Here is a 144,179-nt window from a genome sequence, read left to right as displayed (position 1 = left end):
GTGACCGCTCAATGTCATTCAATACGATCACGACGACACCCCTCGATCGAGGTTAGCACTCGTGGTGTCACTCGCCTTCATACATGGCAGTGGACGTTTGAAAATTCGTGACGCTAGCTCAATTGTCGTCAATTGATTTAAATGTTATTCCCGGCTGACTATTAATTCAATTACTGCCACGGGGGTGAGGAGAAAGAACACATCCTGGTGATACCAGCATTATGCGTATTTAGATGTTCGATTAATCCGAATAGTTTGCAGTGTTCCAGCGATTCTATTCGAACTCTATGCTGATGTACCGACGAGGACAATTTTCGCAGATAAACATGCAAGTACGTAATGAATGTTCAGTTTCTCAATATAGTTCGTCGCACTCACACATTATACATCCGCCGTAGGAACAATTTCGTGTATTTACATTTTTGATGTCCCACAATATTGGTTGGCTAAATATTATGACGATACGTTGTATACAACTTCCACAGATATTGTTTATCATGTAGTCAAGACTACGTAATGAAGCCAAAATCGTGGATAAAATTGAAATGTAGCTTGTTTATTAACACATTTCTTTTCACTAACTAAAATGAAATATGAATCGGGACTGGGGGTGATGATCCTATCCTTCTTTCCAGTATTAAAATGGTCGATATCGTGTTCTGAATAACGCGTGTCATATAATGTCCAAATATCGACACGACCCAGACTATCAATTCGGCACTTAAATGTCTATTCTTTGCTCTCGAATTGTTCGATGTGATTGTCTTTCACACGCAGGATTCAATTTAACTATGTATGCACTGTTTTAGTATTTTAGGTCCCCGTTAATTAATATCTGGTAGTTAATAAGCGAACCATTTTTATGCTGGCACGTTGTTTGTATCAGTTACCCCCGCAACCCTCCAAGGATAAGATTCTCTTAATGTTCCGCGCACACGCGTTTGACAATTTCATAAAATGCAGAATTACGTAAACTACAGCTTTCCGTTGCGTACAACTTTCGTGGGTTCCAAAACCATAATAGTTCCGCAAGAGTATTTTTCCCAGCTAACACAAAGTTCGAATTATGTTGTCGGAATCATTTTCACTTTACCCGACAATAAACGTCTCTGATCACTTCGTCACACGTAATGTATTTTAACGTGCTTGAAGAGTCTTTAAATAATCTCCTTAACGAATTTCGCAGTCGCGTACCACTTTTTCATCGACTAGCCCGATCGCGATAACTGAAGGTAGAGAGATCAATATGTGTTACATGTTCTTTTATATGTATTAAAAAACAAGCGCGCCCCTGTCTTTCTGTCCCGCTTGGTCTTTGCTACTTTGCTTTTTATTGCTTTTCATTATATTGCTTCTTAGTAATACTGTGCAGTTATTAAAGTTTCGTGTTACTTTCCCCTTTTTAATTCTTCCACGATTTTAATTAATATGATGCTAATTGACACGCCTGCCCGCAAAGTACCGTTATAGCATCTATCAGCCATTGTATTCTGTGCCGACTCTATGAACAGAATGAGTGTGTTTAAACACAGTTTACACAACGACATTGAGTTGCACGCAACTGCACGGCGTGCGTTTGTGCAAATCGTTTGTGAAACCAAACACTTTCAGCTTGTTCCAACTTTGGTGACACTACTTCCGCGAAATATGAAGTGGGTAATGGACGAATTTTTTCCTTATTGTTTGTCTGTGTGAAGCATATGTGTTTGTGGTATTTAAATGATGCTGACTACAAAGACAAGCAGCACCGTATTGCTGTGCTTGAGACCATCATACGCGATTGGAACATGGATCGGTTCTAAGTGTCTGAGCTGGAGAGCAAAATTCGTTCAGCAAGCAGTACACACATAAATGAATTAAGAAAAATACAGGCATGCAAAACATTTGGCTGTGGAACAGCTCAATTCTACAAAACTAAAACCCTGTGGTACAAGTTCGCGGATTTTTTTAAGGAAAATTGTTAACAGGATGAAAAGCTACACAAACCATAGAAGTTGAATTCTTTGTTTTATCTAAAGGTCACAGTAGTGCTTCCCATTCATAAAATGATATGACTGAACTCTGAAATGTTGCCGTGGTAAAGATTAATCTTCAAGAAATTAGTTTGCAATCCCTTCTGTCCTTAATATGGCCTGTTTCGAATAATTATTGCTGCATTGCATTTATAGTTCTCCTTGTTCCCTAATGATAAACTCCATTACCGGGGCCGGCCGAAGTGGCCGTGCGGTTCTAGGCCCTGCAGTCTGGAACCGCGAGGCCGCTACGGTCGCAGGTTCGATTCCTGCCTCGGGCATGGATGTGTGTGATGTCCTTAGGTTAGTTAGGTTTAAGTAGTTCTAAGTTCTAGGGGACTAATGACCTCAGAAGTTGAGTCCCATAGTGCTCAGAGCCATTTTCCCATTACCGGAATGCCCCTGGTCTGTTAGCTGTGGTTGTGCATATTACTGGTAGCTGTGGTTGTGCATATTACTGGGGAGCTTCTAGGCGTAGTCGTATTGGTTTTTCTAATAACAGAAATTTGGAAACCAGAATTCCATATACATTTTCCAAAACACAGCGAGCTATTATTTTCTTGAAATTCGGTGGGCCATGTGTTGAAAAACGCTTAATTAAATATGGTGTTAACGTAAATGCGTCATCACCTGCTAAAACTGAACCTTCTAGCAGGACGAGAGTTCTGTGATTTGTAATTTCAGTTGTGGCGACAATGGTTTACACATTACAATATTTTTCTTCGTTACTGCAGTATTAACTACTTAAACATGAACCGTTCTAGTGGCATTCTGAGATAATTAAAATGACTTCTTGGGTCTCCCATTACATTTTCTTTCAGCAAGATCGCTGAGCAACCGAGCTGTCGTCCTTTCTTAATTCAGCCAGGAACCCAAACACGTTTCTTATTTCTTTTCTCAGGCAGAGATTTCACGCAAACAGGCATTAACTCCGCAACTCGTGCAGCTGCCAAAACTTTCAGTGTAAATACGATCGCAGCACCTGCAAAACAACGAAACTGAAGTGAACAGATGTTGGCGAATGTACAGTCATGCATTGTGTTTCACAGTTCATGTTAAACACTTCTAGAGATTGTGGAGAGGACGTAGTACATCGAGTTTTACACAGGAATCCATGTCCGGGAACGTCATATAACGACGTTACAGAGCGTGGAAGTTACAGGCGCCGTAACGTATGTATTTACAGGATGATTGCGTGATGATACTACAAACTTTCAACGATGGTGGAGAAGGTTGGTTGGTTGGTTGGTTTTGGGGGAAGAGACCAAATAGCGAGGTCATCGGTCTCATCGGAGTAGGGAAGGACAGGGAAGGAAGTCGGCCGTGCCCTTTCAGAAGAACCATCCCGGCATTTGCCTGGAGAGATTTAGGGAAATCACAGAATACCTAAATCAGGATGGCCGGACGCGAGATTGAACCGTCGCCCTCCCGAATGTGAGTCCAGTGTGTTAACCACTGCGCCACCTCGCTCGGTGGTGGAGAAGGATAAATGTATCAATTTGAGGTACAGGTCCCTCCCTGTATCCGAAACAAGCGAGTCGAAAGTTATAAGGGGAAACCGTTCTGGAACGTCTGACAGTGGAATGTATGTACCAGTACCGTTGTTGTTAGCCCACCCGGTTAGCCGTGCGGTCAAAAGCACGGCTTTCCGGATTGGGAAGGAGCGCCTGGTCCCCGGCACGAATCCGCCCGGCGGACTTGTGTCGAGGTCTGGTGAGCCGGCCAGTCTGTGGGTGGTTCTTAGGCGGTTTTCCATCTGCCTCGGCGAATGCGGGCTGATTCCCCTTATTCCGCCTCAGCTACACTATGTCAGCAATTGCTGTGCAAACAAGTTCTCCACGTACGCGTACACCACCATTACTCTACCACGCAAACATAGGGGTTACACTCGTTTAGTGTGAGACTTTCCCTGGGAGGGTCCACTGGTGACCGAACAGCACAATAACCCTGAAAGAGTGGTTCGGTGTGGGGCGGCGGAGGGGTGAAGTGGACTGTGGTAGTCGCCGTGGGGTTGTGGACCACTGCAGCTGCGGTGGGGACGGAGCCTCTCCGTCGTTTCTAGGTCCCTGGTTAACATAGAATACAATAATACAATACAGTTGTTGTCAAGACTTTAGGGTTTGTAACTTTCAGAGGTGGTAGCGCAGATCAAGACAAGAAAAAACGTACAGTAAACATGGGCTGTAAGAGGCATGCCTGACGAGCTATGACCACTTGTTTATCTTCGCTAATGTGAAACAGATCTCCTCAACTGAGCAAGTGCTCCTAGCTCTTTTAGGTACGCATTTTAGACCCATGTTTACTAGTCATTTTCTTTTATTTTAATCCATACTACCACACCTGAAAGTTACATACCCTACATTCTTGGTAACAACAGTACCGGTATATGTATTCCACTTGTAACATTACGAGTCAAGATAGCTGTAACGGAAATTGAATAGCGTAAAGTTCATTAAAAACGCACGCCGCGCGATTTGTGACGATTTAGTCGGTCATAATAGTAGTAACATGCTTTTGAATACAATTAAAATATAACGGCGATACCTGTTTAGTGTTATTGGAAATAATATGTAGTAAATTAATGAGTAAGGTAGCCGATCCTATAAGAAGAGGTGAAATTGGGCATATTAAGATGGTTTGCTTTGTGTCGACTAAGCCGATGATACGGCGTCTTTTTTTCCGTTTACTCTTAGAAAAAAAAAAGAAAAACAAGTAACGAAGTGCTAATTGTGCGTTGTGAAAAATATAGGAGCGAATTTTAAATAGCTACAGTGTATAATCAGACTAACAAATGGACATTCAGTTACGCGAAATAGCGGACAGCGAAATGTGGTCATTAAATTGAGTACACCTACAGGGCGGTCAATTCCAGAATAAGTCTATTCGCATCTCACGAGGGATGCGGTATTGAGACCGTTTTTTTTTAAATTATATCACGGAGAGCAGGCTTTAATTTATAAAAAGGAGAAAAGCTGTATCATTATCATTGACTGTTGGTGTTAAGCAACCAAAACTGTTCATCAAAGGGTTTCGGTGAATGAGTGGTGAATGCGAAATGAAACTGTGAATGAAGTTATGTTAAATAAAGCAGAAGAGACAAGACAGTTTGGTCGTATCTGTTATTATTCCATAAACCATAGCATTTCTTCTCGTTGAACGAAGCCTTTATAGACGATCGTGATGACAATTTGCTTTGAAGGGATCTCGTTACGAGTTAAGTTTTGAGGACCTGGTCAACAGGGGATAGTTCGTAGATCTTAACTACTGCAGCTATTCTGGAATCAGGTGTTACCGTGACCGTTGTGTGTTGTCAATGGCTTAAGGTCATCATATCTCATGCTCTAAGATCGACGCGCCTTTCCTCTTGGTATAACGGTGTCTCACGGTAACAACGACAACGCCGACGGCGAAGGAAGATACGGTAGACACTGTCAGAGGTATCAGAATTATTTTCGCTTTTGACTCGTTCGTTCCCCAACCCCCTTTACCTCAGAGTGATACATTTATCCGTCTCCATCATCCCAGGAAATTTGTAACATCATCACGAAATATCCCCGTATAAACGTACATTAGAGGCGCTGGCGCCTATAACTTCGGCGCTCTGTAGTGTCGTTGGATGACGTTTCCGGACATGGGTTCCTACGTAAAACCTGATCTACTAAGTCGCCTCCACAACCGCTAGAAATGTGTAAATGATTTGTGAAACACCTCGAATATGAAACCGTTTCAGACAACGACTGGCGCGGCCCTGTGTCGTGGTATAGCGAGGAAACCGTTCCTGAAGACCGCCGATTGACAGTGGATGAGATTTCTGCGATGTTTCCCGGACTCTCTTATATGAGACACTCACAGAAACGCTGTAATATTAGAAACTATGCCCACGACAGAATAGCACCAAGAAAAAAAGGGCGGGTTAGTAGCACCCGCAAGCTTTTAGAGCGACATGAATTGGAAGGTGAGGATTTTCTGAGCTTTATAGCGATTGGAGATGACACGTGGGTGGCTCATTAGATGGCTGGGACAGAAACACATCGCCACAGTGGCGTCACGCCGATTCCCCATCTGCCACAAAAATTAACGACAATTTGGGCAAAAAAATCAGGGAGCAAAAAGGAAATACTTTGGTCGAATATCCGCCTCAGTGGGAAACCATATATTGTGTTGAGTGGTATTTAAGTAAATAAATTAGTGAAATCAAAGTGAACTAGAAATTAGAATATAAATGAAAAACTTAGTTTAGTTTAGAGAGTTACATACTGGCAAACAGTGGGCAAAACAGCAGAACAGAAGAGACAATGACCGTGAAGTCATCAAGTTCCACATAAGCGGGCGCTGTCGATTCAGCCGTCAGGGCATCGCCCGACCGGCTCACGTGTTTCTCAGTTGTCGCATGTGAGCAAAGGCCCTCGCCTACATTCCAAGAGCCAATGACCGACGTTAAGAAGATTCTTCGAGAAGCTTTTCAACGTGACAGAAGAGGCAATGACCGGCTCACGTGTTTCTCAGTCGTCACATGTGATCAAAGGCCCTCGCCTACATTCCAAGAGCCAATGACCGACGTTAAGAAGATTCTTCGAGAAGCTTTTCAACGTGACAGAAGAGGCAATGACTGTGAAGTCGTTTACCTCCAGTAAACTGAAGTGAATAAATACGCGAGACGCAGTGGGCCCGAAAGACAAAGACGAGGACGGAGACGGAGACGAGAGACGAAGAAGACGAAGAAGTGAAGAAGCGTAGCAGTTGTTTTCAGTCAGTTTCGGTGCTGAAGACCGTCATGCAAGAAGAGACTGCATCATACACAGACGCACCAAGTCCGCCGCTGTAATGGAATAGCAAGCAGCAGACTCGGCGCCAGAAGACAGAAGTTAAAAGGTATTTGAAGTCTGATCTTTATGTACCGGGGTGACTCGTGAGGACGGGAAGGAGACGGCCTCACATCAGCAGTCACCTGTGAGCTGGGATGAAGACCTGACAGCCGAAGACTGGCAAGCGGGAGTCCGTGGTTCGAGTCCACGACACTGGCCTTCCCCCACCGCGCCGCTCCGCTGGCCGATGCACAACACACGCGACCGCTTAGAGAAGAGAAACACTGGGACGCCACACCCAAGGTATCACCATCCGATGCACGACTTCGCTCGCAATAATTAAACCGGCCACCTCGCGCTGCGCGTCTCCAGTCAGCTGGGCGAGACGGCGACACGAGATACACACAGCTACGCGTAATCAGACGCCGCCGCCGCCGCTGCCGCAGCAGAAGGCTACGCAAACGACACAGCTGCCGTTCTCCGAACCAGAACATCTAGTAAGATACAGTTGTACGAAACTTTCAATAAAAGTTATCTTATGTAAAAATGCTGTTTCATTCTACCTCATACCCGAGCCAAGGAAGAACCCACCCTGCCCACATGTTGTTAAGAGAGAAAAGTTAATTTATTTAATATTTGCACCCTGACAGAATGCTTTAGAATGCTCATCCTGACAATTGACAGCACGCAAAGAGAAAACCCAGTTACATTTAGTATCAGAACTGTTACAATTGTGAGGCCCTAATAAAACTCAAAAGGAGCATTGCGAGCAAAAGGAGGGGAAGGCTGACGAGACTTGTGAGTTTGTTGCACGACAACGCTTGTCCTCACACAGCCTTAGCCACTTATGCACTCACGGGCTCATTTGGTTGGGATGTTTTGAACCACCCCCTGCATTCCCCAGACTTGGCGGGTTCAGCTTATCATCTTTTCACCTCGCTGAAGGCACACGCGCGTAGAATTAAATTTTCAACCGAAGAGCAGATGCAGAAAGAGATTCTGAAATGGGGAAAGCAGCTGGCGGGAGATCTCTGAGAAGAGGGCATAAAGAAGCTTGTGCCAAGGATCACCAAACGGATTGAAGGCGATGGCGATTATATGTAGAAACAGTCAAATGTATCAATGATATCCTGTAATTTTTTTGAAACGCCTTTTTCTAAGAAAAGATCTAGGTAGTACGAGGGACATTTCATAAATAATGCAAAGGTTGATTTATTGATGCAACAAAAATGAAAATTACGTCAGATGCAGTTGGGAACTTGAGGAGGACGCACGTGTTTTTTGTTTTTTCGCTGTGTACTCTAACATAAAATTGGCGAGAGGTAGAAATGGACCCTGCAGGGATCTCGGGTACCGTGACTTTTGAAGGCCGGAGGTCGTATGTCAAGATCGAAACTATGCGCAAATTCCAACAGAAATCCACAGTGCGTTAAGTAAACTTTGTGGTGGGCTCACAGTGGACCGCAGCACAGTTTCATTTTGGTTTAATAGTTTTCATGGTGCTCATATCAGCATAGACGATAATCTACGAGGGTTGTCCGGAAAGTAATACACCGCATTTTTTTCTCAGCCGTAAACAATGCTACGAATGCGAAACGTTACATGTGTATTATTTGAAATCTCCTGAGTGAGCGCGTCAAGTTTCTGTCATTTTCGACAGGTAGCGTAGCTGCAGGATAGTTTCAAAATGGCGTCTGTAGGTGATGTGCGTTACAAGCAACGTGCCGTCATTTAATTTATCATTGCAGAGAAACAAACTGTGGGGAATATTCACAGACGCTTGTGCAAAGTCTATGGAGCGTCTAATGTCGACAGAAGTAGTGTTAGTCGTTGGGCACGGAGGGTGAGGTCATCAGAAGTCGGTTCGGCGGAGCTCCACGATATGCAGCGGTCGGGGAGACCATCCACGACTGTCTCACGTGACACACTGACCCAGCCCCCTCGGACTTCCACTTGTCTGGGCCATTAAAGGATGCCATTCGTGGAAGACGTTTTGAGGATGATGAGGAGGTGATTCACACAGCGAAACACTGGCTCCGCCGCCAGGACAAGGATTGGTACCGATAGGGCATACACGCCATTGTTTCGCATTAGAGGAAGCCCATAGAACGGGATGGAGATTACGTGGAAAAATAAGATGTGTAGTGTGGCGACCCTTTTTTCTATCCCGACTTCCGTATCTTGCATGAAAGTAGGAATGTTAATTTATCTATACATTGACTGATATTGAGGGGTTTTGTTTTATCCCGGCTAATTCTCACCCCAGTGAGTCACTGCACGTATTGTCTTCCCAGTTCTGAAGGAAAAAGCCACAAGTAAATTAATACTAGTGTTTTCAATAGATTCTCGTTCACTTGTTTCAGTTACTAGTCTGCAGTTTATTCTTGGTGAAAATCACGTAACCTAATTATTTATGAACCTAAATCGAAGTAAAGTTCAAGACGAATAGTCAGTTTCAAAATAACACATTATTTTATTTAACAATAATTATTAATAAAATCAGTTCATTCACACGATCGCATTCAAGGGGTTCTTTGAATAAGTATCTAATCTGGAATCCCGCCAATATCAGAGATACTAAACAATGTTCTGTCACTTTCGATAAAAAGATTGTTCCAGTTTAATATCCATAAACTGCCACGAACTGTGATTACTAGTCGCGTGAAGTAAAGCTTTTCCACTATCATAATACAAAGCCCGAATCTGCCCAAAAATCGTTAATTCCGTAAAATAGTTAAATCTTCACTCGAAGTGACGTTAAAGTCAGAGAGATTATTGATCACCTCCCCGTTCCTCTAATATGACAAAAGTTCTAATTCTGATCTGAAATTAATGCTTCCCAAAAAACAATCTCGTCGAGATTTATTCTTGCGCCCTGGTTTAATAAAGCTCCTATTGTTGCTTCCTAAAGCTGTACGTCTTAATTGACTTCGAACAGACTAGAGGATAGAGACTAGAGTATCATAATTGCACTGTATGTATATTTACGCTTTAGTAAACGCTGTCTTTGGTGTTCAAGACCTACGTTCTGTGACTATAATATTGATTTTCTCATATATAAGAATAATTAATAATTTAACCTATTCTTTCGTTTTCCCCCTCCCATGCTTCCAAAATTTATGATTAAAATTCTTTTCTTTTTCTATTATTTTTCTACTATAGATTTCCCTCTATTTGTCTCTTATTTCTATTTCGTAAATTACTACTTGTGGAGGGGCTTGGGACATTTTTCTGAATTTATATTTCGAGGGCTTGGGAGCTAATTTGGTTTATTAACACCGAGAGGCGTTGTAGGTGCTACAGTAGGTAAAACACCATTCTTTCACGTGTGTTATTCTCATTACGTTCAATAAAGAATCGTTGAAGAAAAAAATGCGTTGCATTACTTTCTGGGCAACCCTCGTAAGAACTAGAAAGCCAAAAAGTCAACAGATAAACGAAGTGTGAAACTTGTGGCAGACGTTGTTGAAGAAGATCGCAGTACGACTTGCGAGGAACTCTGAAGCCACAGTAATTCACGCATCAGCATTCCGCATTCTGACAAATGATTTGAAGGAGAAAAAAATTTCCTCGAGATGGGTCCCACACTATTAAACTGCTGAAGAGATGCAGAAACGGCTGGACATTGCAACCTGGCTCAAACAACGATTCGACCGTGAAGGTCAAGGAGTCTTGTGTCGAATCGTCGCTATTGATGAAACGTGGATTAGAGACTTTGAACCGGAGTTGAAATCACAGTCCAATGAGTGGAGAGCTTCAGATTCTCCACATCCAAAAAAATATCGACGTGCTCAATCAAAGCTCAGGCAAATGATGACTTTTGCTAATGATCACCAAGGTATCATCGGGACAAATAGAGTCCCATGTGGAACAAGTGTCACAGCACTGGATCACCGTGGCTTCAAGGAAACTTGCGCAGAAAAATCCACAAACACGACCTCAGCTGCTAGAAGCTGGGCCATTCATTCTCCACGAAAATGCTCGCTCGCATATCGACATTGTTGATGCCCAAAAACTGCACATGTACGAGTGGGAAGTGTTGCTGCATCTTCCTACAGCCCGGACATGAGTCCACCGTCTTGTTCCTGAAGCTGAAAAACCAATTCGTGGGCGTTATCTTTCTCTGGAAGAGCTTTCCATCACCGTTACTCGAGCCATTGGGCAGATGAACGGAAGTGGTGTCCTGGATGGAGTAATAGAGTTTCCGAGACGTTGTGATTCAATTGTGCCGGCCTCTGTGACCGAGCGGTTCTAGGCGCTCGAGTCCGGAACCGCGCTGCTACTACGATCGCAGGTTCGAATCCTGCCTCGGGCATTTGTGTGTGTGGTGTCTTTAGGTTAGTTAGGTTTAAGTAGTTCTACGTCTAGGGGACTGATGACCTCAGATGTTAAGTCCCATAGTGCTTAGAGCCATTTGAACTAACCATTTTTGGTTCAAATGGCTCTGTGCACTACGGGACTTAATTTCTGAGGTCATCAGTCCCCTAGAACTTAGAACTACTTAAACCTAACTAACCTTGAGAGGCACCCACATGCCTTGCTCATACTGTGGCATCAAGCAGTCAGGCCTGCAAGATCAGTGGTCTGCCAAGCGAGTGGATTCATTCTTATTTATCGAGTAACATGAACTCTCGTACTCACAACTAAGTTACAAATTATCCTCCTATATGAATAATACACAACGGAAACGCACATCTGACTATCAGTAATTTACAGAACTCTGACTGTTCACTACGCACTGGCAATACCACATTTTCTTTTTTTATTATTTAACGGCTTTTATCAACACGTGGCCATCGCACTGAATATGAGTGGCGCACACATTATAAATTCTGGATATCATGACAACATACAATTCGAAGGAAAAGGCCACCAATCTTTTTCTCTTCACTATCTTATTTATTCCGATAAATTCTATAACCTAAACACACAAATTCTATAACCTACAACAATAACACATGAGAAATTCCGCCCAGTGGGCATGACTTTACATTGGTGTTTCTCTATCCTATGGTCTAGTAATTATTTAACGCTACAGTGCACTTTCTGAATAGGATGGTGGATCTTCTATTATATCTCACACTTCGACTCTCACAATCAACATCACGAAACTTTCCTCCAGACCGAGCAGTACAAAAGGAACACGCATAACCCACTACCTCTGCAACTACCTAGCTACTCTTCCATGCAAACCACACATACCCAAATTACATGACATACACCACACTACAACAAGGAATACAATACAATAAATAGTCACAACACTATCACTTTCAGCTTTCCCACTTCAATTAGTATTTAGCCCAGTTTCACACAACACTGCCCCACTTCGTAATTCTACTTTCCTACTATGAACTCTGGAGATATAAGCACGTCTTCCTGTGCAATGCAAGCCAAGTGGCGTTGCTGGATAGACGGCTGACTCACCTTGCTTCTCTCTCAGAGTATTATAGTTTGAATCAAGCATCACACGGAAACATATCTCGCAAAGTAATATTAAGAACATATTCATCACACACACGAGTCCTCAACTGATACCATGGACGAGTACTTCTCTTTATCCTTTGTCTCATACACAGATTGAGACTCACACAGTACTCACCACGTGGAAGTACTCGCCTCTAATTTCAAGTCCTGCACACACTATTTCTTAAATATTTCAAATTATAGTACACACGCTAGTAATTCAGCTTAACTTCAGCACACGGAAGTATTTCAACTTATTGCTACACGTGGTTTCATTGTGACCATTGGTCACTTCCGAAGATTACTACGATCCCATTAATATTACTTGCCTGACATTTAATTCTCCCCACAAAAGTTCCTGAAATAGAGAAATTATTATTTCAAACTACTCTTAAATATTCCACATGCATACCATGTCTCCACTCTTTTGTCTTTACGGAGCACAACTAAGGCAGGTCTTAACAGCACAAGATCCTGCGGCAGAGTGCTGAAAGATGGCCGTTCTTCGGGTCCTCTCGCACCTCTGTTGAAGTGGGGGAGCACGTTGCTACCGTATTGGTCAGCCACATTTCAGGCGCTCAAAGCTCAGGTAAATTTCATCTCTTTGGTCCCACCAAAGGTGGCCAAAGGATCGTCTCAAAGATGATCATATATTCACATTCACTATCTGCGGTTAGCAGACGACCATACATTCATTCATTTCACAGATCTCACCAAACTGGATGTAGGGATTTATTTTGAGGGAGTGCACATGTAATCAATTAAATAAATAAATTGTCATTCTTTCCCACACTGGTATCCGGCTTCGCTGTATTAATTGAAACTGAGTTATTATTAGAAAAAAATATGTTGTTCAGACAAGAATAATGAAGTATGTTGTACCTATTTTCAATGTCGGGCGGTACTGTACCCTTTCAACCTAAGGACATCACACACATCCATACCTGAGGCAGGATTCGAACCTGCGACCGTAGCGGTCGCGCGGTTCCAGACTGTAGCGCCTAGAACCGCTCGGCCACCCCGGCTGGCTAACCATTTTTGATTCAATTGTAGAGAAGCAAGGAGACTATATTGAAGGACTGTTCAGAGATACTGAAAAAAATTAGTAAACGTGTAAGTAAAAAAAATTGAATGAATTATTTATGAAATGTCCCACATATTATCTGGTTTGGATAATAAACGCCCGAATTTCCACGTCTGATACACTACTGGCCATTAAAATCGCTACATCACGAAGATGACGTGCTACAGACTTGAAATTTAACCGACAGGAAGAAGATGCTGTGATATGCAAATGATTAGCTTTTCAGAGCATTCACACAAGGTTATCGCTGGCGGCGACACCTACAACGTGCTGACATCAGGAAAGTTTCCAACCGATTTCTCATACACAAACAGCAGTTGGCCGGCGTTGCCTGGTGAAACGTTGTTGTGATGCCTCGTGTACGGAGGAGAAACGCGTACCATCACGTTTCCGACTTTTATGAAGGTCGCATTCTAGCCTATCGCTATTGCGGTTTATCGTATCGCGACTTTGCTGCTCGCGTTGGTCGAGATCCAATGACTGTTAGCAGAATATGGAATCGCTGGGTTCAGGAGGGTAATACGGAACGACGTGCCGGATCCCAACGGCCTCGTATCACTAGCAGTCGGGGTGACAGGCATCTCATCTGCATTGGCTGTAACGGATCGTGCAGCCACGTCTCGATCCCTGAGCCAACAGATGGGGAAGTTAGCAAGACAACAACCATCTGCACGAACAGTTCGACGACGTTTGCAGCTGCATGGACTATCAGCTCAGAGACGGTGGCTGCGGTTACCCTTGACGCTGCACCACAGACAGGAGCGCCTGCGATGGTGCACTCGCCTACGAACCTGGGTGCACGAATGGCAAAACGTCATTTTTTCGGATGAATCCAGGTTCTGTTTACAGCATCATGATGGTCGCATCCGTGTTTGGCGACATTGCAGGAACGGACATTGGAAGCGTGTATTCGTCATCGCCATACTGTCGTATCACCGGGTGTGATGGTATGGGATGCCATTGGTTACACGTCTCGGTCACCTCTTGTTCGCATTGACGGCACTTTGAACAGTGGATGTTACATTTCAGATGTGTTACGACCCGTGGCTCTACCCTCCATTGGATCCCTGTGAAACCCTACATTTCAGCAGGATAATGCACGACCGCATGTTGCAGGTCCTGTACGGGCCTTTCTGGATACAGAAAATGTTCGACTGCTGCCCTGGCCAACACATTCTCTAGATCTCTCACCGACTGAAGACCTCTGGTCAATGGTGGCCGAGCAACTGGCTCATCACAATACGCCAGTCACTACTCTTGATGAACTGTGGTATCGTGATGAAGCTGCAGGAGCAGCTGTACCTGTACACGCCATCCAAGCTCTGTTTGACTCAATGCCCAGGCGTATCAAGGCCGTTATTACGGCCATAGGTCGTTCTTCTGTGTACTGATTTCTCAGGATCTATGCACCCAAATTGCGTGAAAATGTAAGCACATGTCAGTTCTAGTATAATATATTTATCCAATGAGTATCCGTGTATCATCTACATTTCTTCTTGGTGTAGTAATTTTAATGGCCAGTAGTGTATTTTTCAAACAGTGTCAAACCGTGACGCCTGTTTTGATGGGACAAGAGAAAATAACAGAAAATATTCTTTATTTCCATCCCTCCATGGACAATTAATTTGGGAAAACAAATTTCTGAATGGATTAATAACCAGAAAAGTAACGGAAGAAGAATTATTTTTACCTTTTGGTTCTTTATTGCTTCGAACACATCTCCAAGCGTCCATCCTTAATACAGTTCTAGATAAGTTTGACTTTAGTTTCACAGTAATATTCAAATACTTACACCTCTTGTGATGGCGGCTAGTTGCGTACGGCGGAGTTCGTTACAAAAGCGTGTAATTCAACGAGCTTATGAACGCAACACTGTTCTCTCTGGAGTGGTGTTCGTCTCCGTGGAAGACGACTGAACGTCCAGAGAGGAAAAATACATCTCAACCTCACTGTACAGCGTGGAGGACAGTGTCTTTGAATTATATCGTAAACTTCCTACACCGGAGGCGCAAAACGGAAACTGAAAAAGTGGGAAGCTGGGTGAAGTGGGCACCACAGAAAAAGTTTTTTTTCTCTGCTCTCATTTCGTATAACCATATGACATATATAAACTGCATACCTTCCGTAACTCTAAAACCATTGTACTATTATTTAAACCCACCTCTTTTAGCAGGAAATTGAGCTTAAGCGAAACTCTTCAAATTGGCCACTTTGTTCGGTGGGCAGGGAAAAATATCCAGGGGCAGAGGAAAAATAAATCAGATGAAGATTTTGGAATGCTATGAATAGGAAGTGATTGTGAAATGAAGAACATAGATATTTGTAGAATGAAATACAGGGTGTTGATAAAAAGAGACAAGCTGCAGCGACGGATTCCTGACTGGAAATGAAGCAAAAAAAAAAAAACCTATGAACATATGTCTGGAAACACATCGCTGCCACAGTAGATGGGGCTGACGAATGGAAGTCTCTCTGACCACATACCGTGTGTTCCTTGTGCGACTAACGCAGTGTACTGTAAACAAAAGAATGATCCAGTATTCATGTCGGGAATAAGCCTAGGTGGTGTCTGTGTACGGACAAACATGTGGAAACGGTCCTTAGGCAGCACAGATATACCAAAACAAGTACTCTCACAGATACCAAGCACATCAAGTAACATTGGAAGCCCTTTCTGAGCGTTTGTGTGATCATGCGTACTTTTGCCCACTCGGCTAGCCGCGCAGTCTAGCACACTGCTTCCCGAGTGGGAAGGTGTGCCGGTCCCTGGCACGAATCCGACTGGCATATTAGTGTCGAGATCTGGTGTGCTGGCCAGCCTGTGGATGGTTTTTAAGGCGGTTTTCCATCTGCCTTGCCAAATGCGGGCTGGTTCCCCTTATTCTGCCTCAGTTACACTATGTCGGCAATTGCTGCACAAACGATGTCTCCACGTACACCATAATTACTCTACCACGCAAACGTTTGGGGTTACACTCATCTAGTATGAGACGTTACTTGGGGAAGGGGAGGGGGGGGGGGATGAGGTCCACTGGGGGCCAAACCACACAATAACACTGAGTTCGGTATGGGGCAGCGGTAGGGTGGGTGGACTGCTGTGGCCTGTCGTGGGGCTGTGAACCACTGAGGGTTATGGTGGGACAAAGCCTCTCCATCATTTCTAGGTCCCCAGTTCAATACACACAACACACAATACACAATGGGTACTTTCAGACAGACGAACATGCGTGGAGTGGCGGACTGTGCACATGCCAGACTTGGAGGACAGAGTTCTGCAGGATCTTGAGATGAACCGTGGTATGAGGTCCAGGCAAGTCCCCTACCAATAAGGTGCACTCTGTTCCTATCAGCTGCAACGTCTGCAGGGATTCTGAGCAGCGGATTTCCCTCTATGGGAAGGATTTTGTCGATGGTTTTTGCACCAGACCATTACAGTTACGAGATTTCTGTCATCTGTCCTCTTTATACCGACGAAACAACCTTTACCAGAACTAGCATGATCAATCTGCATAATCATCATCTGTGGGCTACAGACAATCCTTGGGGAGAATGGTTGAGGCATGTCATCAGCATCAGTTCAACATAGGTGTGTTTGCAGGGATTCTTGGCAACTACACTCCTGGTCATTACAATTGCTACACTAAGAAGAAATGCAGATGGGAAACGGGTATTCATTGGACAAATATATTATGCTAGAACTGACATGTGATTACATTTTCACGCAATTTGGGTGCATCGATCCTGAGAAATCAGTAACCACAACAACCACCTTTGGCCGTAATAACGGCCTTGATACGCCTGGGCATTTAGTCAAACAGAGCTTGGATGGCGTGTACAGGTACAGCTGCCCATGCAGCTTCAACACGATACCACAATTCATCAAGAGTAGTGACTGGCGTATTGTGATGAGCCAGTTGCTCGGCCACCATTGACCAGACGTTTTCAGTTGGTGAGAGATCTGGAAAATGTGCTGGCCAGGGCAGCAGTTGAACATTTTCTGTATACAAAATGGCCCATACGGGACCTGCAACATGCGGTCGTGCATTATCCTGCTCAAATGAAGGGTTTCACAGGGATCGAATGAAGGGTAGAGTCACGGGTCGTAACACATCTGAAATGTAACGTCGACTGCTCAAATTGCCGTCAATGTGAACAAGAGGTGACCGAGACGTGTAACCAATGGCACCCCGTACCATCACGCCGGGTGATACGCCAGTATGGCGATGCCGAATACATGCTTCCGATGTGCGTTCACCGCGATGTCGCCGAAGACGGATGCGACCATCATGATGCTGTAAACAGAACCTGGATTCATCCGGAAAAATGACGTTTTGGCATTCATGCACCCAGGTTCGTCGTCAGGTACACCTTGTGTGAATGCTCTGAAAAGCTAATCATTCGCATATCACAGCATCTTCTTCCTGTCGGTTAAATTTCGCGTCTGTAGCACGTCATCTTCGTGGTGTAGCAATTTTAATGTCCAGTAGTGTATGTATTAAACGTTTTGGTAGTAAAATTGTACATTACTTTCTGGTCTTCCCTCGTATTTACAGCACGTGCCCTATTAGAGCCTTGAGCATTTCTGAAATGTGGGAAAAAAGGTGAACTGTTGGGACAAAAACATTTTCTGGTGTACCTTCAGTGTATTTTAGATAAAGTAAAAACTTAAAAATAGTGCTTCTCAGAGCGCAATACGCATATTGAAGTGATTGCAGCTGCCATATATTTCAGTGTTACTTGTAATTTACCGGGAGCTGGCACAGAATCTTGCATATGTATATTAGACTTTCGTACAAAGCCACAGGTATTTCAAAATTGGTTTTACCCATTCGAAAATGATTTCCGGACGGAACGTCGTCCTCGACAGATAGCTCCCTTGTTGAATGTTCGCCAACAATTCTTACGAGATGCCAATTTCCATACCTAACAACTGAACTCGTAGGTCTGTTTTCACTTAATCAACGTCACTATAAGTCCTTCGGCTGAAAGCTGCGAAACTCCCATATGAATAATTTCATTTGTTGAAATCTACAAAGTCGGGTAAGTAGCATTTCCAACTTTTGCGTGTGGAAACTCTAATTAACATGTAAGGGTGGTGGTGGGGGTCAGAACGATGCACACGTAAAAAATTCATACCTGTGGAAACTTGACTTCATGCCATTAGCTCTGAATGAGCTTTAGGTTTCGCATTTCCTATTTTATCGCTAAAAAAGCCTTAGAAAAGATGAACATGTGGCAAGCCGGACGCAGTAGCCAAGCGGTTCTAGGCGCTTCAGTCTGGAACCGCGCGACCACTACGGTCGCAGGTTCGAATCCTGCCTCGGGCATGGATGTGTGTGATGTCCTTAGGTTAGTTAGGTTTAAGCAGTTCTACGTTCTAGGGGAATGATGACCTCAGATGTTAAGTCCCATTAACAGCCATTTGAACCATTTGAACATGTGGCAACCCTGAACATTGGACGCAAGAGTTGATTGCGTAAGACCTGGCCACGAGACTGGGTTTCAGTCTCCTTAAGTCGGAGGTGCAAAGTTTTCTGCACCCTCGTTGAATATAAACACACACAGACCTACGTTTTTGTTTATGGTACTGCATGTTAGTACAAATTTTTGTCTCTGTTGTACTGACACTTATTTGAGGTATTCCTTTGGAGGGTGGGGGGGGGGGGGGTTGCAGCAATTGGAGTTCGCCAGCAGACGCCTTTACTTCACAACAATTACGTCATGCAGCTTCCAGCACCACTCAAGTGGTCCCTCACAAATAGGCGACGTCGAGAAAGAATGTATACTCAAAATAAAATGTACAGGTCACATCTCATAAAGAAGCTGTCAGTTTGTTTCACTGTAATTTGAGATCTTTGCACTGACAAAGTATTTTACATTTTGATACAGTAATCGCCCATAGCTGTTTAAAACGATAGCAAGCTGTTCCAAGTACACTGGTTTAATTAAGGGTTGTTATGTTTATTCTAAATGAGCTTCGATTCAACCATTGAGAAGCCTCTGAAGCAGCAATACTTTTGCACGCAGTCATTGCTTATCAGCATGTTTGTGCAGTTTTGGGACACAGTACAGCAGTGATTCATATGGCACGGCTTCGACAAGTATGTAGCACCAGATGTCTATGCACAGGTCACGCAATTCCCGAAATTACGGGCTGGTGGCTTATGGACACAAAGATGGTACCCAATAACGTTCCAAACGTGTTCCAACATGGTGAATTTGATGGCCGAGACAGAAACTACTGCAGCATATTTATCTACATCTACATCTACATTTATACTCCGCAGGCCACCCAACGGTGTGTGGCGGAGGGCACTTTACGTGCCACTGTCATTACCTCCCTTTTCTGTTCCACTCACGCATGGTTCGCGAGAAGAACGACTGCCGGAAAGCCTCCGTGCGCGCTCGAATCTCTCTAACTTTACATTCGTGATCTCCTCGGGAGGTATAAGTAGGGGGAAGCAATATATTCGATACCTCATCCAGAAACGCACCCTCTCGAAACCTGGAAAGCAAGCTACACCGCGATGCAGAGCGCCTGTCTTGAAGAGTCTGCCACTTGAGTTTGCTAAACATCTCCGTAACGCTATCATGCTTACCAAATAACCCTGTGACGAAACGGTAAGCCACCTCCGTTGTTGACGGACTACATTTTCTAAGGACTCTCCCAATGAATCTCAACCTGGCACCCGCCTTACCAACAATTAATTTTATATGATCATTCCACTTCAAATCGTTCCTTATGCATACTCCCAGATATTTTACAGAAGTAACTGCTACCAGTGTTTGTTCCGCTATCATATAACCATACAATAAAGGATCCTTATTCCTATGTATTCGCAATACATTACATTTGTCTATGTTAAGGGTCAGTTGACAATCCCTGCACCAAGTGCCTATCCGCTGCAGATCTTCCTGCATTTCGCTGCAATTTTCTAATGCTGCAACTTCTCTGTATACTACAGCATCATCCGCGAAAAGCCGCATGGAACTTCCGACACTATCTACTAGGTCATTTATATATATATTGTGAAAAGCAATGGTCCCATAACACTCCCCTGTGGTACGCCAGAGGTTACTTTAACGTCTGTAGACGTCTGTCCATTGAGAACAACATGCTGTGATCTGTTTGCTAAAAACTCTTCAATCCAGCCACACAGCTGGTCTGATATTCCGTAGGCACTTACTTTGTTTATCAGGCGACAGTGCGGAACTGTATCGAACGCCTTCCGGAAGTCAAGGAAAATAGCATCTACCTGGGAGCCTGTATCTAATATTTTCTGGGTCTCATGAACAAATAAAGCGAGTTGGGTCTCACACGATCGCTGTTTCCGGAATCCGTGTTGATTCCTACAGAGTAGATTCTGGGTTTCCAAAAACGACATGATACTCGAGCAAAAAATATGTTCTAAAATTCTACAACACGTCGACGTCAGAGATATAGTTCTATAGTTTTGCGCATCTACTCGACGACCCTTCTTGAAGACTGGGACTACCTGTGCTCTTTTCCAATCATTTGGAACTTTCCGTTCCTCTAGAGACTTGCGGTACACGGCTGTTAGAAGGGGGGCAAGTTCTTTCGCGTACTCTGTGTAGAAACGAATTGGTATCCCGTCAGGTCCAGTGGACTTTCCTCCGTTGAGTGATTCCAGTTGCTTTTCTATTCCTTGGACACTTATTTCGATATCAGCCATTTTTTCGTTCGTGCGAGGATTTAGAGAAGGAACTGCAGTGCGGTCTTCCTCTGTGAAACAGCTTTGGAAAAAGGTGTTTAGTATTTCAGCTTTACGCGTGTCATCCTCTGTTTCAATGCCATCATCATCTCAGAGTGTCTGGATATGTTGTTTCGATCCACTTACTGATTTAACGTAAGTCCAGAACTTCCTAGGATTTTCTGTCAAGTCGGTACATAGAATTTTACTTTCGAATTCACTGAACGCTTCACGCATAGCCCTCCTTACGCTAACTTTGACGTCGTTTAGCTTCTGTTTGTCTGAGAGGTTTTGGCTGCATTTAAACTTGCAGTGAAGCGCTCTTTGCTTTCGCAGTAGTTTCCCAACTTTGTTGTTGAACCACGGTGGGTTTTTCCCGTCCCTCACAGTTTTACTCGCACGTTCCTGTCTAAAACGCATTTTACGATTGCCTTGAACTTTTTCCATAAACACTCAACATTGTCAGTGTCGGAACAGAAATTTTCGTTTTGATCTGTTAGGTAGTCTGAAATCTGCCTCCTATTACTCTTGCTAAACAGATAAACCTTCTTCCCTTTTTTATATTTCGATTTACTTCCATATTCAGGGATGCTACAACGGCCTTATGATCGGTGATTCCCTGTTCTGCGCTTACAGAGTCGAAACGTTCGGGTCTGTTTGCTATCAGTAGGTCCAAGATGTTATCTCCACGAGTCGGTTCTCTGTTTAATTGCTCGAGGTAATTTTCGGATAGTGCACTCAGTATAATGTCACTCGATGCTCTGTCCCTACCACCCGTCCTAAACATCTGAGTGTCCCAGTCTATATCTGGTAAATTGAAATCTCCGCCTAAGACTATAACATGCTGAGGAAATTTATGGACACAGCACTGCCTGTTACCCTGCAGGAAGATGTTGACGCTGTCAAGAATTTGTGGATGAAGTGGGTGGTCCGCAATAATGTTCACGTGATTTACAGCAGTCGACTGCCACAGGTCCAACGGAAACCCATGTGAAACGCCCCCAGTAGCAAAATACTGCGCCTACTGCCCTGCGTCTGTCGCATGATGCCCGTTTCGAGCACCTGTTCATCTGGATACCTATCAGTGTACTAGAAAAAGAAACAGAATTCGTCCAACCCGGCGACACATCTCCATTGCTACATGGTCTAATCTCGAAGCTCCCATACCCGCTGTAATCTCAATTTACGACACCAACATACGGAGCATGTTCAGTAGTGTATTCCAAATGGCGTCCTCGGAAATGTTTTGCCTGCTCAAGCACTGTACGCTATCATCATGTTCACCACAGACTGCCACCTATCCTTCTTCATAGAGAAAGTGAGATTCTGATCTCCACTTTCTACAATGTGATGTGGACATAAGACACTGTCACCTAGTCACGATTTTACTGTCGTTTAACCACTTCCCACTGTCAGTATGTGGGTGTTATGCTGACGAGTTGCGCAACAGATTGATCTGACAAGTACCCTTTGACTCCTGCAAGAAGCAATTTCCACCCCACGCGACTCGACAGGCGCTCCTAACGTACCAAAAAGAAATGCCTGAAAAACTTTCAGCAATAAATATCTTCTGGAGTCGTCCACTGTAAGGAAAAGACACAAAAATATTCTATTTTCTCGTGTAACTGGTGGGATACTTGGGTACTGGAGTATTGCTAGTTAGTCTAAGAGAAACATTAAACGAATAGAAAATATTATTTATTGCAAAATCTGAGAAAATCAAGTGAAACTTTTATTTATAAACTGATACACAAATTTCCGGGTTATTTTCGGAATAGGAAGTTACCTCTTATGGATAGGAATCCTGTTAATGAAATTTATATACATAGTGTGGGAAAGGGCTTTTATCCCTTTTCTTTAAGACTGTTATTTAATTGGCAGAATGGCTGAGCCACACCTACTCAACTTGAATAATTATCCGATTGAATTTTTCTAAGTACAGTCGAGGCTGTCGCATTAGAAATGTTATGGAGTGATGGGAATGAAGTATGTTATATCTAATGGAGGAAAGATGGGGCTCGCCTACATTGTAGCATACAATACCGTGATCTGCGACGACTGCTGCCTGCGTCATTTGTCGCTGAAAAATAACAAAACTATCTCTTTCTATCTGGGTTGACTTTCGCCAATTGAACTCTCACTACGCCTTGATGAAGTCAATTGGTGTGGTACACCGGTCAGATAACCAGTCCACCATGATGCTACTCAATGTTCACTCTCAGGCACTAACTAATACTCTGTCTGTGTTCACACCGCACATTAAGTGTCGTGGCCAACACAGTGAACAAACGCTTAATCGTGAGCGACTCAATATAGAGTATCACTCCGTTTCACTAGCGACAGAGGTGCTCTCTCGGTGCAGTACTGAGTAGAGACTTTGTTCCTCACTCTCTGCGTTCACCCACGAGCGCACTCGCTCCTGCTACGTGTTCCCACTTCAAGAGTGTCACCGGAACGACCCCCCTCTAGGCAAAAAGCGAAAGGGTATATCATCCACTGTCTTTCCCTCATTCCTCCGGCTCATTGCTTCAGAAATAGTCCGCCAATCAGTGTTACTCTAACAAACGGGAGAATGGCGCTCTGTTTAAGCCAACCAATCCGGAAATATATAGCATCTGCGTTAGGCATTTACCGTCCACCTGTGAGAACTCTGAAACTGCGCACTAGGTCCGTCAAAAATGCGTATGCTGTGGCTCTCCCAAACAATACAGTGGGTTTTGCTTTTAAGGTGAATACGCAGGCCATTATCCCCTTTCTCTGGCAAAAAACTGTTTTGGTCCCTGGGTGGTCAGCCATCCAGCGCTGCTGCGTGCTAACTCACCCTCCTACGGACTTTCCAGTGGGCTGGTTGCCTCCACCGAACAAAAACTCCTGTGGCCATCGTGTCTTGAATGTTTGTGTATGCCAGCCTCGGCTTTTTTATCTCGTTGCACACTTGCGATTTATTTATTAGATTTGCATATTTATTAAATGGAAATATGTAAAATTGACTCTACCTTATCGAGTTTGGGCTCGGATGTAACATCTTGATACGCAGAATATGATGGTGAGGTCGGAATATGTAAGAAATGGTCAGGAGACCATGCCACCTTACACCACATATGTTCATGACAGCAGCACAGCGACAGTTGACCAGCTTTGCTGTTCCCGATATATTCATTCCTAGGCACTGGTTCGTGATAATCTGCCATTTGTCAAAGCTGCTCACCTATGAGGGTTTCCCACAGTTCCTCTCTGCATCATCGACAGACTGACTCCCCGTATGTGTCTGCTCCACTCACATACTTTCCTTACACCGTCAGGAGACTACAGTGTTCCAGCAGACACACTGTAGTCTGACAGGCACTGGTGATAATGTTTCTGCTCAAAAGTGTATATTCCTTCAGCAGTTAACTCAAAACAGAATGCCGCAATAATTTGAGCAGTGCAAAATAATTGTTAGCTGTCAATGTGGGGGAGCAAGGTGAATGTTTGAGGACAACGATGTTTTCCGCTTAGTAGTACTGCTACACCCATAATAATGTGTTTGTCAATGAGATATCTGTGCCTTACTCTACAACTGAGACTGAATTTTAGATTCGTCCAATTTTCACCGGACTTTACAATCATTTTTCACCTACCAGATACAGTCAGAAGAGCGGAACACTTTTACAGCTGTTTCACCAACATCACCTTAAACCTAAATCTTGCCAATTGGCATGTTATGCAATGTCAAACAAAACTGACTTCAAGGTACCCGAAGCAGAGATCAATATAAATACAGTGTATGACGTTCCATGTGTGAAGTTCCTGGGTATCCAGCTGGATAATAAAGTGGGGTGACGCTAGCATGTGGATAAGTTTACCAAAAAGCTCAGATCTGCCTGCTTTGCATTCAGAATCTCCCTCACTGTGCTAACTTGCAGATTCGAATTGTACAAACTTTGCATTCTTTCCTCAAAACTTCCCTGTGACATAATCTTATGTCACAATAACACAAGCACTGTGAAAAACGTTTTTATTCTACATTAGGATAAGCAAACTTCTTGGAGAAGCCTCTTTAGCGACCTAGAGATTAATACACTTACCTGGTAATTCGTGTACAGTGGAACCTCCCATAATTCGTTCCAGAATCTTACTGGTAGTGCGAAACTATCGTTACTGTAAGCGAACAATTTACCCCATATACACTCCTGGAAATGGAAAAAAGAACACATTGACACCGGTGTGTCAGACCCACCATACTTGCTCCGGACACTGCGAGAGGGCTGTACAAGCAATGATCACACGCACGGCACAGCAGACACACCAGGAACCGCGGTGTTGGCCGTCGAATGGCGCTAGCTGCGCAGCATTTGTGCACCGCCGCCGTCAGTGTCAGCCAGTTTGCCGTGGCATACGGAGCTCCATCGCAGTCTTTAACACTGGTAGCATGCCGCGACAGCATGGACGTGAACCGTATGTGCAGTTGACGGACTTTGAGCGAGGGCGTATAGTGGGCATGCGGGAGGCCGGGTGGACGTACCGCCGAATTGCTCAACACGTGGGGCGTGAGGTCTCCACAGTACACCGATGTTGTCGCCAGTGGTCGGCGGAAGGTGCACGTGCCTGTCGACCTGGGACCGGACCGCAGCGACGCACGGATGCACGCCAAGACTGTAGGATCCTACGCAGTGCTGTAAGGGACCGCACCGCCACTTCCCAGCAAATTAGGGACACTGTTGCTCCTGGGGTATCGGCGAGGACCATTCGCAACCGTCTCCATGAAGCTGGGCTACGGTTCCGCACACCGTTAGGCCATCTTCCGCTCACGCCCCAACATCGTGCAGCCCGCCTCCAGTGGTGTCGCGACAGGCGTGAATGGAGGGACGAATGGAGACGTGTCGTCTTCAGCGATGAGAGTCGCTTCTGCCTTGGTGCCAATGATGGTCGTATGCGTGTTTGGCGCCGTGCAGGTGAGCGCCACAATCAGGACTGCATACGACCGAGGCACACAGGGCCAACACCCGGCATCATGGTGTGGGGAGCGATCTTCTACACTGGCCGTACGCCACTGGTGATCGTCGAGGGGACACTGAATAGTGCACGGTACATCCAAACCGTCATCGAACCCATCGTTCTACCATTCCTAGACCGGCAAGGGAACTTGCTGTTCCAGCAGGACAACGCACGTCCGCATGTATCCCGTGCCACCCAACGTGCTCTAGAAGGTGTAAGTCAACTACCCTGGCCAGCAAGATCTCCGGATCTGTCCCCCATTGAGCATGTTTGGGACTGGATGAAGCGTCGTCTCACGCGGTCTGCACGTCCAGCACGAACGCTGGTCTAACTGAGGCGCCAAGTGGAAATGGCATGGCAAGCCATTCCACAGGACTACATCCAACATCTCTACGATCGTCTCCATGGGAGAATAGCAGCCTGCATTGCTGCGAAAGGTGGATATACACTGTACTAGTGCCGACATTGTGCATGCTCTGTTGCCTGTGTCTATGTGCCTGTGGTTCTGTCAGTGCGATCATGTGATGTATCTGACCCCAGGAATGTGTCAATAAAGTTTCCCCTTCCTGGGACAATGAATTCACGGTGTTCTTATTTCAATTTCCAGGAGTGTAAATTAATGAAAAATACAATAGTGGATAACATGTAGAAAAGTAATAAAAGTTTTATCTTATTCACGCCATTTATTTAAAGAAAATTATACATACAGTATTATGTACTTTTTTACTCACGATACATAACAAATTCTTTTTTACTAGGAAGCTATCTATAGTAATTCGTTTCTGCCAACACTTCAACACTCGGCGAAAATGCGACACAGAATTATCGTCAAATAAATTTGTAGCACGTGTAGCTACTGCTTTATTGCGGTGATGATTTTCAATCTAAGGTGCAACAAAGTCCCATGCTTTGAGCATTTCTCTTATTGCGCCAGATTGCTGCTCTGCTGTTTCCTCCGCCTCCTCCTCTGAAGAACTCCTCTCTACAACTTCCTGCTGTGACATACACTGCAGCTCCATTAGCTCTTTCGTGGTCATTTCTGGGCTGTAATTTTCCATAAGCTCCTTGATATCACTGTTATCCACTTCTAGTCCCATGTTATTGGCCGAAGACACAATCTCGTTGACTACAGGCTCCACAGGTACTGGCGCAAATGCCTCAGAGTCACATTTGACAACGCACTTCGGCCAGAGGTTTTTCCAAGCAGAAGTCAAGAGTTTTCTTGGTAACCCCTTTCCACGCCTTTTCCATCATCTTGACACAGGCAACGATGCTGAAATGATATTTCCAAAATTCTCAGAGTGTGAGATTGCTAGCTTCAGCCATCTCAAAGCAAATGCTCGAAGAGTGCTTTATTGCAGAGCTTCTTAAAGTTAGAAATAATCTTCCAGTCCATAGGCTTGAGTAACAGAGTGGTGTTGGGAGGCAGAAACTGGGTCTTGATGAATTGAAATCCTTCAAGGAGGTGGTCTTGTAGGCCTTCAGAATGGGCAGGAGGGTTGTCCATAATAAGCAAGACATGGAATGGCAGTTTCATCTCAAGCCAATATTTTTTTACCAAACGACCGAACACTTCATTGATCCAATCACAAAAAAAAAATCATGTGTCACCCAAGCCTTGTTGTTCGACCTCCACATCACATTTAACCTGTTCTTCTGGGCTTTACACTTTGAAGGCTCGTGGAGTTTCTGAAAGGTAAACAAGCAGCAGATTAATTTTCAAATCGCCGCTTGCATTGGCACAGAATAGCAGTGTGAGACGGTCTTTCCTTGGCTTGTGACTGGACAGTGCATTCTCCTCTGCTGTTATAAAGATACACTTCAGTATCTCTTTCCAGAATAGACCCGTCTCGCCACAATTAAAAAAACTGTTGTAGCAGATAACCCTCTCAGAATTTACGAGCATCTTGAAGTTGCTGATGGAGTTTCTGTGCTGCCTCTGTGTCATAGCTGGCTGCTTCGTTGTGCCTCGCAACACTGTGGATGCCAGTTCTTCTCTTAAAGCTTCTCGAAACACCCACGGCTTTCCTTAAACACTTCTTCAGCCGCTGATGATCTTAAAGAGGTCGGTGAAAATCATTCTCGTTGTCCCACAAATGAGGTTCCCGTTAATAGTGTCGCCTTGCAATTGATTTCCATTTATCCGTATAAGGAGCAACCTTTCGATATTGTCCAAAATATGAAACAGTTGTTTAGATACTCTTGTCACTCCCTTTGAAGCACCTGTCTCCTTAATCTTGTCCTTGTTCTTGAGGACAATGCAAACAGCTGATGTACAGCAATTGTGTGTGCCTGCTACATCAGCAACACTCACTCCACGTTCGCGTTTTTCAATGATTTTACGTTTCATTTCTAAGATAATTTTCTTTCTTTTATGGTCGTCTTCTTGCGGCTTTTTCTTCGGGGACATTTATACGAAGGTTATTAAAACTTGCTCACAAAAAAACCGTGTGAACACAAGTTTAAAAAAAAACGTTGACCACAAGCTACGCTAAGATGGTAGCAGAAAGAGCGCTAAACTCAGACTGCAGTTCGTTTTAAAGACTTTGTTCATATGCTGCTGCCGACAATGAAAGGTGTTCATATTATTGAACGTTCCCCCAGCCGCACGCGAACGGCTGGTGACGTCACACTAAACTGTCGTCACTGAATACGTGAAACATCTCTCGCTAAGCGAGTAATTTTTTCTGCAATTTGTTTTACTTGTTATGGGAGGTACTCATCAAGTAAGGTTGCACTGTACTCGCTACTGGTATTTGTGGTTAATAACGAGTCAATAAACTCAGCAATTCACAACCACAATACTACCAGAATAAATAACTTCCACATAGGCTATACATCACTCACTAGCATTCAGAACCAGGTTTTATATTCTGGTGCAAAAGTCTGGTTTGCCAGTGTACATAACGCACGAAATTCAGGATCACCAAATACTTTAACACAAAGAAAGAGACTACTCCTTAGCCATATCTCTCATCAGTGTGTTCCAAGAGCAATTGCCGGCCGCGGTGGTCTAGCGGTTCTAGGCGCTCAGTCCAGAACCGCGCGACTGCTAAGGTCGTAGGTTCGAATCCTGCCTCGGGCATGGATGTGTGTGTTGTCCTTAGGTTAGTTAGGTTTAAGTAGTTCTAAGTTCTAGGGGACTGATGAACACAGATGTTAAGTCCCATAGTGCTCAGAGCCATTTGAGCCAAGAGCAATCATCAATATTCAGGGTTATGATACAAAGCTCATTCGACACAAAAAAAAACTTCTAGAAAACATCGGCTCCTTGTTCATCTTTGTTATTGCGAAACATCTCTTCTACTGAAGAGGTACTAGTATCTCTTTCAGTATGATTTACAAAGCCCGTGTTTACTGCACACTTTTTGCTTCAAGTGATTGTTCTGTCATATCCCTGAATACTTACCATTTCTTGTATGGGTCACTGTTTATCTGAATAGTTGGACTGAGGAATATAAATTCTGCCGAATTCTTATTTATTTTATTTTATTTACTCGTCAAGTTCCGTAGGACCAAATTGAGGAGCAAATCTCCAAGGTCATGGAATGTGTCAATACATGAAATTACAACATAAACGTAATAACAGATAAAAATAAATGTTCATGAACCTTAAAAAAAGTCAGTCCATAAGTTCAAGTAATCGCTATCAGCAAACACAACGAAAATCAGCTTAATTTTTCAAGGAACTACTCGACAGAATAGAAGGAGTGACCCATGAGGAAACTCTTCAGTTTCGATCTGAAAGCGCGTGGGTTACTGCTAAGATTTTTGAATTTGAGTGGCAGCTTATTGAAAATGGATGCAGCAGTATACTGCACATCTTTTTGCGCAAGAGTTAAGGACGTCCGATCTAAATACAGGTTTGATTTCTGCCGAGTATTAACCGAGTGAAAGCTGCTTATTCTTGGGAATAAACTAATACTGGTAACAAGAAACGACAATAAGGAATATACGTATTGAGAGGCCAATGTCAAAATACCCAGACTCGTGAACAGAGGTCGACAAGAGGTTAACACCATTTACTGCCTGAACCGCACATTTATGAGCCAAAAATATCCTTTTAGAATGAGAAGAGTTACCCCAAAATATAATACCATACGACAACAGCAAATGAAAATAAGCAAAGTAGACTAATTTTCGTGTAGAACGAACACTCACTTCTGATACCATTCGAATAGTAAAAATGGCAGTATTAAGTCTTTGAACAAGGTCCTGAACGAGGGCTTTCCACGACAGCTTACTATCTATCTGAACACCTAGAAATTTGAACTGTTCAGTTTCACTAATCATATGCCCATTTTGTGAAAATAAAACGTCAGGTTTTGTTGAATTGTTAGAAACAGTAAAAACTGCGTCTTACTCTGATTTAGCGTTAGTTTATTTTCTACAAGCCATGAACTGAGGTCATGTACTGCACTATTTGAAATCGAGCCAATGTTGCACACAACATCCTTTACTATCAAGGTAGTGTCATCAGCAAACAGAAATATTTTAGAGTTACCCGTAATACTAGAGAGCATGTCATTTATATAAATAAGGAACAGAAGTGGGCCCAACACTGATCCCTGGGGCACGCCCCACTTGACAGGATCCCACTCGTATCCCACGTCACAGCCATTATCAACATTGTGAATAATGACCTTTTGCTGCCTGTTGCTAAAGTAAGAGGTGAAACAATTGTGAGCCACAATTAGATTAGATATTAGACAGATCCTGATCTCACCAGTATGTAGAGCTCACAGAGGTCCGGCTCAAGGGACGGGGGTGGGGTAGGGTGGTCAAACAGGGATATCTGCCCCGGACGGCAATTTCAGAGGTGGGGGGCGCCAAGTTCATATTTTTGGAGGAAAAAAAAAACCTCCTTTCAAAAAGTGACTAGCATCCAGCACACGTTGGTGTATCGATTATTTGTATGGTTTTGACACGCTTCCCTGTTGGTTTTTCAACATTTTAGACACATTCAAAGTTGACTTCTGAACGAATCGTAGGTCGATCTTTGAATGCGTGCATAGTGTACATGATGTCTCTGGAAGGGGAAATCCCATCGTATCAAGAAATTTTCCCGCACGCAAAAGGTGGCGGGGCTATACTAACTGAGCCGAATAAGCCCGAACGGGTGAATGCCAACCACTGTTTAACTATGTGGTTGATCAGATATGCGAATGATAAGCGTTGTTATAATTATTTGCGAAATCCATAGATTCAGTCTGCCACAGTGTAAATAAACGACTAACAGGAATAACAAGCAAGAAAGAATACATATTGTCTACTCGGTGTATCGAAGAAAATAAAATTTGGGCGGGAAATTTTTGCCAGATCGCTACACTACTTAGGCCCAGATCTCGGTTAGCACCCACGCAAGTTCCGTTTTCGGAATAGCGCGGAAAACGCGTTGTATGAGCACGTAACAACGCCTAACCGAAGAATAAACACGGGATTCCGGCAGGGTTAGTGAAGTTAAGCGGAGAATGGCATCAACAGTTACAGAATTAGTGATGAAACATTGTTAGTATGAGGCAGAAGAAGAAAGTGGGATACCAATCAAATTATATAGAAGAATATGACGATTCCAAATTTACACAAAAATTTTGTACTAATAATTTTTGATCTCATGCTTGAGAAGCTGGAGTGCATGAATGAAATATGAAACTACTTCCTAACAAACTTTTTGCTTGTAGTGGGCCTAAAAAGCATTTGACATTGATACTTGGTGAATTATATTCTGTCGTGATATTTATGTAAATGTGGTACACAAAAAACAGTCTCGTTTGTTTCACGTGTGTTGCAATTGCTGCAATATTTAGAAAGACTTATTTTGTTTTATATACCAGACAGTGGCAAAATAGACTTAATCAAATCGAGAAACCATATTAGTCTTGGGTGCTATTCATATTAACAGCTTTTCTCAGTATTTTGATTTTTCATGTAACAAAACGTTTGACGAACTTTGATGAAATAATAGATTCTTTCGCAGAAAGGAAATCACACCGAGTAAAGTTGTAGCAAGATCAGAGACCAAATACTGGGACCTAAGGATTGACGAAATGTGATACTGGCTTGCTTGTCTCTTGTTTACTGGTTTTATGATACCTACATCTAATTTTATGTCACACAAGAGAAAGTTATTAGCTAATAGGTAATAAAGTGTGCAAGTTTTCTTAAGAACTCTTGTTCTCCTGGTCACAATCTCACCCAGTATTAATTGTGAGCTTTTGTAAGGGGGGTAGGTCGTCAAACCAGTTGACTGGGAGCAGGAGAGGCACCACAGAACCTTAATTTCCACTCGTATGTGGGTGGTTTGAAAAGTTCTCAGAATGGAATAAAAAAAAAAGCACTTACATCACAAACTTTTTGTTTTATTTTTCAATCTAGGCATCTTTTAGATTAATGCACTTGGTCCAAAGATTTTCCAAAGCCTTGATCCCATCTCAAAAATGAGTTTCCTCCAGGCCTGCAAAATAGTTGTCAACTCTGGCTATCAATTCTTTGTTTGAAGTGAATCCTCGTCCACCAAGAAAAATTTTCAGTTTTGGGAAGAGATGGCAGTCTGATGGAGCCATATCAGGTGAATATGGCGGGTGTGGCAACAATTCATACCTTAGTTCGTGTAATTTTGTATGGCGACGGCATATGTTTTGATCCAGCGTCAAGTGTCGCGGCGCCCATCTTGCAGATAATTTTTTTCCTCTCTAATTCTTCAGTTAAATTGTGGTATACCATTTCAGATGACATCTGGCAATTTCACCCACTTTCGATCGGTGATCTTCCGTGACCATTTTGTGCACTTTTGCAGTGATTTCTGGAGTTATGACACATGGCCAACCACTGCAAAGATCATCATCTAAGCTCTCTCGACAAAATTTAGATTCGTTTGTCCACTTGAATATGAAGGAGCAGAGTCCCCCAGTGTATTCTGGAAATCGGCATTAATGTCTTTTGCTTTCATACCTTTCTTTACGAAGTACTTAATCACTGCACGAATATAGATTCTTTCTATCTTCACAAATCACTACGCGGGAATAACAACAGAGCCACGTCACCGCCATAGCTCTCTTCCAACAGCACTGACGTGTCACGTGTTTCGAGGCAACTATGAATATCATGTGATCACTGACCTCTGGTAGTGATTCCGAGACTTTTTCAAACCACCCTCATAAGTTTAATGGTTTCCATACAACTTTGAATTCCACAGAGCGAAATACAGTGACGTGCAAAAGAAGAATGCTATTGTGAAGAGGCATGGCACTGCACTTTGGCACACTTAAAACAAAAACTGTCTTACATTACCTCGAACATATGTTTTATTTATCAACTACTTCTGAAACATCCGAGCTACAAAATTAACGTTGATTTTTTTTTTTTTAATTTTGGACGTCCTATCTCAAACGCTAGAGTTGGAGAGGAGCCCACTATCGTGCATTTGCCCCGGTTGGGAAATATCGTAAATCCTGGTCTTGTCTGTGTGACGTTAATTTTGTTTGAATTATTAGATAATAGCAGCTGAGCAGTATAGAAGGGGGAGCAATTTCTTTTTTGGAAGGTGCCATTTCCCTTACAAACATACATGAAGTAAACTGGAAGTAATTTCAGTTTGAGTAGATTAGCACCATACTTTATTCATTATAAAAATAAACTTTATGTACACAAACCCAAACCCAATGACTGGTCAGCAGCTGTAGCACACGTACACTGGTTGTGTTGACGCTGTTGGAAGTAGGTCCTACGAGTGTATACCTTATTACTATGTTACAGTAAATGGAACTTTACAATATTCTAAAGTGCTTTATAGTCAGTACATGACTGATGGGACATAGTATCTCCAAGGTAGTGATGAAGTGTACCATGAATATCAAGAATCTGGTTAAAAAAAAAAAAAAAAAAAAAAAAAATCAAGATTGCTGTGCCCGGAAAGAGACCCTGCAAGAACGTAACCGACAACGACGTAACAGAATCGTTACATGTGACAAAAGTGCAACCCTTCTGCAAAATGCTGCAGATATCAATACCGGGCCATCAACAAGTGTCAGCTTGCGAACCATTCAATGAAACATCATCAATATGGGCTTATGGAGCTGAAGGCCCACACGTGTACCCTTGACTGCACGACACAAATCTTTATACCTCACCCGGGCCTGCTGGCACTGGCATTGGAATGTTGATGACTGGAAACATGTTGCCTGGTTGGACAAATCTAGTTTAAAATTGTATCGAGTGGATGGACATGTACGGGTATGGAGACAACCTCTTGAATCCATGGATCCTGCATATCAGCAGGGAACTGTTCAAGCTGATGGAGGCTCTAACAGTGTGGAGTGTGCAGCTGGAGTGATATAGGACCTGATACATCTCAGAGGTGACACGTAAGCATCCTGTCTGATCACCTGCATCCATTCGTGTCCATTGTGCAGCCTGACGGACTTTGGCAATTTCAGCAGGACAATGAGACATAGCACAGGTCCAGAATTGGTACAGTGTGGCACCAGTAACACTCTTCAGAGTTTTAACACTTCCACTGGCTACCAAACTCCCCAGACACGAACATTATCGAGCATATCTGGGATGCCTTGCAATGCGTGTCCTGAGATCTCCACTCTCTCGTACTCTCTTGTGTTTATGGACAGCCCTGCAGAAACCGTGTCAATTCCCTTCAGAAACACTTCAGACATTAGTCAAGTCCATACCACATCGTGTTGAGGCACTTCTGCACGATTGCGGAGGCCCTACACAATATTAGGCAGATGAACCAGTTTCTTTGGCTCTTTAGTGTAATTGTGGTCTGATTGTCGCCCTGTTAATACGTACTATGAAAATGACTGATGCTGCTTCCTAGTGAAACATAAGCATGGAACACAGTTAAAAACAGTGGGATGCAGGTTATTAAAAAATTTTTCACAAGTTTACAGAGAAATCGGTTTTTAAGTTTTCTGAGGAAATCTAGTACCAATGCAATCAATTTTAAGACTTTTCAGAAATGCATGGCTCAGTCGGCAGCATAACTGAATGCTTAACGTTTATTCTGTGCCTTATTGGTTGGAATCATCTCTGGCATTTTCTTTTACTTTTTTTTCATTCTATTTGAATACCTGCACAATTTATATATAAAAAGGATTAACTATATGATGCTATTTATCTATCATTTTTCTGAATAATGCATCTCCTTGTTTCTAATTATGTATCACTCCACGAATTCCTGTTTTCATTGTAGATATAATTTTGAAGTTACCAAAATTTTATAAAAGATTATTAATAAAGATCATTTAAATGAAAAAAAAAACAAATTTTTGTGACAAAAATTAAATGCCAATACTTTTTATTTCAACTGCTTCCATTGTTTTATTGCACAAATGTGGTCTCATATGAGCCTAAGTGGTAAGTGTTGAAGAAATATGGAAAATAGTTCTCACAGCACCGAGCACACCATAGAAATGCTGCATTTTTACAGTTGCTACCATACTGCTGCAATCTGAAACCAATAAAACTGATCTGGATCCAAGTTAGGGGATTCGTCACCCCATAACACTGTTTGTCCCCCACTGTATCTAAAAACCAGTCGACGTGTTTGACACTCGAGATAGTTGGCTTCCACCTCACGTGAAACACAATCCAGTGAGATTCCTGTAACAACAAAGCCTTGCTCTTAACTTTTCCAGCAACCACGGTACCGGTATATTTGGTTCCTCACATGTCAGAAGGGTTAGAGGATAATGAAGAGGAGTGAAGGAAAATAGCTAGCGAGGTTTAAGAAATGGGGAGAGTTATGGGAAAGTCCCCAGAACCCCAGGTCGTGTGAGACTTACCGGACGGGATGAGAAAGGAAGACCGATTCTTGGGGACTGCACTGGATGAGATTTGAAAACCTGAGAGCTTAAAGGTGGTAGATAGAGTAATTGGGAAGACATAGATTACTGGAAAAACATCATGTAAGAGTCAATAAGAGCAGAGAACTAAATTCATTATACATAGTAGACAGGTTGTGGATGGATGGCAGTGGGGGCAAAAATAATGAGATAAAAAAATATATATATAGAAAAATAAAAATTGAGTGAAGGAAAGAAACAGCTGATGAAAAGAAATACTGAGACCACAGAAATTAACATAAATTTAGACCAGGTGAGTGGTGAGAATCAAGAGCATGGTCTAATCACCTGCTGAGTCCTGAGAAACTGGTGTCCCTTGGAGGGGGGGGATGTGCAGATCCAGATGGTTAATGCGATGAAACAGGCACCGAGATCACAACTGTCATGTTGTGGAGCTTTGCTTTGCAACAGGACACCATGTGTTGCCAGTATACACTCTCTGCCAATGCCCATCACCCTAACTGACAGCCAATACAGAAGGGCAAAATGGGAGACAGAATGGTCATTGGTTCAGGGCATGTGTTTAGGAGGTAATAGCCATGTCAGAGTACCTGTTTAACACATTCAGGACCAGGATAGTATAGGGTGACAAGAGCTGTGCTCCTAAGTAGTAGTTTGGAGTGATCAGCAGCTCCAAGGTTGGATGTGATGGCCCGGGAAATTGCTTTTGAACTAGGCTGATGGTGTAGTTACGTCCAGTGAAGGATGAGGTGAAGATGGTGCTGTATTATCGTAAAGGTTACAAATCTGAACAAATACATCTACCGAGAATTAGTATTAGACAGTATGATGCTCGATATTTTATTTTTGTAATTAAGCTTATTTCGCCTTTAGTGCCTTCATCAGTACAGATATTGACATTGTTAGACAAACATATGTTAGCTCTGAGTAAACTATTACTGCTGTCCGTAGTTGTTAGATGCAATATTTTTCCAGTAACATTATGAAGTTATTTGACAATTTGATGATGCATGTAAATTATAATACATTTTTCATAATTTTGACAGTCATAGAATTTATAGTTTGATAAGTAGCTAATTTTATGACTGCCAGAATAATAAAAAGGTATTATAACACACATGCAGCATCAAATCATCAATTAACTTTAAAATGTCACTGAATGAATATACATCCAACACGTACAGACGAAAGTAATACCAGGATCACTCCAAAGGAAATGCACACTATTTCTTTTGAAATCCATCTTTTATTCTACATGTTTGAAAGTTTTACAGTGTGTAGATACATCCTTTAGGAACAATAATTTCATTTCTCCACATAATTTCCAGTGCTCTCAACTGCCTCACACCATCTTGGAACCAGCACTTGTATACCCGCACGGTAAAATTCTGGACCAACCTGTTGGAGCCACTGTTTGGCAGCGTGCATAAGGGAGTCATCACCTTCAAACCTTGTTCGACGAGGAGAGTCTTTCAGTTTCCCAAAGAGATAATAGTCACATGGAGCCAGGTCAGGACTCCAAGGTGGGTGTTTCAGTGTTGTACAACCGAGTTTTGTGATCACTTCCACAGTTTTTTGACTGACATGTACCTGTACATTGTCATGCAACAGCAAAACATCCTGCTTTTGCCGATGTGATCGAACACGACTCAGTCGAGCTTGAAGTTTCTTCAGTGTCGTCACATATGCATCAGAATTTATGGTGGTTCCACTTGGCATGATGTCCACAAGCAAGAGTCCTTCAGAATCTAAAAACACCGTAGCCATAACTTTTCCAGCAGAAGGTGTGGTTTTGAATTTTTTTTTTTTTCCCTTGGGTGAATTTGCCTGATGCCACTCCACTGACTGCCTCTTCGCCTCTGGTGAAAAATTATGTTTCATCACGTGTCACAATTCTTCCAAGAAATTCATCTCCACCATTTTCGTACTGTTCCAAAAGTTCGCTGCATACAGTTTTTCTTGTTTCTTTATGAGCCACTGTCAACATCATGGGAACCCACCTGGCACAAACCTTTTTTTAAAGCCAACACTTTCAGTATTCTGCAAACACTTCCTTTTCCTATCCCAACGTAGAGTGACAATTGGTTCACTGTGATGCGTCTGTCAGCAGTCACCAATTCATTAACTCCCTGCACATTGTCTGGAGTATGTGCAGTACGAGGCCTGCTGCTGCGAGGACAATTCTCAATATAGCCGTGTCCGCTTTCATCACATAACCTGCTTGCCCACAGACTAACTGTACTGCGATCGACAGCAGCATCTCCATACGCCTTTTTCAACCTCTTGTAAATGTTTCCCACCGTCTTGTTTTCACAGCACAGGAATTCTATGACAGCACGTTGCTTCTGACAAATGTCAAGTGTAGCAGCCATCTTGAAGACATTCTGTGACGGTGCCACTCACAGGAACAGGTTTAACTAAGTTTGAAAACGAGTGGGAAGGATGTATCTACACACTGTATAACTTTCACACATGCAGAATGAAAACTGTATTTTTACAAAAATAGTGTGCATTTCTTTTGGAGTGACCCTCATAGTTAAAATTCACACATGTCTGCCTACATCAGGATGTGTACTGATGAAGGTAATAAATCCAAAATAAGTTTATATACAAAAATTGTATGTCGGCAGCATTTTGTCTCTGCAGAATATCCTACTGTGACATAATATATGCTGCAGGTTCCATAATAAAGAAAAATATATTTGTCTCGATTGCCAAGGCTGTACGGGAGGGGAATGCTTGACATGGACAGGATGGCAACTCTCAAAATGCAAGTACTGTTGTTTGTTTTTAACATGCAATGTGAACAGAAGTGTATAGCTGACCCTCTTTGAGGATTAGGTCACCATCAAGGAAAAAGGCATGGAGTATGGAATAGGACCACTTCTGTTGTCTCAGGGGCATTATTGTTCTGCATCTCTACTACCTGCTGTCCATTTTGACAATTAACCAAATTCTTTTCCGCCACTATGGATATGCTGACTAGACATTTTTATTCATTCTTAGAAATGAAGTTTTATCAACAAATAAAGCTCTTGTTCCAATCATCTTATCTATTCCACAGTTATTTGTGTCAAGTGGTTTTAATTCAGTCACCGACTCGCCTTTAAGATGGCTTTACAATTAGCAGCCTAAATCTCAGAAGAAATAATTATGTACCGAGTGCACACCTGAAAGAAACAGAGTGCGTTCCACAAGCAATGCGACCAATTTTTTTTCTGACGCAACGGTACACAACAGCGAGTTGTAACTGGCTGGGATAAGTGGAGGGGGCTGTTAGCTTCAAAACACACTGTCTCATTTGATTGCGAGCTGCCAGAGAGTCAGGACGTGCGTTTCCGTCAACCCCATTTTGAGCTGATGTAACACGGCACAATGGAGCATTCTGTAGAGCAATGGTACGCTATCAAATTCTGTGTTAAACTTGGGAAGTCCGCCACCGAAACGTTTCCATTAGTTCAGCATGCCCTTTAGGACTGATTGCTTGTCCAAATCACAAGTTTTCCGATGGCACAAGTCTTTCATGGAGGGCCGACAGAAGGTCACCGACGAACCTAGCAGTGAACGGCTATCAACCACATGAGCCGACAAAAATGTGACGCATGTGCGCGATTCTTTGAACTCTGACAGACGGCTGAGCCTCCATTTGATAGCACAAACTCTAAACACATCAAAAACAATTGTTTTCTGCATTGTGACCGAAGATTTGAACAAGAGAAACGCGTGTGTCAAACTTGTCCCAAAAGTGTTGACTGACGAACACAAGCACATGCGAGTGCCTCGGTGCCGAGAAATATTGGAAATTTGTGAAAATGATCCTCATTTTTTAAACCCAGTTATCACGGGTGGTGAGTCGTGGATTTTTGAGTATTACCCTGAGAAAAAAAAAGGCAGACTTCCGAGTGCACTGTCCACCATGAATTCATACCTACCAGGTCTACAGTGAACTCAGCTTTCTACTTTGAAATGTTCAAAAGACTTCAAAGGAGAGTCTCGCGCTGCCCAAGCAACATCAAGGACACGTGGAAAGTTCACACCGAGTCACAGCGCCTTCATTGTCAACGACTTCCTGGCCAGGACCAAAACTCCATTGGTTCCCCAGCCTCCCTACAGTCCTGACCTGGTTCCCACCGCCTTTTTTTTAGTTTCCTCAGTTAAAAAAAAGTCATGAAAGGAAAACGTTGGGACACGATTAAAAGCATCCAGGCGCACGTTACATCAGCTCTAAAGGACATTCCAGACAACGCATTCCAGGATGCCTTCCAGGCATGGAAACAACGCATTCCAGGATGCCTTCCAGGCATGGAAACAACGCATTCCAGGATGCCTTCCAGGCATGGAAACACCGCCTCCAGAAGTGTATCGAAGCAAGAGGTCGCTGTTTTGAAAATTTTTGATTATTTGTACAAATATATTCAATAAATGCTATTTTATGAATATGGTCACATTACTTACTGAACGCACCTTGTATTTGCCAGTAGGATTGGATTTTCAATCAACTTCTGGCAATGAAACAGAAGTCACTAGATAAGAGTTTACGGAAACATATTCTGATTGCAGCAGCAAACTTCAGGCTTTTGTTTTTCCCTCCAAAATCACACAGACAACTGGGAAGTTGTTGGATGCAATTTTTGTTGAGCCAAATGAAATAAATTTAAGACAAAATGTTGGGAACTGTTTTGCAGAAAAACACTTATGAATATTTTGAGTACACACTACCATTATTGGTCACAAAACACTCCTGCATATAGAATTGTAAACGTCATCGTGTGCCTGACACAGTAAGTCTGTAAGACTTGATGGTATGAAACAGGCATTCGTTGGTGCAGCTGAAGGAAGACTCAGTGTGGCTGAGTAATGTTCTTTAAATATTGAAGGAAGTCACAGTTAAATAAATGACACAGGTTTAGTTTGTATTTAATGGATTACATCCCTACAATGACAGCACTCAATAGTCATGTCAGGACTGAAAGTGAAAATGAGACAACATACACCTGAGTGGGGAAGTTGTGTAAGCACACTAAGTTCACAGCAGGAATTGTCACAGACTGGTTTGCAAACATACACGTCGTAGGTATGTGAATCCTACAACAAACTAAAACATTTTCATAGAAATAATAGATTGCCACGTCCCTCAAAAGGTTCTACATGGTGGCCATGACATTTTTCCCCCCCTCCTTGCACGCCAAACATAGTTATGCTTTAGACTGCCTCCTTGCAACTGTAAAATCAGAATACTCATCACTAAAAGAAAATATTTCAATGAAAAACAAAACGTAATCATTGAGATCCCACATTTATATTTTCTGAAGGAAAAGTACAACACACACAGGAATTTAAATCAAAATATGTACAAATAAGGTATTCACGGCAAAGATCTTACAGATATTCAAACAGTTAAACACTTACTCAAATTAAGAGCAATACAAAAAAATGTTGACACTTTATCTGAATAAATATAACAATTACATCTGTTTTGTCTGCAATTCTCAAAATAAACCACAATGCACAATTTTCGGTTACACATTTTCCTTGCCACATAACTGGTAGGCAAACACACGAGGTGCAGTGTGCACTGCCAAAATTGGTTGTATGCATGATTTTTGTTCAACAGATTCTACAAGTGATAACTTGTTTCACGCCAATGACAACTAACATCACACAAGATGAATATTTACAGGATGCTACTTCTCAACAAGACAAACAACATGAAAAATTTATCATAAATGCACAGGCGAGTGAGCCTGTGACACTGGAAAAAAAGACATCTCTCCCACAGTTACGTGAGATGTGCTCAAGATTGCACAAACAAAAAACTTGCAGACATTCCACACACTTCTAATGTGACAATGTTTAAATATCATTGTATAACTACATGACCCAATTTTAAACAACTGGATGCTGACAAAAATGTCTTTTATAAATAATATAAATAATTGTGACGAATGTTTATACAGAATAAAAATAGGGGTGAGAACAACAGCAGGTGAGGACTCCAAAGAAAAACAAACACACGGTTTGTGCAACATATAGATATCACACACGCACTCACTCGCACCTTACAATTAAGTCTGTACAGTTTAGGTCCCTTTATTCTCTCCCCACACCGGGGCCACTAAATGCGACAATGAAGTGTTTTAATCTTCCGGAATTAAATCACACCTTCCACAAATCAGTGGAGGTAAGGAACTCTACAGTCTTCAAACGTTACAGTTCTGTGTGGCTTTCCCCGTCCTTTTCTGAAAGACAAAAAAAGAAAAGATAAGATTTTTTACAATGAAACAGCAAGAGCCATCAGAAAAATATGGTGGCCCAACAACATTACTAAAGACAGTCAAATATTTTCACAATTACTGCATTGTTATATTTGTATTACTTATGTCACTTTACTGTTTTACAGGGATGGCTGTTTGTATTTACATTTCATAAAAAACTAAAAACAGGCAAAACTCAAGAAACTAAGAAATTTAATATCAGATTTTCCCCACAACTACTAAGCTTCATGCAGAGAAAAGAGTGTATGTAAGTGAAGTGTGTTGAGAAACATCTTTGCACGTTAACAAGTAAGGAATTTATCCTCCCTGTCACACAACATTTAAATATTTTGCATACTACAATAAAACGAAGTAGACCTTACGATAAGTGCACACTACTGTTACTAGAGAAATGTCAATAGATTATAATTAACGCAATGAAGCACAGACATACATGAAATAAGCAGAGATCGGTCAAGGTTAATTGCACAAGCAGAAGTATTTCCTGCTGAACAGTTGGCACTTTTGCTATAAGGGAAGGAGCACTGAATGCAGAAGAGATCTTGGTGCAAGAGAGATTGACACAACTGGCACAGAAAAGTAAGCATTGCAGGAAAACTGGTAGAGAGCTCCACTGGTGTGTCACCAGATGACATCCTGTGAGTAGCTAATAGTATGTGTGGTCACTAAGCACAACAATATGATGTTATTGTCTGGCAAATGTAATTGTTAAGGAAACGCAAATTACCTCTTGGTACAATAAAACTAACAAGTGTTGTAAAATAATTATTCTGCACACTACGAAGGGCTGAGCAATTTTGGACCTCTTCAATTTTTGTCATACTTTTAGGATTTGAAGGTCACGGCCCAGACATCAGTTTTCTAAAGCTATATGATGCATTTCTCAAAAACAATTGGGAGAAGGGGGAGGTAGAAAGGGTTCAATTTAGAAGATTTTATGGTCCAAGCACTCTTAACATGTTAAGTGCACACTCAGTCTTACGGGGCTGACAGTCGACACGCTGTTTGGGCAATATCAATCCCCTGGGCCTGATAGTGTATTTTTCACTTTGATGATCAGTGGACAGAAACAGCAGTAACAAATGTTATAATTTTAATGGAGTTTTTTAAAACATACAGTACATGAATGTAATCAGATTTGTAAGCACTACAAAATATATTTTAATTAAATTTCTAGCTGCATTGCACCCACATGTTTGTGTGTTTGTCATTCAAAACAATAACTATGCACTTTATGTACGTTTCCTTCCTTTTTGTGCAGCCAGTATTTGCTTCTTCACATATTGATAATGAATGGAGTTCCTTCATGTGAATGCCGTGTGAGCACAACTGCCAACTGTTTCCAAAATATCGTGAGTGACTCTTTCCATCCTGTCATACCTTGGAATATGTATAACACATTCAAAAAGATTGTATGCTAACTTTCGATACTGTTTTACTCTCTTTCTCAATTGACTGCTGAAAAGTGCTCACCTGAGTAATTAGATGAACAACAGTTTTTCCCTAATTATAATCAGTAACACTTATTTGTTTTCGATTAACGCACTCTTCTGGTTGACTTTGGGCCACCTGGAATGAAGGGGAAAAAATTGTAGGACTTCCGAGCCTGCAGTGTGGTTCTCTGCTTGCTGGACCGCCACGGCCACTTTCGTGCAACCAGTATTTGAAAAGGAAGTGTTACTTGCATCAGAAAATTGTGACATAGTATTTGATAATTGCCATTTCAATTTGATGATAAATCTGGAAGAATTCATTGCATGACACTGGTTGAGATGAGTGAAGAACATTTACCCATATTAGGCAAAGAAGTAGCCCCCTTTATAAATGAGTAAGCTACATTATTGTATATGGGGAAGCATCATTCATTGAATTTTTTGATCTATATAATTTGAACAAGCCCGATCTCAGGTGGATGTACTCTGGCAAGCAGAACTGCTATCACCAAATTGTAAGGTGCAAACATTATGAACTACATGCCTCAAAGAGAACACTGAGGACCTACCGAGTCATTTTTGTTTTGTTTTATTTCTGCAAATTTTTTGATAGTGAGATTTTTTGTTTGTGAATGAAAACTAGCAGTACCAAACACAGATTATCTGTCTTTTACTGGCATCACTTTGGGTACAAATAACATGGACCACATAGTAAGTTATAGTGCAATAATTGACCAAGTATACCTTCCTGCAGTAAATTAAGTTTCCTGAAAAATAAAAAGCATTCTGTGGATTAAAATGCTAATTTGTGCGTTCTGTAGTAGAATGAAACGTACACAGGCAGTCCTCCCAGTATGCCACAGTTTTGATTGGCAGGAGAGAAATTAGTGGGTGCTACATTTGCATGGGATAATGCTTTCATAAATTTTAGTTTTTACATAATTTACAATGAACCAGACTAGTACATGACAACCGCAATAATCTCTCACCAAACAGTAACAAACTTTGAGAATGCTGAGCAGAAAGTTTTCAATACCCGCAGCGATATAATTAAGTGGTTTGAAGTAAAATCTGCCTCCCTAATGAAATTTCACACAAAAAGCAGTGCATACTATGACAATAGCAACATTTGTAAAATATCTAGAAATATGTGGACTGGACACCTTTAGGTGGGGGCAATGATGACACTAGTTGTGGGAAAGGCAGATGCCACACTGGCTGAATCATATGCACAGGTAATTCGTCAATGAATGAGGATAACTTCCAAAATTCTATTGATTCAACTGAGTATTGCTAATTCACCTCAAGCTCTTAATAGAGAAAACAATGTCCACTTTGTGCCCCCCCCCCCCCCCTATTATTTAATTTAGTGTACAGCAAAGTGATATTGTCAGCTGACTTGAATCCAATATTGCCGTTTATCTGCAAATGGCTGGAGCACGCTCAACGTTTGATCAGTGTATATGCATTCTGAAGTGGTTTATCAAATTTTATGATGCCCATTAAGTGCAGTATCACTGGAGGCTGGTGTCTGAAATAGTATCCCCACCCCACATAACAACCAAACAAATTATTGATTGAAGCAGATGGAAAGATTTGCGATATTCATGAAGGAAAACCTTGAAGTCAACCAACAGCAATGTGTCCTGCTTCGTTAGCTCTTGTGGTGGTAAAGTTTGTTATTTTTCGAAAAAGTGTATGCTATTCAATTTGCACTTGAAGTAAGGATTACTAAGTGGAAAGTCTACATCCTACAATTACTGCATATGACTAATGCTGATGATACTGATAATGAACAATTTGTGACTAAGATTAGGCAGCCTGATGAGGCATAGCTTAAACCTGTACCTACTATCGGGCTTCAGAGGCCCACCTGTGATGTTTAATATTCTTCTTTGTTATTAACTATTTTAATGAAATTTTATGACGTTTGCTAATAAAAATTTACCTATTGCTTTGTGTTCAAGTGTTGGTGCATGTTTCCTCCCATAGGGGCCTTGCAGGCCCCTGCAGTTAGACGCAATTTTTCCATAACTAAATGAATGTCCGCACAGCGTCTGTTATGTCATTTGCCATTGTTGACTCATGCTGTTATTCTTTCAGTGTTCAGCAGTCCTCCTTGTGATAAGTATGTTTATTTTGGTGCATTATTTCATAACAGTTGCCTGTTCTACAAACCGAAAATCTTCTGGAGAAAAGGAGGATCGCATGAGCAGATATGCGAATTGTTGGAGCAGTCTTCTGATTCTGAAACCCATCTAGAGAATGTAAACCTTCCAGTGATGATGATAATGACGTAGATGTCTCTGAAAACTTAGAACTACATGAAGATGATGATTGTGAAAAAACCACTTATGAAGATGGAAAGAAGAATTTAGTCAAAATTCCGTTGAGTTTGACCGGTTTTCTTGTAATGGGAATGAAATATTGGCTACACCTCCTCAAGCTGGAATTTCTCGTAGGTGGAGCAAAAAGGATGTACTGAAAGACAACCAGGGACCTACAAATTATTCGATTAGTAACTGTGATAATGAAGAATCTTTTATCATGTTGTTCTTTTGTGCACCCCTCATTACAAAATGTGTATGTGGACCAACAAGGAAGGTCAAATCGTTTACAATGACTGGGTGGATATAGATATGCATGAAATGAAAGTGTTTCTTGGTGTTATTGGAGTTTACATATCAAGAAATGAAGACATCAATCAGCTTTGGAGTGTTGAGAATGGCCAAACACTGTTCAGCGACATTGTGTCTCACAACCAATTCCATGCTATTCTGAGGGTGTTGTGCTTTGACAGTGCAGCTGCCCAACATGAACAAAGGCAGAGTGATACAATTTGAACACATCAGACAAGTTTTCGAGATGTTGAAATTACCCTTAGCAATGCCTACATTCCAGAATTGTGCATGACCATGGATGAACACATTTCAAGGTCGCTGTCCATTTCAACAGTACATCCCAGCAACATGTGGTGGATTCAGAATAAAGTTGTAGGCAATTTGTGACAGTGCAACAAGCTACTATTGAAAATGAAAGTCTATTTGAGGAAGGAGGAAGTAATCAGAGTCGATGGACTTTGAGGTTGAACTTTAAAAGTCTGAACACAATATCACCTGTGATAATTTTACATCTTTTGATTTAGCTCATTATTTGTTGTCGAAAGATCTGGCACTAGTCAGTACTATCCGAAAAAACAAAAGTGAACTGTCTATCGATTTCATAACGCACAATGCACATGAAGTATACTCTACATTATTTTTGGTAATAGCCTCTTCTCTTCCTAAGAAAACTACAATTGTTACTGGCTTCAGCTCTCTTCCTGATCAACCGTAAGTGCCCATCACAATTAAAGAAGACTGAAGTTATAAAGACATACAATGCCACAAAGGGTGGGTCGGCACCATGAATCAGAAGATGCGATGCTATAGTGTGGAGAGAGAAACAAGGTGCTGGCCATTCGTGGTTTTCTTCAATATGATCTATGTAAGTACAATGAATATGGATGATCCTGGCTCCCAATAAAAAAAAAAAGGGACATTGGACTTCAATTGGGAAAGCAAGAAGGAGGGGTAAAGGAGTCAATGAATTTATTCGTAGCACCAGTTCCAGGAAGAGCAGTGAAACCACCAGCTAATAAGAGTAGAAGATGTGCGTATTGTGTACGGAAGAAAGACAGGAAATGTCAAATTACATGTTATAAGTGCACCAAACCTGAATGCTCTGCACATTCTGCTTTTGTCTGTGGATCCCAAACAAATTTGCAATATGAATAAAAGTCACTAGAAAAAGTATAAAAATTGTTCTTTAAAATGTAAACTTTAAATAAAAAAAATTATTTTAAAAGTATTTATATTTCAAAACTTGTTCACATCATAAGTAGTCAAATTAGTGCTAATTTATGTGAATTTAAATAAGATGGGCCTGAGAGGTCCGATTGTAGGGAACGCTACACAGATTTTCTGGTAAGCAGAGGATTAAAGTTAACAGAACAGTGAATCAGCGTAAATGCATCTACTGGGCCCCGGAAAACCTGCATGTTCATGCGGATGAGTTGGTAAATGTACCAGAGTTCACCTGTGGTGTGGAATATCATCCAAGCGCTTAGTAAGATCCTTTTTCTTTGATGATGTGTGACTGGAGAAGAGTGTATGGATATATTACACAAATTAATTTAATCTGGAGTACACATGCTTCGTGGAGCTGATGTCTTCTACCAATAGGACAGGGTACTACCACATCACCACCTAGCCCTATGAGCTTACGTAGATGACCATCTGCAGGGACACTGGAAATGATATCAAGTGAAAATTCATAGAGGTTATTACTAACACAATCCCATCAGAGCTTCAGGTCGGAGGACCTTCGACAGGAGATCACAGAAATATTTGCAGTGAAACACGGGCCGATGTAGCCACGGTGACAACTCAGCGTTCTACTGTCTGGCTGCCAGCAGTGCACTTGTTAACATCTAACTTAACCGTGTACTAAATGTAACACTGTAGTGCATGCATCAACAGTATTCAAATGTAAAACAAATGCATAATAAATAGCTTTCATTCCTTAAAGTGTCTTTTTGTGATCTCTATATATAACAGGACAACACAATATACAATGAACATTATAAAATGATATCAAGTGAAGATTCATAGAGGTTATTACTAACACAATCCCATCAGAGCTTCAGCTCCATCACACCATATTCATTTTCTCGACTGTATATACCACATTTGTAAGGAGATGCTTCTCACTTCTTACATCCGATGGCCTCTAGATTTTTTTCAGCAGCTGAGCAACTGCAGATGGTGCAGTCAAGTCAGTCTGATTCTCCAGGCACCATCTGACACAGAGTGTCATTTAAGGGAAAGGCATCAGTGGAAGCCAATGAGATCCCACGTGGGTTCTCTACGTGTCAGCCTGGCATGTGGACAGTGGAAAAGGATTCAGTTGAGTGGCGTTTCTACGAACTCGCCTGTCTCAATTCTCCGTTCTCGCTCTACTGCCCATTATCTGACATCTTTTGGTGCTATATTAGACAAGAAATTAATATTATGGAAAGAACAGATTGCTACTCACCACAGAAGTTGCGTTTAATCTCAGACAGTCACAAAGAAAAAACTACTATACATTCAGACACAGAAAATGCACACACGATTCACACAAGTACAACTCGCATTCATATGGCCACTGTCTCCAGCCATTGTAGTCAGATTCAGTGGCTGGAGGCAGTGGCCACGTGTGTGCAAATTACGCTTGTGTGAATGTGTGTGTGCGCATTTTCTATGTTCGAAGATGCTTTGGCCAAAAGCTGATACTTTTAGTATTTTCTTTGTGCCTGTATGTGACTCGACACCACCTGTGCGTGGTGAGTGACAATCTATCCTCCTCAAGAGATTATTGTTATTGCACCCTGGACTTTCCACTGTTAACTGAGCCATTACATTATGAAACTAGTTTTTATTTTAGTAGTGGGAGAAGCAACATTGCTCAAAGTTCTAAACACTCAATGTTGGCCACTATTGTTAAATTATTTGCCTTTCCATTGCTCTTCCATAATTTAGCAAGTGGACACTTCTCTTCCGATTATATCATCATCACAAATATATTTCCCCTCCTCCTCCAGCTCCCATTCTATTTGGAATTCACCTGTATAGTTGCTGATAATGAATATCATTTCTCGCTGCTGAAGAAGACTGTACCTAAAACACTTATACAAATCATCCTACAGTACACCGGAAAGTATCCGTACGGCGCATCATTTCTGTGCCCAAGTGCTCCTGCCTTCAGTTTGTGCATCATCATAGTTTATGCACATACACATCATTTTATAAGCCACAATTTTTTGTTTACTCTTAATTATGTAGTGTGAAAGGATGATCAGTCTTGCAGAAAATAATCGAGTCATTTGCTTCAGAGTAAGAGCTACTCCTTTGCTTTCTTCTTTATTAATTCCTGCACACATTACACCCTCACCCCCTTTACTAACTTTTACACGAGTAATGATTTTTCCCCAAACAGCTGCTTTTGTATCTATACGGTTTATTTTCTGGGATTTGTTCATAAATAAAAATACCATCTTCACTGCCACCACCATCACCTTCTCAATCTTCTCCATGAGTTTCCCTACCAACGGCAAGGGGTGCATACGAAGCGAGCCCGTCCATCTTTTCAAGTCTTCCTACCCGCTCTCTGGCTTAGCCTTCCCTTCCTTTCCTAATCAGTCTGTGTCGCTTGGCCTTCCCCTCACTCTGCTAGCCTCTATCTTCATCTTTGTGTACCTTCCTCGGCATCATCGTCTCCTCCGTTTCCTTTAAATGCCCTAACCAATTTCATTTTAGTCTTCTTCCTCACTCTTCTCTTGTGCGGGTTCCTCACTTGTCATCTTCCTAACACTTTCATATTTCATCTTTTGGAGTCTTGTTATTGCTATAAGACTTCTCAAAAACTTCATCTCACTTGCTCGTACCTTACTTTTACTCCTTACTTTTTTTTGACCTAACTTTCTACAGCATACAATGAAATTTGTATATAATATGTTCTTAATTATGAAAGAGTCTCTTATTCCATTCTTAAGAAACTTCCCATTAAGCTATCGGATCACCTTGCTCATTCTCTCATATCTTGGTCATTTCTTGAAATCTCCTGTATTACACTCTCCAGCTTTCAGCTTCTCACCACCTGATATTATGTTTACAGTAGGTCTAGCCTTTTTTCTTAGTTTGACTACCACTTCACACTTCTTTGCATTGGATTTTAGACCACTTTCACACATACAACCTATTTCCAAAAAATGAAATGGGAATTTGGTCTCCAAAACAAAACATTCACTGCTGCACTTACTCATTTCTGCCTCAACTGCAATTAATTTTCCAGCCTGGCCGAGAGCAACATTTTTCTTTAAATTGCGCAGATCCCTCAATTCCTTTCCTTCCAGCATGCCATTAGAACAATGAACACAAAATTTGTGTACTGCTCTCATTTAACAGGCTCTCAGTCTCACCACAACTCACCACTTTATTTTCACCTTATTTCTTAACTGGCATGAAACTATAAAATAGTAGTTCTCATTCAAAGTCCAGCCACGTGGCTGTATTCATGCTGATACAACTCAAGCACAATTTGTGCACTAATGTAGCATCAGATGACTGGGCTACAACTATTACAATACGTGGATCTTCCCTCTATCACCAGAGAGGGGATGGGTTTTGTAATGGATTCCAAACACTTATGCCACCTCTGGAAGTTGCAGATGTCTCAACTGTATGAGCAAATGTTCTACGCTCACAATCACATGGGTAAGTGGTGTATTTTCTTACTGACTATCCAGTTTAGAGCACTACAATGTTCCTACACCAATACAGCTGTCTGCTATCTTTGCCTTTTACTTTGCTATTTGTTTCTATTGGATTCCTCTTTCATCCCATTCCACTACAAATGGCAGTAGTGAGTTCTTTCATCATCTTAATACTTCAAGCATGAATAGCCCCCCCCCCCCCCCCCAAAAAAAAAAAAAACTCCTTTCCCACAGTTCCGTGGCTCATGAAAACAACACACATTTAGGCTCTGATTTAGTGAAATTAACATTTGGTAATACAAACTGTAAAAGAGTGTCTTTATCAAGCATGTTACAAAGGATTACATGTAAACCAGTATGTTAGCAGGAAGCAACAGGAAACACAATATTACAATGATTTTTTTTAAAGAAAGAAAGAAAGGTTCCTTCTTTGCAAGTATGGAAGAAAAGCTCAAGAAAAAATTGTGGAAAACCCAGACTATAGTCTGATTAAAATTACTTGCTAGATGACACTTCAAGCATTGGAGCTGATTTCCTCCAATCAGTGTGCTAAAGTCACACACCAACCACTCACCATTGCCAGAAAGCCACAATAATTAGTCAGCTCACTTCCATTTCCCTGCCCGGCATTCTTTCTTGCCACTTCCAAAATTGCTCTGCATTACCAATTAACAGCATTTGTTAAGTGTTTTGTTGTGTTTGTGTTACCTACTACTGAGCGATAGCTGGCAGCAGATGGGGGCAACACTGCAGCGACAAGTGATAGCTATCAACTATCAAGTAATTTTTAATGGACTATAGCCAAGAATACCCAACAAGTAAAAATGAAAATAGCCCAGGTCTGTTGCATTCTATTGTTAATACCCCAACCCACTTAAGAGGTTAATTAACCAAAATGGCTGTGAAATTACAAACTTTTAAGGTTTTGTCAGTGACAGTTCAATAGTGGCGCCAAAATATTATGACATATGCCAACAGACAACCATTCCTAAAAATCATTTACAAATCAAATACTTCTAATTTCCTTCTTTTCTTACATATCCTGATCTTGTACCATATGTAGGGTAGACGCACTTCCGATATTAACGGACCCATCCACTACTGAGTAAGGAAAGTGACTATACTGTTCATCAGCGTACCATTACAGACTGACAAATACGAGCCTGTCAGATTTACTAAAACTGATGAAGAGATCACAAGTAATAACATCAAAAACCTTCAACAAAAAATTTAAAGAAGTATTACAGAATTACCACAGACAGAAGAATGTAAAAGGAATGAAACTGGAAGACAATTTTATGCGAAGGGAAGAGGAAATGGTGGAATATAAGAGGGGATGCATTAAAGTATTTCCTTGACACCACATTCACTCAAAATTACTGAGAATTTTGAGCGAGTATGCCATGACAGAAATATTCCACCTGCTGCCAAGATATGAGAGACAGCTGAAGTACCCTCAGTCATCAAGGAGAATGTAATAAAATCGATGGTAAAGAAAGCAGGTGCGGACAGGTCTGAATATTACCAAACCGTATGTTTAATACGTCACAGTTGGAAAAGAGTAATGCAAATAATTTACAGAATAACAGAAAGGCTTGCCGAAGCCAAACTGACTGACAAAATTAGTTTAGATTTCAGGAAATCTAGGAACGTGCATTACAAGATATCTTAAGAAAGGCAAATCCACACCTCTAAATCATCTGTAAATTTAAAGAAAGCATTCACATTTGGTTCTTAACTTAAAAGAGCAATTCAAAACTCATTTAGCACAGCTGTAACTATTTTAATGCATGGTGATACATCACTAAGAATTACAGATAATGGAGAAGAAAATAAAATATTTTTTCTCACACTTTACAGGTATACTATACGACTACCCTCAGTCACATGGACAACACATCTGACCACCATACATTCTAAAGCATAGATGGAGTCAATGATGAGAGTGCACTAGAAACCACATTTTTGAGTTCTGGAACCATTTTTTGCACAGACAAAAATCTTGCTGGAAGACTTAATCCATGAAATCTGTATTGAGCTGTGGCATCAGCCATTACTTGAGCATGTCCAAGTAAATGTAGAAGCACTTAGCTCACTGAAGAGACAATAGATTCTACACTTTTTGCAACAAGACACTGCAGCCAAGTCAATTACAGGCCTTTGTGTACTCCATCTTCAAATATAGTGCTAGTTAATCTCTTCACTTATGTGGAAGACTGCATCATCACAAAAATGAGGCACGTAGTAAACGTTTCTTCCTCCGACTTCCAGCAGTGCCATAGCAAATTCGCATGTATGAAGTAGTGTTCTTGTTTCAATTACTGTAAAATTTCAGTTACATTCAGTTCCATCAGGAGAACTTGCCAAATTATTGTTTGTGGTTCCCTGCTAGCTTCACATGTGGATATCCATGAACTATGACAATTGATGAATTCTAACATCCAGGATGCCTTCTACATGGAATCTACCATTTTCATTTATGACCTGGTACTTTTCAATTACGCATCACCAACTACCGAATCACTGAATTTGTGCAATGATCAATATTTTGAACTTTCACATTCTCTGTATTTATCATCGACGTATCACTATGCATTAAATAGTTACGGACATTTGTAATCACCGAGCGAGGTGGCGCAGTGGTTAGACACTGGACTCTCATTCGGGAGGACGATGGTTCAATCCCGCGTCCCGCCATCCTGATTTAGGTTTTCCGTGATTTCCCTAAATCGCTCCAGGCAAATGCCGGGATGGTTCCTTTCAAAGGGCACGGCCGACTTCCTTCCCCGTCCTTCCCTAATCCGATGAGACCGATGACCTCGCTGTCTGGTCTCCTTCCCCAAACCAACCAACATTCGTAATCATTATTTTGAACTGCCCAGTACTCTGACTTGCAAGCACAACAAAACTTTCCAATCCAGAATGATGTAACATAACTGGAAGAAAGAGAGCTACAATCAATTTTTCCTTCACTATGGCAACACCTCACACACCTGAAGAGGATGAATTACTGCTACACTGTTCTTCTGGTATTAATGAAGTGTAACATTAACTACTAATAAGCAATCTGTTCAGATGCCCAACATTTTCATTTTCTAAGCTTTGGCAATTCATAGTTTGAACTGATTCAATAATACAGGAGAAAAATTGTAGATATAGATCCATAAATAACTCAAATTGAATTATTTTTATGCCAAACATTTCCCCTATATATATCCTCATTTTTTAAAAAACCTTTTGTACAATAGTTTTCATGCCACATTTTCTTAATGTCGTTCTTTTAGAATGTGTGTGTAAAATTTAAATTAAACTTTTACATTACAAAAAAAGAGATCCAAAGTGAAGTTCTACAATCCCAGCAGTAGTATTTACAGATGAAAATAACAATATACCATTACAATGTTAGTGACTGACATAGGTCATGCTAGTAAATCCCTCAAGAAATGAGACATAAGGAAATGGCAGACATACATTTTGTGTTTGTGTGTGTGCGCGTGTGCGTGTAATCTCACGCAGCGATGATTGCAAACAAGGCATGGATAGCACACACAACAACAGCCGAGGCAAACCAGGAAGGCTGCTCCTGAGAGAGGTCTGTAAAGATTTTCATTATTCAGCCATGAAGATCCACAACCATAAGCCGCTTCACTTATTCTCAATTGAATAGAAGGATACTGAAGGTTGAAAAATAAAGTGCTACCATAAACAAGATAAATATTCCATAAATGCAGGTCTGAAATTCCTCAACAAATTTCTTAACTTGAAATGTGGGAGATTTTATGAAACACTATATTATAAACTTTTGGGGAACCTAAACATAGAAAGATAACTTGATATACGTTGACTATATTTTTTAAATGTAAAGTTATTTATCACTGCTGGCTCCCCATACATGACAGTAATTATTAACTTGAAATAGATTTGCCTTTCAAATACGTATATGTATACAAATGTTGACTTATTTTAAGCACAACAAAAAGAAGTAAACTTGGGGGAAAATGGGAAGTAGAAGAACAGGAAACTCATTGTTTCAGCAATAATTTTATGAGTCAAGTACCAGTGAAGTGGCTTCATTCCTGCAAGGCCACACCATTAGCACTGGGTATCCTTCGTGTCTTTTCTTGACAAGAGAAAATTATTCTATGAGCAGCAAAAATTTGAAAGAATTTTAGTTTATTTGCATTTCTGAACAGATTAATGGACCCAATTGCCCTAATAACAAATGCTATGTAGTTCTAGTGCATCAACTGAATTTACTGTATCTCCACCAAATTCATTCCAGATTTTTTGTGTAGCATTTTCACCGCACTTACTAGTAAGGTTTATTATATTTCAAACACCACCATATGTCACAGCAGTGTGAAGAAAGAGTGTGAGAGTGTGTGAGTGTGTGTGTGTGTGTGTGTGTGTGTGTGTGTGTGTGTGTGTGTGTGTGTGTAGTAACAAAGCTTTTGCCATTTAAATTTTGTTTCCTTTTGGAGTAAAATGGTGAAAGCATTAGCAAACATATTAAGATCAGCTCATTTTAAGAAAGGAGTTGCCACAATGGAAAGCTATATATATATATATAATGGAAGGAAACATTTCACGTGGGAAAAATTATATATAAAAACAAAGATGAGGTGACCTACCGAACAAAAGCGCTGGCAGGTCGATAGACACACAAACAAACACGAACATACACACAAAATTCAAGCTTTCGCAACAAACTGTTGCCTCATCAGGAAAGAGGGAAGGAGAGGGGAAGACGAAAGGAAGTGGGTTTTAAGGGAGAGGGTAAGGAGTCATTCCAATCCCGGGAGCGGAAAGACTTACCTTAGGGGGAAAAAAAGGACAGGTATACACTCGCACACACGCACATATCCATCCACACATACAGACACAAGCAGACATATTTAAAGACCTTTTATATGTCTGCTTGTGTCTGTATGTGTGGATGGATATGTGCGTGTGTGCGAGTGTATACCTGTCCTTTTTTCCCCCTAAGGTAAGTCTTTCCGCTCCCGGGATTGGAATGACTCCTTACCCTCTCCCTTAAAACCCACTTCCTTTCGTCTTCCCCTCTCCTTCCCTCTTTCCTGATGAGGCAACAGTTTGTTGCGAAAGCTTGAATTTTGTGTGTATGTTTGTGTTTGTTTGTGTGTCTATCGACCTGCCAGCGCTTTTGTTCGGTAAGTCACCTCATCTTTGTTTATATATATATATATATATGTGTGTGTGTGTGTGTGTGTGTGTGTGTGTGTGTGTGTGGAGGAGAGAAGGAGGTGACAAGTGTGTATTACGTAACAAATCTGTGCTCGTCTGTAATGTGGCAAATGATGACCACTCTTTTCCCCTGCCACGCTCCCTAGACAAACTAACCTTTTACGACATCCGCTTTCTTGTCGCTGGACAGAGGGTCTGCTGAAGCTGGCAAATCGGGCTCGGGCACCACCGGTCCGCCCTCCTCAGCACCACCCGTCATGTCCTCCGGGAGCGGAACGGCCTCGGGGTCCATGTCGGGACTCCTATCTTCTCCATCATCAGAGGTGGAGTCTGGGAGTGGTTGATCCGATTCAGTTTTTTTGTCTGTGGTAGTTTCATTTTTGTCTTTGCTTCCTGAAGATGACGTGTCTTCTGCTGAAAAATAAAAGTTAGGCGGAAACTTATCTCGAGTACAGCTGTCTGCCTTTCTGAACAGTTTTGTTCAGAAAACCAGCTCCACCTTCAAATATGCCCTACATTAAAAATCCATTGCCTCAGACTATTTGCAAGCTGAAAAATGTAATCTGTGAAATATCTTCATCTCTTACAGTGCTTGGTAGTCTTGTGGGCATTATTAGCAATGTTACTACATAGCAACAACATTGACAGACATTAACAGTTGACCCAAGTTTTCTTGTAGCATGTGTCAATAATAGGACTGACTTACACTGATTACATTAGATCAGAAGCAGTATTCATTCCATAGACCCAAAAAAACGAGAGGACTCTCGTGTGTGCAGACCATGTCAGAAAGTATAAGGTAAAAAAACATGTAACATCTGAATATAATGCTTACTACCTCTAACATTTTTCAGGAGATTGTCAAAATAGGTGAATATATTTACAGTACACTGGCAGTGGTGATATTTACATTTCCATTGTTAAGATATTCATCTACAGAGTAGGAGTTGCCTATCAAAATGTCTTTCAAACTCTGTTTAAACCCTGCTGTATCTGAAACCAAGTTTTTAATGGTTGCTGGCAATTTACTGGAAATTGTATGTTCCTGAATATTGGACTAAACAAATATTATGAGGGTCACTGCATTAGTCATGACAATTATTTTTTGTCTTGAGAATGCCATCGAATTAAAAGATTCTGAAATATGCAAATGGAAGGTTATTTCATATGCAAACATTAGGTGTAGTGTGACAGATGAACACACTGCCATAAAAGATATAGCACGAGAAAAAAAGATGAAACGAATCATGTTGTTTAAAATTTGTTTTACTGTCATTTGCAATAGTGCACAATAGTAAAGGGCAGGAACTGACATGTTAGAGCTCCTCAAAGTAGTTTCCCAACAAATCCATCACTCTCTGCCAACAACGTTGAAAATGCAAAATACAAGTTGCCTCACCATGAGTGAATTGTCTGATCTTGTTTCACTGTTTTGGGAATGTCTTCATCTGTTCAAAAGTGTGTTCCATGCAATAGCTCCTTCAGTTTTCGTATGAGGTCCTAATCGCAAGGTGATAAGTCTGGCGAATATGGTGGGTGCTCCAGTACTTCCCACCCCCATCGCACGAGCAGATTCCACACACATTCTGCCGCACGTGCTCTCACATTGCCCTGAGGAATAAATGAATCGTGTAGATATTCAGGATGTTTCTCCCGAACGGCCCGTCATAGGTGCCACTGCAGGAAAGTGCAACCGTAGAGCTGTGCATTAACAGTTGGACCATGTGAGACAAAATGGCACAATTACTCCTCTAATTTCATAGGCTCTGATGGCCATTAACTTCATAGGGCATGGATTTTAATGAAATTGCTACCTTTGTGGTGAACCTACAAGACACCATTCCGTGGACTGGTGTTTTAGTTCTGGCTCATAGGCCCTGGCCCAAAATTCACGTATGGCAACGATTCTCAGAAGCATATTGCCTCCCTTCACTGCAGATGAAAGTTTCACAGTGTGTCTACTTTTCCACAACATTTAGTGCATGACGCACACACTTTGCAATAACTTTACATGTGTATTACTCGAATCTAAGCCGCACTTTTTTTTCCAGTTTTTGTAATCCAAAAAACCACCTGTGGCTTAGAATCAAGTGCAAAGTAAGCGGAAGTTCTGAAAAATGTTGGTAGGTGCCGCCACAACTAACTTCTGCTGTCGAATATATGTAGCGCTACACAGGCATTCTTTGCAGCCACAAAGATAAATACTGGCACCAAAACCTCTGCGTCAGTAAATAAATTTAAAAAAAAGGCGGAAGACGAGCTTTTTTTCCTCCACCCCGAGTTTCATACATTATCCATCGAAGTAAATACAAATTCCGTATTGTTCATCTTCGAATGTTGCAGCGTTTCAATGTACTATGAAAATCCGACTGGCAAGACTGTTAGGGATGTTTGTCAATATCGCCAACTCTACGTTCTACATTTTTCCTACCTGTGAGAAGAGATGGTTGTCAATAGGAACTTTTATGAATTGTGAAACACATGCAGTATTCTCTTAGCCATAAGAATAATACGAATACAAACATTTTGCCACGTATTCTTTCGTGTTTGCTGCTATCTCATTTAAATTCAGTCTGCCTAATAAACTACGAAACTAGAGTGAGACAACAGCAAACGCGTAAGAATATACATATCATGCCATGTTTATATTTGTATTATTCTTACGCATAATAGTGATACAGTCAGAAATTAAGCACGGCAATTGACTAGATTATTAAATCTAGGATGACTAATTTCTGTGCAAAATGTAATGAACTAAAGAGGCGTCTGCAAAGATTTTCAAATGGAGAAAAATTTTCGCTAAACTCTCGTTCAGAATATCTTCTATCATAAGCAGTCTGTTATTTGGTTCTTGTTTATCATTATCAAAGAAAGCAGCAGTGTAAGTAACAACAAATAGCAGTCTCTTGCCATTGTTTCGCAAATGAGACTGAAGCCGCGGTAGCACGCACAAAAGCGAGCCATGCCGCGAGTGGCGACAGGCCGTAAACACTCATTATCAGAATGCGACAAACAATGCATGACACAGTACAGCAATGCATCTTCAGCTTAGAGTGACGTAAACACCTATAACAAAGAGAATGGCACTTATCAGATCAAAGAAAAATAAGCAATCGATTCAAACCAGACGAAGCACTTGAAAACTGAAGGGTACCCGTATAAATACGGACTGAGCGCCCGACACATAATGGCTACCTGGTAAAGCTTAACTGCTAAGCCTACGTCTCAAACCAAACTACTGCAGCTGTATCGCCACTCATTCGACCTAAATTGTGTCTCATATTACAATGGACCAACTTTGTTTCGATTTGGAGGTGCGGCCTAAAACTTTTCTCTCCCCTTGAATTTTGAGTCTCAAATTTCAGGTGCGGCTTAGATTCGGGAAAATTTTTTTTCCTTGATTTCGAATCTCATTTTTCAGGTGCGGCTTACATTCGAGTGCGGCTTAGATTCGAGTAAATACGGTAGCTCATGTATAATACTACAGATTATTGTCTTCTCAATACCAATGTGGCACTGTAATCCCTTTAGTGCCCATCTTCTGTGATTCTCCTAGCAGTGGGAAAAATCTAGATATGATCACAGTCTGCCCCCACACACTGACAGGCTGCCCAGATCAGCACGTGTCTGCCATTACAGCTCTGCAGCACCTGAATGCATCTTCTCGCTGAGCAGCTGTTCAGTATGGTAGAGCAGCATTTCATACCTCTTCCACCAAGCTCCTCATGCCACTGTCACACATTCCTTCCACTGTCAACTGCAATCTGAGAGCACTGTTCAAGTTGGGTAACATCAACCCTGAACTGCCGCTCAATTCACAATGCGGTCTCCCTTCGTGCTTCATTTTCCTGGAGAGGACTGCCATCTAGAATATGTCACATTACTGTGGACTCCTGGGGAGACTCCTGATGCCATGGAATGCATGCAGTTTGTAATGTACTATTGTCTACTCTTGCAACTGATGCTAAAACACATTTGTAACGACAAAATTTTTCTTTCTTTTTCTTGTGCTATACCTTTATGGTGGTATTTGTTTTCACCCATCCTCTACACACAATATTTGCATATGAACTAACTCTCCATCTGCATATTTCAGAATTTTTTAATTTGCTAGCATTTTCAAGATAAAAAACATTGCCATGACATGACCTTCGTATGAAACCGTGTTTCCATGCAGAGTGTCGTGTGGACTGTGACCCACGTGAATTAAGCCCCTTGGCTCAGGTCCTATTATGTTAGAGGTGAGCATGAGGACTCTCACCTTGTATCAAACCAATTTGATTTTCAGTCACAAGTTTGCCTTTGCCATGTGAAGGATAGCTCGGGTGATAAAATTACAAGAGAGTACACAGGAAACTCATTTTGGTCGTTGCAAGAAAGAGACTTTCCATAGACATAAGAAAGGCAGTGGCAAACATTATCATCAATACAGTTGATTTCAAAATTTAAAAACTTTAATCCTTATTGCAAGGAGTTGGAGAAGGTATCCGACAGCAAGCAATCTGGCTCCTTCACTGATGACATTCACATACCAAAAGTCTTGCAGTTGCTCCAATGAATCCTTTCGTTTGCCAGCTCATTCAGCAATGGCAAGTACAATCTAGTTTGGTAAGCGGAAAAAAAAAAAATCACATGGAAATACTAATGGGTTGAGTAGCTTTTAAGGCCTCTTTGTAGGTATCAAGCACGAATTTACCGACTATTTTTTGTAACATGAAATAAAACCAGACTGTTCAAAGAATTTCTTGAGGCTAAATTGTGTAACTCCATTTGAAGTTTTGTTTTTACAGATACTACCTGTCTCCTAAGAGTGTCCAATTTAGAAATCAGTATGGAAATGCATTCCAGAAGGTAATCCAATTGATCTTTAGACACACTATGCTTTTGAAACCAGCTGGATGTCTATTACTGAGCTTAAATATCAGCTGAAACATTTGGTCCTGATACTCTACGTAGAAGCCATCACGGTCTTTTCTTCAGATGTTCTTTCCTGTGTGCAAAACTGCCAGCAAAAACACAAGTGACATCAGCTCTAATTTATATGAGGCACACATTCATCGTCTGTCTTTAGTGATAACTGTGCCAGGTCTTCGTACATACGTCAGTCCATGTGAGCTTTCCACAACTGGTCGAGTCACACGTGAATGCCGGTGCGAAAGTGTGGTAAGCTTCTGTATCCACGCCCCATGAGAACACAGCTCGAGAAAAGGTGGGACCGAGGCTTATCATCCTGTGGACAACAAGGTCATTACAGACCAACTCAGACTGGGGGAGGTAAGGCTGGAAAGTGGCCATGCTCTTTACAAAGGAACCATCCTAGCATTTGCCTTAAGCAATTTCAAGAAACCATGGAAAACCTAAATCAGACTGTCTGCAGGGGAATTTCAACCACCAACCTATCAAATGCAGGTCCAACATATGACCACTCTACCAGTAAAATGAATTTACACTATGGTATGCATCACATTGGATTGCATCTCTATGAAAAAAAAAAAGAGGCTGAGTGAAGTGTGACTGCACGGCATTCGATTACGCATGGAAGTAGGCACCTACTGCCACCTGGTGCTACTCACAGCATAGCGTCAGAGAAGGTTAAATCTCGTCAGCTGACAGTGGTGCACGTAACAGCTCGAAACAACGCTCCCATTTTATGCAATGCATACAGGGTGAAACCAGTTTCTCCCAGCATATAAAATGTTCTAAGAACTTGCAGGAATTCAGCCGGGTTCCATCTTGAACAGACACCATTTTTATACAGGTGCTCAACCCTTCAGTTTTGAGGCACAATTAATTATGTTAATTATGTACTGCTGCATTTTGACCAGAGAGAGAGAGAGAGAGAGAGAGAGAGAGAGAGATCCCAAGCAGAAAGTAATCAAAAACGTCACATGCTAATTTAATCTAGATTGCTTCCTCGATAACCCTGTCCCAATATCTGACTAAGTTCACACCAGAACTTCTATGTTGATATATTCCACAAGGTGACCAGTACCAAGGAAATGTTCTGCTAAAGTAGATTTGCTCAGTTCTCATACACGAGTGCGATGATTATGCTCAATAAAGTGGTCCTTCGCAGTCTGACCAATGAATCATGCAACAACTGCACAAGATTCAACAGACTTCCACCTAATGCAAACTGAGATCATCCTTTACAGATCACGATTTCAGATGGTGGTACAGAAACACACTTCGCGCCGTGTTTCTGCAGAATACAGTCGTCAGAAATGTTACCTGTGTAAGGTGAAAAGGCGACACTTCGGTGCCATCCTCTTATTTTCAACACTCAGTCGGCACCTTAACACACATCTGATCCGTCTTTCACTATAACCGTTCTCACACTAGGTGACCGAGGTGGTCTAACTCGACTCTCAAACTTTCATGGTCTACGAAGCAAGATACAAAGTACCCCTTCAAAGTGAGCTGGATGGAGTCACTATCAGCCTGAAGATACAAATCGGAGTAAGTTGGCTTCCCACAAACTACATGTCCTAAAATACCATCAACCTTCCTCCCACCCAATACTTCAAAGTAAGGAAGGCAGCCACTATTTTCCATCTCCTTGGTGAAGTAGGTATTTGGGTGGATGAATCTGGCTCTAAAACTGTGTATAAATACTCATTTCCAGTCAAACAACAAAAGTACCATACACATATTTAAAATAGCATATACGTTTCTACACCACTGACTCAACAACACATTCCTCAAAACTTTTTATAAACAGATTGGCAATAACAGGTCATGAAGGGACTCCCATCACAACTCCACCCGTGTGTTCACTGATCTGACCACTGAATAAAAAGTGGAAGTTGACATGTTCAAACAGGTTAGTAAAATCAACACCAAAACTAATCTCAATTAATGAATCAGACACAGGCATGCGAGTGAAGGGAGGAACCACACCAAAACTGTGCAATTGTTGAAACGTAATCCCTTTAACCGAAGTGTAAGAAATCTGCCTAGTTCTTAATGTGACACACACACACACACACACACACACACACACACACACACACACACACACTAAATGGAGATTTAAGTGCTTTGTACAAAATAGCTCCAAGCAATTTTACTGGCAAAAGGCCTCAGCAGATCCTCTTGAGGAAGTTCAGAAGGCCACATAATCTGGAAACGCGCGCACATGCACGCACGCTCACAGGACCTATCTCCAGCAGCTCGGAGTGGAATGCAACTGTAACATTCACTGTTTACGCTTTTATGTAACGGTCTTTTCGCTGTACCTGTTTGTAACTCAATGTGTCATCTTTACAGGTAATAGCAATCTATCCTTTTCCTCATAGTGTTGATACACCAACCTGATGTTAGCCCAAGTGATTGTTATGTAAATATAAGTGTGCAAGAATTATGAATCCTGGCCACTTTTCAATGAAGATCATTAGAAATACTTACAAATTCATATTGTGTGTTCTAAATTATCTTCTGAGAGATATAGTCAAAAGGCACAATTGAAGACATTAGTTAGAATGACTTAAATTGATATTACATAGCATAAAGGGAGCTGAAACAATGGAATGTCCAGATATCTTTTAAACTAGTTACACATGGCTTACAATTACATTTTTCTGCATCCTCCACATAGAAACAAAGCACACTAGCTTAGCGACAAGTAACACACAGTTCTACTTACCTTTCTCTTTGGTGTCTTCTTTCTTCTTAGGCTTCCATATCTTTGCTTTATTGATCAAGTATTTGACCTGAAAATAAAATGGAACATAGCTAGATCACAAAAAGACAAAGACCATTCAGTGTTTCATTATACTAGCCAGCATCTGGATTTTCAATGCACAAAATTATCTGTACCAACCTCCCGGTCCAGGAGAGAGATTTTGTCCGTTATGGATTTGACTGTAAGCTTAGGCGTATCAGACAACTTAAGCTGAGCTTGGTCCTCCTCCATCTTTTGCTTCCACTCCTGAAATCACATACCAAGAGCACATTATATTTCAAATGGTAAACAAGACCTGCATTACTGACACTGCATGAGATGTACCTAGAAAGAAAGAAAATTAGGGTTTAACATCCGATTGACATCGAGGTGATCAGACAGCAAGCACAAGCCCTGATAGCTTCGAGGATGGGGAAGGAAATTGGCCTTGCCCTTTCAATGGAACATCCAGACATTTGCTTGGAGCAAACTGCTTGGTTGGTTGGTTTGTTGAACGGAGGCATGGATGACTGAAAGGGCCAAACTACTAGGTCATCAGCCCTCTCTCCTCAGACAGGTCTACATGAGGAAATCAGAGATGGCCTACCACGCCAAACCCAGGGGAAGAAAATCCGAAAGTCTACCAAAGGACACCAGACTAGATAAGGGATAAAGTAGCAGGGGCAAAGGGAGGGAGGGAGGGGGGGGGGGAAGACATAGGAAGAAAGGGAGGGAGGGGGGGGGGGTGGGAAGACATAGGAAGAAAGGAAGGTGCGGTGCCCTATCTAGGGAGCAGCTGGAAGCATCCCCCTCCCCGCCCCCCACCACTTACCAGAGGTACCGCACGCAGAAACTGGCTAGGAAAGGCTAGCAGCATGGACAGGGCAAGATGAGCACAGAGAGACAAAACATGAACAATTCTAACAGACCATATGAGAGGGAGGAGGAAGAGTAAAAGAGTAGGTAGGGTGAAGTCCGAGGTGGACCACTAAGCCCAATCTGGGCAGAGGAGGCAAGTGTTCTGCCAACACCAAGTGGACGTCTGTTTCCAGAATACAGATCTCAAGAGCCATCTTACTGGTAGCCAGTTTGCCTACGCTATCAGCGATTTCATTCACCGGGATCGCAAAGTAGATCAGGGTCCGGCAATTTAGGGGAATGACAGAAGATCTAAACCAGGATGGTTGGACACTAATTTGAACACAGTGAGCCCACTGTGCTGACCACTCTGCCACCTCACTCGCTATGTACCTAGAGCTAACACCGAAGGTATTCACAAAATGTAACATACAAAGCATAAGGAAGTAAGTAAACTGCATACAGAGTCACGTTTCTCTGTGGGTGAGCACTGTCATACAAAACCACTACACCAGTACTTGAGAGAACTCTCTTTGATCAAATTTTCTCAGTTTTCTTAATGTCTCACAGTAGGCTCCAGTGTTTACTGTGACTGCAAATTCGATAAAATCCACAAACACTATTTATTACAAAGGCGTATACAACATGGAGACAACAGTAATGATCACATTACGTGTCAGTGCTAAGTAACACAGCTCAATGAAACTTCGACCGTACAGACAGCTGCTGAAGTAGTACAGAGGTTAACTGACAGAAACACGCATTAAGATGAACAAGAATGACACTTATTTGTAAAAAATAATCACACTGAAGATACTGCAATTTATGATGATCTCTAGGAGATTATCAAAGGTAGGAAATGGTTCTTAATAGGATGACTTGTCATCACAGATGGTAATACATACAGTGCAGAATGCTCACATATTGGCAGAAGGTTGCCGAGCATTCTTGTGGTAGGGTGTTACCACCAATGCAATTGACAACTGCTGGGTGGTTTTGGTGAATGTAGATGTGTTGAAATACGTATCCCCAATGCCTCCCACAGAGGCTTGATGGCATTACAAGTTGTCGGGGAAATGGGCAGACCAGTCCATTTGCCTAATACTCTCTCATTCCGAGAGCTGCTCCACTGGCACTGTTTTATGTGGTTGTGCAGTATCACCCATAAAAATGAAGTCGCAGCCAAACGCACCCTTGAAAAGATGCACATGACTGAATACAGTGTACACAGACCAGTCAACATTACTGTGACACCGTACTCTTTCCCCGTGTGTGTCTTTTCAGGGTTGCATTTGGCCCTGACTGTTTTTATGGATGACAATGCGCGACTGAATCTAACAGTGCAGGTGTAGAACACTACGAACGAGAGGATATTCGCTGAATAGACTGGCCTGCTCTGCCCCATGTTTAGCCAAGTTTTTCATTTGTAGTGCCCATTTTGTAACACAGTGTAGGGAGTCTGAATGCTCCATTATGTAAAAACTAAGGTCACCTGAGCAGCTGCAATAAATAGTACCTATTCTGTTTAACATACTTTTAATCCTGTGATTTCCATTTTACAGAGGTTTCAAAAATAAATTAAAAAAGAACTCATTTTGAATATCATCTTTAATACCTTTCCATTCTTTCTGCAATGTGTAAGATTTTACACCTGCAACTCATTTTATGCTGTGTGATTAGTTTATTGGCAGTCTTCCCAAACAAAAGAGAACACCCAAAGTCTATTTTCTTCCACAGCACAAATGCTGTAGTTCCATTGTAATGTTGCAACAATAAGTTACTAGAAGTAGCAAGTAATAATTTTCCATGTAAAATTCCACTTCAAAGGAACATACACAGAGAGGGGGCGGGGGGGGGGGGGGGGGGGGGACACAACATATCACTCAAGCCTTCTGGTACATAGATGCACCGCATGGCTTACCTTTGTTTCCTTTATGACCTTCTCCAGTGTTTCGAGTTCCACAGGTGTAAATATTTCTGAACCGTTCTTTGCACCGTCTAGAAACTTTGAGCTCATTTCTATTATTTCACCAAGAGAACTGAGTGCAGCCGGTCGCTCTTGATGTTCCCAGACACGGCGGAACAAGGGCCGTGTCAACTGCTTTAGCTCCGACAATTTGTCCTCGTAAGCCTGCGCATCTGCATCCGAGCCATCTTCGTACAACCAGTCCGACACCTGAGTGGAAAAAAATGAGTTCAAAATTCACCACCTATGGATGTATGAAGTTGCCACTGCCATAACGAGTACTTAAGAAAGTGCTTCTGTCTTTATATTTATTGTTTTGGCTGTGGTAATACTGCAACTTTAATACTGTTCCAAACCTATACATTCCCACTTTGTATACTACTACTACTAATAATAATAATAATAATAATAATAATAATAATAATAAAAATAACATAACAACAACAGGAAAGAAACACAAAGGGGAACATGGAAAAAAATTCATGAAGTATGGAACACATCATTCTAAATTAGCTGCTGAAAGGCTGCCTATTCCAAGTGAGTAAGAACACAGTGGGCTCAAGTTACTGAACAGCTGCACAAACAGCAGCTTTAGAATCTGAAGCAGTATGTCTACAACATCGTCTCATTATTCTATAAAGCAATAGTAGCTAGAGATATTAATTACACACTAATCAATGATGTTTGATTTGGTTTGGTTTGTGGGGTGCGTTTTATTATGTTAGGCTCACTGCTTTTCAGGAATGCTTCAAACTCTGGCACTTTATCGTAAATGCTTTGCCAGTTAACTACTAGAATTTTAAACTCTCGCTTTGGGAAGGAGGAGGCATTCTTTTGGACCTCACACACATTTCCAGGTCTACTATAGCTGCCGTTATTTGAACTGGATGGAGAGTCACCTAATCAAAAAAACGCTCGTGTACAATCCTCACACAGTCAGCTACTTGGATGGTTGCCACCAATGTGTAGTGCAGGGGGCCCTACAGTTGTCAGCCCTACAGCATAAGTCCAGGATGTTGCAGCCTAGCTTGTCACATAACCCAGAAGTCTCCAGGTTAGTCCTTCTACTTGACTCAAACAAACAGCGGGAGGTGATCATTCCTGGGGACAATGCTGCAAACTGTGAGCTTCATCGAACCTCCATGTGCAAGGGTAGTCTTTTCAGCCTCAGTCAGTGGAATGACACTAGTATGACCCCGGAGCCCAGACGACAGGCATTGTTAGTTCCCATGTGTAGCACAATCTGCAGTTGGCTGCACCCTGTTCCCTCAACAGCTGCCAGAACAGCCTCTTCTACATGTTCAATGAGGCCCCCAGGCATACACACCGAGTGTAACTGATGTTCGTTCCTGTCCCTTGCTGCCACTTCCCTAAACAGCATCATTGTTTACCATGCCAATGATTAATAGACCCCTTAACTTTTGCGTTTTCCTCCTTCTGACACAGCAAAGCAGGTTTCTCAAAAACAGGGGAAGTGAGTCCCACTGGCTCAGTTCAGTTTCAGTGAAAGACAACACCTCAAACCTTTTGTTTACGGGGACTGGTTATAACATCTTGAGTTCCCCCTGGTCCCTATCTACCCTGTACAGAACTTTTAGACCTACCACTGAGACACCACTCGCAGTCAAACGGACAAGTAATGACGAATCAAGTACTTCCTGCAGGGGACAGGGGAGGATAGTAGCTGTGGTACATGACTGTAGGGAACTCTTCCACTCTTCCAACACACAGATTCACAGCAGCTGCCAACCACTTGGCAGTAGTCACGGTGATTCCAGCTGCTTACAAGCATCAACTAGCTCCTTCCATATTTGAGAACAGCATGTACAGAAGGGCTGCATTGTGACTGGTGCAATGTATTCCGGGACACTGAACAAATGACTTTAAACTACGCTTGCCGACTATCCACAAAACAAGATCTCTATTAAAGCAACAGAAAAATGTGTGGTAAGAATTACTAGTGTCCTAAAACTTTTCGAGGTTAATTACTCTAACTAACTACTCAAAAATACAGTCAATTTACTGTAAATGTAGAGAATATATATCCTACCCCTCTTTAAAGGGAAACTATATGCAACCCAATTAATTACAGTATCTGCTACAGTAACCTAAATCACTAACACTGATTCAATACTACAAACTAGTTCAACCATTGGACAATGATAACTTCCAAAAATTCTCAGGAAGGTAAGTATATTTGCGTTAAGATACACTGAAATTAGGGGGTGACATGTTCTTTGGCATTAGCTGAGTGTCAGAAACACAGATTTGATACAGAAAAAGTTATTCACAACTCTCGTTACCTACGAAAATTTTAAAAAACAAGTTTGCAAACATATGAAAATTCTAAAAGATAATCTGTTTCTGACATTATACAATGACATTAGGGAACAACTGTTTTGGATGGAACTTATCAAAAATTTCAGAGTGCGAGTAAATTTAAGCCTGCAATTAGCAACAACATTATGCTTATTGTAGTACTTACAAAAGTTCAAGATTTCATAATTTATCGCGACACAAGAAAGGATGCAATCAATGAAAGGTTATACAGAAAAAGTGTGAACAGTAAAATACGTGAATCTGAAATTTCAAACCAGCACACGAATCCAGGACAAGCAGTCTTTCACAAAGGAAAATTCCAAAATTGCCTTTTACAGATAAATCAATGTACTAATCACACACATTTTTTTAGTTAGTTGATTTTGTGGCAACTTCTCCACATGTGTTCCTAAGGTGAACACTGCAGCTTCAGCTTAACTCAGTCAAAATTGCAAAAATGTTCAGCGTCAACAAAGCACGTCTTCTGCCTGGAGCAGCTAACAATACTGTACCAGCATATAAATGTAGTGTTTGCTCTACAACCGTCCATACAATTTTCTGTTAATTTGTAAAATAGGAGTCCCACGTGCTCCGTTTCATTTTGTGCCTTTTATCACGTTCCACATATTCTGATTTCTGGAATAACTAATAATTTTTAAACTGTGAATGGACTGATTTGCAAACTGCTATTATACAGCATTCGCACGAAGCGATCACAAATGTGCTCTGTTCCAAGAACTGCAACAGGCGCTGTAGTCAAATATGAGAACTGGTGTAAATGTGTTTGGGGCTACTTTGTTTACAATATTATGTAACACAGGTTGGTCGTGTGTGTATTTCAAGTGACAGGGCATTTCTGATTGTGTGCTTTCTTATTGTGCAACAAAACTGGTGCTATACACTTGGGACAATTTTATTTGATGCCAGGGAATGTTTATTCAACTTTCTTGTCCTGGCTTTTGTTGTCTAAATAAAGTTACAGCATGAATATATGACTACTGCTTTATTGATTTTAGTTAGTAAACTTATTTCTTTCTCCCCCTCCTCTCCCCCACCTCAGAATTAATCACTCTCAGCTAAAATAAGAGTTCATTCAGTGTAACACAACAAGATTATGCCACGACTCAGTTACACTATTTAAAGCCTGGTGATCATATCACTGTGTTCGGAGATCAAATACAATGTTCATGTGTTAAGAGACTGAATACAAATGTTAAATAAAAAATTTATATGATCAGAGACAAAATACCACATTCAAATAAATTTTTTAAATTGTTTAAAACCTGTGGTACGTACCTCTGAACAGGTTTGCTTGATTTTCTCCAGCTCCTCCTCCGTTGCAGCTGCTCGGTACTCATCTGCATACAACTTATTTTGTGCATCAAAAACAAAACTCTCCAGGGCATTGAGGGCACTCTCACGGCGCTTCCTCTGTTCGTCAAATTCGTTCAGGGACTCCAATCTGTGTATGAAAGGCAGCAATAAAAAAGATTTTGGCACAAAACCAGAAATATGAAGTTCAACAATGATGCTGCAGCACTCTAATACAAGAGACTGAAAGAAAATCCTCCTATAAAGGACATGTGTCAACCCCTTGGTACATAAGCAAAATGAAGAATACACCTAATGATCTACTGAGGGGACACTGCCTCATTTGCTTATCACTGGCTCAGACATTTGTCAGTACTGTTGTCCTTACCCAGTATCTTTGAATAGATACCTCCAAATTTAAACAAAGGAAAACTCAAGATGGATTTTTTTTCGATGTGCCTGTCTGTCACTAAATGCCTCCTCTATGAGGTGAGTAGCAATCTATCCATTTACTATTGTTAGCTCCAAATTTGACTGTTCAGATGAATGCCACTGGTGCAATTCAACTATTCCCCCACACAAAATGTTTGCAATTATTCACTAAAATGGTGATGCATTAAATTAGTGTCAATTTGTTATTACAAAACATTACAAAGCTTTAACAATCATGTTTTGTTGTCACTTCGATCCATTAAATTTATTATTTCCTCATGCATCAGAATATGTCTTATGCAGCAATTCCTTCTTTTAGTCCAGATAATAATTTTCGAGAACTACACCTACACCTATTTAGCTGCTATCTGAAATCCAGAAAACAGAGCTAAGGAAAAATACAAGTTGCAATACCACTGAAACATGACATGTGATAGTGGGCGGGGCGGGTGGGGTGGATAGAAACAGTCAGCTTCAAAACATTAACACTATAGTACATTTTTAGCTCACATTCTCTGTAAGGTGTAGACATACTGAAAAGCTTTCACCAGTGATGCTATTAACTACTACAGTGACTCATGTCATACAGTCACATATATTTCAACCATTAAATTTCAGGACTCTTTTGGTGGCTGAAAATATCACACTACAGTGAAAAACAGGGGTTTTCATTTGGGGGTGTAAATATAATTACAGATTACATAATTTAGAACTGGGGAGTGGGAAGCAGCAGTGTCATGACACACTTGCCCTTTCTACACCTCTGAATACTCTACAAATCACCACAACTTTCAATGTACATACATAAATTAGGACTCCAGGTTGGAAAATCAACAATATAAATGAAAGGATAGATCGCTACTCACTCTAAAGAGGCATGTTGAGTTGCAGACCGCCACAGTGAAAAGACTGTCATATATTAAGCTTTCTTCAGAAACTGAAATGCACACACACGCACACACACACACACACACACACACACACACACAAGCAAGCACACCTCATGCACTCATGACCGACATACACTCCTGGAAATGGAAAAAAGAACACATTGACACCGGTGTGTCAGACCCACCATACTTGCTCCGGACACTGCGAGAGGGCTGTACAAGCAATGATCACACGCACGGCACAGCGGACACACCAGGAACCGCGGTGTTGGCCGTCGAATGGCGCTAGCTGCGCAGCATTTGTGCACCGCCGCCGTCAGTGTCAGCCAGATTGCCATGGCACACGGAGCTCCATCGCAGTCTTTAACACTGGTAGCATGCCGCGACAGCGTGGACGTGAACCGTATGTGCAGTTGACGGACTTTGAGCGAGGGCGTATAGTGGGCATGCGGGAGGCCGGGTGGACGTACCGTCGAATTGCTCAACACGTGGGGCGTGAGGTCTCCACAGTACATCGATGTTGTCGCCAGTGGTCGGCGGAAGGTGCACGTGCCCGTCGACCTGGGACCGGACCGCAGCGACGCACGGATGCACGCCAAGACCGTAGGATCCTACGCAGTGCCGTAGGGGACCGCACCGCCACTTCCCAGCAAATTAGGGACACTGTTGCTCCTGGGGTATCGGCGAGGACCATTCGCAACCGTCTCCATGAAGCTGGGCTACGGTCCCGCACACCGTTAGGCCGTCTTCCGCTCACGCCCCAACATCGTGCAGCCCGCCTCCAGTGGTGTCGCGACAGGCGTGAATGGAGGGACGAATGGAGACGTGTCGTCTTCAGCGATGAGAGTCGCTTCTGCCTTGGTGCCAATGATGGTCGTATGCGTGTTTGGCGCCGTGCAGGTGAGCGCCACAATCAGGACTGCATACGACCGAGGCACACAGGGCCAACACCCGGCATCATGGTGTGGGGAGCGATCTCCTACACTGGCCGTACACCACTGGTGATCGTCGAGGGGACACTGAATAGTGCACGGTACATCCAAACCGTCATCGAACCCATCGTTCTACCATTCCTAGACTGGCAAGGGAACTTGCTGTTCCAACAGGACAATGCACGTCCGCATGTATCCCGTGCCACCCAACGTGCTCTAGAAGGTGTAAGTCAACTACCCTGGCCAGCAAGATCTCCGGATCTGTCCCCCATTGAGCATGTTTGGGACTGGATGAAGCGTCGTCTCACGCGGTCTGCACGTCCAGCACGAACGCTGGTCCAACTGAGGCGCCAGGTGGAAATGGCATGGCAAGCCGTTCCACAGGACTACATCCAGCATCTCTACGATCGTCTCCATGGGAGAATAGCAGCCTGCATTGCTGCGAAAGGTGGATATACACTGTACTAGTGCCGACATTGTGCATGCTCTGTTGCCTGTGTCTATGTGCCTGTGGTTCTGTATCTGACCCCAGGAATGTGTCAATAAAGTTTCCCCTTCCTGGGACAATGAATTCACGGTGTTCTTATTTCAATTTCCAGGAGTGTATCTGGCAGCTCAGATCAGAATGCGAACAGTCTTTTCATTGCGCCTGTCTGTAACTCAATGTGTCATCTTTAGGGTGTGCAGAATTCCATCCTTCTCCTTGTATTGTTAATAAATTAGTATTTAAACATACAAGGTATGCTGCCTTAGAGGAATAGAGACTTATCTTGTAAACTACTACTACTACTATTCAGCCTGTGGTCACACAATTGATATCACAATCAGTTTGGGTTTCAAGACAGAAACAGAGGGATAATTTAATTTTGTAATTTAGTTTCCTAGTATTTTACTCATTTCTGTACACGTTAATCGACACCACACCATCCAATCCAAACTGCTACAGATAGAAACTTTAAATTTGGAGAATGTGTGGATCTTTTACTGTAGGCATCATTCAAGATGGAATTTTTTGAAATTTCAGCCCTAAGGGGGTGAAATTGGGACTGAAGGATTTTTTTAAAAAAAAAAAATGTTACTATTAAGGCAATTTGGAAGCTAGACCTATAAAAATGGTATTTGGTTTCTTGGTCACAAATAAAGAAATACGTTTCAGCATTTTTGGAAATTTAACCCCCTGGGGATGAAATAGTGGGGGAAAGCTTTTTTGGAAAATATATCATTATTAAAGAGCTACTATAAGTATTTTTAAAGCTGTATTTGTGGACACTGGTATTAGACTTTTTAGTCATTTTTTTTTTAATTTTTTTAAAAAAAGGTGTTTCAGTGCTTCTGGAAATTGAACACCTATGGGGGTTAGAGGTTGAGACTTATGAGAATATTTTATTATGAAAGCATTTTTTAAAGCTAAACCTATGAAAAGTTAAATCTGGTTTCTAAAAAAAATTGTTTCACTGTTTTTGGAAATTCAACCCCTAAAGGGGGTGAAATTGGGCCAGACTGATTCACTGACTCGTTATCACCAAGCCACAGAGAATAGAAACTTTAAATCTGCAGAGGATGTGGGTTCTATGCTAAAAGCACGATATATGAAGATACCGTATTTACTCGAATCTAAGCCGCACTGTTTTTCCAGCTTTTGTAATCCAAAAAACCGCCTGCAGCTTAGAATCGAGTGCAACATAAGCGGAAGTTCTGAAAAATGTTGGTAGGTGCTGCCACAACTAACTTCAGCTGATGAATATATGTAGTGCTACACAGGCATGCTTTGAAGGCACAAAGATAAATACTGGCACTAAAACCTCTGCGTCAGTAAATAAATATAAAAAAAAAAGGTGGAAAACGGGCTTTTTTTCTCCGCCCCGAGTTTCGACCACTGCATTTTCATACATTATCCAGCGAAGTAAATACAAATTCCGTACTGTTCATCTTCGAATGTAGCAGCATTTCCATGTACTACGAAAATTCGACTGACAGGACTGTTAGGGATGTTTGTCAATATGGCCAACTCTTCGTTCTGAATTTTTTCCTACCTGTGAGAAGAGATGGTTGCTAATAGGAACTTTTATGAATTGTGATTCACATGTAGTATTCTCTTCACCATAAGAATAATACGAATATAAACATTTTGCCATGTATTCTTTCATGTTTGCTGCTATCTCATTTAAATCCTGTCTGCCTAATAAACTACGAAACTAGTGTGAGACAACAGCAAACGCGTAAGAATATACATACCATGTCATGTCTATATTTGTATTATTCTTATGCCTAATAGTGATACAGTCAGAAATGAAGCACGGCAATTGACTAGATTTTTAAATCTAAGATGACTAATTTCTGTGCAGAATGTAATGTACAGAAGAGGCGTCTGCAAAGATTTTCAAATGGAGAAAAATTCTAGCTAAACTCTCATTCAAAACATCTTCTATCATACGCAGTCTATTATTTGGTTCTTGTTGATCATTATCAAAGAAAGCAGCAGTGTAAGTAACAACAAATAGCAGTCTCTTGCCATTGTTTCGCTAATGAGACAATTCCTCTCTTTTTTTATTGTAAGCGGCGGTAGCGCACAAAAGCAAGCCATGCCGCGAGCGGCGACAGGCTGTAAACACTCGTTATCAGAATGCAACAAACAATGCATGACACAGTACAGTAATGCAGTTTCAGCTTACAGTGACAAACATCTATAACAAAGAGAACGACACTTATCAGATCAAAGAAAAATAAGCAATCGATTCAAACCCGACGAAGCACGTGAAAAAGGAAGGGTACCCGCACAAATACGGACGGAGCACCTGACGAATAGCAATGGCTACCTGGTAAAGCTTAACTGCTAAGCTTACGACTCGAACCAAACTACTGTAGCTGTATCGTCATCCATTTTACCTAAATTGTGTCTTGTATTACAATGGACCAACTTTGTTTCGATTTGGAGGTGCGGCCTAAAACTTCTCTCCCCCCTTGAATTTCAAGTCTCAAATTTCAGGTGCGGCTTAGATTCGAGTAAATACGGTATTGTCCAAAATTCCACTTCTAAGAGGGTGATAGGCTTTTTGAAAGTATGTCACTATTAAAGGAATTTTGATGCTAGAACTATGAAAACTGGTATTTGGTTTCTCAGTAAGAAAACAAAAATATGTGTTTCAGCATTTTTGGAAATTCAACCACTAAGGGGGTATAAAATAGTGGGTGAAAGTTTTTAAAATAATTACTAAAGAACTACTAAAATATTTTTAAGGCTACATCTATGACAATTGGTGCTTTACTTCTTGGTTACAGATTTTAAAAAAATCCGTGTTTCAATGTTTCTGGAAATTCAAGCCCTACAGGAGAGCAATAGAGGATGAGAATTTTTAAGAAAATATTTCGTTACACTGAAAAAAAATTTAAAGCTAAATTTATGAAAATTGGTTTCACTTCTAGGTTAGAGATCAAGAAATGTTTGTTAGGTGGTGAAAGTTGTTATGGAAATATCTCCACTAGAATGCTAAAGGCACGAGTAACAAAAACTTTTGACTCCAGCTACCAGAATCGCTTTTCAGTCAGAATTACATTTGGGAAAGACCAAGCTTTTATGGCCTTCATTAGCATGAAAAGCTTAGAAGATGTTGCAACTTGTGAACATAAAAACTTGATTAAATAAAAACAAAAAATATCTGCAGGTTATTTAGTTTACACGAGAAAGCAGCGGGTGCTGAGCTAGTAATACAAAAAAAACTTCAAAAATCTAAGTAAAAAGAAGCACCTGCAATCAAACTTACTTTACTTATGCTTATTTTCAGTCATGTGACTTTGCCTGCAGGGGTAGAAATTTACAAGACAATTCCAATGACCACGTAAGATATCCAGTTACAAATGTGAATTGTGTCATCACTCATGCTAACCTATATCTTCCAGAAAATCCACAGCCACATTTTTACACCACCCCAGAAACCCAGCATTGGACGAGACATACAGACAACGAGAACATTTAGAGGAGTAACAATACTAAGGTGAGACAGGCAAGATACAGAGCACTCTCCTATTCCATCTCGTTACACATAGCACCAGCATTACTTACTTCTTGATCGATGACTGGAACTGCTCGCTATTAAGAGCTGGCACACCGCTCTTTTCTTCTGCTGCATTGATTGGCTCTTTCAGCAAAATTATTTTAGGCTTCTTTTCCGCCGGCTTCGTTACATTTTTCGCATCTGCCTTTTCAGCACCCTCTTTAGCATTTTTCTCCTCAGTTTCGGATTTCTCTCCAGCCGATTTCTCGTCGTCAGACTTTTGCTCTTTCCCTTCACCTTCTTGTCTGGCAGCATCTCCTCCCTCTTGACCTTCCTTTCCTGAACTGTCTTCACTTTGCTTCTCTTCTGCTTTCTCATCCTTTTCTTGCTTTTGCTCATCTTTCTTCTCATCGGAAGCTATTCAAAGGAATAAAGTTTATCAAATTATGTTACAATTTAGATAGCACAACTGCAGAATTTTATGTAACACTAATTTTTAGAAATATTACCCTTTGGTACTTTGCATTCCTTATCTTTGCAATAAATACTTAGAGAAACAAGGCAGTCAAAGCAGTTAAACTTTTTATTTTCCACTTACATAACTTCTTGGACTTTCAGTGTTTACTGATAAAATTCTACACAAAAGAATGAGTAACGTGAAATAGCTTTATGCAGTACCGGAATGGAACAACAAGGGTCACATAATGCAATTGCTGTGGGTACTGAAGTGTGGATACACCGAAAACAATGTAGCAGTCTACGTGTTGCCCCTTCCATTCTTCTGTGTTTTAATCACTACACCAAAACTCCAAATTTGCATTTCAAGCCCAATAAGGGAAGGACATATGACAAAATGATGCCTTCTATTTAGGTAAATATGACTGTAAGCAATGAATGTGTAAATGTATACGGTTCTGTACGTAAAATAAGGGAAAGCCCACCCCTCATCTACTGATGCGTGAAGCACAGAAGCATGTAAAAGAAAACAGTATTCCTACAGGCTTTTGAGCTGCTCCTCTTCTTTTAGGAAAAGAACACGCATTAACACACGCAATTGCATAGACACCAAAACATATACTCCCACAGCTATAGCGAGACTGATTATTTGTTATAATTAAAACAGCTGCAGTTGTAGGAAGACAAGTTTTCCACCATCCCAACCAACCTCAGCTGGCTGTGAAGTTAGGATCACCATCGAGTAGTTTGCCATTCGAGTTTAGCGCCTTTTCCTACATGATCGGATATCTGAACAGCACACACTACACACTGAACCCAACAAATAAATAATGCATCATCATGATTTTTTTTTTACCACACCCCAGTTCTGCAAACTGTTGAATGATCTGTTTGAAGCAGAAATCTTCAGTTTATTTTCAGTTCTCCTTGTAGTTTGAAAAGTTATGTTGCTACACAATATATTGCTGCTAAGCTCTTCGGCATTTCTCATTTGTCTATCCAGTTTAGTGCTTTCCTTTCTTTCACTCTGAAGCCACTCTCTCTCTCTCTCTCTCTCTCTCTCTCTCTCTCTCTCTCTCTCTCTCTCTCTCTCTCTCAGCAGAATAGCTGAAAACAAAGGGAGACTGCAGTGTACAACTATTTCAAAGTAAGGTTTTACATGTAATAAATGTCCACTGTTAACAATTGCTGAAGATGATGTTAATGTTTGAGAAACAACTCCCACAAAACAGCAATTTAACTGAAAAACTGCATTACCACACTGGCCAGCCATGTAAACAACCGATATTGAGCAATGTATGAGCGTGGACACCACTGTGATCAAAGCGTTAATTACTGACATTTTTACAACTCCTTAAACCCACATCCATACTTTTACTGGCTGACTTGGACAGTACCTGTTCGACATATAAAACAGCTTGTCAGCTGCAGCGGGGCTACTTACAGGTGAAGAGCTTGCTGATGGTGCTGCCAATCTTCGATAGTGTCCCCTCGGCATCGGCAGCCTCAGCCTCCTGCTCCTCAGGGGAGACTGTCTTCTCCAGGGCGAGCTCCACTCCCGACAGCTGCAGCACGCCGCTCTCGTCCATCGAGAAGTGTGCCTTTATACCCTTCGATTCCACTCCGTGCGAGTCCTTGTGCTTGGACAGCGCCTCGCTCACCCCAGTAAGGTCCACACGACTCAGGTTGAGCGAACCAAGGGCTCTGAAATAATGACGACAATGAATGTGAAGTACAGTTATCTAACTACCCACACACAGATATGCTCTTTGTGAATATTGTTACTCTAGCATCTGAACTGTACGGAAGTGCTGTGTTTGGGCAGTAGCACTTCCACTGCCACAGCAAAAAAGCTAGAAACTTGGGGTCAGTTTTAACTTAACACTAACTAAAAGTTGACCTTGGTGGCACTTTTACACAGCCAGTTTATTTAGTTACCAGTAGAGGCATCACTTGTTCGTTCATTACCCAGTTTTTTCCCCACGAATGGGAAAGTGTGCCAAAAATATCATTTTTCAGCAAAACAGAGCACCACCTTGTTAACTGCAGTGAAGAGCATTTCTCAACACTGAGCTTCATCAATAACAGATCAGCCATAATAAGTGAATCTTTTTACTCTATCCCTAAGTACCTCAGAGTTATTCTCTATAAGAATCTGGCATTTGAGGAACAACGTGACTAACATCTCGGTAGAAAACAATATCTTACGAAAACTCGACGTTGCGAGTTGACGAGCAAGGCGTCTCAGGTTTCGGTAGCTGACTTTAGCCTCTTGTTACTCAGGAAGAGAGTATGCTCGCCCCGTGTGATACTAATCTCACCACACTTGAGATGTTTCTTGATGCCACCAGGTGACAGGATTCTCGTTTCAGACTCCAATCGAGAAGACTGAAGTTCTGGAAGGGATAGCGCCCAGCCCTGCCCCAACATTAGACTGGTAGCAACAGCCAAATCCAAATGGAGCAAAATTGACGATGACGATACAGACCCAAGTCAGTGACACAAACCTGTCAGGCAACATCTTTGCAGCTGGAGAAGCTTTAGTTCTAGTATCACTGCCCTAGTGAGGTGACAGACAGTAGATACTTTGACACTGCCAGGACACATGCGAAACAGGATAGAATACCATCATAAGAGCTGCTAATCCCCTGGTAACAGCCCAACATGTAGGTAATTAAACACTTAGCTGCCACTGTACAGGAACTGGCCGAAGTAGAACTGCCATGTTAAATTGGAACCGATGTGGGAGTTGGGGGGTTGGAGTGAGAGTTGGGGGGAATGGTAAGCTGGTCAGATTTTCTGAATCTCAGTAATTATCGTATGTATATAATAGAGGGAAACATTCCTCGTGGGAAAAATATATCTAAAAACAAAGATGATGTAACTTACCAAACGAAAGCATTGGTATGTTGATAGAGACACACACACACACACACACACACACACACCCACACACACACACACACACACACACACACACACACACACACACACACACAAAATTCGAGCTTTCGCAACCAACGGTTGCTTCATCAGGAAAGAGGGAAGGAGAGGGAAAGACTAAAGGGTGTGGGTTTTAAGGGAGAGGGTAAGGAGTCATTCCAATCCCGGGAGCAGAAAGACTTACCTTAGGGGCAAAAAGGGACAGGTATACACTCGCACACACGCACATATCCATCTGCACATATAGGCACACAAGCAGACATATCAACATTTACACAACATTTACATAAGGAATTTATTTGTGTGTGTGTGTGTGTGTGTGTGTGTGTGTGTGTGTGTGTGTGTTCGTGTCTCTATCAACATACCAACGCTTTCGTTTGGTAAGTTACATCATCTTTGTTTTTAGATATAATTATCATACATCATTCATCTGCAAAAACTAGTTACATTACCTCATCCTCAATAATTATTTCCCTCCTGCCTTTCTATTACTGTAAAATTCACAAATAATGTGTGGACTACTTACTGTATCTCATGTTCAGGAAGACTATCAAGGTCTCCATAGCCTACATAGAACGAAAAGTCATTCATATGCTTATTGAATGTGAGCACTTTCTTCTGTGGATAGGGATTCATCGGGCCAAAGAGGGTTCGACGAATCTGTTTTGTTCCAGCACCATTTTCTAATTCTCGTTCAAACACCACCTGAAAGAAGAGCAATTACACAACATTTACATAAGGAATGTGTGTGTGTGTGTGTGTGTGTGTGTGTGTGATTATCCACGTACACTTTTTTAATTTTTTTTAAAAAAAAAAAAAAAAAAAAAAAAAAAAAAAAAGCAATGGTACAAAACCTTAAGTATATTGCAACAATTTTAATGAATATTTTCCTCTAGAATACGTTAGTACAAATAACTCATTTTTTACCACCAGAAGGCTATGTTGTGTCCCAAATCCTACTGTTTATCATCCCAGAAATACTTACTGTCTATTCACTTCTGGGTATAAGCGAAGATTCTATCCTTGTATTACGTTCACAGCCAATTTTCTGTCTTTATTTTTGCTTTGCCCTCTTCCTATAATCTAGTCTCATAAGCTCTATTCATTTAAAACTGTTTTGACTCTCAGGAAAATGCTAAACATTGTCAAGAAAAAAGTGAGTGACGGAAAAGATAAATTTGAAAATTACTTCCCAGTAGTGACTGGAAAGCCAATGATAAGGAGCACAGCATCTTACATGTAATTTTGTAAGTAATTTCAGTTTCTGACAAGTATTGTTCAAAGTAGTGCAGTGCTCTTTGAAATGTGACATGCAACATGTTTCGTAAATTCATTAAACAGTAGTTTCGCTTAAAAGCATATATTCTGGATTATCCTTTTTATAATGTAATTTTAAAAATCTTTCCTTATCTTCCATCCTTCCAGATCTGCAATATGCTCTCCAAGCTTGGCTCCTGCTTTCTGGTTGCTGATAATTTTCTTTAAATGTAACAGCACCATGTTTTACATGATAGTGAGATGATAAAAAAATGGTGTTGCCTATCATACTGAGAAAAGTCAGGTACAGAATGGAAGCAATTGGTACCACAACAATAAGACTAACAAATATTTTTTCCTCCTATAGGTCTCAAATAAAAATTTGAGCATTGGAAAAAATTGTCACCTGCTCTATATCAATGGGATGAATGCAAAAATAACAAAGCAAACACTGCCTTACAACTACAATACTAACTTTACTACAATATTTGGAAAAACAGTGGCACCATTTGCAATTTTATTTTCAAACGCCATGGCCAGTTTCAGACACCAAGGCCATTTTCAAATACTGTGTTTCACAGATTGTAAGATGCACCTTAGTTTTTCTGCGATTATTTTTCAAAAACAACATTTTTACCATTTTCATTATTAGATTGCAAAGCCACACTAAAAAAACCCTTAGTTTATAAAACCAAACTGACCTTTAAAAGTCCCTAAAAATTGTCAAATGAACTTTCTTCTTCTTCTTCTTCTTCTTCTTCTTCTTCTTCTTCTTCTTCGTGACTGTCCTATTCATATATACGATGGTCTTCACTGCAATCGAGGGAGTTACTTATGCCACACTTTTTGAAAGATTTAATAATAATGTTATCTCTCACTGTAGACCATGACTGTTTTATCTCCTGACACACTTGTTTGGTTGTAGGTCATTTTAAAGGTCAAAGTTGGAATTGTGAAGTAAGTCCAGAATAACAGCAAGCTCTGTATTTCCCTGTCTCAATTTCTCTTTAACAGAATTTTTCAAGTGACTATCAAACTGATCTATCACGAGAACACTTCTTCAATTAAACACCTTCTCCTTCTTTCCCACACTCTGTTAATCCATAATTTCATACCAGCCTCATCTGTTCAACCCATGTCATGTACACCACCACCACCACAACCACCACCACCACCACCACCACCACCACCTGGTGGTATTTCAGAAGGTTCTCCCATTGTTTTGCACTTCAAAATGATCACAGGGTTAAGTCTAGCACCATCAGCACATCAAGGGACAGCATTGTAGTGCATTTTTTCATGCCCAACAGTTTTTATAATTTGAGTTTTAACACCTTTCAAAGCAACAGTTCTGTTATGCAGAACATAAAATGTCCGAAGAGTTTTATTCACATTCGCTACTTGGCTTAGTTCCACACTGGCTTTCTTTCGAAGTTGACAAAGTGATGGAAAGATATTTTCTCTTCATCCTCTTGTGGCATTTTCTGACACACTTAGGTTTTGGTTCACATGCTATGTCCATGACACTTTATAAATGTGTAGCATCAACCAGCTCCACCCTTACAGTCTTAAGTTCCACTGTAGTGCTAACTTGAAGAGTGCGTATTTGAATCATTTTTGCAGTAATTGTAGTGCCATTTTGAAAGTGTCCTTTAATCCATTTCAATACGTTATCTTCTAGTTTTGGCCATTTTGCATTCAGTCATCTATTTACACATTTAGTCCTGCCATTCCCCCCTCCAGTTCTCCTTTACTAGCCCACCAATCACAAATGGTTTTTCCTGTTGGTGTAGGACTAAAACGCCACTTGACTGCTGTTTCCATGTTATGCATGTGCTATTACTTTCAATTTATAGCCTGCATCATATGAATACCTTTTATTTTTTGCATTACAAAACTAGCTACTAACAAAATATTTTACTATTACCAACAACCCAAATCACTTTCAATTCAAGTTCACTAGCACTGCAGACTGCAATAACACATCATAGACTAGACAGTGTTCTGGGTTTCTGATGGCACAGCAGGAGACAGACAGCATTAACAAGCTTGTGAATTGCCACAATCCATGCTTATCACTTCAGTGCACGGCTGCTGCTTGCTGATTCCAATGTTATCACTTCAGTGCACGGCTGCTGCTTGCTGATTCCAATGTTGCCAGATAGGGATAGGTTCCCCACAGCATCAAATATATGGCCATTTTTAAGACTTGTGGGAATTTTAAACCGAACGCTGGACATTTTTATATTAATTGCAAGTATAAGATGCATTTGAATTTCGAAGGCAAATTTTGTATGAAAAAACTGCATCTTATAGTCCATAAAACATGGTAGTTATCTGAACAATAATGAAAAGCAAGGTAAAAATAGGGTACTACTACTAGTAGTAGTAGTAGTAGTAGTAGTAAAGGAAACTGCCGCCGACGGGAAAAGTGCGAGCTGCTATGGTTTTCTTTGGTTCTTCGTGCAGTCTCAGAAGATAAATGGGAGCATGCTGTCTTCTGTTTCAGACTATAATCCGGTAAAAATTACTTGATAGCTGAGACTTCATACATTGTAGTTTGTTTCCACCAATGAGAGTGGTTAACATCATGCCCGCACCATTCGCTGTTGCCGAATTACCACAACAATTAATTCACTTCCAATTCCATGTCTGGCTTTCTTTCTTACTGTGTTTTGCTTTTACCGTTACAACTGAAATCCTACTGCAGAATAAATTTTTCAGTCTCGAGTTTACTCATACAGGGTAGTCAAGTGTCTTGAACAAAGCAATCGATTCTAATTGTGCCACAGATTGTTGATCGCAGTTTTCTCAGTTAAACTGCACACCACAAGATTGTGGTTAGTTTAGGGCTACAAAACCCATTGTCTACCTCAGTTCAGCCATTGGTCACTTAAAAATCGTCTGTCAACAGAGCAACTTCCATTTCTGTCATAGCTCGCAGTGATCCCCTTCAACATTGGTCCACATTTACACACACAGTAGCGATAAGCGAGAGACAAACTGTCACGTAATTTTAATTGGACTATAATATCTGAGCCAAGCTCACCTGGATGGGGAAGAGGACGGCGTCCTTGGTGAGGAACTTCTTGACCTTGAAGCCAGTGCTGAGGTCGGCTGCCTTGTAGACGGCTCCCAGAGCTGCCGCTTCGTCCGTGTTGATGCTTTTCCCCAGCTCGAGGCCCACCGCTGCTGCCAGCCGCTCCTGCACCTTGGGCACGCGTGTCCCAGCCCCCACAAGGATTACCTGCAATTGTAAAACCGACCATACATCTCCTCCTGGGGTACCACTTCGCCCGAGCCGAGGTATCGACACACTGCCATATGGAGTGTCATCATGTCAGGAAATGTTGGTACCACGAGAAGTGCCAGGAAGGTTCGATCGTGCAAAAATGTCCCTATAGATTTAAACAAATCTCGCACCGGCACTACATCGGATGACCGTCATCTGCAAGTTCATGTTGAGGAAAGGAGACTACTTCCTTCGACATTTTGGAAAGGAACAAAGGAGTTACTTGTAGCACTACAGTGTGGGAAGTGAGTACCGAGATGTGAATCCTGATGTCACAGGCACAGTGCTTCCTCGTGTGTCACGTTGTTAAATACATTACTGTAATAAGACCTTTCTCGACGTACAAAACTACTACACACTGTATATGGAAGCAGTCCAAACACTCCATTGCATTATTAATACTAACCTATGCAGATGAAAGCGAATCAGATGTTTGGTTGATGCTAGTCTCTGACAAATTATGAGAAATGATTCACTGTATCTTGGCCCACAACTCTCGCCCTCACCCACGCAGCTGTTCAGGTACAAAGAAGAGAGAGGCCGAGGCAGCAGTCATGTGTGTGATGTGCTTGCTTGTCTAACACGTGTGCGCATTTCTCTTCTGATGAAGGCTATGGCCAAAAATTTATATGTTACAATTTTCTCACTGTGCCGGTCTGCAAATCCATGTCATCTTTACCGTCATTATGTTACTGCAAACACAGTCAGTTTAAACAAAAGTTAAGGATAACACATGCTCAACCTGTTACTGATTAATGTATGCAGATGCACAAATGTATGTCCTTCTGATAATCCACTCCTCCCCCCCCCCCCCCCCACACCTATCTACCCGTCAGTATTAAAAATTGAGAGGCAGAGGCAGAGCGAGAGGACAACACATGAAGGTCTGCTCCATTCCTATATTTTCTGTTATTTACCGTATTTACTCGAATCTTAGCCGCACTCGAATCTAAGCCGCACCTGAAAAATGAGACTCGAAATCAAGGAAAAAAAAATTTCCCGAATCTAAGCCGCACCTGAAATTTGAGACTCTAAATTCAAGGGGAGAGAAAAGTTTTAGGCCGCACCTCCAAATCGAAACAAAGATGGTCCATTGTAATGAGACACAATTAGATCGAATAAGTGACGACGCAGTTACAGTAGTTTGGTTCGAATCGTAAGCTTAGCAGTTAAGCTTTACCAGGTAGCCATTGCTATGTGTCAGGCACTCCATCCGTATTTATACGGGTACCCTTCCTTTTTCACTTGTGTCGTCTGGTTTGAATCGATTGCTTATTTTTCTTTGATCTGATAAGTGTCGTTCTCTTTGTTATAGGTGTTTGTCACTGTAAGCTGAAACTGCATTACTGTACTGTGTCATGCATTGTTTGTTGTGAGTTGGCCATATTAACAAACATCCCCAGCAGTCTTGCCAGTCAGATTTTCGTAGTACATTGAAATGCTGCTACATTCGAAGATGAACAATACGGAATTTGTATTTACTGCATTGCATAATGTATCAAAATGCAGTGGTCGAAAGTCAGGGCGGAGAAAAAAGCTCGTCTTCCACCTTTTTTTTATTTTAATTTATTTAATGACACAGGTTTTATAGTGCCAGTATTTATCTTTGTGCCTGCAAAGCATCCCTGTGTAGCACTACGTATATTTGACGGCATAAGTTAGTTGTGGTGGCACCTACCAACATTTTTCAGAACTTCCGCTTACTTTGCACTCAATTCTAAGCCACAAGCAGTTTTTTTGATCACAAAAACTGGAAAAAAGTGCGGCTTAGATTCGAGTAAATACAGTATATTAATTAACTAATTAATTAGTATAGTATGGTAATAAAAATTCTGCAAGTCTACAAACCTGACTGATGACATTCATGTCGAGCCCAGATGCCTTGAGAGCTTGTTCTACTGGCTTTTGTATCCTATCAAACAGATCTGCACACAGCTCTTCGAAATCGTCGCGCGTCACCAGCAGTTTGAAATCCACGTCATCCAAAAGACCCTCTACCTGCGAATGTTAACAAATACACAGTGTAGTAGGAAATTGTGTCAAAAAATCTGACTACTTAAAAGAGCTTTCTTCATGTCCTAAGATTATAAAAATGTTGCGTGCTTTAAAACACAGTATATAAAATATTACGAGGAACTATACATTCAAGCAAATAAAGCATTTGACAAAAAACTAATTGCCAGCATGAAAAGTACTCACAAAGTGTTTCATTTACCTTAAATATTTCACCTGAGCCTTACAATTACTTTTAGCAAATAGGTAATTCAATTGAGAAAACTAAAATTATGAAGGAGACTGAATGGCTATGCGATACTTTCTGGAGGTGAAGTTCTGGTACTGCACTAAGACACTACTGGTTCCTCTCCACTTAACTGGGCAGGAGACAGTGGCAGGTCTGTGTAGGTTGAAAAGCAAAAGGAGCAAACTCCGACCCCTCTCAAGCCACAACACAAAATGGTTCTTCCCTTTTTTACATTTGCATTATTTACTTCTCTTCATAATTTTTTTCACTCTTTATTTGAACCGTTAGCCAGTTTTCGAACCACTGAAGATAGGCATTTACACAAATACTATTTTCTGCACCGAGAGCTGCTACTCACTGGGACTGCGGCATTGTCACAGCTGCGAGTATAACACTTAAAAAGGATCTGTTCTATACCCGAGTGGAACACACAGCACTTAGCCAAATGTTGTTTAGCATACGATAAATATACCAGCAAGTAGTTGCTCTCAGTTCAAAATACAGAGTTACCATACTAGAAACTAGCTCAACTTTTAATTACAAGTGATTAGTTACAACACTCAAGTTAAGACCAAATAACAGGTTCCACATGCCTATTAAATTATAAATACGTTCCGTGCAGGCCACAAAGTGTGCCAAAGTTTGCGAAATTGTTCACATTACTGTAGCACTTTGTACGTGTATCAATAAATCTACTTCTGCTTGCTTTTTCTCCAAACATTTTCTCAGGTTACATGTAATTGCTTTGAAACAATGTTTAACTACACATATTCCACTATGCTGTGAGCTTTTTTAAGGAAAGAATAAAATATTACTGTATTTTTTTTTGCAGTACCTGGATTTCAGCTTTCACACCATTATCGAGTAAAACACTAGAAGTTCTTATACCACTACCATGTCATATAGTGTAGAGTCAGCCCTGAAGCTGCACAACTGTTACTCAGCATCACGAGAACTTTGTGTTACTTTCATATCTAACAGAAAATTATACCATAACTAAGTAGATTACTCTCTTATTTGTTTTTGACAACCACAAGCAACTACACAAAAAGCTGAATGATTTTGACTCTTCACTGTCTTACAGTATACCAAACTTGCAAGATACATGAGTGCTGTTCACAACATAGCTTCACAACAATGGGAGCTGTGAACACATCTCCGCTTCACACAGGAATGGCGGAATGACTCGCACAGCGGAATGACTCTGCGCACAGGCTAGGTTGTTCTAGCTCAAACACCTGCCTGCAGGTAAAGTTGGGCGACAGTGGGCAAACAGCTGATGCGAGCAGTCAGGCAGCCGGGCCATAGAATACGCGAAGTGCACACACTGAATATGAGCAAAAGGCCACACAGCAAGTAGGCAATCCATCCTGTGTAAGCTCTGCAAGCGACCTGACGGGAAGACGGCAGGTCCTGCACATATTGTTGTGTGCATCATAATGAGCTAATGGGCAGGTCAGACGACAGTCCGCCACAAACGGTACAGATATAGCACAACAGCCATCTGGCGATAGTGCACATGGAATGAAGAAATTAGCAGACACATATTCTCAGAAATAGATACCAGTTCTAAAACCCTGCAAATCCACACACATGCAGTAGACAGCAATAATACTCAAAGCTGACACTGAAAGCCTTCAATCAAGGCAGGCAGGTAGATCAAGTACTTATTCATTTCCAAAAAGCATCTGACTCTGTACCACACCCACGCTTATTGTAAAAAGTACAATCATATGAGGTATCAAGTGAAATTTGTGACTGAATTGAGGACCTTTTGGTAGGGAGGACGCAACATGTTATCTTGGCTGGAAAGACATCATCAGATGTAGAAGTAACTTTTTGTGTGCCCCAGGGAAGTGTGTTGGGACCCGTGCTGTTCATGTTGTGTATTAACAGCCTTGCAGACAGTATTAATTGTAACCTCAAATTTTTTGAAGATGATGCAGTTATCTGTAATGGAGTACTACCTGAAAGAAGCTGCATAAATATTCAGTCAGATATTGCTTAGATTTCAAAGATATGCAAAGACTGGCAGCTTTTTTAAATGTTCAGAAATGTAAAATTGTACACTTCACAAAATGAAAACACATAGTATCCTATGAATATAACGCCAGTGAATCACTGCTGGAATCTGCCAACTCACACAAATACCTGGGTGCAACACTTTGTACAGAAATGAAATTTAATGATCACATAGGCTCAGTCATGGGTAAAGCAAGTCGTAGACTTTAATTTATTGGTAGAATACTGGGGAAGTGCAATCAATGTACATAGGAGATTGCTTACAAATCACTCGTGCAACTAGTTCTCGAATACTGCTCAAGTTTGTGGAACCGGTACCAAATGGGACTAAGAAGGGATATTGAAAGTATACAGAGAAGGGACTCCCCCCATGAACCATGGACCTTGCCGTTGGTGGGGAGGCTTGCGTGCCTCAGCAATACAGATAGCCGTACCGTAGGTGCAACCACAACGGAGGGGTATCTGTTGAGAGGCCAGACAAACGTGTGGTTCCTGAAGAGGGGCAGCAGCCTTTTCAGTAGTTGCAAGGGCAACAGTCTGGATGATTGACTGATCTGGCCTTGTAACAATAACCAAAACGGCCTTGCTGTGCTGGTACTGCGAACGGCTGAAAGCAAGGGGAAACTACAGCCGTAATTCTTCCCGAGGGCATGCAGCTTTACTGGAGAGCTGCATCAAACCAGTCTCAGGACTGAAGACCACAACAACAACAGCAGAGAAGGGCAGCATGAATGGTCACAGGTCTATGACTCGTGGGTGAATGTCACAGAGATACTGAAGAGAGTGAGCTACCAGACTCTTGAAGACTGACATTAACCATCCAACAGAAGTCTACTAAGAAATTTTCAGGAACAGTCTTTAAATGATGACTAGGAATATACAACAATACCCTACTATAACTCACAGAGCTATCTTGAGAATAAGATTATTCTAATTATTGTACACGCTCTGTTCGTGAATGGAACGGGAAGAAATCCTAACAACTGGTACAATGGGATGTACTCTCTGCCATGCACTTCACAGTGTTTTGCAGAGTATAAATGTAGATGGCACACACGTGTGCAGAAGGGAGAAGTCTGAGCATGCTTTGTGCTCGTTATTGTTTACTGAGTACCATCATAGTTGACATCTGTGGGCAGCAGCTAACTTCAAGTTTTTATACTAGAGACTTTTGCATGTCTTTTAGTGAGGAAATTTTCATACAGCCCCTCCCCTCCCCTCTCCTCTCCTCACCCCTGTATGCTCCCATAAGCAGCACTTTCCCATCCCCCACCCCTAAACTTCCCCTCTCCCAGCCTTCTCCTTGCCCCCACCACCCAGATTGATTGTTTCTCCCGTCATACTCAGCTGCTCGCAGTCTGGCCTTGGCAGTCAGAGACAGTGGGAGAGAACCATATTTTTGTTGTGACTATATGCAATTCAGCATCTATGGTATATGGTGAGTAGCATTCAAAATACTGTCTTCACAATCCTTGTGGCCTTATTTCTGAGCAAAGCGGCAAGTAGCTTTACACGTGTTATTTTTAATTAGTATACACAGCACCTTAATCAATAAGAGTTCACATTTGATATAATTACATCTTTTGCTTTATTTCAGCAAGTTAAGGAGAAGTTTGGTATAGTTAGCAAGAAAGTCTGCTCACAAAATTAATGAATAAATGGTTGAATTCTTATTTCTGGACACATGAAACGGCCTCTTGCACTACTGCAAATTCCTCCATGTATCGCTCACAGGAGCTTGTCATAAAAAATGCAATGTCCAATCTCTCAGAATTCCAAAATTCTTTCACATCTTCTGGCTTCAATTCTCTCACAAAATGTGTCCCCTCGCCATCTTCCCTTTGCCAGACATGAATACGATGTTTGGCTTCTCATTGTCATTTTGCTTTAATTCTAAGGGTAATCAACAGAGCGAAGACAATAGCTCCAAAAACGAACTGCATCCTCCTGACCCAAAATGCTGCACAACTGTCACTTTAGATATATCACTGCAGAAGCAAGAGGCATAATATAAAACTAACAGTTGAGCCCATAATTCACAACAGTAGCAATATAACTCTGTGATATCCAAGTTAAGACAACAAAAGTACCTTAATAAACATTTGAGCACTTGAGGTTCATATTTAATTCAAAGTAATGACTTTACAAGATATCAACTTAGGCAGTTGGCACTCTTGTTGACACTACCGCAGGAACGAATACATTTTGACCATTAACAGCACACAGGTCAGATAGAACTCTTAATGAGCCATGGCTTTTGATGCGTGATGACTGCAATTAAAAGTTCTGAAACTGCTAGAAACACTCTGAACATACACAGCGCTCCCCGTGCCCATGTAGCGAGACTGAACTCTGAGGCCAACTATTACTCTGATGAGGCACAATTGGTATAGGTCTGGTTAAAATTAGTGAACTTTCAAACCAGAGGCAGGAAGCCCTCTAATAAAAATGAACAGTTTTTTCAATGCTCTGCAAAATCAAGGTGAACAGGTAAAACTCTTGATCAGTGACTGCCACCCTACTAAATGTTTAACAGTCTAGTACGGAACATATTTTAATTTGAATAGATACTATTCAGAAGCAGTGATATTTTAGTAGTTCTTTTAAGTATCACCCATTCTGAACAAATACCCACCACCTGACTAGCTAGAAGGTGCCATAAATCTGGCCAACGGACAGATAAAAGTTCTGAAACACTGAAATGCGAGGAACCGGAGAGCCCTAACAGCTGGTGAGCTCACCTGTGCGTAGTGCTCGGCGTTGGCACTCAGCACATTCTTCAATCGACCGGCCTCCTTGAAAAGCTTCGCCAGGGCACGGGGGCTGCCGAACACATCGCTCTTCGTCTTTCCCTGCTCGTTGAACTTTTTCGCCAAGTAGTCGCGTAAGCGGAGCTGCATCTCCAAGCCGCCCAATGTTCGGTCGTATCTGGAATGGGGAATATGATGCGGAGTCACATGTACAGTAAAACCACAGTGTGTGTTCACATTTAACAGTACAGCTGGGCAACTTTTATCGCCTGACATTACTGACATCCAATTCACTGAATTTTTCTTTAATAGCAAAAAATGTGAAAAATACAGTTTACACAATTCTCACACTGAATGACACACTAATTTTGACCAACAATAAATCCTCTCTTGACATTTGATCATGTATCAACAGTGGAAGGAGTCAAATTAGTGTCACCATATCACAAATGTAGCTCAAAGTAAGAGCTTAGCCTGTTTTGTATTTGCAGTCTCACTCGTATTGTTTATAATAGAAAATACACACTATGTGATCAAAAGTATCCGGACATCTGTCTGAAAATGACTTACAAGTTCGTGGCACCCTCCATCAGTAATGTTGGAATTCAATACGGTGTTGGCCCACCCTTAGCCCTGATGACAGCTTCCACTCTCGCAAGCATACATTGAATCAGGTGCTGGCAGGTTTATTGGGGAACGGCAACCGATTCATCACCGAGTGCTGTCCTGACGAGAGATATCCATGTCCATCGGTAAGGCTTGGAACGAAGTCGGCATTCCAAAACATCCCAAAGGTGTCCTATAGGATTCAGATCAGGACTTTGTGCAGGTAAGTCCATTACAGTGATGTTATTGTCGTGTAACCCCTTCTTCACAGGCTGTGCATTATGAACAGGTGCTCAATCGTGTTGAAAGATGCATTCGCCATCCCCGAATTGCTCTTCAACAATGGGAAGCATGAAGGTTCTTAAAACATCAATGTAAGCCTGTGCTGTGATAGTGTCACGCGAAACAACAAGGGGTGCAAGCCCCCTCCATGAAAACACAACCACCACCACCACCACCACCACCACCACCACCTCTGAATTTTACTGTTGGCACTACACACGCTGGCAGATGATGTTCACCGGGGATTATCCATACCCACACCCTGCCATTGGATCGCCACATTGTGTACTGTGATCTGTCGCTCCACACAACGTTTTTCCACTGTTCAATCGTCAAATGTTTACGCTCCTTACACCAAGCAAGGTGGTGTTTGGCATTTACCTGCATGATGTGTGACTTATGAGCAGCTGCTCAACCATGAAATCCAGGTTCTCACCTCCCATCTAACTGTCATAGTACTTGCAGTGGATCCTGATGCAGTTGGTAATCCTGTGTGATGGTATGGATAGATGTCTGCCGGTTAAACATGACAACCCTCTTAAATTGTTGGCAGTCTGTCAGTTAACAGATGAGGTCGGCCTGTACACTTTTGTGCAGTACGCGTCCCTTCATGTTTCCACTTCACTATCACATCAGAAACAGTGGACCTAGGGACGTTTAGGAGCGGAAATCTCACATACAGACATACGACCCAAGTGACACCCAATCACCTGACCACGTTTTAAGTCTGAGTCCTGCAGAGTGCCCCATTCTGCTCTCTCACAATGTTTAATGACTACTGAAGTGGCTGATATGGAATAACTGGCAGTGCAATGCACCTAATATGAAATACGTATGTTTGTGGGGGTGTCCAGATACTTTTGATCACATAGGGTACATTTGTTTACAGGAGGCAGCACAAATCTGGAAAATTTGAAGCTACCATAAGCAAAACTTTAGTTCCAGTTCCCATTCCGGGCTGACGAGAAGGCTCTACTTCCATTAACGAATAACAGGGTACTGGTGTGATGCTGGGCCCAAATACATTGCTAAATTGCTTTATAAATACTCCGGCAGTATGTCTGCTATGTGAAGGGTACTGTGTTGTCCTTATCACCTACATTGTCACACTTGTCTCCAATCAGCTCATATAAGGTTAACAATTTTTTCAGATTCAAACATTACACATCCTACAAGTACTAGTGCCACTTCAGCCACTGTCAAGTTAAGACCAAAGCATTTCTTTCTAAGATGTGTCCCAGATTATTTTCATACAAAACAATGGATAAAAACACACAAATTAGTATTGTTGAAGTATACAAAATGATCTACAATCAACCAGAATTGTTCACATTTAACAACCTGTCCACAGCAGTCTCAGTCACTTTGTGTAGAGTCCTCAGATCACCACCCAAACACTGCCCGTGGGCACTCCATAAGAATGGGTTATTTCGCCTGCTCCCCACTCCAAAGTCAGCAGATGCACAGAAACTGCACTTCAGGAGGTAATCACACCTCCCTCTAACAGTCCCAGTGCATTTCAACTTCAAACAGGTTTGTCCTTTTAGTTCAAATTCCTCGATTTTTACGTATAACGAGCCGATACTTTCTGACTCGACCCCAGACGACTTGCACAATTTCAGACCACTAAATCAGTTGTGGATCTGGTATGACACTACAGGAATTCTTATTAGAAGTTGTCTTCTGGAGCAAGTTTACCATACCATATTTACTCGAATCCAAGCCGCACTCGAATCTAAGCCGCACCTGAAAAATGAGACTCGAAATTCAAGGGGAGAGGAAAGTTGTAGGCCGCACCTCCAAATCGAAACAAAGTTGGTCCATTGTAATATGAGACACAATTTAGGTCGAATGAATGACGATACAGCTACAGTAGTTTGGTTCGAGTCGTAAGCTTAGCAGTTAAGCTTTACCACGTAGCCATTGCTATGCGTCAGGCGCTCCGTCCGTATTTATACGGGTGCCCTTCCTTTTTCACGTGCTTCGTCTGGTTTGAATCGATTGCTTATTTTGCTTTGATCTGATAAGTGCCGTTTTCTTTGTTATAGGTGTTTGCGTCACTCTTAAGCTGAAAATGCATTACTGCACTGTGTAATGCATTGTTTGTCGCATTTTGATAGTGCGTGTTTACGGCCTGTCGTGGCTCGCGGCATGGCTGGCTTTTGTGCGCGCTACTGCCGCGTACAAAAAAAAAAGAGGAATCGTCTCGTTAGCAAAACAATGGCAAGAGACTGCTATTTGTTGTTACTTACACTGCTGCTTTCTTTGATAATGATCAACAAGAATCAAATAATAGACTGCGTATGATAGAGCATGTTCTGAAAGAGAGTTGGGCGAAAATTTTTCTCCGTTTGAAAATCTTTGCAGCCGCTTCTTTATTACATCAAATTCTGCACGGAAATTAGTCATCTTAGATTTAAAAATCTAGCCACTTGCCGTGCTTCATTTCTGACTGTATCACTATTAGGCATAAGAATAATACGAATATAAACATGACACGATACGTATATTCTTCCGCGTTTGCTGTTGTCTCACTCTAGTTTCGTAGTTTATTTGGCAGACAGGATTTAAATGAGATAGCAGCAAACACGAAAGAATACATGGCAAAATGTTTATATTCGTATTATTCTTATGGTAAAGAGAATACTGTATGTGATTCAAATTTCATCAGGTTCCTATTAGCAACCGTCTCTTCTCACAGATAGGAAAAAATTCAGAATGAAGAGTTGGCCATATTGACAAACATCCCAAACAGTCTTGCCAGTCAGATTTTCGCAGTACACTGAAATTGTGCTACATTCGAAGATGAACAATACGGAATTTGTATTTACTTCGTTGGATAATGTATGAAAATGCAGTGGTCGAAACTCGCGGCGGAGAAAAAAGCTCGTCTTCAACTTTTTGTTTTGAATTTATTTACTGACGCAGAGGTTTTGCGCCAGTATTTATCTTTGTGCCTACAAAGCATGCCTGCGTAGCGCTACATATATTCGACGGCAGAAGTTAGTTGTGGCTGCATGTACCAACATTTTTCATAACTTCCGCCTGCTTTGCACTTGATTCTAAGCCGCAGGCGGTTTTTTGGATTACGAAAACCGGAAAAAAAGTGCGGCTTAGATTCGAGTAAATACGGTAGCTGCTTTCCTCCTCAGTCTGAGACTGTAGACGTGTGTGCAAGTTGCGTTTGCGCATGTGTGCATGTGCATGTGCGACTAATGCTGACAAAGGCCTTAATGGCCAAAAGCTATTGTGTGAATCTTTTTGTTGTGCCTATCACGACTCAGCATCTCCGCTATATGGTGAGTAGCAACTTTTCTTCTCTAATATTGTTACATTCCATCCCAGTTTTCCACGGTTTGATTTGTACCACATGTTATCGCGCATCAGAGGCACCTACGTTCATTAGCTCTTGTTGTGAAGTGGTATTTTCTGGCGTGAAGTGTTCTACAGTCGTCGGGCATCGTGAACGAGTGTTTCGTGTTGGCTTTGCATTAGTAATAACAGCACAGCACTTACGAACACGAAATTCTCAATAAAAGTTGTCATGCAAGAACTTGTTCACCAGCTGTGAAGGTTATGTTCTGTTGCAAAATAGTCCTCCAAATTCCACAACAACAGTAATGGACAATGTGCAATACTTCTCGGTTGTGATGGATTAAGGTCCAATAATGCAGCAGAAGGAAGTGGCTATTTTTTCCTAGGTACAAAGAAATGTTCGACTGGATAAAGTTGAACCAAGCTTTTGTAAGGCAAAGTTAATGGAACTTGTGGTACTGTACAAGCTAAAATCTCCATGCTACCAGGTCACCGAAAAGACTAACACTAAAAAGCATGGTTTAATCTGGATTCCTTCGACATCATGCTCATTTAAATCCGACAGAGGATATATGGACCTAGGTGAAAAGTAATGTGGCAAAAACAACAGAAAATTTGCACTCAGTGAGGCTGAAATGCTGACAAAAGAAGTCATTGCAAATGTTGCATGACAGGAGTGGTCTCAAGTTGTCAACCATACCAAGGAATGTAGTGGAGGAGAGAGAGATTCAAGGAGGACTGTGTCAAAGTTTGAGTAATATGTTACATCTCTTGTTGCTGCTTCTTTTGCCTAAACACAGCATAGTTTACAGGTATACATATCACTAACATTCTAATGCAGTTGAAATTACGGCAGAATCCTAAAACAGCATATTATTATGCTAGCAGCTAAGGGCAACACACATCTATAGTTATGATAAAGCCCATTCTCAGAATAAAAATAAATTATATTGTTGCAAAACCCACAGCAATCCTTGTTTCACAGGCTACTGATGATCCTTCAGAATCTCATCATTTCTTTTTAAATAAATCTGTAATTGCTTGAATATTGTGGCAGATATGGAAGTTTCGCATATTAATCATATGGCAACATACTCTGTGTGCTATAATTTGCCAATATCTTGTTTCGATATCTCTGACAGTTTATTAGATACGAGGGATTTATAAATATTTCATTCTGGCTTACTCACTGGTGAGTTCTTTTGAGATGAAGCCCTTTACATACATTCCATTTTCCCAACATGGGAGACAGATAGCAATACCATTCAAAGTTTACAGATTAATTTAATATGTTATCTAAAATTCATGGAGCAACATATGACCAAACACGCACCAAATGCAAATTCATAGTGTTGTGACTTGGCAAGACAGCCAAGTCACTATGAGAGGAAGCCGAAAGGCACGCGCTTAAGCTCACGCAGACTGGCGCGAGGTCTGGAACAGTTAAGGGAATCAATAGTAGCAAATAAAGTATGTAGCTGATATAATACTTAACTTTAATCCATAATTGGAGAACATCGCTCTTGACGGTACATGTTTTATAATTTCAATATTAACTGGTAATGGCGCCTTGCTAGGTCGTAGCAAATGACGTAGCTGAAGGCTATGCTAACTATCGTCTCGGCAATTGAGAGCGTATTTGTCAGTGTAGCATCGCTAGCAAAGTCGGCTGTACAACTGGGGCGAGTGCTAGGAAGTCTCTCTAGACCTGCCGTGTGGTGGCGCTCGGTCTGCAATCACTGACAGTGGCGACACGCGGGTCCGCCGTATACTACCGGACCGCGGCCGATTTAAAGGCTACCACCTAGCAAGTGTGGTGTCTGGCGGTGACACCACACATAGCAACCCCTATTTTTCCACTGCAAACTTTGAGAATTTCTTACAGCAGTTTAGCTAATGCTGAAATATCGTAACTACGACCATTAACGAAACAACAGATAATTCATCATGAAGCTGACGAATGAAGCTGTAAGACATGTGAGACTCACGAGTTTATTACCGTTTAGCTTCTGTAAAACCATTTGAGAAAGACTGCAATTCAGTCAGCTTGGGTAGCTGACAGGTTATGCACCAAGCAAGCCTGGCATTATCTTCGCCTGCTGAGGCTTTCAGCGCACGTTGGCGACTATGCTCTCCTCCACTTGCTCCGTACTGAACTGTCAAAAGTTGCAACTAATTTTAAACGCACTATAGAGTCAATATTGTCAAACTGCGATTATCATTAAGGCAGGCTGTGACCCAAAATGCTGACAATAAAAATCTTGCTTACCACACTACCGGTACATTTCATGATCAATATCTTTGTGTATATTACGCATTTTCTGCTTTGTCCCAAGGGTGGCTGAGCAGGAGTATGGTGCTCTTTTCACAGAAATCTGTACGCAAATCGATGTTAAAGGTCATGATAATGTCAAAGAAAACTTAAAATAGGAGAAATGTTTTCACACGGAATCGCTAATGGCGCAGGAAAGCACTGTACTGAGAGAATAGGGTACCTGTTGGGACCACAAAAATAAACCAGAAAACAGAAAACTTAAAATGTGGGAATGTAAAAATGGGGTTTACTGTACGTTCCTTACGACATCACTCTTCCACATCACTGGGTTGCCTTCAACAACATGGTGGCAGTGTACGTAATGTTCTGGTCCGTAAGAATATTTAACGAGGCAGGTGCATAAGGATATCACTATTCAAACTATTTAACTCTAATACCTTTCAGAACTAATTTACAGAATGCAAGTTACCTTGATGGACAACTGTATTACTTAAAATAACTAAAAGAAGCTCTGTCTCACCCAACTCCCAGTACGGCGAGCTGCGGGTTGGTCTCGACGAAGCCGCGGTCCTTAGTCTTGACTATCTGGTAGCTGACGACTGTTGCTGTGGTGCTGCTGGCTCCCATGTCATAGAACATTATGTACTGAGCTGTCTCGTTGAAGTCTTTCCGCCTGAATATGCCGTAATTCAGTGCAACTGCAAACAGATTGTTCCACATGACTTTAAAATCACTTTACTGCACCGAGCGAACATTCACAACATCAATGTATTAACAACCGTTGGTTCTAAGATCTATAAAAACATAACTTCAAAACAAACTTAGTTCTGAAACAGATCGAAACGCACAGAAAAAAATAATCCTATTTCACAGGGGAATGGACAAATCTTCCTCAGCCCCTACATACATCACTGTTCATACATACAAAATGGAAAATCTGGGAAGGAATAATATTATGAAGTAGGATACATTACTACCCATCACATATGAGATCTGCTGAAGTGCAGACTTGCTCATTTAACCCTAGAGCAAGCAATCTGATTTTTATAACACTACTGGGCATGTGGCATACTTTGTATGCATGTAAATATTACCCATCATTATGTTATAAAGTTAAGTATGTACGAGCAAAATCATAGTTTAATCTAAGTTTAATTCAACAACAATAAAATAAACTTACATTATCACTATTTCATTAAACAATAACAACGTTCATTACATCACTCTGTTGCTGTAAGCAAGTGTTACCTCTGAGTAATGAGCCCCTCTAGCGGCATTAGATTCCAGCCAACCACCTACTCGATTGCTAATTATCTCTTACACAACTGCCTTATTGTGGGATCTGCTATTAACTCAAAATCTGGGTAATTTTCTAGCACAAATTGTGAATTTCCTCTCACCTACATCACTGTCAATTTTATATTACTGTTGATCACTTCGATATAGGACAGCACAACTTATCACTGTGTTAACTGAGGCAATAATGAAGGCCTAGACACTGCCTTGCAGTTGTAAAACAATGGAACAGTGAAAGATAATATTTGTGATAGGCACACTTAACACACAGGTACGTTTGCTCTAGGGTTACAAGAACATCGTGTGAATGAATTATGAAGGACATTCAATACTTCAATAGAACTACTGATGTAGAAATGAACAAGTTTTGTACTTTCATTACTTTAGGTTGGCATCACTGAGATGAGCTGAGAACAGTTGACAGATAAATTTTTTTTTGTTTATAGCCTCAATACTGCATTTAATGATAGCGTCATCACTTCAAGTTTCCTTGTTTGTTGAACAATGTTCGGTGATCCATTTTTTGCTTTCTGAAAGTTAAAAACCACCTCAAATCTATTACCAAATGTTTTTACTGTATGGTGAAAGTTTTATGGTCCATAGAAATTTTTATAAGAGGGCAGAACAGTCAAAACAATCAAACCTCAGACACTGACAAGCAGAGTCCTGGCCAGGCAGCTGACGCATCAACTAATAATAATAATGAGCGTATGGCATTGGTGGCCGGGAGACCCTTCGCGAGGCGGTTCGGCCACCGCTCCAGAAGTTCTTTAACGCCACTACGGCGACTTGCGAGTGAATGAGGAAGAAATGATGATTATAGACACACAACACCCAGTCATCTTGAGGCAGAGAAAACCCCTGACCCCGCCAGGAATCGAACCCAGGACCCCATGCGTGGGAAGCGAGAACGCTACCGCAAGACCACGAGCCACGGACACGCATCAACTCTTTCACTCGTTATCCACATTGGCGACATTATTTGTGAAAACAGACACATTACAGTTAAACATATAGCAAAAACAGCTGCAGTAAGAGTTAGCACAGCTCCTAATTCATCAGTAACAACCTCAAGTACAACAAAACAGTTACTATGTGGGTCCCGAAAGGGTTAACACAGCGACAATACTTAAGAGTGTGTACAGACTTTTAAAGAACACTATGAAAGGGAGTGAACTTTTTCTAAAAAAGATTTTAACGTATGATGAAACAGTCTACAAGACAAAGAATGGAATTCAAGCGCACCAGCTCACTGTCCAACAGAAATTTAGAATGCGCACATAGGTGGAAGAAGTTATATAGGCCATCTTTTGTGATGCCCAAGGTGTTGTCTTGTGATTAATTAGAAGATTAGTGCACAATAAATGCTGCCTACTTCTCAATATAATGGAAGGAAACATTCCACGTGGGAAAAATTATATATAAAAACAAAGATGAGGTGACTTACCGAACAAAAGCGCTGGCAGGTCGATAGACACACAAACAAACACAAACATACACACAAAATTCAAGCTTTCGCAACAAACTGTTGCCTCATCAGGAAAGAGGGAAGGAGAGGGGAAGACGAAAGGAAGTGGGTTTTAAGGGAGAGGGTAAGGAGTCATTCCAATCCCGGGAGCGGAAAGACTTACCTTAGGGGGAAAAAAGGACAGGTATACACTCGCACACACGCACGTATCCATCCACACATACAGACACAAGCAGACTGCTTGTGTCTGTATGTGTGGATGGATACGTGCGTGTGTGCGAGTGTATACCTGTCCTTTTTTCCCCCTAAGGTAAGTCTTTCCGCTCCCGGGATTGGAATGACTCCTTACCCTCTCCCTTAAAACCCACTTCCTTTCGTCTTCCCCTCTCCTTCCCTCTTTCCTGATGAGGCAACAGTTTGTTGCGAAAGCTTGAATTTTGTGTGTATGTTTGTGTTTGTTTGTGTGTCTATCGACCTGCCAGCGCTTTTGTTCGGTAAGTCACCTCATCTTTGTTTTTATATATAATTCTGCCTACTTCTCAGATATACTGACAAATAATATTAAGTCAGCACTGAGACAAAAGCACAGCAGATTTACAAGAAAAAAGACACCTTATCGCTACATGAAAATGCTCATTCTCATATCGCCCAACTTACCCAAGGAACCATTCAAAAACAGGGGTTGGAGGTACTTCCTAATCCTCCCTACACTCCAGATTTGGCTCTCTCAGATTTTCATTTGAAGTAACAACGAGGTCAAAGTATTTGTGGGAATGTGTACCAAAACTTTTTTTCATAAGGTATAAAAAAACTAGTTCATCTATGGAAAAGTATGTGAATATTTGTACGGATTTTGAGAAGTAGAAGTCATTTTGTGCAAATGCAGTTTTTCCTATGTTAATTTGTCCTTTTAAATACTGTATGTACTCTCTCTCTCTCTCTCTCTCTCTCTCTCTCTCTCTCTCTCTCTCTCTCTCTCTCTCTCTCTCTCTCTCTCGCACGCACGCACGCACGCGCACACGCACACACGCATACACAAAGGCTATAACTGAAAGCTATAAGTGAGCGTCTTAACTGCACCTGTCTGCAACCTGTGTTGTCTTCTTTACAGTAAGTAGCAATCTGTCTTTTCTTACACTGTTGATATTCCTACATGGAGTTTCCATTGTTTGATTTCATTTTTCATTATGTTTATGTCAGAGTAACTAAGTATGTTTTATTAATACTGTTGCTAAGTTGCCTTCTATAAAGTTAATAGCACTTTTAAAACAAAGAAATGCTACTGTTTCTGAAAATGTTAACACCTTAGGAGTTCCAATTAATTACCGAAATTTAGTCTCTAGAATGTCGTATACACTAGAAAAATAATACGAACATGAAGTCAGTATCTGGCAAAGCTACAACACAAAGATATAGCAGCCTCCACATCTCGCAGCACTGCACTATATGTGGTCTCCCTCGTCTGCGTAGATTACCAACAATAAGAAAATGCACCTGATCAGTTACATAATGCCACCTGTTATCCAGCTACATGACCTCACATTCCTGGCAATACTTTGGTGAGCACTGTCCCACTTTGCCACAGCTTCAAAAACATTCTACAGAAAAGTTCCTACTTCACTCTCTGCAAAAGTTTCAACATATTGTTTGACATATGAAGTACTTTTGACTGGAGCAGTCCATGTCTGCCGCATTAGCCACAGACTCCATCACAGCATATCACATCCTGTATTCACATGACCCAAGGCCCATTCCCTCCGTGGAACGTCAGGTGTGACTCCCTCCAATATGCTCATAATGATCCAAACTGGAATGATATGTCACAATTGACTGTCACAGGCAATCGATACAGATGCAGGGTAGCCACTCAAAGTTGGGAGGAGGGGGATATCCCTGAGAATCCCAGATGTCAGGAGGAAGCATCAAGAAGCTCCTGATAAATTAATAGTGATATGTGTGGGGGAGGGGGAGGGGAGGAGCATGCCATAACGATTGACACTTCCTTCCACTTAGTTGAGCTATATACCAGCCATAAGCATCAGTTTCAACACTGTTTTTAAACTGGTAATTTATATGGAATAATATTCATGTAATTAACAGACTTCGTCATATTAAGTATTTTAAAGTTTGTGATTTTTATACTCAATAAAATTCAATTTCAATGCTACGTTTAAAATGCAAAATTCCCAAATATTTTATGAAATTCCCTGATTTTTCCAGATAAAATCTAGTTCCGTGAGAATTTAGTTTTTCTGTAAGAATCACAGTGTAGCGGCACTGTCAGGATTCTTCTACTGCCAACAATGACCCAAGAGGCTGGCAACATGCAGATCACATGTCCCACCATCACAGATCACTCCTCGTATTGCCTCATGGGCAACCATTCACCAGCTGGAACAGGCCTAAGGCCTAATCTGTGTGGTGTTGTGTTAGTAGAGATGTGGGAGACCTTGCAGCTATTCTTGGTGAAATGAATCGAAAACTTTATAAACAAGACCCAACCTCTAACCTCCCCCCTGCCCCCTCCAAAGGAGTTCAAACTACATCAAACAGCTCTCAAAAGATTGGGTTCACTAGCAAGGCTAAAAAGATGGCCAGCCTGGGAACATAAAAACCATACATTGTCTGGCAGCTGCTCACGAACTGTGGAGGCATTCGGTGGCTGTCTTGTTCTGAAGGTACATTTCACAGCCCATACTACACCAAGTCGTCCACAAGTGAACTCACAACTCAAAATTTTGGCTTGCGTTTGTCAGCAGATGTTAACGAGGGGGGAGTTCCGAACGGAACTTTCCCTCGGCAGACACCCCGAGTGCCTGGTAGGAGTGCAGATTTTCACAAACAGTAGCATGCACACTAGTAGTAGGATACATGTAGAGTAGAGAGGGGCACGGACCAGCGGTATAGTCATTGATAAGCTGCAGCACCTTGAGGCCAGCCATCTCAGCTGCCTGCAGCAGCGCCCGGCGCTCTGCCTGGTTGAAGAAGCCGGGCACCGTCAGCACCGCCTCCTTCACCGGCTGCGCCGCCGATGCCTGCGCCATCTGCCGCGCCGACTGCAGCATCTGCGCCAGCAGCTCTTCGACACTGTACACCGACTCGCTGCAGACACGTCACACGTGTAATTTCAGTTCGCTGCCCAAAAATTATGTTCTGCGCAAACTGACTTTAAGAATAAAAGCGAAACAGTAAACCAAATTACAGCAAGCTCCAAATTATTCAGATTAATGGCTACCCAATACTGCACAGGTAACCGAGAAACACATACAATTTTCAATGTATCTTTTTCTTTACTGGGCTCTGGTGTCTGCTGTATGTAAAAAAAAAAGCCACAGGTCACATTTCCAAGCCCACTGCACAACTTATGCATTGTTTCCCAGAAAGTGACAACTTGCTTGTAAAATTAAACTTAAAAACACAATCTATTTCATTCTCACTTTCTTTCAGTTAATTTTCAGGAAATTATTTTCCATTTTCTGCTTTTTCGAATTTTTAATCTTTTTTCCAGAAATCTAAAACATCAGTGTAGTAAAATGAATTTTGACCCCATACTCTAAAAACAAATCTACACGTTTCAGTGCCTCAGCATGTGTGATAACATGTTCCTTCATCGTTTCATCTTCAGTCTCTTCCTCTACTGAACACACTGTTTGTACTATATCGGCATCACAGAGATTCTGCAATTCCAGTTTACAGACATCAGTATTAAACCACTCCCAAACGTTTTCATCATCTCTATCTCTAGAAGCACAGAAATTTGTGTTCTAAATGAAAATATTTCATCTTATAATGACAGTAGCAACCAGGTTTTGATTTTGATTTAAATAAATCAAAAAACTATCCAAGGAGCACGCTGTATTAGGCTTCCTCTAACAAATAAAACTAGTTCTCAGTATTACTTTTGACAAAGATGCTCATTTTCAGTTACTTCCTTTACCTATTTGGTACAAAAATGAGAGATGTGCAAGACCATGTGCACTTAACTCACATCACTGAGAAAGTGGAAACTTAAAATGTTTCCCGATTGCTGTATAGATTACTTATTATTTAATTATATATTTGATATTATTTTTCACACCTACAAATTACACAGACATGTAAAACATTAAAAAAGAATGAACGGAGATATGAAATACATATATCTGAAATGCACATACAAAATGCAAAATATCTATTTTTATACTCCACTTGAAATACTTTTTCAAAACGCATTCAAAATGCATTTTTATTTTAAATACTTAAAATATACATATTTTGTATTTGTAAAATACAAACTGCTTCCCCTTTTTTTAATGCATGCTTTGTAGTTTGCGTCCATTTAATGAGCCACTTGTTTAAATAAAAATAGCTCCACTACACACACAGATGGCACAATTAGAGCCCAACATATACCAGTCAAGTGAATATAACCATGACCCTATTAACAGAAAATGCAGTAAGGCTTGGGTCTACATCTACGTGATTACTCTGCTATTCACAATAAAATGCCTGGCAGACGGTTCAATGAACAACCTTCAAGCTGTCTATCGTTCCACTCTCGAACGGCACACAGGGAAAAACAAGTACTTAAATTTTCCTGTGCGAGCCCTGATTTCTCTTATTTTATTGTGATGATTATTTATCCCTATGTGTGGGTACCAAAAGAATGTTTTCGCAATCAGAAGATAAAACAGGTGATTGAAATTTCATGGGAAGATCCCATCGCAACGAAAAATGCCTTTGTTTTAACGATTGCCACTCCAATTCACGTATCATGTCTGTGGCACTACCTCCCCTATTTTGCGATAACACAAAACTAGCTGCCCTTCTTTGTACTTTTTCGATATCATCAGTCAGTCCCACCTCATGCGGATCCCACACCGCACAGCAATACTCCAGAATAGGGCGGACAAGTGTGGTGTAAGCAGACTCTTTAGTAGACCTGTTGCACCTTCTAAGTGTCCTGCCAACGAATCGCAGTCTTTGGTTTGCTCAACCCACAATATTGTCTATGTGATCATTCCAATTTAAGTTATTTGTAATTGTAATCCCTAAGTATTTAGTTGAATTTACAGCCTTCAGATTTGTGTGACTTATCGCGTAATCGAAATTTAGCTGATTTCTTTTAGTACTCATGTGAATAACTTCACACTTTTCCTTATTCAGGGTAAATTGCCACTTTTTGTACCATATAGATATCTTATATAAATCATTTTGCAAGTCGTTTTGATCATCTGATGACTTTATAAGATGGTAAATGACAGCATCATCTGCAAACAATATAAGACGGTTACTAAGATTGTCTCCTATATCGTGAATATACGTCAGGAACAATAGAGGGCCTGAAGCACTTCCTTGGGGAATGCCGGATATCACTTCTGTTTTACTCAATGACTTTCCAACCATTACAACGAACTGTGACCTTCCTGACACGAACCACGAATCCAGTCGCACAACTGAGGCGATATTCCATAGGCACGCAGTTTGGTTAGAAGACGCTTGTGAAGAACAGTGTCTAAAGCCTTCTGGAAATCTAAAAATATGGACTCAATTTGACATCCCCTGTCAACAGCACTCATTACTTCAAGAGTATAAAGAGCTAGCTGTGTTTCACAAGAACAATATTTTCTGAATCCGTGGTAACAGTGTTTCAATAAATCATTTTCTTCAAGGTTCTTCGTAACATTCAATTACAGTATATGTTCCAAAAGCTCACTACAAATCAACGTTAGTGATATGGGCCTGTAATGCAACGGGTTACTCCTATTTCCCTTTTTGGATATTGGTGAGACTTAGGCAATTTTCCAGTACGGATCTTTCTGTGAGCGAGCAGTTGTATATAATTGCTAAATATAGAGCTGCTGTATCAGCATACTCTGAGAGGAACCTGACTGGTATACACCCTGGACCAGAAACCTTGTCTTTATTAAGTGATTTAAGCTGCTTTGCAACACCGAAGATCTGTACTTCTATGTTTCCCCTCTTGACAGTTGTTCTTGATTGGATTTCAGGAATATTTACTTCGTCTTCTTTGGTGGTCCTGTACGGGTCTTTCTGGATACAGATAATGTTGGACTGCTGCCCCGGCCAGCACATTCTCCAGATCTCTCACCAATTGTAAACATCTGGTCAATGGTGTCCGAGCAACTGGCTCGTCACAATATGCCAGTCACTAGTCTTGATGAACTGTGGTATCGTGTTGAAGTTGCATAGGCAGCTGTACCTGTACACGCCATCCAAGCTCTGTTTGACTCAATGCCCAGGCTTATCAAGGCCGTTATTACGGCCAGAGGTGATCGTTCTGGGTGCTGATTCCTCATGATCTATGCACGCAAATTGCGTGAAAATGTAATCCCATGTCAGTTCTAGTATAATATATTTGTCCAATGAATACCCGTTTATCATTTGCACTTCTTCTTGGTGTAGCAATTTTAATTGGCAATAGTGTATTAATTGGCAAAACAAAAATATTGAGCATGGTGTCTTATGACTATAAATTTCAGTAAGGTTTGAAACAAGTGTAAGTATTCATCTAACAGCTTTGGCCCATGATGCTAGGATCAGAACTATTAAATACAGGGTTTTCACATATACTGCCACAGCATTGTTTGGTGAGTTGGTGATAGTCAGCGCTAGTCGCAAACATGCTGATTTCAGGCTTTCAGTGTGTTGGAGTTTGACAAAAACAAGTGTGCTACAGCTCTTCAACAGATGTTTAGAACAAAAAGGAAGGCCATTTACCATTGGCACAACAAATTCGTTAAGATGGGATGCTTGTGTGTGGCAAAGATAAGTGGACGTCCCAGTGTGAGTTAAGTGAATGTGGAGCATTTACGAGAGACATTCATAAGGAGTCCAAAGAAGTCGGTGCATCATGCATCCCGTGAACTTGAAATGGCTCCACTGACAGTGTGGATGAGACAATAGCTAACTATGAAACGATTCAAAGTGGAGCTAGTGCAGAAGCTCAATGATGATGATAGAGACAAGCGTTTTGAGTTTTGTTTGCAGTTGCAACTATTGAATGAGGATGAGGATGAGGATGGGGATGGCATTGTTGATCGCTTAATTTACAGCAGCAAAACCACTTTTCACACTAATGAGAAAGTGAACAGGCGCAATTGTCAAATCTGGGGTACAAAGCACCCACACGAATGCATTGAATCTGAGGGTGATTCCTCAAAGATAAATGTTTTCTGTGCCTTGTCACGTCGAAAATTGTACGGGCCCTTCTTCGCCGAGAGCACTGTCACTGGATATTTCTACTTCGACAAGTTTCAGCAATGGCTGATGCCTCAAATGCAATCGGACCCTCAGTTCATCTTTCAGCAGGATAGGGCTCCAACCCATTTTCATCGTTAAGTTCATGGGTACTTTAACACAGAGCTGCCGCCCCCCTGCGGGTCCGGGGTAAGAATAGGCCCGAGGTATTCCTGCCTGTCATAAGAGGTGACTAAAAGGAGTTTCAAACATTTCGGCCTTCAATGTGATGGTCCCCATTGAGGTTTGACCTCCATTTTTCAAAATTCCACAGAAGTACAAGGCTTTTGGGGAAGGACACCTTATGTGGTGTATCACCGGTCCTCAGTGCACTAAGACCTTGGCACTCATCATTGTCACGGCATCGTAACTGCACCCACTGTTCATCAATTTGGGCCTAAACACCTGATGGGTTGCACAAGTTACGCCCATAGTGCGTTCCCATCTGCACCTACGATCATGATGGACTTTCCATGGCACCCGAAATCCAGCACGGTAGCCAGCCCATTGTGGTGGGGTTGTCATGTACCCTCTAGGTTGTAGCCGCCTGACAACACAGGGATCGTACTGCCGATACCTGAGCTGCACCCTCCCCACGTAAGCCAAGGGGTAGATGCCCATCTACCTGGGGCATCAGGACTCCCGGCAACGGTCATCGTGCCAGGTGGCCCTTGCTGAGGCTGGGTGGCGCCCGTGGGGAGAGCCCCTGGTCGGAATGAGTGGCATCGGAGCGGACGTTTCACAGATGAAACGTCAACATGCATCAGGTTGCTCTGTGGCCACGTCTTCTAAGAGGAAAGGTTCAGTCTCTGGTTCTGGTACTTCTGCCTTTCCCCCCTTGGCCACTCCCTGGGAGGAAGGACAGGCCCGCCGGCTTGGGGCAAAATACTTCCCCCGCTATTTAGTCTGTTCTCGGACCGATGGGGGACATTCACCACCTCCAAGCCCATGTTCTTTGTACAGCATATCGAGAATATCTTCGGAGAAATTGAGGCTCTTAGTAAAATGCATTCGGGGTCCAGGAGATGAACGACACAGGGGAAATGGTCACTCGAATAGATGTCAGAAAGGACATACCACTCGAACTGACGGGCAAGAGTGGTAGAACAGATCGAGAGGTCCAACTGGGAGTAGATATGAGTAGAGTCCGAGAGGAAAGTCGGGGCGCCACTATTGAGGCTGACAAGATCGAGACGTGGCTGCACAATCCGTTACAGCCATGCGGATAAGATGCCTGTCATCTCGACTGCTACTGATGCGAGGCCATTGGGATCCAGCACGGCGTTCTGTATCACCCTCCTGAACCCAGCGATTCCATGTTCTGCTAACAGTCATTGGATCTCGATCAATGCGAGCAGCAATGTCACGATACAATAAACTGCAATCGTGACAGGCTACAATCTCACCTTTATCAAAGTCGGAAACGTGATGGTACGCATTTCTCCTCCTTACACAAGGCATCACAACAACGTTTCACCAGGCAATGCCGGTCAACTGCTGTTTGTGTATGAGAAATCATTTGGAAACTTTCCTCATGTCAGCACGTCGTAGGTGTCACCACCAGCACCAACCTTGTGTGAATGCTCTGAAAAGCTGGTAATTTGCATATCACAGCATCATCTTCCTGTCAGTTAAATTTCGCGTCTGTATCATGTCATCTTCGCGGTGTAGCAAATTTAATGGCCAGTAGTGTACGTTAGTAGTTAAAATTGTATTAAAATAAAAGAAAGCGATTAACTTAATTTAATTATAGAAAATGCCGATTGGTTTTTCTTTAAGATTACGATATTTTGATATTACTGATTTTGTAGTTGCCTTTGTGTATTTTAATTAAATGCGTGTTTGTTAAAGGTAAGTTTGGTCAAAACAGAGCTACTAGTGAAGAAAGAGATATGAACAATTTTTTAAACAAGGAACCCATCATCATCCCATAGTTCTATTTACAAAAGTACTAAGTATCTATCTAACTACTTTGAAAATAGTAAATTATGTGTTCTCAACAAAAAAATTAAATCAAAATTTCGATAGGCTTTTAAGGATAAAAATTTCTTAATTAGAACCCATGATCTGTTGTACATCACCGGAAACAGAACTAAAAACTATGCAAAATCAACCATTCCCCAATTCTCTAGCTCAATTATAACAGCTCCTAGAGCAATTTAAAGCTAATCTGGTCATGCTTTTTTGCCAATGTTTGAAAGCTTTGCTTAGTCATACTTCAGAAAATAGTTTGAGATAAATTGGAATTTGATAATTTTCTTACAAGGGGAGGCCGCCAATTGTGAAATTCAGATTCGATTCATACTGCGCATAATAAAAGCTCATGGCCAGAGGTGTAATATGGCAAAGCACCAAGATGCACTTCTCAGCCGTTGTCGAGAAAATCGACAGTTAAAAGAAACCGTTGCGGTGAAATACTCTCTATGATTAACAATTTTCTACAGCGCCGTGGCGCAGCGGTAAGCACTCGGGTTCGTAATTCGAAGGTTGCCGGTTCGAATCTCGCACCATGCAATTTTTTTTATTATTAGTTTTTTGTAATATATATATATCATTATAATAGAAGGAAACATTCCACGTGGGAAAAATTATATATAAAAACAAAGATGAGGTGACTTACCGAACGAAAGCGCTGGCAGGTCGATAGACACACAAACAAACACAACCATACACACAAAATTCAAGCTTTCGCAACAAACTGTTGCCTCATCAGGAAAGAGGGAAGGAGAGGGGAAGACGAAAGGAAGTGGGTTTTAAGGGAGAGGGTAAGGAGTCATTCCAATCCCGGGAGTGGAAAGACTTACCTTAGGGGGAAAAAAGGACAGGTATACACTCGCACATATCCATCCACACATACAGACACAAGCAGACATATTTAAAGACAAAGAGTTTGGGCAGAGATGTCAGTCGAGGCAGAAGTGTAGAGGCAAAGAAGTTGTTGAAAGACAGGTGAGGTATGAGTGGCGGCAACTTGAAATTAGCGGAGATTGAGGCCTGGCGGATGACGAGAAGAGAGGATATACTGAAGGGCAAGTTCCCATCTCCGGAGTTCAGATAGGTTGGTGTTGGTGGGAAGTATCCAGATAACCCGGACGGTGTAACACTGTGCCAAGATGTGCTGGCTGTGCACCAAGGCATGTTTAGCCACAGGGTGATCCTCATTATCAACAAACACTGTCTGCCTGTGTCCATTCATGCGAATGGACAGTTTGTTGCTGGTCATTCCCACATAGAATGCATCACAGTGTAGGCAGGTCAGTTGGTAAATCACGTGGGTGCTTTCACACGTGGCTCTGCCTTTGATCGTGTACACCTTCCGGGTTACAGGACTGGAGTAGGTGGTGGTGGGAGGGTGCATGGGACAGGTTTTGCATCGGGGGCGGTTACAAGGAAAGGAGCCAGAGGGTAGGGAAGGTGGTTTGGGGATTTCATAGGGATGAACTAACAGGTTACGAAGGTTAGGTGGACGGCGGAAAGACACTCTTGGCGGAGTGGGGAGGATTTCATGAAGGATGGATCTCATTTCAGGGCAGGATTTGAGGAAGTCGTATCCCTGCTGGAGAGCCACATTCAGAGTCTGGTCCAGTCCCGGAAAGTATCCTGTCACAAGTGGGGCACTTTTGTGGTTCTTCTGTGGGGGATTCTGGGTTTGAGAGGACGAGGAAGTGGCTCTGGTTATTTGCTTCTGTACCAGGTCAGGAGGGTAGTTGCGGGATGCGAAAGCTGTTTTCAGGTTGTTGGTGTAATGATTCAGGGATTCCGGACTGGAGCAGATTCGTTTGCCACGAAGACCTAGGCTGTAGGGAAATGACCGTTTGATGTGGAATGGGTGGCAGCTGTCATAATGGAGGTACTGTTGCTTGTTGGTGGGTTTGATGTGGACGGACGTGTGAAGTTGGCCATTGGACAGGTGGAGGTCAACGTCAAGGAAAGTGGCATGGGATTTGGAGTAGGACCAGGTGAATCTGATGGAACCAAAGGAGTTGAGGTTGGAGAGGAAATTCTGGAGTTCTTCTTCACTGTGAGTCCAGATCATGAAGATGTCATCAATAAATCTGTACCAAACTTTGGGTTGGCAGACTTGGGTAACCAAGAAGGCTTTACATGCAGTCTCCCATCCTTCATCAAAGACACCAACCACTTCCTTGAACGCCTGGAATCCTTACCCAATCTGTTACCCCCGGAAACCATCCTTGTAACCATTGATGCCACATCCTTATACACAAATATTCCGCATGTCCAGGGCCTCGCTGCGATGGAGCATTTCCTTTCACGCCGATCACCTGCCACCCTACCTAAAACCTCTTTCCTCATTACCTTAGCCAGCTTCATCCTGACCCACAACTTCTTCACTTTTGAAGGCCAGACATACCAACAATTAAAGGGAACAGCCATGGGTACCAGGATGGCCCCCTCGTACGCCAACCTATTCATGGGTCGCTTAGAGGAAGCCTTCTTGGTTACCCAAGTCTGCCAACCCAAAGTTTGGTACAGATTTATTGATGACATCTTCATGATCTGGACTCACAGTGAAGAAGAACTCCAGAATTTCCTCTCCAACCTCAACTCCTTTGGTTCCATCAGATTCACCTGGTCCTACTCCAAATCCCATGCCACTTTCCTTGACGTTGACCTCCACCTGTCCAATGGCCAACTTCACACGTCCGTCCACATCAAACCCACCAACAAGCAACAGTACCTCCATTATGACAGCTGCCACCCATTCCACATCAAACGGTCCCTTCCCTACAGCCTAGGTCTTCGTGGCAAACGAATCTGCTCCAGTCCGGAATCCCTGAATCATTACACCAACAACCTGAAAACAGCTTTCGCATCCCGCAACTACCCTCCTGACCTGGTACAGAAGCAAATAACCAGAGCCACTTCCTCGTCCCCTCAAACCCAGAATCCCCCACAGAAGAACCACAAAAGTGCCCCACTTGTGACAGGATACTTTCCGGGACTGGACCAGACTCTGAATGTGGCTCTCCAGCAGGGATACGACTTCCTCAAATCCTGCCCTGAAATGAGATCCATCCTTCATGAAATCCTCCCCACTCCGCCAAGAGTGTCTTTCCGCCGTCCACCTAACCTTCGTAACCTGTTAGTTCATCCCTATGAAATCCCCAAACCACCTTCCCTACCCTCTGGCTCCTTTCCTTGTAACCGCCCCCGATGCAAAACCTGTCCCATGCACCCTCCCACCACCACCTACTCCAGTCCTGTAACCCGGAAGGTGTACACGATCAAAGGCAGAGCCACGTGTGAAAGCACCCACGTGATTTACCAACTGACCTGCCTACACTGTGATGCATTCTATGTGGGAATGACCAGCAACAAACTGTCCATTCGCATGAATGGACACAGGCAGACAGTGTTTGTTGATAATGAGGATCACCCTGTGGCTAAACATGCCTTGGTGCACAGCCAGCACATCTTGGCACAGTGTTACACCGTCCGGGTTATCTGGATACTTCCCACCAACACCAACCTATCCGAACTCCGGAGATGGGAACTTGCCCTTCAGTATATCCTCTCTTCTCGTCATCCGCCAGGCCTCAATCTCCGCTAATTTCAAGTTGCCGCCACTCATACCTCACCTGTCTTTCAACAACTTCTTTGCCTCTACACTTCTGCCTCGACTGACATCTCTGCCCAAACTCTTTGTCTTTAAATATGTCTGCTTGTGTCTGTATGTGTGGATGGATATGTGCGTGTGTGCGAGTGTATACCTGTCCTTTTTTCCCCCTAAGGTAAGTCTTTCCGCTCCCGGGATTGGAATGACTCCTTACCCTCTCCCTTAAAACCCACTTCCTTTCGTCTTCCCCTCTCCTTCCCTCTTTCCTGATGAGGCAACAGTTTGTTGCGAAAGCTTGAATTTTGTGTGTATGTTTGTGTTTGTTTGTGTGTCTATCGACCTGCCAGCGCTTTCGTTCGGTAAGTATTGCTTATGCATGTTGGTGAAGGCGGATCGCTCTCCAATTGTACCGCCTCCATTTTTCCGTTTGGTTAACAGGGTGTACCAAAGCTCTCCCGTCCGCACTGATTTTCGACGATGTTATAAGTTGCGCTAGGGACAGCATCTACCTTCTTTCGAAGTGAGCAGGCAACTACGCTGTTATGTGGCGGTTCGTTTCGGCCCATTCAACATCTGTCCTTCAAGTGTAACGAACGAGTAACGGAGTTTATATTTCGTACCTGCCACAGCAAGTTTGTGTTCGTGGGGTCTCTATTCTAATTCGAACGTTTGACTTACGCTATACGTATTCGTTTCGGAATATCGTTTCTACGTCTTCCGTTAACTATACGTGGTTAATATTATGAAGATAATTAATAACATTTGTGAAATACAACTTTGTTTGCGGAAAACATAATGATGTTCAAAGTCGCCAGTTTTTCCACGACAAACGACTTTCAACAACATATATATATAATTTGAATTACAAAAAACAAATACTTAAAAAAGAAGTAACAAGACGCGAGAATCGATCCAGCGACCTTCGGATTACGAATCCGACCGCTTACCGCTGCACCACGACGGTGTAGAAAATAAGTAATCGTACGACGTAGAGAGTATTTCACCGCAACGATTTCTTTTAACTGTCGATTTTCTCGACAACGGCTGAGAAGTGCATCTTGGTGCTTTGCCCCATTATCTGGCCATGAACTTTTATTATGCGCAGTATGAATCGAATCTGAATTTCACAATTGGCGGCCTCCCCTTGTTAGTCTCAATGCCCACTATGAGCGCACCACATTTAGCAAAATCTAAAATGATGAGGTAAATTGGGTGTTCATTTGACATGGGATTGTCCATGAACTAATCAAATTCATATGTAGACTCCATAGACTGGAGGTGTCAGATTTGTACAACCATGTCAATGTGTGGCAAATTTAATGATAACTGCAATACTCAAATTATTCCTAATTTTTATTCTGTCAGGCAAATACTTTTTTTTCCTATTCCAATGGTTACTCTACGTTACACTGGGTGAAACAACTGTGGTCCTGTAGAGTGTTTCCAAATTCTCTTTCATCTGTTAAATTTACAAAAGTATTTCTTTACAGAGGCAGAAACAGAACACTACTTCCCACACAATTACCTGTCATGCCTGAAGACTACCGTGCCCCTATCAGGGTCCGCTTCTATTTTGTAATAGGGAAACCTCTTCTGGAAGAGTTGTACCAAAGGATTGTCCACACTCTTCCCCAGCAAGTCGAGCAGGTAGCTGTAACTGTTCTGGGGGAACCGCACTCCAACCACGAGTGCATCCTCACCAAACGATCGCTCTCCGTCCCGGAAAGCGATAGTTGCAGGTGTTTTCCTCTTCGATTCTTTGTTAAGCACAATTTCCATCGGTACACCAGGCTGGAAGAAAGGCAAGTACAAATTCTGAAACATTTCAAATTACTGATGAAAAAGTATTAGATTTTTCAATTTATTTAAATTTAAATGTGAGAATTGCAGGTGACTTGTAATTGAATGAAACTATTGTTACCAGTCACTGTTTATTTACATCCACAATGTGTAACGAATAGTTAAACCTCCATCATACAGTGGATTTACATGTGTCAGAACAAAATGTGCGTGCACATTCATTCTAACGACTATTGCACGTGTGACTCTTCAAGCTTTCCCAATTATTGCACACTTTGCTGTCAGCATATGCTTGTGAGTGCACTGTGTTTTATTGTTCTAAATGGCATATTTTCTTTGCAACTTAAGTTTTATTTTGGTGTTAGTCTCTCATTTATGTTTATTGCTGTAGTATTATTCTGCAGTAGTGGGCTAAAGCAAAATTCTTTGTTAGAGTACCAGTTCTTATGAGTCAAAATTACAAAACTTGATTCAAAACATATACACCCTCAATAATGGTGTCTGGCAGCAGTTAATTTATTTAATTTCCCAATCAGTTTAACGTGACAGTGTGAGAATGAAATAAAAATTCTTTATTTTTTTCCCCAACAGTAACATTATAAAGTCAATGCGTTTAGTCCAAACACTTCACAGCTTTTAACATCCTCATCAAAATAGGGCTTCAACAACACAACGCAAACATTTTTCTCACTTTCAGTCTCATAATTTAACACAAATATTCATCCACACAGTCACTTCAAATGTGAGAACACAGTAGTAACTGGGAACCATATTCATAAATATTGAGGAGTTTAAAGCAAACAGCGCCATGTGAAGGTCACACAGTTCTATGGCAAGAAATCAAGACAAACCTGACTGTGCATTACTGTCATAGGAAAGAACTTAAACTCTATCCAAGGTGATCACATTTAGCGCAAATAGAAAGTGAGATACATGTAAGCCAAACTCTAGCCAGTGAGGGATCTAATCTAGATGTAGTCCAAGTGCCACAATACAAAAACAGTAGTCATTACTGTCATTACTTTCATTACCAGATGAAACTATTTTAATTAGCCCCGGGCACTTTCACAGTATGACACCCTTTGTTTTAACAGCTCCACCACTTACACAAAATGTGTCAATTCATGCATTTTAAGTCAATGGCTCACCCACATGCAGAGATGTTCCAGAAGAAGTAAATATGAAAGAAAAGCACTTGTATTGAATCAATTTTAAGCAATTCTGAATACTGACTGACTGCTAGAGTCTATGGTAATGTCCTCTGCCACTTGCGCAACTCTTCGTCCATCAGGCCTGTTCACCTGTTTCACTGGCCATACTGTTTGTTGTGGTCTGCAATCGTGCAGTGCACACTTATGTCAAAAGCCTGTTAGTTTTTATTCTGTTATGGCACTGCAAAAATCTGACACATGGTTCATTTTACTAAAATGAATGACGCCATTGCAAAGTGCAAACAAAATGACGCCACTGCAAAGTGCGAACAATGTTTTGAAAGTATGCAGTTTTGTAGCAATCTGGCCAACTTAAACATGTCAGTACTCACCGTACTGTTGTAGAATGAAAACAACAAAGTCGGCAGCAGTGCCTCTGAGCCTTCCAAAATAAACTAAAGGTGTGTATGAACCTACTAAAATTCTCTTTTGATATCTTCCGATACAATGTAGTTATATCTGTGGAGGATTATTTTTAGATCACAAGTCATTATTTTAATTAATTTAATTTCTTTCACTACGTAGCTTCAATTATCAATCACTGTGAGTTTTAAAGTTAGGACTAGGAAGTGTCATCCTTTGAAAAGTACAGTGAAACTTCAACAATATCTTACCGTTGTTGCAACATCTGCCTTAGTAAATGTTTATTTTTAAAATCTGTAACTATAACTCAGAACACCCCCCTCCCCCTCCAATGAACCATGGACCTTGCCGTTGGTGGGGAGGCTTGTATGCCTCAGCAATACAGATGGTCATGCAGTAGGTGCAACCACAACTGGTGGGTATCTGTTGAGAGGCCAGACAAACATGTGGTTCCTGAAGAGAGGCAGCAGCCTTTTCAGTAGTTGCAGGGGCAACAGTCTGGATGATTGACGGATCTGGCCCTGTAACACTAACCAAAACGGCCTTGCTGTTGTGGTACTGCGAACGGCTGAAAGCAAGGGGAAACTCCAGCTGTAATTTTTCCCGAGGGCATGTAGTTTTACTCTAAGGTTAAATGATGATGGTCTCCTCTTGGGTCAAATATTCCGGAGGTATTATAGTCCCCCATTTGGATCTCCGGGCGGGGACTACTCGAGAGGACGTCATAATCAGGAGAAAGAAAACTGGCGTTCTACGGATCGGAGCGTGCAATGTCAGATCCCTTAATCGGGCAGGTAGGCTAGAAAATTTAAAAACGGAAACGGATAGGTTAAAGTTAGATATAGTGGGAATTAGTGAAGTTTGGTGGCAGGAGGAACAAGACTTTTGGTCAGGCGAATGCAGTGTTATAAATACAAAATCAAATAGGGGTAATGCAGGAGTAGGTTTAATAATGAATAAAAAAATAGGAGTGCGGGTAAGCTACTACAAACAGCATAGTGAACGCATTACTGGGCCAAGATAGACACGAAGCCCATGATTACCACAGTAGTACAAGTTTATAATGCCAACTAGCTCTGCAGATGACGAAGAAATTGAAGAAATGTATGACGAGATAAAAGAAATTATTCAGGTAGTGAAGGGAGACGAAAATTTAATAGTCATGGGTGACTGGAATTCAGTAGTAGGAAAAGGGAGAGAAGGAAACGTAGTAGGATTGGGGGGAAGAAATGAAAGAGGAAGCCGCCTGTAGAATTTTGCACAGAGCACAACTTAATCATAGCTAACACTTGGTTCAAGAATCATAAAAGACGGTTGTATACATGGAAGAAGCCTGGAGATACTGACAGGTTTCAAATAGATTATATAATGGTAAGACAGAGATTTAGGAACCAGGTTTTAAATTGTAAGACATTTCCAGGGGCAGATGTGGACTCTGACCACAATCTATTGGTTATGAACTGTAAATTAAAACTGAAGAAACTGCAAAAAGGTGGGAATTTAAGGAGATGGGACCTGGATAAACTGAAAGAACCAGAGGTTGTACGAGTTTCAGGGAGAGCATAAGGGAACAATTGACAGGAATGGGGGAAACAAATACAGTAGAAGAAGAATGGATATCTCTGAGTGATGAAGTAGTGAAGGCAGCAGAGGATCAAGTAGGTGAAAAGACGAGGGATAGTAGAAATCCTTGGGTAACAGGAGAAATATTGAATTTAGTTGATGAAAGGAGAAAATATAAAAATGCAGTAAATGAAGCAGACAGAACGGAATACAAACATCTCAAAAATGAGATCGTCAGGAAGTGCAAAATGGCTAAGCAGGGGTGGCTAGAGGACAAATGTAAGGATATAGAGGCTTATCTCACTAGGGGTAGGATAGATACTGTGTACAGCAAAATTGAAGAGACCTTTGGAAAAAAAGAGAGCCACTTGTATGAATATCAAGAGCTCAGATGGAAACCCAGTTCTAAGCAAAGAAGGGAAAGTAGAAAGGTGGAGGAAGTATATAGAGGGTCTATACAAGGGCGATGTACTTGAGGACAATACTATGGAAATGGAAGAGGATGTAGATGAAGATGAAATGGGAGATACGATACTGCGTGAAGAGTTTGACAGAGCACTGAAAGACCTGAGTCGAAACAAGGCCTCGGAAATAGACAACATTCCATTAGAACTACTGGCGGCCTTGGGAGAGCCAGTCCTGACAACACACTACCATCTGGTGAGCAAGATGTATGAGACAGGCAAAATACCCTCAGACTTCAAGAAGAATATAATAATTCCAACCCCAAAGAAAACAAGTGTTGACAGATGTGAAAATTACCAAACTATCAGTTTAATAAGTCACAGCTGCAAAGTACTAACGCGAATTCTTTACAGACAAATGGAAAAACTGGTAGAAGCCGACCTCGGGGAAGATCAGTTTGGATTCCGTAGAAATGATGGAACACGTGAGGTAATATTGACCTTACGACTTATCTTAGAAGAAAGATTAAGGAAAAGCAAACCTACGTTTCTAGCATATGTAGACTTAGAAAAAGCTTTTGACATTGTTGATGGGAATACTCTCTTTCAAATTCTAAAGGTGGCAAGGGTAAAATACAGGGACCAAAAGGCTTTTTACAATTTGTACAGAAACCAAATGGCAGTTATGAGTCAACGGATATGAAAGGCAAGCAGTGGTTGGGAAGGGAGTGAGACAGGGTTGTAGCCTCTTCCTGATGTTGTTCAATCTGTATATTAAGCAAGCAGTAAAGGAAACAAAAGAAAAATTCGGAGTAGGTATTAAAACCCATGGAGAAGAAATAAAAACTTTGAGGTTCGCTGATGACATTGTAATTCTGTCAGAGACATCAAAGGACTTGGAAGAGCAGTTGAACGGAATGGATAGTGTCTTGGAAGGAGGGTATAAGATGAACAACAACAAAAGCAAAACGAGGATAATGGAATGTAGTCTAAGTCGGATGATGCTAAGGGAATTAGATTAGGAAATAATACACTTAAAGTAGTAAAGGAGTTTTTGTATTTGGGGAGCAAAATAACTGATGATGGTCGAAGTAGAGAGGATATAAAATTTAGACTGGCAGTGGCAAGGAAAGCGTTTCTGAAGAAGAGAAATTTGTTAACATTGAGTACTGATTTAAGTGTCAGGAAGTATTTGTATGGAGTGTAGCTATGTATGGAAGTGAAACATGGACAATAAATAGTTTGGACAAGAAGAGAATAGAAGCTTTCGAAATGTGGTGCTACAGAAGAATGCTGAAGATTAGATGGGTAGATCACATAACTAATGAGAAGGTACTGAATAGAATTGGGGATATGAGGAGTTTGTGGCACAACTTGACAAGAAGGGACCGGTTGGTAGGACATGTTCTGAGGCATCAAGAGATCACAAATTTAGCATTGGCGGGCAGCGTGGAGGGTAAAAATCGTAGAGGGAGATGAAGAGACGAATACACTTAGCAGATTCAGAAGGATGTAGGTTGTAGTAAGTACTGGGAGATGAAGAAAATTGCACAGGATAGAGTAGCATGGAGAGCTCCATCAAATCAGTCTCAGGACTGAAGACCACAACAACAACAACGACAACAACAACTCAGAACAGAAATATGCCGTTTCCTAAATATTGACATCAATTGCTATTATTGGGAAACATTTCAAAATGCTGTTGTTTTTTTAAAAAAAGGATCATCATTTATAAAAAATAAAAGTAATGTGTTTTATTAGACTACATAAAAAAGCAAATAACCTCTCACATACTCCGAATCAGTTCCCCTTAATATTTTTTTTTAACTATCAATACAAGTAGGTATCAATACTTTTAGAGCTCTCATACAAGTAGTATCACAGGATTCTGCTACCACTCATTTGAATCGTTACCAATACTTTGTTGGTATCAGAACATGCCTGGACTCATGTCGCAACTGTTGAGCTGAAACTGATACTGTACACAAAACTGAATGTAAAATGTGATGGGAACAGCCTACAGATACCTTTGCAACATCTATGATCTTTCACACCTTTTATCAATGATAATTGAATCCAATAATATGAAATTTCTCCACTGTAAAGTCAGGTGAATTGGCTTCCTGACATCCTCCACATTGGTTGAAAGACCACATTATCCACTTGGCATAACATAAACGTAAACTCCATGCACAGGACCTGGCGGGCCCCCTCTATACTGACTGTCATGTCATCCTTCACTAACATTTTCACTGGATGCAGTATGGAGGGGCAGTCAGCACATAGCTCACAGCTATGCGGAACAACCCGGCACTTAAGGAAACTAAACGACGCAAAAAAAAAAAAAAAAAAAAAAAAAAAAAAAAAAAAAAAAAAAAAAGGGGTAATGCATTCTGGAAAGATCTTTGATGCGCAGCAACATGTACACTGCATATTAACATATTATGGACGTATAAATACAAATTCCACCAAATATATCTCTGTAGCTTCTGAAGCACTGAAGTCGAGACTACAATGTGCTTTTGTCAGCCAATCATAACTCATGTTACATGATTTTGCCAGCCAATCATGGCAGACATTCAGAACACAGGGCCTGTGATAAGTCAGCCAACAGCAGCACCACTGATAAGTAGCACAGGGAAAGTTAATGGTTTAAATTAATGTACATGCAGTATAGCTACAAGAAAAGCTAAGCTTTCACATATAATATTGCTCATCAAAATTTTTTTGCTTTTTTCACAAGTGTGTCATTAGACAGATTCCTATGAGCATAGCTTAAACTGCAGCAGCTGAATATTTCTACCAAGCAAAATCATAAATTTCACTGCTTTGTACCCAACATTTCATAGTGTATCTGGCTGAATAAATATTCAATCAAGCACTTTATGACAATTACATCCTTCGCAATCATTATTTCATAGTTTGTAATCTATGAAGGAACTAAAATAAATATGAGAAAATAAGAAGGAACTAAAATAAGTATGAGAAAATAAGAAGGAACTAAAATAAGTATGAGAAAATAAGAAGGAACTAAAATAAGTATGAGAAAATAAGAAGGAACTAAAATAAGTATGAGAAAATAAGAAGGAACTAAAATAAATATGAGAAAATAAGAAGGAACTAAAATAAATATGAGAAAATAAGAAGGAACTAAAATAAATATGAGAAAATAACAATGAAGCGTGGGTCTATTTAGCATGTGCTGCTGTTTAGGACATATCAAACACAAATGTGCCAGTAAAATTTTAAATAATGACAAATGGTTGGTCTTCTGGGCCCTCAATTTTTCTAAGTGGCTGATCCCCAGTGTTAAGTTTAGAATGAAAGTAAATGCTCCACGATTCGAGGAATTCATCACACATTCTCACACATAATAGAATTCGCCTTGTGTAAAAGGAAACTTACTTTAAAATTAACATTTTTCAAAACCCATTCGCAATATTTCCCACAACCTGTTAGAAATGTAGACAATTGTGACATCACACTCATGGAAAGCAGTTTTTTGTTACGAACTACTGCATAGTCTTCATCATTTTGCTGTCTGCAGACACTTGTGCACGCAACGTGTTTTGATGATGTAAATGGCGTGTTTCCTTTGGAACAGAGTTTTATTTTGGTGTTATTCTCTGGTTTATGTTTTATTGCTGCAGTTTTATTGCACAACAGAACAGCATTAGTTGTGCATCTCACACATCATAGTGTTCTGATCATTCTTGTGTTAGTCTTGCATTGGGCTGAGAAATTTTAGAATGCCCCCTCTAACAGGAAATTTGCAAGTATGACAGGATCTGTCGAGAGGAAGCAGCAACCGATAAAGGACACTAGCACAGTTGCACCCTTTATTTTGTAGCATTCATTAATGTCTGAAAATACAAAAAGATGATCAGTTTCGAAGTACAGTAAAAACAAGTTTTTACGTTCCCATATTTTGTGTGTTCCTGCTATTTAAGTTCATTTTTTTCGGTCCAAGCAGAAGTCTTGTTAGTCCAAAACAATGCTTCCCCATCATTAACAATTCAGTGTTACAACATTTTTCACATTTTAAGTTTTCTTGGACATTATTACCATTACCTTTAACATTTATTTTCCTACAGGTTTCTGCAAAAAGTATCGTCTTCCTTCTCAAAGTCAGCCTTGGCATGCAGCACAAAATGCAGACTACACACACACACACACACACACACACACACACACACACACACACACAGAGGATGTCCCTGAACAGAAATACCTCCATGAAGGCAACAAGCTGTAGATTGTGTGCCCATTCTCTGTTCACAAAGACTGACAACTTTAGTGTTTTAACCAATACTGTGTCACAAGTTTTATTTACTGAAATTTTATAACGATTATCACTAATAAGTCTCCGAGTACAAAACACACATCTTTTTCATATAGTTTCACGAAAGAGTAGAGCTAATTGCCTTTAGAAAGAAGCAAAAACAATTATTTCAGATTTTTAAATAAGCAAAATTTAATTTTTTTTAAATTAGATATGTTGAACAATATAAAGAGAACAACAGTAATAGTAATACAGTAATTTTTACTTGTCTTGTTTCCTATCTTTCCTGAATTTTACACTTTTCTAAATTAATCTGCTGAAAAGCGTAAAAAGGGGGTTACTTTACTTACTTTGGGAGAGTCACTACATAAAAGAAACCAATAGCATACGACAAGTGTCAGGAAACTTACCGATACAATAGCAATCTTCATCCATTCGGAGCCCAAATCCACACTCATCACAGCTATGCCGTCTGCATGCTGCACTGCATGCAGAAGTGACAGCACAACGGAAATGGCCACCAGCAGCCGCATCACTGGAACTGAAAGGTATTAGTTATCAGATGGGCAGTCTAGTTCAATTTTTAAATGTTTTTAATGTTCCCTCCAACAATCACTGCTGCACGGCCGCTGCAGTTGCAGGTTCGAATCCTGCCTCGGGCATGGATGTGTGTGTTGTCCTTAAGTTAGTTAGGTTTAAGTAGTTCTAAGTTCTAGGGGACTGATGACCTCAGCAGTTGAGTCCCATAGTGCTCAGAGTCATTTGAACCATTTTTTGAACAATCACTAAGAGCCATGATTATGAAGGATGTAACATTTGCACCATTTAGTTTCAAGCATTAAGACGAAATTAAAAAACAGATCTGGTTCAAATGGCTCCGAGGACTATGGGACTTAACTTCTGAGGTCATCAGTCCCCTAGAACTCAGAACCACTTAAACCTAACTAACCTAAGGACATCACAAACATCCATGCCCAAGCCAGGATTAGAACCTGCGACCGTAGCGGTCACGCGGTTCCAGACTGTAGCGCCTAGAACCGCTCGGCCACCCTGGCCAGCAAAACAGATCTGAATACGAGCACTGTGTCAATCTGAAACTAAACAAAGGGACAGGAAGTGTTACGAATATAATTTCCATGTAATGACCCACAACTGCTGCTGCTGCTGCTGCAGCAGAACAAAGAGAGAGAGAGAGAGAGAGAGAGAGAGAGAGAGGAACCACACTCACACAAAAAAATATCGGGAACAACAACAGTACATCAACACACAAAATACTGAAACTTCCTGGCAGATTAAAACTGCTCCCTGGACCAAAACTCTAACTCGAGACCTTTGCCTTTCGCGGGCAAGTGCTCTACCAGCTGAGCTACCCAAGCACGACTCACATCCCATCCTCACAGCTCCAGTTCTGCCAGTACATCTCCTACCTTACAAACTTCACAGAAGTTCTCCTGCGAACCAAGCAGAACTAGCACTCCTCGAAGAAAGGATAATGTGAAGATATGGCTTAGCCACAGCCTGGGGGAGGTTTCCAGAATGAGACTTTCACTCAGCAACGGAGTGTGCTATATGAAACTTCCTGGCAGTTTTGCAAGAGAGCTTCTGTGAAGTTTGGACGGTAGGAGACGAGGTACTGGCTGAACTGGAGCTGTGAGGACAGGGCGTGAGTCATGCTTGGGGTAGCCCAGATGGTAGAGCACTTGCCCGCGAAAGGCAAAAGTCCCGAGCTTGAGTCTCGGTCTGGCACACAGTTTTAACCTACCAGTAAGTTTAATGTCAGTGCACACTCCGCTGCAGAGTGAAAATCTCATTCCGGATACGAAATACTACCAGCAGAATTTAGAAAATGTAACAAATATACTAATGAGCTTGCTTATACTGTCTTTGGCTGTCATCTGGAGGATTTCTGCATAGTACGATATTCTAACCAGATATAATTGGCAAAGAGCACTGAAGTTCAATCGAGGGCAAGTCATTTTGTATTATTGTGGAACACATGAGAGTGAGTCACAGATACGTTACACAAGTTGGGGTGGCAGTCATTCAAACAAAGATATTTTTCACTGCAGTGAGAGATGCTCGTGAAATTTCAATCACCAACATTCTCCTCCAAATACTAAAATATTTTGCTAACTCCCACCTACACAGAGAGAAATGACTGTATTAATAAAATAGGAATTTGATCTCTCAAAAAAAATAAGTTGCTCAGTTTTTCCACAAGTTATTTGAGAGAGTAGAGAAATAGCCCAAGTGGTTTTAGCCCCTCTGCCAAGCATTTGACTGGGAACTGCATAGTTATCATATAGGCCTAAATGTAATGGCCAAAATGTAGCTATAGCACCCAGTTAAATCTGTGAGCTGATGTGATATCAAACTTAAATTTTCATACTTAATTCTCACATGAATGTGGTGGTGGTGGGAGGGGTGGGGAAGTATGATACATTATTTGTGAGTTGCCACGAAAAACTATATGATTTACGACGGCAGTGAGTTGGGATGTCTGGTGTCTTACACCCAAACCTCCAGATGTCAGACACTAAGATTGGTGCGAAACATTGTGTGCCAATAGAGTATCAACCAAAACACCAATTTAGTTTGTGCTGTTGCCCAGCAGAATACGTGTCAATGGTAATTAAAAGGTAACACCAGAACTGTGGAATACAGGACAAAGAGTATCTGTGAACTGCATCTGTCATTATCACCGGCAGGTGAGCTGATAGAGCGCCAGATCATCATACTAGATATTTTTAGTTCGAAGCTCAATTATGGCTTTTTTTAACAGTTTACATGTGAAATTGTTATGTGACAGAACATTTTCCCGACATGTAAAAGAATGATTCATTGTTTTTAGCACTGTTCTTTTAGCAGTATGCTTTCGATTCATTAGTTGGAAGAAGCAAACCTATAGCATACATTTGTATACACAACACCAGACCTACCTATACAAATGTATGCTACAGGTTTTTTACTTTCAACTAGTCAATCTAAAGCAGACTGCCAAAAGAACAGTGCTAAAAACTCCAAAACATTCTTTTACATGTCAGAAAAATGATCTCCCACATAACACTTTCACATGTAAACTGATAAAAGACCGCCCCCAGTGGGTTCCGAAATCTGGAACTTTAGTACAACTATCTGACACTACCAATTCACTCACAGCAGATCTTCACATTCATAGCTCACAGATACAGTTTCGTTATACTCTGTAGTTCTAGTGTTACTTTTAATAATCATCTACGCACTTTCTACTAAATGACAGCACACAACACGAATTAAATCGGTGTTCCGGTTGATACTGTATCAAAACACAGTGTTCGGTACCGATCTGAATGTCTCAACATCTGGAGGTTTGGATGTTAGGAAGTTTCTTCCACCACTCGCCTGAAGGAGAAGAATCTAATTCCATGCTTATGTAATATAGAGAATAGTTGGAACTTCTAATGGAAATATGGACAACTAACTGATGACTAAAGGAGAGAGCATGCAGGTATGCGGTGGGGCGAAGTCTATAAAAGTTCATAAGAACAGCTGCGATAGTGAAATACCTTTACAATTTCACTGTCAAAACTGTGATACAAGAATGAATATCTGGAAAAATACATGGTTTGACCATTCAAAATTATCAGTCCATACCACGGTTCTTGTAGCTCGCTGGATTAGAGAGTACGCCCTGTAAGCAACAGCATCAGAAAGTGAGTTACCTACCAATACCACGTGCAACTATTTCTGGTTTTTCTTAGAAGTCTGTTATGTAATAGTGACGAACAACAGTGTACTGAGTGGTGGACCAAATAAAGTTGTTTAAGTAGACGAGACACACAAAGCAAGAAGGAAAACCCAGAGAGGACGACCTTTAAAAAATGAAATCTAACATATTTGGGTATTCAGTGGTATACAACCTGAGTCCCAGAAGTGCTTTGTGGTAAGAGTGTTCTCCAGAGACGAGGAGGAGGAGGAGGAGGAGGAGGAGTAGGAGGAGGAGTAGTAGTAGTAGTAGTTTAGTGTTTAACGTCTCACTGACAATGAGGTCATTAGAGATGGAGCACAAGGACGGAGAAGGAAATCGGCCGTGCCCTTTCAGAGGAACCATCCTGGCATTTGCCTGAAATGATTTAAGGAAATCACAGAAAACCTAAATCAGGATGGCCATAGACGGGTTTGAACTATCATCCTCCTGAATCAGAGTCCAGTGTGCTAACCACTGCGCCACCTCACTCAGTCAGAGACAAGGTAACTTTAGTTGGTTTGATAAAGTACTTTATACTGCCCAGTAGCAAAGTGATTACGACGGCTCCCAATCCTACAAGACACTAAGACCAGAAGGATTCAACCACGAGTTCATGAACCATTGTATAGAGTCCACGTGTTCTGACGATTGCAGTGTCCACACGCGATATACTGTCTGGGCCAATAAGGCCAGACATAATAAGATGCTGAAAAAACTTCTACTCACACATTTTTCGTACAGTTGCAAGCCATCGACATTGTTGTTATATTACAGTATGTTGTTAATGGTCATAGTGATGGTAATGATACATAGAACCTCACTAAAGAAAATGTATTATCTTAATATTCATGCAGCATGTATCAGGAACAACAGACATTTCCATCAAAAAGTCATTCTCAGCAACCATCTGTCTGTCTGCCCATGTTACTTTCTTTCCTTCTTACTCACTGCAGTTTACACAAGTAAGTGATGTGCCTTTTGAATACATGTTTATTACACTTTCTACACAACATATTTGATTCATTGCCATTGCTTGAAGGACAGAACTTACAGCATGCACGTTTAGTAGAGTTTCTTGTTGATCCTGATTTAGCCCAACCTGCCACTCACCTCAGGGTCTTGGAAGCTCCTGACCATTCTCAAAGAATCTTCCATTCTTGGAAAATGCTTCCTTGATGTAATGTGCTCTGCAACCAGTGACTTTCCAAGTCACTCTCAAAATATTCTCCTTCTAGTCAATTTTCTTGCATTCCAGTTAGGCTCAATCGAAGTCCATAACAAATATGCATTATAAGCAGCAACATCAAGACTATTGTAGAAAACTATCATGGGCCATCTACTGGTTTTTCGTTTGCATATATATGTATCTATTGGAGGATCAAGAGTGTCTACAGCCCCTTTGATTCAATTATAATCTAAAACCACTTTTGGAGAGTGCTCATTAGTACAACACTCTTATTTCTCTTAGGAATATGACTGAGCACTGTAGTGTCATTTGTTAAGTAAATGAAAGAACTAGACACTCCCTGTTTGTCATATTTTGTGGAACCTATGGTTAATTTTTACATAAGATTCTTAACATTGTCAGTTTCCTTTTCAGGAGCAGCTGCCCAAATTGTATGGCAAAGAAATTGTCATGTTACATTCCAACCTTGCAAATCACAGGTAAGATCAGAAACTACTCTCATTCCATAATTTTCTGGAACTGCTCCACTCTTTTCCTGTATAAATTTGGGCTTTCAGTACATATGAAAATTTGCTGTGAAACACAGTCCATATCTTGATCCCATATTTTTCCAGTTTGCTTGGGATGTACTGCTTGAATGAACAGCGGCCTCTAAATGTTACCAGATGTTTGTTGACAGTCAAATTTTCCCCTGGATTATACAGTTTAAGAAGGCCTTCTTTCAACTTCTCCCAGATACTGTGAATTGTGGCGAGTTGATCGGTAGGTCGTCTTTCCTCTCTAGTGGATTTCTTATCAAATCTCAAGACATGTGATTTTTACAGAATGTTTCTAGCGACATAGTTGCTCAAAATATGTTCCGCCCAGTACCCTTATCCTACAAACTTTTTGTAAATTCATGTGAGCGATAAACATCCACAAGGAACAGAAGTCCTAAGTATGCATGAAAAAGAAAATCATCAATGCTTTTCCATTGTTTACCATTAACTCGTTGCCCCTCAATATTTGACTTCTCTATTATTTCATTCTGAAGTGCTGTAGAAAATAATACTTCAAATGAACTTTTTATGCATCACTTATTCTGCTGCTTGCATACCTGGTAACTTCTGGAGTACTACTGAAGACGTTCGGAGCAGGTAGGCAGTCTTGTTGTGCTGGTGGTTGCAATTTTCATTCTATGTTCCCGTTTTTAGAAATAGAAGTCTGCACACTAGTTTGAACAGGCCGTGGACTGTCGTCAATGTCATCAGAACACTCGCTTTCATATGCATTATTGACATGATCTTCAAACTTTGAAAGTGAGCCTTAGACTGTTTATCTAGATGCAAATTTTTCCAACTCAGTTTCAGTCAATGATGTAATCACCATGTCACAATTCAGACTGACCACAAACAATAGAGAACACAAACTGAACAGAAACAATGAACAACTCAAACAGTGGACAAGTCGTAATGACAAGTCCATTCTTGTAAACACAGCACCTTTGTTGACTTTTGAATGTTGATAGTATGTGTGAACAATGAAAGTTATTACTACTATAAAATATGAGACAACCAGTAAGTATTTTGACTTTAGAATAATCATGGTTGGGTCACATTGACCCGAACATAACATATGCAACTCTTAAGGTTTATGACTAGATGACTTAAAATATTTTAAAACTTTTTTAACCACTTACTGCCCTTGCATTTTAAGGCAAAGTCACCAAATTTCATAAAATTATTTTGATATTTAAATAATAAGAAACGAAATTTATAACCATTTTGGGTCATACAGACTAACAGAACAACAGGGTTAAAAGAAGGGCATCCAGGAGAAAGAGACCAACTCTACTTGTTTCACTATCTATATTTCCATAACTTGCAGTTGCAAGGAGAAGTTCATGCATATGACAGTTTATCCATCTTTTTGCATGACATAAGCAGCGGGTACTCACATTATGGCAAAACGGGAATGCTTCCTGTAGCATACACATCAATTAGACTTTTTCATGATAATAATGTTGATGACGAGTGAGACAAGTTATTTCCTTCATAATTAAAAGTATCTCAGTCAATGTTCCTCTTTGTCATTGCCGTAGTGACCGATGTAAACACTGCTTATAACACGTGCCACCAGTTGCAGCGACACGATCAATTTAGAATCGCACATTCAATATCTATTGTTTTGGGACCCCAGCTTTGATAGGCAAACATTCTTGGAAATTACTGTTCTAAGTCTTTTACATTATAAACACAAAAATGAAGTCTTTATGTGAATAATTCCACCGTCATTCAAAATTATTTTCATCAAGCCATTGCTTTTGTCTGTTCAGCTTCACTGAAATTCATTGGCACATGATTGGCTACACAAGTCTATTCCTGACACAACAAAACCAAGTTGACCACTCAATCATATTGACTTTTTAAGCACTTAGGGACAGAGGTCTATGAGAGGGTGTGCCAACCAGAACATTTTCCCTCTAACCTCACAACATACCTTGTGCAGCCAATGGAAGGATAATTATAGTTAAGGATACAGGGTACTTATAAATGGTGGAAAAATCAAAAATTTTTATGACTTTATTAAATTCTATAGTCTTTCCTGATTACACTGATATATACATTATAGGGTTTCAAATGAATATGATCTATAAATTACCTCGTAAATTACTGTGAATATTGGGCATAGTTCATATGATGTGAATTTGAAGTTAGTGTATGCAATGCGTGCAACAGGAAAAGGAAAAAAGGCTGCTCAAACATTTTGTGGTTTGATGGACCTTCCTCCTCCTCCTCCCCCCAGTAGGTTCAGCAAGTACATAAAAATACTTTTACACACCTTGATGGTTATGTCTAAAGCATCTATGAAACATGCAGTAGAAGCAACTGTAAATATTAGTGGTTGGTTGGCGATGGCGGCCAAACATCGAGGTAATCAGCCCCCTGTTCCAAACAGACATACTTGTAAATGGCCTATACAGTAAAAGCGTAACCTCTGCACCCAGAGGGAGGGAACACTAAGGGGTACAGAGCTAAAATGAACACTGCAATAACACAAAATAGAGGACACTTAAAAGGAGCAGAGCAAATAGTTGACTAGAGTAAAACAGACAACAGTGGTTGATGGATCAGGTAAAAGGTCAACCACCCAACTACAAACGAAGAACCTCCAGCTGGAAAGCGTTGAGAGAGGTACCAACACAACTTTTTACCATAAAAGACACTATTTTGGTACCACGTTACAATTAAAAGTCGCTGGAGTGGGTGTACCCTGAGAAATCATGCGAGAGCGCCCACACTAGAGTGAGTGATAAAACCCAGCTGTACTGATAAAACGTAAAACTGAGTCAACTAGAGAGGCATCGTCACCTAGAATTAAAGGAAGGGCAGCTGGTAAATTAAAGGACTGCAAATATTAGTGGAACCAGGGACATTGCTGTTGCACTTGATGGGACATGGCTATGTTAAGGACATCACTCCTTGAATGGTGTTGTGAGTGCTGCTTCTCTGGTGAATGGAAAAGTTGTTGACGTTGAGTGATTATCTAAGTACTTACACACCTGCCATGGTAACACTGAAGGACATACTGAACATCAGTGTTCTAAGAATTATGATTGTTACAGTGGATGTATGGAGTGCGATGGAACTCTACAAATATTTCAGAGGTCAGTGCCCGTTTATAACATTAGATATATGAAGTACCTTTCAATAAAATAAACGAGTTCAATGTTTATGGTGATACCTTGCTAACAAAACTGGAGTGTTGTGGACATGTGCAAAAGAGAATGGGGTGCTAGACTGAGGAAGCTACAAATAGAAATGAAAGGAAAATTGCTATCTGATGGAAAATCTCCGTCTGGCCTAGGCAGACTGACAGAAACTGAATTAGACCTCCTTCAGAGTTATTATGGACTGGCCATTAGACGAACTGCACCTCTGAATGATGTTACAGCAATGAGAAAAGCTGTATGGGCCACCTACTTTCATAAGTTGTCCACAGATGAAAACCCCGTTCACAGACTTTGCACTAAAGGAGCAGATTCTTGGTGTGGTTACCAAAAAGCAAAAGAAAGTGGTCAACCATACCATCATAAGCATTCTCTTCCTGAGCCTGTTATGAATGAAATAAAACCAATTTTTAGAGACCTGAGTGACCCTGTTGTGCTTAGTAAATGTCTGCATGAGGGCACTCCGAATACAAATGAAATTTTCAACCATTGCATATGGGAAAGATTACTCAAGAATGTTTTTGTAGGACTAAATACATTAAAAGTCTGCGTACTAGATGCAGTGATATGTTTCAATGATGGAGTGATAGGAAGGTAGGAAGTTCTGAGAAATTTAGGCATAAAATGTGGCTCTCGTATGGAAGATCAATTGCTTGCGTGTGAGACAACAGGTGCATGAAGCTGGAAGATTTGCTCTTCAAGTTACAAAGAAGCAAGAAGTGCTAAAAGGAATGCCAAGAGGAAGCTTGACGATTAAGAAATGCTGCAGGATGAAGACTACCTTCAGGAATGTTCTGAGGCACAGTTTAATCGGACTCTTATCTTCCACGGCCGGAAATATCATGTCCATTACAATTATCCGGGCTGTTATGCTGTGGTCGGTTGATGAATTCTGTGGTGATTCCCAACGTTTCGTCTCCGACTGCGGGAGACATCTTCAAGGGGGTCCGTAGCTCGATGGAAGGTCCAACACACACACTGGCATGAATTCTGTGGTGATTCCCAACATTTCGTCTCCGACTGCGGGAGACATCTTCAAGGGGGTCCGTAGCTTGATGGAAGGCCCAACACACACACTGGCGAGCCAGTGTGTGTGTGTTGGACCTTCCATCAAGCTACGGACCCCCTTGAAGATGTCTCCCGCAGTCGGAGACGAAACGTTGGGAATCACCACAGAATTCATCAACAGACCACGGCATAACAGCCCGGATAATTATAATGGACACTCTTATCTTCATTCACAATTTCCCCACAAGTTGTATTTTTCAGAATTCACATACAAATGTTTCCTGAAGATTATAAAGCATTGCTCTAATTTTTTCTATAACTTGCAATAGTCCATACTCATGTAGTAGACCTAACCTTTATTGCAGAATCAACTATATTATAGGAAAATAACATTTTATTATGAAAAAAAATTATAAAAATTAAAATGTAAGACGTGATTTTTTTATCCTTGTAATATACATAAAAGGTGGAATTAAATAGGTCTATTACTTCAGCCACCATGCCATGCATATCTGGTAAAAATTTGGTCTCCTTCAAATGTATAACATTTGATTAAATGGTACCTCAATTTGAGGAAGCATTTTGGAAAAAAATGCATCTATTTCTAATTTTTTTAATAAACCTAAGCAGGTTCAAAAATATTCAAAATACTTCTAATTTGTTTCGAAAGTGTGCTGCAGCATTACCAGATATCAACCAAAAAATCTGAAAAACATATACAGAAATTAACAGTGCCTGAAAGAAATAGGTGATTTTTACATAACATTGAGCTGGGAAAGTACCCTGTATCCTTAAAGATTGATGATAAAAGAGGTTGTCCTGACAACCAGAATTTGAATCATTTGATGTTCATTGCAGATTATTTACACTAGATCATAAAAGTCTGCCTTATAGATGCCACCACGGCTTCCATACAACCCCCACATACACACTCCCCTCCCACCCACTTTCTTGAAATGTGTCGTAGTGACAATATGAGCATGAGGGCTACGTTAGTTTGGAACGAGCTAGTTCCATTGTGATTTAGCAATGCTACTGAATGTGATGCAATGAGAAAAAGTTCTATTTTTAGTTATCCCAAAATTACCCCTGCTACTATAATTAAGAGTCCAAGTAGTAGTGTCCGCAGAATTAGGAAATTATTTTAATGGTTATACCAAACACTGTACAAACATTCAGAAGTTTTGGCACTGCACTTCTGAATACACTATGGATTCTGTGGTAATATTTACAGTATGATTTGAAACAATTCAACTCCACTGTGCAACCCTCTCAGAAGGCACTTCCAACACACTACTGGTACACTGCATTACCTTCCGATCACAAATGGCGATGAAAGTTGGCTACATTGCTCTGCCAAACAAGTGAATAATGGCTCCATCCTGACCCTGACTCTTACCCAAGAGAGGTTTCACCATTGATCAACTTCAGAATTACAGGCACCTGCAAACTACGGCAAATGGAGGTGATTGTAAATAACTAGACATTTTCTTTGTCACACAGACTTGTCTATATGGCTTCACAGAAATTGAAACTCTAACAATAGATCAAAACTCACAGCATCCTGAAGTTTTGCAAATAAAATATAGGTTAGAAACATCAGTCTTCACACTTTCATACTGTGTCAGTCAGTATCTTGGGTACCGTTTCATAGGTCTTAATTTAAATTAACATACAGAAAGTCCCTACAAAGAAATCCAAGAGATAATTTTTCACAGATTTGTTTAGTCAACCGAAGAGTGCCACAAAAACATTGAAAATTTTTGAGGCAATGATTGTATAGGTACATAGTTGTGTGTCACATACAGGCTTAGTGTTTACATGACTGTATAACCCAATAAGAGTCAAAACTCTTTACAAACATTGCAGAAAAAATTTTGTTGCACAGAGGTCTGTTGACAGTCATTCTGCCCACATATTACATGCAAAAGGAATTGGAAGGTAGAATGTTGTATGGCACAAAATATATGCTCTTCCACACTAAAAGGTGGCTTGTCCATATGATGTAAATGAATGCAACTATGCTGCAAGAGAAGACACTACTAAATATAATGTATTAGGGTGAAGTGGGGTAAGTGTAACCACGTTTTGGCATAGTTCAACTTTGACACCAAATTGCCAACTTGTTACTGAAGATATAATTGTTTTCAAAATTTTGTGTTGTGAGGTTACACTTGCCCCATGGTTCGGGGCAAGTGTAACCCCGCATTGTTGTACCCATACAGAGAATTGTAAAAGAGACTTGGGGTAAGTGACCTGATTACCCAATTTTTACTGAATTTGAGGATTTTTAAATTATTAAAATATCTTAAATTTTACTCAAGATATGAACTTTTTTGCACACGCCTCTGGGTGTATTATGAAATACACAGAAAATGTTAGCTAAACTAAAAAATAAGTGTTAGCCTAAACCATAAAACACTGAAACAGAATGCATCATAGATGATTTATTTTTGTTTTAGGCCAGTAATTATTATTTTAAATTCTACAAAAGTAATATTTTTTTCTTTAGTAGGCAATTTAACAAAAATAATAAAATATCTAGTCTCAAGAGAAAAGAAAAATTCACTTTATAAGTTCACTTTCTATTATTTTTCATGGTAATTGAACTAAAGTTGTTGGCAATTTGTGTTTAATGCTAAACTGCCCTAATTCAACTTATTATATTCACACTTAGGCCCTAACTATTATTTAGTCACTGACTGTTGTATAAATCAAATGTAACACCAAATATCAGGTCTCCCTTGTGACCCAAAGTAGGCTAAGGCAGCACTGAAATGACATCAGAGGATGGAACTTCCATCTCATCTCTTCTATCAGGCCAGTAGAATGTGGTGCCATGCTTTGCCTTATTTTTGCATCTGAGGAAAATCACTTCTGGATCTCCTAAATCACTCATTTTGGTAACTTGGCCAATAAAATGAACTTTCTTACATTTTGTTGCAAAAGTTACCAGAACATAGTTTTCAACTGTAATTTTATCTTTGGCTTCAAAAAAGTTTGCCGCCTCTTCTTCTTCTTCTTCTTCTTCTTCTTCACAGTTAATCATTTCTTTCCTGAGATCGTCTAGTGTTATGGTCCCATTTTCTTCATCACTACTTATTAAAGATAGGCCTCCTTCAGTTTCACTTTCTTCACTTGTTGATTCAACTTCCAGTCTTTTTTTCTTGTTACCCATATGAGCAATCAGGGATTTTTTTTTTCCACAATATTCTGAGATGCCATTTCGCATAAAGTAACAGCACTTTGTTTGGAAGATTTACTTTTCATTACCAAGCCCTTTTTTATGCCAATAATGCTATTTTGTTTTGATTTCTCCTTATTATTCTTGTTTCCTTTAAAATCTTTTCTTTATAGATGGCATCTTGAAAAGTGATAACTTCAGCTCCTGATGCAATCCTTTTTTCTTTGTTTTACCGGTGGGACTACACTGTCGGACTGTTTCCAATAATAAGTTCCAGAACATAACGAAACATTGGTTAGCTCGGGAATGATTGAGAAAGAACTCTGATACTGTGAGAACTGCAGGGCTCAGTAGACGTAGGCCTATAAAATTCTGGAGGTTGTTCAGCTGGAAGCTTCCCAAAAATCTGAGTACTTTCTGTTAAGAGATGTAGGTTCCACACAGTCTATGGCTGCATTATCGTGAGCTGGCAATGGATTTGTTTCTGCCAAAGATTTGGTATAAGCCACATATCTTTTATATGCCTCCGGATCATATTTAGTTTTATCAATTACTTCTCTACTGTAAGGGAATATTCCTGCTTTTTAAAAACCACTTCTCAACAATTCAGGTGGTGTTTCATTCCACACAGCAGTGAGGAGATTGGAAAAGTCACGTTTGCTAATTTTTCCCCTTGATGATGTCTCTGGTGACAAGTTAACTTTTGGTCCCAAGTAGATTTCACACTCTTAAACACTGCTACATCCTTTGGCTGCAGGATGAATTATCATGCTCAACATTGTTGTCAGTCAAACAATGCTTCACATACTGTACTGTAATTGAAATGGTGGCATTCTTTACAGTTCTGTGTCATATTTCATAAAAGGAAATTTGATTTAAAAATATAATAGACTTAAATAAAAAATAAAATATATCTCACACAAACTCAGTAGACCTACAAATCCAGCACATCAGGTATTCTGGTATCCATATGTACAGGAAGGCCAGTTTAGTTGATCTAGTGTGATGGCAAAAACAACGTTATGGCTTAAATAAATAAATACGTTCTGGTAAGTTTGTTTGGGGCAAGTGTAACTCCCTCTGGTTACACTTGCCCCAGCCGATTGGTTACACTTGCCCCACATGGGAAAAAGTTGGGGTAAGTGTAACCATGCCTGGCATATCAAGAGCCTTATCAGTAGAGTAAAACGAAACTCATATTTGAAATTATCATGCAAAGGTTAGTTTGTAACCAAAAAATTGTGCAGTTATCTTTAAAACTGCAGAAATGACAGACCACCAAATTCTTAGCATGTCACTCTCGCAGAGTGAAAATGTAGACGTCAATTCAAGTCCAAAAATTAATTACCAATTTATGCCAGATTTGACAACTTATGGTTAAATATAACAAAGAAATGAGTAAATTAACATGTGTGATAGGTCAGAGATAAAAATACAGCTTCTTTAAGGCACCATAAGCCGTGGTTACACTAACCCCATGGTTACACTTACGCCACTTCACCCTACTTACCCTGCGCAATGAACTGATAGCACCAAAAACGTTTTAAGCAGCAGTAATTAAATATAAAATGGCAGTGTTCAGAAATGATATTAAGTGGAAGAGCTGAGAAGATCCATGATGCAATAGCACTGTGGCATGTGATGTCATACATAAGCAAACAAACAGAACTGAACAGTGAAAAGCCTATGTTAAATTTTAGAATGTAGATTGTGCCACCAAACTGATCTTTAGCATAACCCAAGGTCTAGGTGACTGTTTGCAAATTGGCGAACTGATATTGAAGGCTTCAATATAAAATTAGTACTCAAACCAAGGAAACCTACAGAAATATTTTACATGAAAATTACTGTGAAGTATGGCTCTTTTAACCTCAAGACAAAAACTTTGCAACAGGAGTTGCGATTGGCTCATGAAACACATGCGAAAATGTTACACACCAGCTCTGAGGGCATTTTAGTGAGGACATGTAGCAGGTGCCACCTCTTGCAAAACACTACATGGTAAACCAAGATTTTGGGTCTAGTGCAGCAGGGGATACAACCCGTCGGCTTTGGACAATGACGTCACAAGTCGCCAGAGAGCAGTTTACCATTTTCGCTTTTGCTGTTATGTTTCAGTTTCGTTTTTTTACTGATTGCTTAATAAAGTGGATCTGTTTATTCTATCTCGTGAGATTTTTTTTTAAAAAGCCAAAAAACACTTATCAGTCACTGAAGGGAGCTACAACACTAAGAAGAATCGCTTCTCGATTGGCCACTTGTGACGTCATTGTCCAAAGCCGACGGGTTGTATCCCCTGCTACACTAGTCCCAAGATTTTTGGCAAGTTCCACTCAAAGGTAGAGTGTACTTTAAGAAGTGAATGGGACTGGTCATCCATTTCTGGTCTAACGACAAGTATAAAACTTTTTTTTTTTATGACTGGCATAGATTTTTGTAGCAAATGACAAATACAAGAATTTTCATTTCATGATGGTTACCATCAACCCAACAGCAGGAATGTAGTTAACAGAATATTTTTAAACAACTGTGCAGTTATCAGTTATGCAGCCGTAATGGACCTTTTATATAATAGCACAAACTTCATAGCAAACTTTGCTTTCAACACTATCAAAAAATTTTGCACATCACACATTAACTTTACTGAAGATACTGCAACTGCGAAATGTGGAAAAAGTATAAAGTTACAATAAAACATTCAGTTATACAAATGTTTTATTGACACGCTTGACAAACTGAATTTTTCAAATACGGATAAAAGCCTGAATTTGCTGTTCATGAAAGTAACCCTGGCCATTGTCACAGAAACATTGTCAGTTCTGTTCTTACTCTTATTGTGTGATGAAATTTTAAATATGCGATTACCCGTTCCTAGTAAAGAACCTTCAGACTTTTGACGTCTTAATGGAAGCACAGTACTCAACAATTACAGCAGTTCTAAAATAAAAAAATATTTTAGCTGCAAATATTTTACGACAATAAGTTTCCCTCCCTATACGAAAATTTGAAAGCAGTATTTCAGTAAACAAAATAGTTCAACTTTCAAACATCTATTTCAATCAGTACAGAGGCTTTATTTCTGGAGGGCGCAACACGACAACCACAATACACGACTCCCAACAATCGCCTTAGTTTAATATGAAAGGGGTTCTGTTAGTACCTGTCACTCAAACAGTAGGAAGTTGTAAGAACATGACATTTCAAATGAATTTCTCAAAATAACCAGTTACATGAAAAGCAGTTAGGATTCACATTCAGTACTCATTAGTTGTACAAATTACAGCACAGTTTCAGTCTAATTTACTACAAAATTCTTAAACATAAGGCCTTTAAATTCTAAACAGACGACACACTTGACATCTGCATGGTCTGCAGCAGCATGGTGAACATAACATACCTAGATCTTTAATTACTCAAGCAAACGAAGAACCACTGCGACGAAAGACACTAAAACTAATTTTCGCAAGTACTATTAATCTAAACACATTTCACTTTGCTTTACACACGCTTCTCTACCATTATGCGGAGCGTTTCTATTACGCCAACCAAAGACTAAAGACCACGTTGCCGGTGTGTTGCTTTGTGATTGGTTACAGAAAGAGATACGACAGCGTGTTGCCTCAAATGAGCAGCTACGTGTTCCAGCTGTATGTGGTTACACACCTCTCATCTACATGACCTAACCATACTCTCTTTACCATAGTTTTCCCATGTATGAAGGTAAAATGAAGAACAATAGCATCTGCGATAAAAATTGCAATGTCATCGCTGCATGTGAGACTTTTTTTTTTTTTTTTACAAAACGAGTACTCAGCCACAAATTTAAAATTGTTATCATCTGAATGCCACCTAGTTTCAAGTGTAGCGCACGAACACGAGTTTCTATATACCTGAAAATGTTTCACTTTTTATGAAAAACTGCCATCTTCAGATCAATGTGCTGCACTACTATCTTAGCCACGTTGCGGACAACGAATTTCAGTGTTCGTCTTCACAAGTTCTTGTGCAGTTCCAGCCGTGGACGCTATTTCCACATTTCTCACATTCCGCTACTAGGGACAGATCGGAATGTTTGATATCCATCCTAATACGGAGTCGCGGTAATTTTCAGTCAAACATCCAAGCAGACTGGAAGTGGGACAGATGGAATCCCAATTGGGAATATTTGGAAGAAGGTTTACAGTTCCAGCGCTCTGCATCTATGATCTGGAAACCACTGTAAAATGATTGATACAGAGGACAGCTTATTGCACCACTTATTGGGGCTTTTCCCCGTTCTCTCAACTTACAGAGCGCAGGAACAATGACGCTTATATGTCTCATTGCGCTCTGTAATTTGTCTAATCTTGTCTTCGCGACCCCTAAATGAACCAAATGTAGGGGTTGTAATACATTCCTATATTTACCACTCAAAGGTGGTTCTGCAAACCTGTAAGTGGATTTTCCTGTGATAGTTCGCATCTGTCTTCAAATACCTAGCACTCAGCTCTTTCAGCATCTTCGTGACCCTCTCTCACAGTTCAAGAAAACCTGTGACCATTTTTGCTGCCCTTTTTTTGTATCCATTCGACACTCCCTGCTTGTCCTATTTTGTATGGGTATTCGCTTGACAACCAAGCAAAACCTCATGTCCTTCGTCAGAGTCGGTGGATTACAACATCTCGAAAAAATACAAAAAATGGAATTATTGCAAGTGAAAATACATTAATATGATGATAATGTTTACGAATATTTACTGAAATAGTTTAGTTTCAATCATGCGATATAGTGTGCATGAAATTTCCATCCCAGAGTAGAGTCATCAATAAGTGAAAAATATTTTATACAAAACATTATTAAGATAATATTGATTATAAAGCGTATAACAGATGTAAAATCCAATACATCTGTTCAGATAGGTTCATATAGCTGCTAATACACTGACTTTGTTCAGAATGTCCCCACATTCTTCAACTTCACATAGAAATTCTACAAAAAGCTTCAAAGGAAAACCAGAGGGAACATGTTTAGGTTCAGACAATGTCCTTGGTTATATTAACAACTAAAGAGTTTAGTTTACATGCAAGCTGGTCCTACACATACTCTATCAGAGACAGATCCAAAAGTATTGCTGGCCCTGGGCGTATCTCAATGTCACGAAGACAGTTCATAGAGACATGTGCCATGTGTGGATGAGCATTATCCTGTTGAAAAGCAGCATCACGATGATGTCGCATGGGAGATGACACATGTGGATTCAAGACGTCTGTGACATACCATTTCTTTGGCAGAATTCCTTGACTCACTACTAGCCATGACCTGAAATTATGCTCAATGGCTCCCCACATCATGCTGCTAGGATGAACACCACTGTGGATCCACAAACATTGGAAAACCATGACCTTTCCTCAGATCGTCGCCTTACTTGCCAATTATCGCCATCCAAGGTAGTGTGGAATCACAATTGCTCAATGAAGACGATTGACGCCATTCATCAGCAATCTATGCTTCCCATTCATGGCACATTCCTGTAGTGTTGGTAATAGCATACACAATGAATGTTAATTCACTAACCAGGCTGTAGCTAGTCGCCGATCACAGTGCAGTATGGCACAGAATGTTGGAGGGAGTCCATTACTTGTTCTCAGATGGCAGGTACAGATGAGAAGGGCTTATGATGTGCTTGGTGCATAATATGCCTTTCCTGCTTTGTGGTTGTCAGACATGGTTCACTGGAAAATTGATGAAGAATTACTTGCCCTTGCATTACTACACAGTCCAACATCAAGCCACTATCATATTTAAATGTCCCAGAACTCTGGATATTGCATGATCCTTTGTGTGTCAAATATGCAGAGGAGAAGGTAAGTAAATGCAATCACAACGACGAATAAAGAAGTTTTATTGGGACTTGGGTTACTTATGAAGTAAAGTTGGCTGTGGAAATGAGATATAAAATTTTAGATTTCTACAAAGTATGGGATTTTAGAAATAAAAGCACCATGTTGTTTGAAAATTATGTAAAATATTTTATGAAAATAAAATTAGGAACCAGTCCACATGATTTTGAAACAGATGAAGAGTATATCAAAACAGTTAAAGAGAAATTCGATAGTGACTTAGATCGTCTGAGGCCTCTTTCAGACTCTGTAAAATGCTGATACCGCTAATTTAAATGAGAACTAAGAGTCTCTATGCCCTTCATATTGATCGTCAACATCTGACATCGTTCACTGCCCTTATATACTCTACAGGCCTGTTAACAACCTTGAACGCGAACAACACCAACACACTCTTGTAGCCGCTCTATCTCTCACAGAGAACTGCAAACCTAGTCGTACCTGCTTATGATATACACTCCTGGAAATGGAAAAAAGAACACATTGACACCGGTGTGTCAGACCCACCATACTTGCTCCGGACACTGCGAGAGGGCTGTACAAGCAATGATCACACGCACGGCACAGCGGACACACCAGGAACCGCGGTGTTGGCCGTCGAATGGCGCTAGCTGCGCAGCATTTGTGCACCGCCGCCGTCAGTGTCAGCCAGTTTGCCGTGGCATACGGAGCTCCATCGCAGTCTTTAACACTGGTAGCATGCCGCGACAGCGTGGACGTGAACCGTATGTGCAGTTGACGGACTTTGAGCGAGGGCGTATAGTGGGCATGCGGGAGGCCGGGTGGACGTACCGCCGAATTGCTCAACACGTGGGGCGTGAGGTCTCCACAGTACATCGATGTTGTCGCCAGTGGTCGGCGGAAGGTGCACGTGCCCGTCGACCTGGGACCGGACCGCAGCGACGCACGGATGCACGCCAAGACCGTAGGATCCTAAGCAGTGCCGTAGGGGACCGCACCGCCACTTCCCAGCAAATTAGGGACACTGTTGCTCCTGGGGTATCGGCGAGGACCACTCGCAACCGTCTCCATGAAGCTGGGCTACGGTTCCGCACACCGTTAGGCCGTCTTCCGCTCACGCCCCGACATCGTGCAGCCCGCCTCCAGTGGTGTCGCGACAGGCGTGAATGGAGGGACGAATGGAGACGTGTCGTCTTCAACGATGAGAATCGCTTCTGCCTTGGTGCCAATGATGGTCGTATGCGTGTTTGGCGCCATGCAGGTGAGCGCCACAATCAGGACTGCATACGACCGAGGCACACAGGGCCAACACCCGGCATCATGGTGTGGGGAGCGATCTCCTACACTGGCCGTACACCACTGGTGATCGTCGAGGGGACACTGAATAGTGCACGGTACATCCAAACCGTTATCGAACCCATCGTTCTACCATTCCTAGACCGGCAAGGGAACTTGCTGTTCCAACAGGACAATGCACGTCCGCATGTATCCCGTGCCACCCAACGTGCTCTAGAAGGTGTAAGTCAACTACCCTGGCCAGCAAGATCTCCGGATCTGTCCCCCATTGAGCATGTTTGGGACTGGATGAAGCGTCGTCTCACGTGGTCTGCACGTCCAGCACGAACGCTGGTCCAACTGAGGCGCCAGGTGGAAATGGCATGGCAAGCCGTTCCACAGGACTACATCCAGCATCTCTACGATCGTCTCCATGGGAGAATAGCAGCCTGCATTGCTGCGAAAGGTGGATATACACTGTACTAGTGCCGACATTGTGCATGCTCTGTTGCCTGTGTCTATGTGCCTGTGGTTCTGTCAGTGTGATCATGTGATGTATCTGACCCCAGGAATGTGTCAATAAAGTTTCCCCTTCCTGGGACAATGAATTCACGGTGTTCTTATTTCAATTTCCAGGAGTGTACAACCACATCTTTTTGGTGCTTCACTTTTTTGTCAAGCAGAGTATTTGTATTTGCTCACAATCTACAAACATTTTTGTGAAAATAAACCTGATACACTGGATGAACCATGATAACTGAACTTTCTACTTCCTGAATTGCTTCAAAATTCAATTCTTGGAGCGGGGGGGGGGGGGAGATATTAATTTCGTTGTTTTTTATCTTTATCACCACTGTTTATTAGTTGCCATGCAGCTTTACACTTAATGGTGGATTTCTCAATGCTATTGAGATTGTGTGCTTTTTGGGCTTCCACAATGGCTTGGTGGATTTCTCAATGCTATTGAGATTGTGTGCTTTTTGGGCTTCCACAATGGCTTTTTATAGACATTCTTACATTTAACATAAGCTAATCAGGCATAGATTTTGTCTGTTTGGTACTTTGGTTTTGAAGTCAGAGAAGCCAGATCACTTCATTAATTGAAACCTTGCCAAGAAATTGCGAGCTTAGCACAGATGAACAACAGAAGTAAAATTAA

General features: G+C 41.2%; 1 protein-coding gene across 3 annotated transcripts; it reads right to left on the bottom strand.

Moving 5' to 3' along the window:
* Nucleotides 1-41,154: 41,154 nt before the first annotated feature.
* On the bottom strand, nucleotides 41,155-139,622 carry LOC124717016 (hypoxia up-regulated protein 1). Of its 3 annotated transcripts, none has more exons than XM_047243660.1 (17): nucleotides 139,303-139,622; nucleotides 123,502-123,632; nucleotides 114,994-115,259; nucleotides 103,548-103,753; nucleotides 98,408-98,585; nucleotides 91,401-91,587; nucleotides 86,244-86,393; nucleotides 84,153-84,350; nucleotides 80,373-80,551; nucleotides 78,348-78,607; nucleotides 76,516-76,864; nucleotides 70,187-70,352; nucleotides 66,527-66,781; nucleotides 63,907-64,014; nucleotides 63,730-63,796; nucleotides 56,241-56,498; nucleotides 41,155-42,116 (listed from the first exon to the last, which is right to left on the bottom strand). In XM_047243660.1, the coding sequence occupies exons 2-17, from the start codon at nucleotides 123,622-123,624 to the stop codon at nucleotides 42,085-42,087; spliced, it is 2,982 nt and encodes a 993-aa protein (XP_047099616.1). In that variant the 5' UTR covers nucleotides 123,625-123,632; nucleotides 139,303-139,622; the 3' UTR covers nucleotides 41,155-42,084. The 3 variants fall into 3 exon arrangements, with proteins under 3 accessions (XP_047099616.1, XP_047099618.1, XP_047099617.1); XM_047243662.1 differs by having other exon boundaries at nucleotides 56,241-56,495; nucleotides 139,303-139,621; XM_047243661.1 differs by lacking the exon at nucleotides 139,303-139,622 and adding an exon at nucleotides 139,066-139,086.
* Nucleotides 139,623-144,179: the final 4,557 nt, after the last annotated feature.

This window comes from Schistocerca piceifrons, chromosome 9 (assembly GCF_021461385.2).
Source record: "Schistocerca piceifrons isolate TAMUIC-IGC-003096 chromosome 9, iqSchPice1.1, whole genome shotgun sequence".
Lineage (NCBI taxonomy): Eukaryota > Metazoa > Arthropoda > Insecta > Orthoptera > Acrididae > Schistocerca > Schistocerca piceifrons.
The sequence above is the reverse complement of the archived record's forward strand: the minus strand, read 5'-3'. Positions and strand labels throughout refer to the sequence as shown.

What these genes read in the sequence shown, in the direction of transcription:
- LOC124717016 (XM_047243660.1), bottom strand. Translation starts at nt 123,624, where the DNA reads ATGCGGCTGCTGGTGGCCATTTCCGTTGTGCTGTCACTTCTGCATGCA. An exon ending in CTCGCCGTACTGGGAGTTGG is followed by an intron (nt 91,588 to 98,407) that starts GTGAGACAGAGC and finishes TCCCCATTCCAG; the next exon opens with ATACGACCGAACATTGGGCG. An exon ending in ACATGAATGTCATCAGTCAG is followed by an intron (nt 84,351 to 86,243) that starts GTTTGTAGACTT and finishes TTACAATTGCAG; the next exon opens with GTAATCCTTGTGGGGGCTGG.